The sequence below is a fragment of the Salvelinus fontinalis genome, chromosome 4 (assembly GCF_029448725.1).
Source record: "Salvelinus fontinalis isolate EN_2023a chromosome 4, ASM2944872v1, whole genome shotgun sequence".
Taxonomy (NCBI): domain Eukaryota; kingdom Metazoa; phylum Chordata; class Actinopteri; order Salmoniformes; family Salmonidae; genus Salvelinus; species Salvelinus fontinalis.
The window spans coordinates 42,211,313-42,355,491 of record NC_074668.1 but is presented as its reverse complement, the minus strand read 5'-3'; the positions used below and the strand labels follow the sequence as shown (position 1 = coordinate 42,355,491).

Below are 144,179 nucleotides of genomic sequence, written 5' to 3'. Positions count from 1 at the left end.
AGAGAGAGAACATGGATTTTGCACACTAAGCACAGGGTGTTAACTTCTCCTCTGGAAACTTTTGCCTCCTTTTAGTTTGACCTTTCAGTGCGTTGCAGATAGAATTGTCATGTTTGCAAAGGAATTGTCATGTTTGCAAAGGAAACAACTCTTCAATGTATATTTCATCACACTTATTATACAGGCATTCCCCAATGTAACAACTTCTTACTCTGTAACAAGCTTGTACTTACAATGATAGATGGAGTATCAGTATTGAAGTCACTTTTTTTGCAATGTTCCACTTTGCTGAACCCGGAGGACCCAGTGGGTGAATTCAGCGCAGTCTGGAAGTTGACAATTATGTAAAATATACAGGAGTTGTGGGCCTCGGTGCCAAGGTACTTGATGTTCGTGCCCTGGTATGTCTCCGCCCCTTCTCGTCATTTACTGTGGTCTGCGTTCAAGACATGGGCGACACAATGGTTTGCCAGCTGGGCGACGTTCATAGCACTGTCCTTATGAAAACCTCAAGTTTCAAGTTTATTAAAAAACATATTGCACAACTATGAAAATACTGTAGATATGTATACATGTTACATTTACATTACATTTAAGTCATTTAGCAGACGCTCTTATCCAGAGCGACTTACAAATTGGTGCATTCACCTTATGATATCCAGTGGAACAACCACTTTACAATAGTGCATCTAACTCTTTTAAGGGGGGGGGGGGGGGGGGTTAGAAGGATTACTTTATCCTATCCTAGGTATTCCTTAAAGAGGTGGGGTTTCAGGTGTCTCCGGAAGGTGGTGATTGACTCCGCTGACCTGGCGTCGTGAGGGAGTTTGTTCCACCATTGGGGTGCCAGAGCAGCGAACAGTTTTGACTGGGCTGAGCAGGAACTGTACTTCCTCAGAGGTAGGGAGGCGAGCAGGCCAGAGGTGGATGAACGCAGTGCCCTTGTTTGGGTGTAGGGCCTGATCAGAGCCTGAAGGTACGGAGGTGCCGTTCCCCTCACAGCTCCGTAGGCAAGCACCATGGTCTTGTAGCGGATGCGAGCTTCAACTGGAAGCCAGTGGAGAGAGCGGAGGAGCGGGGTGACGTGAGAGAACTTGGGAAAGTTGAACACCAGACGGGCTGCAGCGTTCTGGATGAGTTGTAGGGGTTTAATGGCACAGGCAGGGAGCCCAGCCAACAGCGAGTTGCAGTAATCCAGACGGGAGATGACAAGTGCCTGGATTAGGACCTGCGCCGCTTCCTGTGTGAGGCAGGGTCGTACTCTGCGAATGTTGTAGAGCATGAACCTACAGGAACGGGTCACCGCCTTGATGTTAGTTGAGAACGACAGGGTGTTGTCCAGGATCACGCCAAGGTTCTTAGCACTCTGGGAGGAGGACACAATGGAGTTGTCAACCGTGATGGCGAGATCATGGAACGGGCAGTCCTTCCCCGGGAGGAAGAGCAACTCCGTCTTGCCGAGGTTCAGCTTGAGGTGGTGATCCGTCATCCACACTGATATGTCTGCCAGACATGCAGAGATGCGATTCACCACCTGGTTATCAGAGGGGGGAAAGGAGAAGATTAATTGTGTGTCGTCTGCATAGCAATGATAGGAGAGACCATGTGAGGATATGACAGAGCCAAGTGACTTGGTGTATAGCGAGAATAGGAGAGGGCCTAGAACAGAGCCCTGGGGGACACCAGTGGTGAGAGCACGTGGTGCGGAGACAGATTCTCGCCACGCCACCTGGTAGGAGCGACCTGTCAGGTAGGACGCAATCCAAGCGTGGGCCGCGCCGGAGATGCCCAGCTCGGAGAGGGTGGAGAGGAGGATCTGATGGTTCACAGTATCAAAGGCAGCCGATAGGTCTAGAAGGATGAGAGCAGAGGAGAGAGAGTTAGCTTTAGCAGTGCGGAGCGCCTCCGTGACACAGAGAAGAGCAGTCTCAGTTGAATGACTAGTCTTGAAACCTGACTGATTTGGATCAAGAAGGTCATTCTGAGAGAGATAGCAGGAGAGCTGGCCAAGGACGGCACGTTCAAGAGTTTTGGAGAGAAAAGAAAGAAGGGATACTGGTCTGTAGTTGTTGACATCGGAGGGATCGAGTGTAGGTTTCTTCAGAAGGGGTGCAACTCTCGCTCTCTTGAAGACGGAAGGGACGTAGCCAGCGGTCAAGGATGAGTTGATGAGCGAGGTGAGGTAAGGGAGAAGGTCTCCGGAAATGGTCTGGAGAAGAGAGGAGGGGATAGGGTCAAGCGGGCAGGTTGTTGGGCGGCCGGCCGTCACAAGACGCGAGATTTCATCTGGAGAGAGAGGGGAGAAAGAGGTCAAAGCACAGGGTAGGGCAGTGTGAGCAGAACCAGCGGTGTCGTTTGACTTAGCAAACGAGGATCGGATGTCGTCGACCTTTTTTTCAAAATGGTTGACGAAGTCATCAGCAGAGAGGGAGGAGGGGGGAGGAGGGGGAGGAGGATTCAGGAGGGAGGAGAAGGTGGCAAAGAGCTTCCTAGGGTTAGAGGCAGATGCTTGGAATTTAGAGTGGTAGAAATTGGCTTTAGCAGCAGAGACAGAAGAGGAGAATGTAGAGAGGAGGGAGTGAAAGGATGCCAGGTCCGCAGGGAGGCGAGTTTTCCTCCATTTCCGCTCGGCTGCCCGGAGCCCTGTTCTGTGAGCTCGCAATGAGTCGTCGAGCCACGGAGCAGGAGGGGAGGACCGAGCCGGCCTGGAGGATAGGGGACATAGAGAGTCAAAGGATGCAGAAAGGGAGGAGAGAAGGGTTGAGGAGGCAGAATCAGGAGATAGGTTGGAGAAGGTTTGAGCAGAGGGAAGAGATGATAGGATGGAAGAGGAGAGAGTAGCGGGGGAGAGAGAGCGAAGGTTGGGACGGCGCGATACCATCCGAGTAGGGGCAGTGTGGGAAGTGTTGGATGAGAGAGAGAGGGAAAAGGATACAAGGTAGTGGTCGGAGACTTGGAGGGGAGTTGCAATGAGATTAGTGGAAGAACAGCATCTAGTAAAGATGAGGTCAAGCGTATTGCCTGCCTTGTGAGTAGGGGGGGAAGGTGAGAGGGTGAGGTCAAAAGAGGAGAGGAGTGGAAAGAAGGTGGCAGAGAGGAATGAGTCAAAGGTAGACGTGGGGAGGTTAAAGTCACCCAGAACTGTGAGAGGTGAGCCATCCTCAGGAAAGGAACTTATCAGGGCGTCAAGCTCATTGATGAACTCTCCAAGGGAACCTGGAGGGCGATAAATGATAAGGATGTTAAGCTTGAAAGGGCTGGTAACTGTGACAGCATGGAATTCAAAGGAGGCGATAGACAGATGGGTCAGGGGAGAAAGAGAGAATGTCCACTTGGGAGAGATGAGGATCCCAGTGCCACCACCCCGCTGACCAGAAGCTCTCGGGGTGTGCGAGAACACGTGGGCAGACGAGGAGAGAGCAGTAGGAGTAGCAGTGTTATCAGTGGTAATCCATGTTTCCGTCAGTGCCAAGAAGTCGAGGGACTGGAGGGAAGCATAGGCTGAGATGAACTCTGCCTTGTTGGCCGCAGATCGGCAGTTCCAGAGGCTGCCTGAGACCTGGAACTCCACGTGGGTCGTGCGCGCTGGGACCACCAGGTTAGAGTAGCAGCGGCCACGCGGTGTGAAGCGTTTGTATGGTCTGTGCAGAGAGGAGAGAACAGGGATAGACAGACACATAGTTGACAGGCTACAGAAGAGGCTACGCTAATGCAAAGGAGATTGAATGTTGAGGACAGGTCTAGAATAAACAAATAAATACAGTCTACAATGGACAAGTCATATCCAGGGCTGTGTAGAAACGTGAAGTTCTGGACATTGAAGCATGGAGTTGATGCTAGATCTACACTGCTCAAAAAAATAAAGGGAACACTTAAACAACACAATGTAACTCCAAGTCAATCACATATAGAGATTGCCAGTTATTTGTGTATAGAGATTGCCAGTTATTTGCTCTAACACAATCTGATATTAATACAGAATTCACATTGCTGACGTCCACTTTGGGAACAGTGACCAGATTAGCCTATGCGCTTTTCCGATACATAACTCTGCTTTAGGGTGCATGTTACTTTAGGGCCCAAGCGCTTAAAAAAAATATTTACAATCTGCTCTCCTCACACCTGAGCCTTGTCCAAAACATGCCTTGGATTAATCTCTGTGGATCTGTTGACATACACAATTCTTGTCCATTTTTCCTGACCATATTTTCCAGTCAACCGATATAAAAAGGACAGGTATTGTCACTGCACTTACTGGTCTCCAATGTAGTCTGCGCCACACTTTGCATGGGTGATGATGGCTTTCCCATTGAAGCGCAGTCGTTCCATGTATGTAGTTCTGTCCTTGAGCTGTTCTTGTCTATTGATGTTCTGTATTATGTTTCATGTTTTGTGTGGACCCCAGGAAGAGTAGCTGCTGCTTTTGCAACAGCTAATGGGGATCCTAATAAAATACCAAAACACTGCCAGCCCTGGTGAAAGGTCAATCTCCACCTAACGAGGAGGGTGTCTGTCGTTCCAGGACAGGTGAAGTTGAGGTAAAATCTTTCTGTTTTGCTTTTAAAGTAAATGACAAATCTCTGCTACAATACCTCCATAAGTTACGTAGAAACCCAGTTCTTCAAAGTGGTTTGAAGCCCGGTCCGACTGTTTTTGTTGTTGTTGCAGCTGCTGCCATCTTTCAGTGGAACTGGTTTTGGAAAGGGTAGTGTAAGGCTAAGCTAATTGTTAGAACCATAGGTTCCTATGGTTCTAAGATTAACTTAGCCTTAAAATGCTTTTGAGAAACTGGGCCCTTGTCTATCACCATGCAAGGGACGCAGACCGCCTACTGTACATCTCCATACTTTAGAGCAGCAAAACTATTGATTGTAGATTAGTGTCATAGGAATCCTGAAGAGGGATTGAATGAACAAGTGCAGGATTAATAAAGTCGGTTTGCTTCAGTGTTGCATGCTCCAGTGAGTCTTCAAAGCCTTCTGACACTGTCCCACAAATCAAATTCAATGAGTGTTCAAAAATTCTCGGCGAGAACATGTTATGCTTTCACATCAAAACCTATTTAAAAAGATCTGAATGCTAGCTGTCAGGCAATGATATGTGTGGGGACATACACAGCAGTCTCAATTTCACCAAAAGCCATGGCATTTTTCTCATGGCTGGCCATTCTGAAATTAAAAATCTTCAGGGAGGGAAACTATTCACAGAATTATCTAAATCCCTAGAGAAAAGAGAGCAAGTGGCATGTACTTTGTCTCACCATCAGCACCCCTTAATTCAAAAATGTCTGCCATTTTCTCTCTCCCACCTATAATATGACGAACTCTTGTTAATTGTGAGTGTTTACGGTATGTTTTCCAAAAAGACTACAATTGCATTAATACAACATATTTTAAAAAAAATATCCTGACATTTAATGCAAGTCCTCAGTTTGAGCTATAGTCATTTCTAAAATCAGTCAGGCAAATATTTCCATCTAAACGTTGGACCCATGCATTTAAACAGAAACCTCTGTAGACATGACCTTTTACAGGTATATGTTACACACACGTCAATTGTGAACTAATACACAATAATCTTAACACAAAAATATACCAGTACACGGAAAAAAATAAACTAATATGACAAACATAACATTTTGTTCCATGCAAAGCTTTAGAGATTGTTTATTTTTTTTTAAGATTTGAAAAAGCACCTGCCGATATTATGGCACTTGTGATTTATAAGAACCGATCACAGTCTAGGAAATAGTTGATCCAACCTCCTCTTCCAATACATCATTCGTTCCCTCCCTTCCTCAAATAGTCACTGGTCCGAGACTGGATTTGTCAAACTATGTGGCAGAATGGTCAGAGATTACTCCAAAGGAAGGAAGACCTGGGACAGGGTCAGTTTTCCATTTCAACCTTCTGAAATCTGATCCTAGATCTGCACTTACAGACTGTGTCTACCACCAGTCAATGGAAATAGCATTGTGAAGAAGTTGTAGACCAACTACTAAAAGTACATACCAGGGTTGGGATCAATTCCATCTATTCAGAATGTGAATTGAAACTTGCTCAATATTTTCATTGCGCAACTTCAATTAATTAAGTGGATTTCAATACATTTCTTTAAAAATCGACCGCATTGAAAAGCAATTGACCCTACCTTTGTATATCCCGAAGTGTCAAATAAACAGAATATATTACCAAGTACTGATTTGGAAGGCTGTGTGTGTGAATGCACCGTTTGCATTCTGCTTGCAATGACAAGTGGGTGACAATGTTGGGGTGAGTGATAAAGGGGAAATCTCATGGCAGTGCCATTGGTTCGCATCATCTAAGAAAACATTGTGAATGGAACACATGGCCTTTAACCACAGACCTAGGATCAGATCAGCCTACTCCAAATCCTAACCGAAAACTTATCTGATCCTGTACCAGTGATTAAGGGGCAATGTCTACCTACTTCAAAAGGAACATGGTGACACTACATTGCACGGGCATAAGTATGACATAAGACGCTGTAAGCAGTCATGGACACTAATGTCGGGTTATGAAAACTAACCCAACAACACCATAACTTGATATGTACAACCATTAAATTTTCCATCATGACTACTTTGAAATGGCATCTTATGTATGTTGTGATCACACCTGCATAAAGTATCCCAAGCTGGCCCGATTCCAAACCAAACCCTTGTTGACAATCAGCCCATCTAAACCTTTCCGATCCGGGAGGTGTAGACAACAAACAAGGACTTAGAGGACTCCAATGAATTTTAAGGGACCGGTTTAAATCTGAAATAAGGCCCAACCGGACTGTGGAAGATTCAAATGTCACAAGAAAAGAACAGTAAGACCCGTCCATATACGTAACTGGTTCAGTTCAGAAGGCCTTTTTCTCCAGTCGGTCCAGTATGGCCTGGATCCTCTGCACAGCCTCCTTCCGGGCCTGCCTTACCACTTCCTGTCCCTGAGTCTCCACTGAGTCCAACACCAGCAGCTCCTTAGTAAGCAGTTCCTCTAGGTACCTGTAACTCTTGTCCGATTTTTTACCCACAAACTCGTCCACATCCTCATGGAGCAAAAGCACCCGGGCCATGACCTGCTGGACTTTGGCCAGGCTAGGGTTGTCGATCAGTCCCTGGGGCTGGGCTGGAGCTGCGATTGGGGTTGGAGGCTCACCCTGGGAAGGCTTTGGCTCCTGCGCCCCTCCTCGCCCTGGTTTATTGTACATCTGGGGAGGTGAGCTGAAGTCGACAGGCTTTCCATTGGTGGGGTTAGGGGAGTGGGCCAGTCTGGGTTTGGGTCCCACCTGTGGGGCACGCTGGTGCTGGTGGGGTCCTGGGTAATGCTGGTCCTGAGGAAGTAAAAAAAGATTGTCTTAGACCAAGGGTGGGCAAACAAACTTGTTGGCTTGAGGGCCACATGATTTCGAAATTCAATTTGTTCCTCAAAATACATGTGCAGGCTAGAAAGAGGGCAGTTTTGAAAATACACTACTAAAAGTATGTGGACACCTGCTCGTCAAATATCTCATTCCAAAATGATGGGCATTGATATGGAGTTGGTCCTCCTTTTACTGCTATAACTTCTGGGAATGCTTTCCACTAGATGCTGGAACATTGCTGCAGGGACTTGCTTCCATTCAGCCACAAGAGCATTAGTGAGGTCGGGCACTGATTTTGGGCGATTAGGCCTAGTTTATTTAACTAGGCAAGTCAGTTAAGAACAATGTCTTATTTACAATGATGACCTACACCGTCCAAACCAGGACGACGCTGGGTCAATTGTGCACCTTCCTATGGGACTCCCAATCATGGCTGGTTGTGATACAGCCTGGATTCGAACCAGGGTGTCTGTAGTGATGCCTTTAGCACTGACATCCTTAAACTGCTGCGCCACTCGGGTGCCCAAAAGTGGTAGTTCCACTGGGGACAAGTCAAGTTCTTCCACAACGATCTCGACAAACCATTTCTGTATGGACCTCGCTTTGTGCACAGGGGCATTGTCATGCTTTAATTGGCACTATGCATTGGGGCAGGTAGCATTCGTCAAACCCAGATTCGCCCATCAGACTGACAGATGGTGACGCGTGATTCATCACTTCAGAGAACACGTTTCCACTGCTCCAGAAGTGCAATGGTGGCAAGCTTTACATCACTCCAGTCGACGCCTTGTATTGTGCATGGTGATCTTAGGCTTGTTTGTGGCTGCTCAGCTATGGAAACCCATTACATGAAGCTCCCGACAAACAGTTCTTGTGCTGACAGTAGTGAGTGTTGCAACCGAGGACAGAAAAGTTTGCATTTCAACACTCGGCGGTCCAGTTCTGTGAGCTTGTGTGGCCTACCACTTCGCGGCTGAGCCGTTGTCACTCCTAAACGTTTCCACTTCACAATAACAGCACTTGACCGGGGCAGCTCTAGCACGGCAGAAATCTGACGAACTGACTTGTTGGAAAGGTGGCATCGTATGACGGTGCCATGTTGAAAGTCACTGAGCTCTTCAGTAAGGCCATTCTACTGTTTGTCTATGGAGATTGCATGGCTGTGCGCTTGATTTTATACACCTGTCAGCAACAGAAGTGGCTGAAATAACAGAATCCACTCATTTGAAAGGGTGTCCACATACTTTTGTATATAGGACGATTATCATTTCTACCTACACTGAACTAAAATATAAAAACACATGTAAAGTATTGGCCCATGTTTCATGAGTGGAAATAAAAGATCCCCAAAATTTTCCATAGGCAAAACGATGTATTCTTCCAAATTGAGCACAAATTTGTTTATATCCCTGTTAGTGAGCATTTCTCCTTTTCCAAGATAATCCAGCCACCTGGCAGATGTGGCATATCAAGAAGCTGATTAAACAGCATGGCCATTACACAGGTGCACCTTGTGCTGTGGACAATAAAATGTGCAGTTGTCGCAACAATGCCATAGATGTCTCAAGTTGAGGGAGCGTGCAATTTGCATGCTGACTGCAGGAATGACCACCAGAGCTGTTGCCAGAGACTTAAATGTTCATTTCTCTACCATAAGCCGCTTCCAATGTCATTTTTGAGAATTTGGCAGTACATCCAACCGGCCTCAAAACCGCAGACCACGTGTATGGCGATGTGTGGGCAAGCGGTTTGCTGATGTCAACTTTGTGAACAGAGTGCCCCATGGTGGGGTAATGGTATTGGCAGGCCTAAGCTACAGACAAAGAACACAATTGCATTTTATCGACGGCAATTTCAACGGACAAAAATACTGTGACGAGATCCTAAGGCCCATTTTTCTTTAATGCATCTGTAACCAACAGATGAATATCTGTTTTCCCAGTTATGCGAAATCCGATGATTAGGGCCTTATGAATTTATTTCAAATTGGCCGATTTCCTCATATGAACCGTAATTCAGTAAAATCAATGAAGTTGTTGCATGTTGCGTTTATATTTTTGTTCAGTATATTTTTTAGACATTAAAATGTGTCCTGGGGTGTTTTTTTTAAACCCAAAATAATAATTGTAAAATCTACTAGCGGGTCTGATGCGGCCTACGGGCCGTAGTTTGCCCACCTGTCTTAGACGACTAGTGTATAATGAATATAAGTTATTAAAATTCAGACCCAAAACAGCTACGGTACCAGAGGAAGGATTGAGGTTTTATCTGACATTTCCCCTTTTCTTCCAAGAAGTAAATTAGGCCCACTTGGATTTTATTTTAGAAACAATATGTGCAAATAAAGGAGATGAGACAAAAAGTCACTTTAGGTCATTGAGATACATCCTTTGTGTTCCACATGTACCTTGGCTTCATAGGGGGGTGGGGCTCCAGTGCCTGTCCCTGGCCAGGCTGGGGGTTGCTGGGGTTGGACAGGGGTCCCATAGTGGCTGTCTGGCTGCCACTGCTGGTGTGAGGGCCCATACCCACCCGAGTGGGCCCAAGCCTCAGCCTGCGGCCTACGGTGAATGGCCTGTCCAGTGGGGTATGGGGGGTTTGAGGGCAACGCAGGACCACCTTCACCATAGTGCGAGTAAGACCCAGGAAGATAGCCAGAGGCCTAAAGAAGATCAAGGTATAAAATAGAAAACAAGGTCCATTATACCAAACTGCCTTTACATCAGACACCATTAAACACTACCCTGTACTGGTTGAATGAACTTACCCCTTGACAGTGTGGTCCAGGATAGTGGTGGTGCTGATGTTGGTGCTGGGCGTGTGGTTGTCCTGACCCCCCTGTGCTCTGCTCTGGTCCTGGGCAGCCCTGGCTAGTGTACTGGCCTGGGGCCTGCCCGGGAGGCATCTGGTCTGCACAGTAGAATGGGTTGGATGGGTGGAAAGAACTTGCCGGATACTGGCCTGGACCAGGGTTATAGACACTGTGACCATTTGGATATGCTTGCATTGCCTGGACAGGGAGCGAGGGAGAGAGAGAGAGAGTGTGTGCTTACATCCGTAAGTGTGTGAAAGTGCGTGCCAGACTACCGGTCTGTGAAATTATGTGTGCGTGACAAAGTGTCACAGAAGGCTGAGAGCACTTTAGTCTAGAGATAAGGAATTCATTCCCATATATAGCTTTGGATTTAGAGGGCCTTTGCTATGACATAACATGAGGCTGTACTGTACCTGTGGGTTGTAAGGTGGCTGCACGTCAGATCCTGAAGGATATGCATTTGCATAGTGCCCTGCTGTGGAATGTGACTGGGGGTACCAGTAGTTTGAGGAATAACCAGGGTATTGGGAAGCGTCCTGTAGGCATATGAGGAGAGATTTATTTACCTTGCCTCCAAATCGGCACGGTTTGAACTAGTCATATTGACCTGAGAAAACCGTAACCCTAGACTTGTTTGACCAAAGTGTCCAATAGTCAAATGCAGCAAAACTGACACTGATCGAATGTAAAAACATTTCCTACCGTATTAAATAATAGCTAGCTAGCAGCAACAGCCATCACACAACATTAGCTAGTTGTTAAGAGCACCGACACTCATTCTGAACCTTAACACATTGCTTGTCGTATGGTTTTGTAAACAAAGGAAAGTATATTTCATATCAGCCTAAATTACTACACAGCTTAATAGGATTAGGGTTCCCACGCAGACATATTTCCATGTTACAGTGCTTGTTAATGGAAAAACAGAACATGTAAGGTCCTTGGACTATAAGGAGTAATGCAGGAAATGACTGCCCCCTAGCATTGAGGATTTCAAGTTGAAGGCTGACCACCATACCGCAGGCACTGTTTCCTGAAAACATCTTTGTGGTCCATATTCATGGATATAATTAAGCCATTACTATTGCTCTCTATTCTCATCGGAAACAAATGTGGTGACGTTAAGTCACCAATGGTCTATTGCGGCGTTCAAAACAACTGGGAACTAGGGGGGAAAAGGAGCTTTGACTCGGAAAAATATTTTGAACTGTCATCCAACTTGGAATTCCAAACAGGAAACTCGGGCATCTTTTTTATTTCGAGGTTTAAAAAAAAAAATATAATTATAAACAATAAATCAATACAGGAAGTACATGTGGGAACACACGTATATATAAATAATATACAAAGGACAATTGGGCTAGGGGGTACAATATCACATTACACAAGGACCTTACTAAGGGACATACACTTATAATTCTAACAGCTTTTTGTTAGTATAGTATTTAATTCTCTTAAAATATAGTTCCATTTCTTTTTGTAAGGTAAGAAAATGTGGTGTTTTCTTTGTAAATTTACATTTGTGAATATGAAATTTGACCAAAAGAATAATGAAATGAATTACATAAAATAGTATCAGCTTATTTCTATTGTAGGTAAATAATCCAAGCAGTACATCTCTCCACAATAGTGTAAAATCTTCATAAAAGTGTTCAATTATAAATCTACTGATGTCTTGCCACAGTTTCCTTACATGAATACAATGCCAAAAAATATGCAACACCGTTTCTGGGTGGTCATTACAAAAAGGTACAATTTGAGTTGATGTTTTCCTTAAACATCTTCATATAGTGGTTGGCAGGATAATATTTAAGAACAATTTTAAAGGAAACTTCCTTAATTTTGTTAAGTAGGTATGTGTGCGGCAACATCACAAATTTTTACAACACATATCAATAAATCCGTTCCAATAAGGCATGACATAAGGTATAGAACATCCTGCTTTAACAAGGTTTGTATCGCTCTGTTGTTGAATGGACCAAAAGAGGCATCTCTCTACAACTCCTTTTGCGACCTGAATATGACTGACGTCATGATTTGACCTCGTTTTCCCCCTCAAATTCCTAGTTGTCTTGAAAGCCCCATAAAAAAGTAATATTAGGATCCTTTGGTATTGGGCTATTAGTTATAGATACCTAGTTAGCCATGTATTGTAGTCTCAACGGTTTGTCTAGCTAGGCTATTTATCATATACTACAAACGAGATAGCTAGCTAGAAAATCTGCATGTCAAATATAGCTAAGCAAGCTAGTTAGCAATATAGCAAATCTTACTAACCAGCTAGATTGGAATGACTGTCAGAAGACGACTAGCTAGATAACGTTAGCTGGCTAGAACGTAGGCTAGCTAACTAGCTTGAGTTAATGACGTTAAAATTACACAGTACAAGACAAAGCTTGTTTACTGACATTAAACCGTGTGTTCTAAAATGAGTAACAGAAGTACGTGTTGATATGAATTAGCTACACAATGTGACTTACCATAGCGTTACTCCAGTTCACGTTATTATTTTCTGAGTTGTAATTTGAAGGCCAGGCGGATTTGGGATTCGACGGCATTTGATGATGCCTAACCCAAGCAGCGTCCCCAGCACTCCTGTCGTTTTCCATACAAATAATCTTGATACAATTAACTGTCAAATAGGATAGAGCTGACTGATATTGGGGACAAAATTGTTTTATTGAAACGATCCAGTTAATGCATTGATGATGGACAGCAAAGTAGGGAAACGTTTGAATGACAAGAAATTTATGCTTTGCCCCTTTAAGTTTTCGCCCCTCCCATTTCCTTTTTCACCACGTGCGTCAGTAGAATAGGTCGTTATCAATAAAACGTCACAATAACGTGCAGAGCGTTCCATTTGCCTGCTAGGTGGCAAGTCGATCACAGCTCCGCTAAAACCAATGACAACTGCTTACCCTTTTCAAAGTATTGTTAAATAAATGTTAAATATTTGGTTGTAATATCATCACCCCTTGAAGAGCATAGTCAGAACTAAACATTTACGATTATTTCATGCAAAAAAAATGTTTATATTTAGCTCTATCATAGTTATACCACAGAGTTTCTAAACACAGACCACAACGTCGCAAGAATTTCGAGAACGCATGAGAAACAGATCAAACGACCAGGCAGGGGTTTAGAAGTCAATGAGAGAAGTGAAAAATTATTCCTTTAATTAATTTTCTCGAAATCTAAAGACACAACCTAGATTCGAGACAATTTCTTAAGTAGTTGAACGTGTTATTACTCCAACCTCGTGAAAGTGAGAACTGACAGGTTTTAATTTTCCTCAAAAACAACTTTATAATGAAGGAGTGCCTTCTAATTTTGACCGCCTGCACATGCGCAGTTTGGCGCGTGTTTTACGCATGGGTTTAGTTAGACAAGTCGCCATGATATCGTCAATCCTTAACATCCTAATGTTGTAAAGCAGAAGCAAATGGATTAATAAGAACAGTGGTTAAAAATAAGTGGCAAGAGTTGTGGAACAGGGAGAGTAAGGGAAGACACCTGTATAAGATCCAGGAAAAGGTGGGGGCGGGGAAGTCCTCAGGCCGAGAGAGAAGGCAGGAAGGAAAGCGTAGTCACAAGGCTGAGATTGGGACACACAAGGCTAAGTAGCACATTGAAAGTGGTGGGGAACATCCGATTTCATTGTCTCTGGTGCACACTCCAGTCCAGTTGCTGGCGATGATACACCTTAAAGTTGGTTGCCAACCGCCATATAAAATCCACAGAAGAAGAATAACATTACCTACAATTGTGATCTGGGATTTCTATTGGAGAAGCAGTTTTAGCGAAGTTTTACTGTACCGTCTTTGGTTAATACAGCAAGTAGCTTTTCATGATCAGTAAACATAAACACTACATAAAGAGGGACCCAATGCAGCAACACATGACAATACAGCATGGTAGCAACACAACATGACAACAACATTACATGGTAGCAGCACAAAACATGGTACAAACATTATTAGGCACAGACAACAGCACAAAGGGCAAGAAGGTAGAGACAACAATATATCATGCAAAGCAGCCACAACTGTCAGTAAGAGTGTCCATGGTTGAGTCTTTGAATGAAGAGATTGAGATAAAACTGACCAGTTTGAGTGGTTTTTGCAGCTCGTTCCAGTCGCAAGCTGCAGCGAACTGAAAAGATGAGTGACCCAGGGATATGTGTGCTTTGGGGACCTTTAACAGAATGTGACTGGCATTGGGTGGTGTATGTGGAGGATGAGGGTAACATTACACAACACGTTGGAAATCGTACATTCAACAATGAGTGGTTTGGAAGGAATCAGTGGCTAACTGCAAGCATTACAAAGCAATCATTAGCCTGCTATTCAGTGGAGCGGCTGTGTGGTCCCAAATCTAAGGTTAAGGGTATCTTTTCCTTGTTTAAAATTATAAACGTTCAACATTGGCCATGCTGTCAATGAAACATGATTTGTGTCGCTCTCAAAACAACTTAACTGCAAAATCTGACTTTAGTTTGTTCAAGACAACTTGGAAGTCTGGAAAAATGAGTTACAACTGGGAAAATACGTTTTGAACTTTCATCCAACTCGGAATTGTAAATCGGGAACTTATTGGTGTCCTTTAGTAGTGGTTTCTTTGCAGCAATTCGACCATGAAGGCCTGATTCACACAGTCTCATCTGAACAGTTGATGTTGAGATGTGTCTGTTACTTGAACTCCGTGAAGCATTTATTTGGGCTGAAATTTTTGAGGCTGGTAACTCTAATGAACTTATCCTCTGCAGCAGAGGTAACTCTGGGTCTTCCTTTCCTGTGGTGGTCCTCATGAGAGCCAGTTTCATCATAGCGCTTGATGGTTTTTGAGACTGCACTTGAAGAAACTTTAAACGTTTTTGAAACTTTCCGGATTGACTGACCTTCATGTCTTAAAGCAATAATGGACTGCCTATTCTCTTTGCTTACTTGAGCTGTTCTTTGCATTGGCTCAAACGCATTAAGGAAAGAAATTCCACAAATTAACTTTGAACAAGGCACACCTGTTAATTAAAATGCATTCCAGGTGACTACCTCATGAAGCTGGATGAGAGAATACCAAGAGTGTGCAAAGCTGTCATCAAGGCAAATGGTGGCTACTTTGAAGAATCTCAAATATAACAAAATATATTTTGATTTGTTTAACACTTTTTTGGTTTCTACATGATTCCATATGTGTTATTTCATAGTTTTGATGTCTTCACTATTATTCTACAATGCAGAAAATAGTAAAAATAAAGAAAACCCCTTGAATGAGTAGGTGTGTCCAAACTATTGACTGTACTGTATGTGTGTGATGGAATGTATAGACATTATGGATAGTATGTGGACAGAATATTTAGTACATCTGAAGAATACATGTGTAGAATAGTGCATGTACAGCAATAGTTGAATAGAATGTACTTGACTAGAATACAGTATATACATATTAAATGAGAAACACTGTATGTAAAAAGTATTAACGTGACCAGTGTTCCAGGTCTATGTACATAGGGCAGCAGCCTCTAAGGTTCAGGGATGAGTAACCGGGTGGTAGCCGGCTAGTGACAGTGACACAGTTTTTTCCCCCACCGACACCACACATTGCTTTGTCCCATGTCCTCCTGCACACTTCTCACATCTTGGAATCTCCCTCCTACACACTACTGCAACATGACCATGAGCTTAGCATCAGAAACACTGTAGTGGGTTTGGCACCAAAGCTCTCACTGGATAATTGACACATCCTATCATTACTTTATCAGGTAAAGACTCTGCTTCAAAAGGACAGACAATGTTTTTTCAGTTTCACCACGCTCGCCACCGGGTCTGCGTTTCACCCAGCGGCGGGCGTCATAGACACAGGGAATAGCAACCATTTTTTACATTATAAATCTATACAATTTGTGGTAGTTGTTTGCAGGGTCTAATCTTTTTTGTCTTAAAAATTAAAGGCCTGCTCATTTAAAGGTATTACATTATTAGAAACATGCAATGTCCTAAATCTAAATCCTTAGTTCCAAACTGCCTCTGGAAGCAACATCAGCACAAGAACTGTTTGTCGGGAGTGTCATGAAATTGGTTTCAATAGCCGTGCAGCCGCATATAAGCATAAGATCACCATGCACAATGCCAAGCGTCGGCTGGAGGGGTGTAAAGCTTGCCGTCATTGGACTCAGGAGCAGTGGAAACTCGTTCTCTGGAGTGAAGAATCACGCTTCACCATCTGGCAGACCGACGGATGAATCTGGGTTTGGCAGATGCAAGGAGAATGCTACCTGCCCCAATGCATAATGCCAACTGTAAAGTTTGGTGGATGAGGAATAATGGTCTGGGGCTGTTTTACATGGTTCGGGTTAGGCCACTTAGTTCCTGTGAAGGGAAGTCTTAATGCTACAGCATACAATGACATTCTAGATGATTCTGTGCTTCCAACTTTGTGGCAACAGTTTGGGGAAGACCCTTTCCTGTTTTAGCATGACAACGCCTCCGTGCACAAAGCAAGGTCCGTACAGAAATGGTTTATCGAGATTGGTTTGGATGAATTTGACTGGCCTGCATAGAGCCCTGACCTCAACCCCATCGAACTCCTTTGGGATGAATTGGAACGCTGACTGCGAGCCAGGCCTAATCGCCCAACATCAGTGTCCGACCTCACTAACGCTCTTGTGGCTGAATGGAAGCAAGTCCCCGCAGCAATGTTCCAACATCTAGTGGAAAGCCTTCCCAGAAGAGTGGAGACTATTATAGCAGTAAAGGGGGGACCAACTCCATATTAATGCCCATGATTTTGGAATTCATGTTCGACGAGCAGATGTCCACATACTTTTTGTCACATAGTGTATCTATATTAGATCATCAGAATAAATAGAAGAAAAAAATTCCAATGTTCCTTGCCATTGGTGCTTAAAGGGTTTAATATTTTACAGGAAGTCTTTCCCCGAACGTGCATTACTGCAAGTGTGCTTCCTGTAGAGAGAATACAGGTTGTTGGAACTTTTCTACTACCAAGTTGGGGACTTTTGTTTTGAAAATATCGGAAAATCCGTGACCCGGAAGTGCTTTTTTAGTGTTGCTGAAGCGATGCTTATTAAGACTCTGATCTTATTTTGAACAATTCATGGCTTAATACATTTCATACACAGCGATTAGCTATAATTTAACCGCAGAGATAGCTACACACGATCACAATGAACTACATGCCAGGGACCGCGAGTCTCATCGATGACATAGACAGTAAGTAGGGATAGCGAATGTTAGGCTGAGTGAAGGCAGCAGTGTGAGCAAGTCCGGACTGTTTCCAACCTTCGGAAAACAGTGATGATGATCATGATTATTAGATACAGTTATATTGTAAACCCCTTGTAACTATTTATTCTCCGAGCTCAGTGTTGGGGACAACGATTGGATACTTTGTATCCGCGTGCTGTGGCTCTACTATAAACAGTAATTTTTCTCTTGCAGAAAAGCATCTTGTACTTCTTCGCGATGGAAGAACCCTAATTGGGTTTCTTAGAAGCATCGACCAGTTTGGTATGGCAAATAAACCACCTAACAATCTTACAGTAGTTTAAACACACTAGCTCACTAAGTTAGCTCTAGTTTAGATCCCCTGTGGGTATCTTCCATACATTGAGATGGGATTGAGTTTACTAAAATACCTACTACGTAAACCTTGAAATAATGTGACGTATTCACAAGTAGCTACATTCAGGCAATCAAAAGGGAAATTATATCAACTGCACTATCACTTAACCTCTCTTTCAGCCAACCTAGTTTTCCATCAAACAGTCGAGCGCATCCATGTGGGCAAGAAGTTTGGGGACATCCCCAGAGGAATCTTCATTGTGAGAGGAGAGAATGTTGTTTTGCTTGGTGAAATAGTAAGTATTCATCCATGCCACCCTCTTGTTCTTTATCAGTGATTATTTAGCCTTCCTCGTACAGTATGCTTACACATAGAAATGTGTTTGTGTTAACGTAGCCTGTTGATTAGACCAGTTAATTGAGTCTATAGCAGTTTTCCAGTATGCGCACATGATTCATTTTGCTTGAAACTTTAGTTGTCACATCAGTTGCGTGGTTCACACACTGATCACACAGTTGATGATAATCAGTTGCTGGGGTTTACATGTGTGTGCCACTGCGATTGTTCTCCAGCAGGACATGTGTGACATGTAGGTTTACAGTATGTTTAATATGGTGTTTCCCTCTTTAGGACATGGATAAGCCGTGTGACACAGTCTTGCAGCAGGTTTCTATAGAGGAGATCCTAGAGGAGCAGCGATTGCAACAGCAAGCCAAGCAGGAGACAGAGAAAGCCAAGGTGACCGCACTGAAGGACAGAGGCCTATCCATCCCCAAGGCAGATAATCTTGATGAATACTGAAGGCACTTCTGTTCTATTTTCCTCCGTTATACTAGACTTCCCAGTTCTATGTTGAATAGGGGATTATTTTGGCGATGGGGAGAAGAATGTGTGGTTTATAGATGAAGCAGCGTACCGATTTCATTTTGATAGTGGCTCATTGGTTCGAAAGCAAGCAATGATTTAAGTGATGCATTTTTGTTATATTTGATGACTGGCGTAATGCAGGAATTGAGGGTAGACCACACAAACTAGATTGTCTGCAAGACTACATTTGATGCGATAAATCAATTAAATATGATTTTCAGACCACCAAACGTATAACTTGTCAATAGTACATAACGATGGATTCTTTATGTTTGTGTAAACAGACTTAAACTGTAATGGTAAGATTTGTTTTCCATTAAAGTGTTTATTTTAATACTGAGGCCCACTTTGTAGAAATTGTAACAGGACTGTTCTACTTCATCAAGCACTACAGTTTGGGTTCATTCCTCCAGGCAACCGTTTTAACACAGATTCTCTGGACGATGTTTACTGTGGCACAGGTTGCAACTGAGCTACGACACTTCCTCACCAGTTGCGTTTCAATTAGCTCAGGAAGTGTTATAGTTCAGGTGCAAGCTGTGCCACAGTAAACCTCTTCAGCTGAGTCTGTGGGAAAACAGTGTACATACAGTAAGGGTAGCTTTTGTACATGGAGTTGATATGAAAGTAGACTGTTTAAGGTTCCCACAATCAAGGTTCAATTGACATTGTGTGGGTCAAACAAAACGCCCTAATTGGTTGACAATGGAGCCACCCACAATGCAGGCCTTGTCTAAAGGGTATGGGAAAACTGAGACATGAACACGGATGCAATCATATGACATGCATCATTGTCCATTTTTGTCCGTTAAAAATACAACTCATCTCCACATTTTTCGGATGTGTTCAGTCTAGTTGCATACTTAAAAAGATGGACAATTTGTGAATATTTGGTCAGGAACTCTGTGTCATTTATCTGGTAACAGAAGACTCCTATTTGAAAAAGAATTGTGTCCATATGGAATTTTCATACACAACATTGTAATGTGGCCATGGCCTAATGCAACACACATTGAAAGTTGGTGATCAACGATGGCCACCGACTGCAGAGATCTGATCTGCTCGAACACGCCCAGTAGTTGAGTTCCTTTCAACTTTCAAGCATGTGGTACATTGACTGAATTTGGATCATATTTGGATCCCTTGTCATCTTTGTGTTATTAGGCCTGCTGATGTTTTAGTTTTTTTTTTATACCATACTGTTCAATAGTTTCTCCTGTTATGAATGGAAGGGGAAAAAGGAAGGGAGTGGAGGTCATACAAACACTCCCCCTAGTGTCCCAGGTGATGGTGCCAAATTCCCCAAATAACTAATAACTACACTGAACAAAAATATATACACATGTAGAGTATATTAAAGTGTATTTCTCTGAATTGTTCACAAATTTGTTTACATCCCTGTTTGTGAGCATTTCTCCTTTGCCAAGATAAAGTGTTGGTCCCATGTTTCATGAGCTGAAATAAAAGATCCAAGAAATGTTCCATATGCACAAAAAACGTATTTCTCTGAATTGTGCACAAATTTGTTTATATCACTGTTTGTGAGCATTTCTCCTTTGCCAAGATAATCCATCCACCTGACAGGTGTGTCATATTAAGAAGCTGATAAAACAGCATGCTCATTACACAGATGCACCTTGTTCTGTAAAAAATAAAAGGCCATTCTAAAATGTGCAGTTTTGTCACAACATAATGCCACAGATGTCTCAAGTTTTGAGGGAGCGTGCAACTGACATATTGACTACAGGAATTTACACCAGAGCTGTTGCCAAATAATTGAATGTCCATTTCACTACCATAAGCTACCAACAACGTTGTTTTTGAGAATTTGGCAGTATGTCCAACCGGCCTCACAACCGCAGACCACGTGTAACCACACCAGCCTAGGACCTCGACATCCGGCTTCTTCATCTGCAGGATCGTCTGAGACCAGCCACCGGCTCAGCTGATGAAACTGTAGGTTTGCACAACCCAAGAATGTATGCACAAACTGTCAGAAACCGTCTCAGGGAAGCTCTTCTGCGTGCTTGTCGTCGTCACAAGGGTCTTGACCTGACTGCAGTTCGGCTTCGTGGGAAAATGCTCACCTTGGATGGCCACTGGCACGCTGGAGAAGTGTGCTCTTCATGGATGAATCTGGTTTTCACTGTACTGGGCAGATGGCAGACATCATGTATGGTGTCGTGTGGGAGAGCAATTTGTGATGAGACGTTGTGAACAGACTGCCCGATGGTGGGGTTATGGTATGGGCTGGAACAAACTACGGACAACGAACACAATTGCATTTTATCGACGGCAATTTGATAGCACAGCGATACCGTGACGAGATCCTGAGGCCCATTGTAGTGCCTTTCATCCGCCGCCATCACCTCATGTTTCAGCATGATAATGCACGGACCTATGTCTCAAGGACCTTTACACAATTCCTGGAAGCTGAAAATGTTCCAGTTCTTTAGTCGACTGCATACTCACCAGAAATCAAATCAAATTTTATTTGTCACATGCGCCGTGAAATGCTTACTTTACAAGCCCTTAACCAACAATGCAGTTCAGGAAATGGAGTTAAGAAAATATTTACTAAATAAAATAAAGTAACACAAGAAATGTACTTAACAAAAACGAGGCTATACACAAGGGGTAGCGGTACCGAGTCAATGTGCATGGGTACAGGTTAATCGAGGTAATTTGTAAAGTGACCATGCATAGATAATAAACAGCGATAACAGCAGTGTAAAAACAAAGAAGGGGGGGGGTGTGTCAATGTAAATAGTCCGGGTGACCATTTTATTAATTTTTCAGCAGTCTTATGGCTTGGAGGTAGAAGCTGTTAAGGAGCCTTTTGTCCTATACTTGGCGCTCCGGTACCGCTTGTAGTGCGGTAGCAAAGAGAACAGTCTATGACTTGGGTGATTGGAGTCTTTGAGGATTTTTTAGGCCTTCCTCTAACACCGCCTAGTATATATGTTCTGGATGTCAGGAAGCTTGGCCCCAGTGATGTACTGGGGGTACTACCCTCTGTAGCGCCTTACATACCAGATGGTGATGCAACCGGTCAGGATGCTCTCGATGGTGCAGCTGTAGAACTTTGAGGATCCATGCCAAATATTTTCATTCTCTTGAGGGGGAAAAGATGTTGTCGTGCCCACTTCACTACTGTCTTGGTGTGTTTGGGCCATGTTAGTTTGTTGGTGATGTGGACACCAAGGAACTTGAAACTCTCGACCCGCTCCACTTCAGCCCCATCGATGTAAATGGGGGCCTGTTCGGCCCTCCTTTTCCTATAGTCCACGATTAGCTCCTTTGTCTTGCTCACTTTGAGGGAGAGGTTTTTGTCCTGGCACCACACTGCCAGGTCTTTGACCTCCTCCCTATAGGCTGTCTCATTGTTGTCGGCGATCAGACCTAACACCGTTGTGTTGTCAGCAAACTTAATGATGGTGCTGGAGTTGTGGTTGACCTTGCACTCGTGGGTGAACAGGGAGTACAGGAGGGGACTAAGCACGCACCTACCCTTACCAGCCTACCCTTACCACCTGGTGGCAGCCTGTCAGGGAGTCCAGGATCCAGTTGTAGAGGGAGGTGTTTAGTCCCAGGGTCCTTAGCTTAGTGATGAGCTTTGAGGGCACTATGGTTTTGAACGCTGAGCTGTAGTCAATGAACAACATTCTCACACAGGTGTTCCTTTTGTCCAGGTGGGAAAGGGCAGTGTGAAGTACGATTGAGATTGCATCATCCGTGGATCTGTTGGGGCGGTATGCGAATTGGAGTGGATCTAGGGTTTCCGGCATGATGGTGTTGATGTGAGCCATGACCAGCCTTTCAAAGAACTTCAATGTCACTCATTGAGCATGTTTGGGATGCTCTGGATTGACGTGTACAACAGCATGTTCCAGTTCCCGCCAATATCCAGCAACTTTGTACAACCATTGAAGAGGAGTGGGACTACATTCCACAGGCCACAATAAACAGCCCGATCAACTCTATGTTGCACTACATGAGGCAAATGGTGTTCACACCAGATACTGACTGGTCTTCTGATCTATGCATATCTGTATTCCCAGCAGTGGTGGTAAAAGTACTCAATCGTCATACTTGAGTAACAGTAAAGATACCTTAATAGAAAACGGCTCAAGTAAAAGTGAAAGTCACCAAATAAAATACTACTTGAGTAAAAGTCTAAAAGTATTTGGTTTTAAATATACTTAAGTATCAAAAGTAAATGGAATTGCTGAAATGTACTTAAGTATCAAAAGTAAAAGTAAAAGTATAAATCATTTCAAGTTCCTTATATTAAGCAAATCAGACGGCACAATTTTATTTGATTTTTATTGACGTATAGCCAGGGGCACACTCCAACACTCAGACATAATTTACAAACAAAGCATTTGTGTTTAGTGAGTCCATCAGAACAGAGGCAGTAGGGATGACCAGGGATGTTCTCTTGATAAGTATGTGAATTGGACCATTTTTCTGTCAAAATGTAATGAGTACTTTTGGGTGTCAGGGAAAATGTATGGAGTAAAACGTATATTATTTTCTTTAGGAATTTAGTGAAGTAAAAGTTGGCAAATATATAAATAGTAATGTACAGATACCCCCAAAAAACTACTTAAGTAGTACTTTAAAGTATTTTTACTTAAGTACTTTACATCACTGATTCCCAGTCATGTGAAATCCATAGATTAGGGCCTACTTAATGTATTTCAATTGACTGATTTCCTTATATTAACTGTAAAATCTTTGAAATTGTTGCATGTTGCATTTATATTTTTGTTCAGTGTATATAAACCTATTGTAGACAGGCAGAGCATCGCCAATGGTATAAATATAGTCTACTGGTAGGTCTATGAAATCTTGAGATCATACGATTTTGTGTTTTTCATAATTATGTCAATTAAATAGAACTAGGTTAGGTTATCCAAACCATGTCATATGAAAAACAGCATATGACAGCCAGACACGGATATGCTATGGTCGTCACTAGCGTCTATACCAGAGGAAGAGGCGAAGAGAGGGGAAACTGGACCCAAAATCTGTCTTCTCCAGCAGGTGACGTTTTTTCCCCTTCACTAATCAAGCGAGGAGTTTTTGTATGGAGGTCCATGAGAGAGTATTGAATTTGGTGAACAAAACATTGAATTGCTTATTTGCTACGTGTGGCTTATTTGGTCGAATATAAGTTTCGTTAAGCTCAGGTTGTTATGAGTGTTCTGATATACGTAGAACATGTGACTTCCGGGCAACTTTGAGAAGAAAAAACAACTTTTTTCGGAGTTGTGCCTGTTGTTCACCCGATATCTGCCCTTTCATTGGCTAGAATGGTCCCACCTGATCGTGACTCCTCCCGACTGACTTCCATTTTTGAAGAAAATTATTTCCAATGTTTGAGCGGCAACTTGAGTATCTGGTCAATATAAAGGAGAATACATGTCTATAACCACAAAGTAATAAACCCTGCGCATTTCTTCAATTTATCTTCTTAAAATTTGATTTTAAATCAACATTAACCACACTGCAAAACTTATGCCTAACCTTAAATGAAGACAAAAAAAAAAAAAAATGTTGCAAATTTGACATTGTGGCTGTGGAATCTGACTTTGTGGATATAGAAGTTAGTGGAAACCAATACTCTATTAACGTACATACGTCATGGGCCAAATCCGAATGGATGTGCGTGTGCAACGGGCGGTGGAATGGAATATTGGAACCAATTTGGTGGTTGAAGATTAGCGAACCCCTACTACAAATCACTCAATTTATATAGGCTGTGCAAGATATCCAAATGCAAGATATCCAAATGTAACCGAAATATTGACCAGACACACGCGGTAAACTGCTTGAAGCTTCGCCAAACGTGGGGGATATTGATGGCCAAATAGAAAGAAAAAAACAAGCCCATTTTTTTTATTAAGCCTTTGCACCGAGAGGGGGAGCACCTTGATGTTCTAGTACACTTCACCAACTCCCCCCAGTGCTACTGTGCTGTGCTTCAGCCGTTGTTAGGAATGCGTTACTAAATGATGTAGGTCTTGCCGTGGTCTCGGGCTGTATTGATGGCTCAACCGTGATCTATCCTTTGATGGGATTCCGCGCCAAATTACGCACGAAACACAACGGTCTTCGGAATTGGAATGGAAATGCCCTCCCAACGCTGCATTCGGAGCCGACGATATGAACCATGCCTAGTTAATTTTACAAGGATTTCTCCTTTAGCCAGTGTGTAGACCGTGAACGAGTTTGAAATGTATACATTTTATTCGGATTTGGAATAAAACGAAAAGCAATTCATCCGTGAAGAGCGAGGTGTTGCTGTCGATTTTTATTTTATTTTGATCTATTCAGCAAATATCAAAGGATTTTTAGATGGAACTGGAGAATATTGTGGCCAATACGGTACTGCTAAAAGCAAGAGAAGGTAGGTCTTCAAACAGCCTAATACAATTACTGGACAATTTTTACGCATAAAAGTGGTTTCGAATTCCATGTGGCGAATGCTACAGTGATGTAATCTACTTTGGCTGAGAACATGATATTTATACAGATCCTATGCTCTTCAATCGAGCCTATAACATACATCATCACCATCATCATCAATATCAAACAACATGTTTTATTGGTTAATTCTAGGCGTTTAAACCGTATATTATTTCTCCTTATCTCCATTGATTTCCATAGCCTATGTTCAGGCCTAATATCAGTTTGACAGCTCTTACGTTACGGTGTGGGCAAAGGTCTCCAAATGTAACAAAACATCCAAATCAAATTGTTTGACTGCGTGATTTATGATTAGACTATTGAGCAGCGATGAAACTGTAACAATTCAGCATTGCTCGAACTGGGGTCAAACTCTGATCTGATGATCATTTGCTTCAGTTGGCAATTTTATGATGAAGAAATGACGTGATCTGAAACTAAGTGTCCATGGTGGTCTCCGTGCAGCGAAATGCAGCCAGTTCCAATTCGCGACCCCAAACAACCCTGCGATTGGACACTTAGGTTCTGTCAATTTCATATTTACCGACTGTTTGCATCTGTGTTCAGCAGGTGGACAGTTTTAGAGTCGGGCTGCTTTGTTGTTGACATTCTTTGATCAAACACATAAGCGTATACCTTCACTTTAGACTCAATCACTGATTGAACTGCTGAAATTAATGACACTGCCTTAGGTTACTAATGAGAATGTTTTGGCTCGTATCTCGTGTTAATGCTGCAAGCTTTCGTCTATCTGAATAAATATTACAGAAACTGACAAGGCTGTGTTGCTCTTACTCAGAGAAACACACCCACACACTGTTGTGCACGGTGTAATGTGGCTATGGGTTCTTTGGGCTGCATTGGGTCACAGACAGAGACTGATGTTTGCAGTCAGTGTACCACTTCTGTACAAGGGTCCTTTGTTGTTTTGAAATGCTGTTTGAAACCATCTTATTACAGTGTAAAGAAACACCAGACCACAGATGATTCCAAAGAAAATCAGAGCATCAATCATAATCTCTATAGCACAGGTCAAGTATTTGGCAACCAGTCCTCAAATGATCCAAGAAGATTAAAACCCAGTGGGGAACGGCGAGGCCTAAGGATTAAAATGAAGAATATATATACATGACAGCTTTGCACACTCTTGGCAGTCTCTCAACCAGCTTCATAAGGTAGTCACCTGGAATGCATTTCAATTAACAGGTTTGCCTTGTTAATTTGTGGAAATTCTTTCCTTCTTAATGCGTTTGAGCCAATCAGTTGTGTTGTGACAAGGTAGGGGTGGTATAGATAAGATAGCCCTATTTGGTGAAAGACCAAGTCCATATTATGGCAAGAACAGCTCAAATACGCAAAGAGAAACGATAGTCCATCATTACTTTAAGACATGAAGGTCAGTCAATGCGGAACATTTCAAGAACTTTGAAAGTTTCTTCAAGTGCAGTCACAAAAACCATCAAGCGCTATGTTGAAACTGGCTCTCATGAGGACCGCCACAGGAAAGAAAGACCCAGAGATACCTCTGCCGCAGAGAATAAATTCAGTAGAGTTACCAGAGTATGTGAACGGATAATCTCCACATGTGTGGTTCCCACCGTGAAACATGGAGGAGGTGTGATGGTGTTGGGGTCGTTTGCTGGTGGCACTGTCAGTGATTCATTTAGAATTCAAGGGATACGTAACCAGCATGGCTACCACCGCATTCTGCAGCGATACGCCATACAATCTGGTTTGCGCTTAGTGGGTACTGTATATATATTTATATTTTTTAAATGTATATTTCATCTTTACAATAATTGTCATGATCTTCTGATTTAATCGCTTCAGTTTGTGTTGGAAAGAGAAGGGTTAATAATGAAGAGAAAAAAATACATAATCAGGATTCTCTTTGGTGGTCTCTAGGTAGAAAAATCTAGCTAGCTCAGCCAGCCATTGGCTAGGCTTTCAGAAGCTGGACAGAAGGCAACTGTATTGGAGCAGAATTTGGAGTGACTGTGGAATGACCCAATCACATTTTGACTTACAATGGGGGGTACAAAATAAAATGTAAAAAAAGGTGATGTGTCTAGACCAGAGCTCTCAACCCTGTTCCTGGAGAGCTACATTCAGTTTATCAACTAGCAAATTATTAGAATAAAATGCGTGAGATTAGAGTTGGAGTGAAAACCTACAGGACGGTAGCTCTCCAGGAACAGGGTTGGAGAGACACGTAACGACAGAGCACAAGAGAAAATAATCAGTGGCGTAAGCAGTAGTTTCCCCACGCTAATTCTAGTAACGTTAGCTAGCTTGTGTTGTAGTAGTGTGATAAGGAAAATGCTAGCTTGTGTTGTAGTAGTGTGATAATGAAAATGCTAGCTTGTGTTGTAGTAGTGTGATAATGAAAATGCTAGCTTGTGTTGTAATACTGTGACAATGGCGAAGGCTGCAGCAGCAGCTGTTATCAACTTCAAGGTGGATGTTGTTGCTAATTTGTTAGCTACACCCTTTTCAAGATTAACTTTCAACCTTTGTTTACAAATCATCATCTGGTGAGTGGAACTGTTTTTTTTTTTATGCAGCTCACTTGCTGTTAGGTACCCCTTTGAAAATAATCACTGTGAAACATTGTTGCATTTAAACTTTAGATCACTGGTTAGTGTGACGGAAATATATTTGCAATGGGAAGTAAAAGCTGGTTTGTTCATTTCATTTTTGAAATGAAATGGTTGTGCTTTTGTATTGTTATGATTTCATGGGGCCTACTGGAGTGAATGGGCTGCTTATTCTTTATAATTATTTCATGCTCTGTGTGACTGCTGTTACCTGTCTATCAGCCGTGTCTATGTGTTTTACCAAAACTGTCTCTCCTTCAGCGCCATGGAGTGCACAGGTATTACGTTCACTGTCCTTTCAGCAACATAAACCTGTCACCTTCGATGTGACACTGTTGTTGTCACCAGTAGCGATTTGAGCATGTAAATCTTGGTGGAGCAAAAAAACAAACAAGTGAAATGCATGCCAGCAAAGCCACAACACTAAACAGTACATTAATTGCACTATAATGGTGACAAACGGTGCCCACAAACTGTTAAGGCCTTCATAAAGCTGTACCAACAGCAGTCCCAACATCTTACCACTGCTACACCTGGTTATCAGTGGAGCCTTGTCTGGCACCGACACAGTTCATTCAGCCTCATTTACTGCTTAAAAAAAAAACATTCCTGATATGGCTGACTTGATTAAACAAATGTGGTTTCTAATGACAGTTGAGATGTACAAACTATGGCATAAGAGGACGACAAGCGGATAAGTGGCAATCAATAATTTTGATTAAGACATTTATGAGCGAGCTAGGATGGACGTTAGTCAGTATAACTATTTGTTTAGCATTTTTTAAATGTACAGTGACAGAATTCAGAACATGGGCTGTTCTTACAGTGTTCTTCCTTGTACACCAAGTCAGAACCGTAGGATACATAAAGGGGGCATATAAGCAGACAATGAAAGCTCTTACAATATTCAATGATTACAATTCTCTAAAACAGGTTATAGGCTACAGTAGAACAATATGTGAAATTAAGAGGGGTAAATATACTAAATTATTAGGGTGAGACACATGGGCTACTAACATCTTACTACACAACATACACCCAGTGTTACTTTCTTAGCTACAGTATACATATCTCCCTGGCATTATTACATAATTTATGCAGACATCATGTATGCAGCAGCATACAATAACGTAACATTTTTGGACTCCGCGCGGCGGTCCTTTTGTGGGCAAATTTTGTCATCAAAGTCTGGCATTCTCTGGATTTATGGTGCTTTCAAAACAACTGGATTTACAATTCTGAGTTGGATGACCGTTCAAAATGTATTTTCCCAGTCAGAGCTCATTAATTCCCAACTTCCCAGTTAACTTGACTTGACTTCAGTGAGTTCAAGACTTCACAGTTCTGAGTTAACAGTTGTTTTGAGCGTGGAACAAATCATGCTTCATTGACATCATGGCCAATGTTGAATGTTTATCATTTCAAATTTGGAAAAGAGCCTCTTAATCCCAGATTTGGGACCACACAGCCACTGTCACTGATTCCTTCCAAACCACTCGTTGAATTTGCGATTTCCAACTTGTGGTGTAATATTTGTCCAATGGCCGATGAGCACTGATACATTTTATCTATAATTTCTCTTCATTATTTATCTTAATTTGACCATGATTAAAAAGGATTTGCCAGTGGATTGTCAACTTGATTCATGATGATGACTGCTAACTAAGATTGTGAAAGTATGATTGACATGATCAGTCCAATCAAAGCTACTGTACATATAACGTGATTTGACGTCATTTTATCTGTGGCCAATGACCTTGAGTTTTCTTGGATGGGCACTTCTAATGTAACTTCCGAATGGCTAGAATTTTCAAGGTCTGCTCTTACACTTGGCAGTGACGTAAAGTCCCCATGAGTGACAAAACACTGAGCCAATCACGGTGCAACGCTCCGTATTTTCTGCCTGCTTGCCCCACCACCACAGAAAGCACTGAGCTAGGCTGAAACACATACATTTTGGAGCTGCCTTACTCAAGAAAACAAAAAAGAGACCATGTTTGTATGCTGCTCTATTAACTCAATGATATATATTATTTTTTACATCGTTTGCAAATTGATATGTGCCACAATAACATGCAAAACAGGCAAGCCCCCCCCATTTTTTAAATTAATTTTATTTTTGCTAAAAATGTGGGGCTCAAAGCAGGTGGGGCTCTGCCCTGAATGACGGGTTGTCACTATTGGTGGTGATGGTGTTAGGCTACCATAGGTTGTGTAAACAGTGTGTTTTTTGTTTTGCTGGTCGCATTATTTTATGCTGTGTGTCACGAGTTGTCTCCATGCCGGTTCTATCTCTGTGTGTGTGGCAGCCTGAAGCACGTCCAGGCCTGTTTGATTCATAATGTCATCAAAAAGCATTGCTCCTCCTTCACGAGAACTAAAATGGCCCGACTACAGAATATATAATATCGGACGCATCAAGTGATGCTAGGTTTTCTGTTCTTGATTTAAAAAAATTGGGATGCAAAGCATTGGAAGATTTTTGGTCCCTCTGAATGCCTAGGTCCTATAGTCACGGTTCGCCGCTGTTCAAACCCATGGCATTCTTGTCGTCCCAGCTGCTCTATACCCGAGCCAGCATAAGGGTTTGCAACTTGGCACAGTGTAAACCATGGTCTGATACATCGCCGGCAGACGTGATCAACATAGATTTGCCCTGTGAAGAGCTGTGGTATAAGATATTGGTGAAGATGGCGCCATAACAACTGATCAACTGTTGAGCTTTCTTTCACGATTCTTTGCTGATTTCAGTGTTTTGTATATTGGATCCATTGAGTGCTTAGTTGTTTAGATTTGGCCTGGTAATGTTAGAATTACTAGGGGCGTTATCTGACAGAGCACATAGTGTCAAGGGTTGTGTGAATGCCTGTTGGAGTTTGCGGTGTACAGGGACGCTCCTATCTGTGTGTCTACGCACGCTGGTTGAGAGGTCACAGACCAAGGACATGGCGAGAATGGGGAAGGGAGAACCATGTTTATTCCTGTTTGTTTATGCAAGTATGTCTCAGCCAGAGCTGAGCGGAGAGACACGCATTCCCTGTCCAAATTCTCCCAGAGTAACAGAGACAACAGGAAGGCCCAGTTTACACTGCGCTTCCAGTGTTTACGCCAGTGTCCTCACACTTCCGAAATCACTGAAATAAAGTGAACCCTAGCCAAGCAGAGAAATAAAAAGCCATCAATATCCCCTTCCTTCTGCAAAGCTGACCAGAGAGAAGGAGAGGCCCTCTTCCAGTACTTGGTAAATGCATCTCTCTGTTCTGCCTTCTTCCTTTTGAAGTAAGTAATCATCACTAATCTGACATGACTGGTTTGGTCTAAGCGTAAACTTGAGCCAATTCAGTTATGTTAGGTAAGTGATCACTCCAAAGAAGGATTTGTAAAAGGGGCCAGAGGATGGATTTGAACATATTCGGGCCTGCTGAAGAGGACAATTGATGATGTCACAGTTGAGATTCCAGTAAGTCTATCACACCTCCTCTCTCTCAAACACTAAGCAATAACGGAGTAGCGAGTAAGACCTGAGTATTATTCAGAATCTGGAAAAGGCTAAACACACACACACACACACAACAGTTACATTATTACACAGAGTATACCAAACATTAGAAACACCTTCCTAATATTGAGTTGCCCCTTTTGCCCTCAGAACAGACACAAATTGTCTTGGCATGGACTCTACAAGGTGTCAAAAGCATTCCACAGGGAAGCTGGCCCATGTTGACTTCAATTCTTCCCATAGTTGTGTCATGTTGGCTGGATGTCCTTTGGGTGGTGGACCATTCTTGATACACATGGGGAAACTGTTGAGAGTGGAAAACAGCAGCGTTGCTGTTCTTGACTTAAACCGGTGCACCTGGCACTTACTACCATACCTCGTTCAAAGGCACTTAAATATTTTGTCTTGCCCAGTCACCCTCTGAATGGTACACACGCACAATCCATGTCTTAATTGTCTCAAGGCTTAAAAATCCTTCTTTAAATTGACTCCTCCCCTTCATCTAAATAAAGGTTAAATTAAAAAAAAAATCTAATCTACACTGATGTGTTTTGAGTATTCAGTGTATATCATGAATGTAGCCTACAGTGTTAGCTGAAGTGAAAGGTTGCATGCAGTTTTGATGACAGATTGACTACGTTGTGGTCATCCAATCTCCATCCTTTTCTCCCTGGTGTCCAGTAATTGTGTCTTTGTGGAGGATGTTGAGGGGATGATGCAGTGAAATCCAAATGTCCATTCAGCCATTTCACCTCTGCTGAGGATCACGTAACAGCTCCTATTACCAGTTACAGACCACAGCATTTCAGAGATGCTGACATGTTGAACATAGAAATGTTAAAGGTACAATCCATAAGAAATATTAAAGGTACAATCCATAAGAAATATTAAAGGTACAATCCATAAGAAATATTAAAGGTACAATTCATAAGTTCTCTCTCTTGTTCATAAGTTCTCTCTCTTCAAATGAAAACACAATGACTGCACTTGTACTGTTCTGCTGCGTTTTTGCTTTTGCGCTCAAAGACCTTTTCCCTCAGTCCTCCAAAAAGTGTTGAGACGACAAAATGTTTTTACGTTGATCTTACGGATTGTACCTTTCTTAATAGTAGTTTGAACATTAGGAAAGCAGAAGTGTGTGAACCAAGTAGGTGTTTTACCTATCAGACTATCCTGAAAGGGTTATACACGGAGTGTACTAAACACCTTACTGATATTGAGTTGCACCCCCTTTTTGGCCTCCGAACAGCCTCAATTTATCAGGGCATGGACTCGACTAGGTGCCGAAAGCGTTCCGTAAGGATGCTTGCCCATATTTGACCTCAATGTTTCCCACAGTTGTGTCAAGTTGGCTGGATGTCCTTTGGGTGGTGATACACACAGGAAACTGTTGAGCTTGGAAAACCCATCACCGTTGCAGTTCTTGACACAAACCGATGCGCCTGGCACCTACTCTGTACTGTAAACATACACAATCCATGTTTTAACTGTCTCAGGTTAAAGAAGGATTATTAAGCCTTGTCTCCTCCCGTTCATCTACACAGATTAAAGTGGATTTAACAAGTGACATCAGTAAGGGATCATAGTTTTCACCTGGATTCACGTGGTCAGTCTATGTCATGGAAAGAGCAGGTGTCCTTAATGTTTTATACACTCAATATATAACAGCGAGAACAGCAGTGTTTCTATTAAAATACTAGGCGTCACGTTTACTTGATTTTTAGAATGCATTTCCTCAGAAATCCACTTCCTCTGTGCTGAGCTGTGGAAGGGAGGCATCTCCATTACAGAGGTGTGTGTGTGTGTGTCTCTCTCTCTCTCTCTAATGGGTATATGAATTCCTGTGTGTATGTAATTTGAGATAACAGATTAACATCCTTCAGTAGACCCTGAGTTTATTATGTGTGTGTGTGTGTGTATACGCGCTTCCCCATTCATAACTCTCACATTGGCAGCAGCCGTGGAACCGAAGCTTAAATGAACGCCAACAGCCGTTTTAAATGAAGGAGGGTAACGGGAAAAGTTTGTTGTTGATTCCAGATGCTTTGTTGGTATTGCAGACTTGTAGCAACAGAACTGAAGCCCAGGTGCCAGCCTGAGATTTTAGGTTCATGCCTAAACAACAAAACAGTCTAAGGACAGCATTGCCAATCCACGTCTCCTCTGTTTTCAGATAGATACTCCTGCCCTTGTAAGTGAGGAAGGTTAAACCAAGCTATGTTGAATGGATGACCTTTAACCTGAGGCAATTATGTCATGTTAAGCAGCTGCTCTAAATATAAAGGGTGTTCTATAAACTAGAGCGTAGGGACAAAGTGTTCTAGAATAAAGGAACAAGTGTTCTATCTAGAATGAACGGCTAAACATGTTCTTGATCATAGAGAAGTGTTCTCGAATGAAGGAAAAGGAATGTTGATTGTCTGATCAAAACAAACAAGCAGATTTTAGGGCCAAACAGACCCTAAACCAAAAGCAAACATTGTAGAACAAACAACAGTGTAGTTACACCGATTAAAAGGTAAGAATTCCACTCATTTCTACTGAGGAGAAACATGGCAAGAAAATGGTAGCCGTCTTTCTCTAAAGCCAGCAGTTACCTCTGACCTGTACTTGACCCCACACACGCCTCTATGCACAGCAATGTTATTGGAAAGGTCACCATATATTTCCAGGCACAAGATAATATAGCAGTTGGCTGGATCGGTGTGTGTTATTTTAGCGGTCTGTAGTGTAGTAATGAGACAAAGAACATATGACATTCTTCAAGATGATTTTGAAAGAAAGAACGAGACAGATGGATAAAATGAGACTACATATATTTCCAGGGAGGCTATACAGTGGGAAGGGTGAAATGGTGTGAGCCACCAAGTCTGTCCCTAAATCCAGTGTAGTCTTTCATGTCATAGCTGACTACTGTGTAACCATGTCCATACTCTCTTGTAGACTGACTTGTGGTGGGTGAGTGGTTGGGTATACTAGCAGTGACCTCGAAGGAAAGGGAATATTATGAAAGCATTACTAAAATGTTTTAACAATTTTGGAAAGGGGAAATTACAATTACAGTTTTACAGTTGGGTTTTTACTGATAACCCAAATTTCTATGATTTATTAAGTGATTAAAACCTGTCATTCTGTTACCAAATCGGTAGCACAATGACTGCAACTGAATTGGCTACAATGGGAATTCATAGTATTCACAGACCACAGTTGGGTTACCTGCTATTGTCCTCCCTTGTCCTCCAATGTCCTGCACTGGCATACTGTTATGTTCAGCTCATAACTGTTTTCTTTCTCTTTCTGTCTTGTAGTGGTCAAAGCGAGAGTGTGAAAACAGTGTGAAAACTCTCTCTCCAGCTATTGTCACTTCTCCCGGCTCTTACTGACACCTACACATGAGCCCCCCGCTCTTGCCATTTACTGTAACCAGCCCTCTCACCCATTGAGCACCTACCATCACCAGACGTCTATGGAAGTTGAAAAGTAGTTGAAATTTGGTCAGTCTGAATCTGAGCCAGTCAGTAGAGTAAAGAAAGTAGAGTTTAGTATTGGGCAGTACAATACAGTGCTGTAGAGTTTTTAGTATAATAGAGCACACTAGAGTAGAGTACAGTAATTTACTGTATTGTTCTTTACTGTACTGAACTACAGTGCCTTCGGAAAGTATTCAGACCCCTTGACTTTTTCCACATTTTGTTACGTTATAGCCTTATTCTAACATTGATTAAATAAATAGAAAAGCTTCAGCAATCTACACACAATACCCCATAATGACAGTGAAAACAGGTTTTTAGAAATTTTTGCAAATTTATACAAAATTAAAAACATACCTTATTTACATAAGTATTGAGCTCAGATACATCCTGTTTCCATTGATCATCCTTGCTGTTTCTACCACTTGTTTTGGTGTCCACCTGTGGTAAATTCAAATGATTGGACATGATTTGGAAAGGCGCACACACACCTGTCTATATAAGGTCCCACAGTTGACAGTGCATGTCAGGAAAAAAAACAAGCCATGAGGCCGAAGGAATTGTCCGTAAAGCTTCGAGATAGGCTTGTGTCAAGGTACAGATCTGGGGAAGGGTACCAAAACGTTTCTGCAGCATTGAAGGTCCCCAAGAACACAGTGGCCTCCATCATTCTTAAATGGAAGAAGTTTGGAACCACCAAGACCCTTCCTAGGGCTGGCCGCCCAGCCAAACTGAGCAATCGGGGGAGAAGGGCCTTGGTCAGGGAGGTGACCAAGAACCCGATGGTCACTCTGACAGACCTTTAGTGGTCCTCTGTGGAAATGGGAGAATCTTCCAGAAGGACAACCATCTCTGCAGCACTCCAGCAATCAGGCCTTTATGGTAGAGTTGCTAGACGGAAGCCACTCCTCAGTAAAAGGCACATGGCAGTCCGCTTGGAGTTTGTGGAAAGGCACCTAAAGGACTCAGACCATGAGAAACAAGAATCTCTGGTTTGATGAAACCAAGATTGAACTCTTTGGCCTGAATGCCAAGCATCACATCTGGAGGAAACCTGGCACAATCCCTACGGTGAAGCATGGTGGTGGCAGAATCATGCTGTGGGGATGTTTTTCAGCGGCAGGGACTGGGAGACTAGTCAGGATCGAGGGAAAGGTGAACGGAGCAAAGTGCAGAGAGATCCTTGATGATAACCTGCTCCAGAGCGCTTAGGACCTCAGACTGGGGAAAAGGTTCACCTTCCAACAGGACAATGACCCTAAGCACACAGCCAAGACAACGCAGGAGTGGCTGAACCCGATCCAACATCTCTGGAGAGACCTGAAAATAGCTGTACAGCAACGCTCCCCATCCCCAGTATGTCATGGAAAGAGCATGTTTTTAATGTTTTGTATACTCCATGTATGTGGATGAGTGTACACTACCTTTCAAAAGTTTGGGTTCACTTAGACATTTCCTTGTTTTTGAAAGAAAATCATAATGTTTTTGTCTATTTAAAATCACATCAAATTGATCAGAAATACAGTGTGGATATTGTTAATGTTGTAAATGACTATTGTAGCTGGAAACGGTAGATTTGTTTTTTATGGAATATCTACAGTGCCTTGCAAAGTATTCATCCCCTTGGCGTTTTTCCTATTTTGTTGCATTACAACCTGTAATTTAAATGGGGCTTTATTTGGATTTCATGTAATGGATATACACAAAATAGTCCTAATTGGTGAAATGAAATAAAAAATAACTTGTTTCAAAGAATTTCAAAAAATTTCAAATGGAAAAGTGGTGCGTGCACATGTATTTACCCCATTTGCTATGAAGTCCCTAAATAAGAGCTGGTGCAACCAATTACCTTCAGAAGTCACATAATTAGTTAAAAATAAAGTCCTTCTGTGTGCAATCTAAGTGTCACATGATCTGTCACATGATCTCAGTATATATGCACCTGTTCTGAAAGGTTCCAGAGTCTGCAACACCATTAAGCAAAGGGTACCACCAAGCAAGCGGCACCATGAAGACCAAGAAGCTCTCCAAACAGGTCAGGGACAAAGTTGTGGAAAAGTACAGATCAGGGTTGGGTGTTCTAAAAAAATATCTGAAACTTTGAACATCCCACGGAGAACCGTTAAATCTGTTATTAAAACATGGAAAGAATATGGCACCACAACAAACCTGCCAAGAGAGGGCCGCCCACCAAAACTCACAGACCAGGCAAGGAGGGCATTAATCAGAGAGGCAACAAAGAGACCAAAGATAACCCTGAAGGAGCTGCAAAGCTCCACAGTGGAGAATGGAGTATCTGTCCATAGGACCACTTTAAGATATACACTTCACAGAGATGGGCTTTATGGAAGAGTGGCCAGAAAAAATCCATTGCTTAAAGAAATAAATAAGCAAACACATTTGGTGTTTGCCAAAAGGCATGTGGGAGACTCCCCAAAAATATGGAAGAAGGTACTCTGGTCAGATGAGACTAAAATTGAGCTTTTTGGCCATCAAGGAAAGCGCTATGTCTGGCGCAAACCCAACACCTCTCATCACCCCGAGAACACCATCCCCGTAATGAAGCATGGTGGTGGTAGCATCAAACTGGTCAGAATTGAATGAATGATGGATGGCGCAAAATACTGGGAAATTCTTGAAGGAAACCTGTTTCAGTCTTCCAGAGATTTGAGACTGGGATGGAGGTTCAACTTCTAGCAGGACAATGACCCTAAGCATACTGCTAAAGCATCACTCGAGTGGTTTAAAGGGAAACATTTAAATGTCTTTGAATGGCCTAGTCAAATCCCAGACCTAAATCCAATTGAGAATCTGTGGTATGACTTAAAGATTGCTGTACACCAGTGGAATCCATCCAACTTGAAGGAGCTGGAGCAGTTTTGCCTTGAAGAATGGCCAAAAATCCCAGTGGCTGGATGTGCCAAGCTTATAGAGACATACCTCAAGAGACTTGCAGCTGTAATTCCTGCAAAAGGTGGCTTTAACAAAGTATTGACTTTGAGAGGGTGAATAGTTATGCATGCTCAAGTTTTCATTTTTTTTTGGTCTTATTTCTTGTTTGTTTCCCAATAAATATTTAGCATCTTCAAAGTGGTAGGCATGTTGTGTAAATCAAATGACACAATCCTCCAAATAATCTATTTTAATTCCAGGTTGTAAGGCAACAAAATAGGAAAAATTCCAAGGGGGGTGAATACTTTCGCAAGGTGTACAGAGGCCCATTATCAGCAACCATCACTCCTGTGTTCCAATGGCACGTTGTGTTAGCTAATCCAAGTTTGTCATTTTAAAAGACTAATTGATCATAAGAAAACCATTTTGCAATTATGTTAGCACAACTGAAAACTGGCTGCCTTTTAGACTAGTTGAGTATTTGGAGCATCAGCATTTGTGGGTTCGATTACAGGCTCAAAATGGCCAGAAACAAATAACTTTCTGAGGAAACTCATCAGTCTATTCTTGTTCTGAGAAATGAAGGCTATTCCATGTGAGAAATTGCCAAGAAACTGAAGATCTGGTACAACGCTGTGTACTACTCCCTTCACAGAACAGAGCAAACTGGCTCTAACCCGAATAGAAAGAGAAGTGGGAGGCCCCAGTGCACAACTGAGCAAGAGGACAAGTACATTAGATTGTCTAGTTTGGGCTTTTGGCTGGTGTGTGTGGGGTCCTTGATGATGCTGTGTGACTTCCTCAGGCACCATTTCAAGTAGATGTACTGGATGGGTGGCAGCACGGTCCCAGTCATGTACTGGGCCATCTTCACCATCCGCTGTGGTTGTGGACAGAGCAATCAGGATGCTCGGTCAGGATGCTCTTGATGGTGCAGCGGTAGTATTTGGAGAGGACCCGTGGTGGCATGCTGATTTTCTTCAGCTGCCTTAGGAAGTAGGGTCACTGTTGCACCCTCTTGACAAGCGTGTTGGTCCATGTCAAGTCCTCAGTGATGTGGACGCCAAAGAACTTAACTGCTGATTCGCTCTACTACTTGATGTGGATCGGGACATGATCTTTCCTCTGCTTCCTGAAGTCAACAATCAACTCCTTTGTTCAGCTGACGTTGAGGGAGAGGTTGTTGACCTGGCACCACAATGCCAGTTCACTTACCTCCTCCCTATAGGCTGACTTGTTGTTGGTTATCAGGCATACAACCGTGGTGTTGTCAGCAAACTTGATGGAGTTGGTGTCGTGCAAAGCCATGCAGTCATGGGTGAACAGGGAGTATAGCAGAGTGCTGAGGACACACCCCAGGGGGGCCTCTGTGTTAAGAGTCAGTGTGGAGGAGGTGTTGTTGCCAATCCTCACAGCCAGTGGTCTGCCTGTCAGGATGTCCGGGATCCAGTTGCAGAGGGTGGTGTCTAGACCCATGGCTCTGAGCTTGGTGGCGAGCTTGAAGGGAACAATAGTGTTGAATGTGGAATTGTAGTCAATGAACAGCGTTCTCACATCGGTGTTCCTCTTGTCCAGATGTGTTAGGGCTGTGTGAATAGCAATGGAAATGGCAACTTCTGTGGATCTGTTGGAGCGGTAGGCAAATTGGAGTGGGTCCAGTGTGCCTGTGATATACAGCTCATATCGAGACTCAAACTCAGGAACACCAAACCACCTCTGTTGCAATCTCATTAAATGGAGTGGAAAGATCATTCTGCTTCTGTTTGTCACAGAAAGTGTTGTTGTGGTACAGTAGGCCTGATTTCGAACCCAGTCAGTGATATTGGTTCTGTGATCTCTGAGTATGAGGTCAAAGGGGGGTGAAATGTAACTGAGGTGGTTCGATGAACCATGCTCTTTTGATGAGTAACCTTGCTGGAGACAAAGATCTGTGTTAGTTTCCTAAACTAATCCCTATGGGCTTTACATAAGTGGGCTAACACAGTCTTGTCACATGCAGGAGACCTGGTTTGAACCCAGTCAGTCACAAGAGCAAGATTTAAATAGGGAGTGGAAAGGTTTTCCTTAGAAGGGCAATGAAAGGGCTATTCAAATGTATTCTTTTTTGTGACACTCTCTTCTAACGTGGCATGTGATCGTCACAGAGGGGAACAGAAGGCAAATCCATGTTCCAGAGAGTCTTGGCTTTCAGGAAAGGGGTCATAATAGCTTATAGCCAAAATGGTTCAAATGCTGCTAGAGCCAAATTAATTGGAAGACAAATTCACATGCCACATTGGCTTCAGAAACCGCCAGAAGTTTCTGTTTACCAGAGTGATCGTTTCATTCTATCTGTTTATCTCTAACTTTACTGGCTGGCAAAGTACCAGGATGTTGTCTCTGGTTTTGAATCTGAATTTAGAGAACTGAATCTAAATGCACCTGAGACGTTGACTATATGAAACTTTGGTACACAAACTATAATTTCAAGTTTATCAAGTTTACAGACTATGAATGCAATATCTACCATATTGAAGCTGAATAAATACATATTGCATTTGAATATTCAATTACATTTTAAAACAATGCAATATTCACTCAATTCAATTTCAAATCATGAAATGAGTTGTATTTTTTAATTCAATTATTACATTTGTGCATTACAAGTTCAAAAATATTAAATTCAAATTCAGTATCCTAATTCAAATGTAAAATTTTGAAATTCAAATGCAATTTCTGTAAAGCACGGAAATCGCCCCATACGAGCTAGCTGTAAAATCGCCTAAACAAACTGCACTATCTAACAAATTTAACTTGCAGTTCTCTGCTCAGAGCGAGTGCAGAGTATGTTGCTATGGCCCTTTCCCACAGAAACACAGGACGCATTGCAAGAAGATAGGCCTACTTGAAGGAGAAACTGAATTGAATAATTTGGTACACTGTTTAGATTGAGCACATCTAAGCGAAATATATACATTCATCATGACGATATAAACGGATGGATGTGTTCTAGACACAAATATGCCCATACTTTCTATTGGCTGATTTGGAGATCTGGAGTGCAGGTATATGTTAGAAAAGTGTTAGGGGATAACACACTCACATTTAAATCTCCAGTGACGAGAACCATGTAGCTATGACGCGTTCCTACACAATTTCCTGATTTCACAGACGGACCACTTAGAAGTGAAATCATGGACATTTTAGATTTTACCCACTGATAAGCTTTCAGTAAATGTTTCTGGGGGTGGATTATCACTCTAAGTACCTTACTGGGATTGTTTTCAATTATAATGGTATCCTTTTTTAATTTATTTTTTTAGCAAAGAGCAATTTCTCAAGCAAGAGGGGGAAATGGAGAACTAGCTTTTATTGGCACAGAGGTTTGGAATTCTCTTTTTTATTGGTCTATTAACTAATGTACCGCCTGGTGAAAATCGAAATATATTTTAGATTCTTCAAAGTAGCCACCCTTTGCCGTGATGACAGCTTTGCACACTCTTGGCATTCTCTCGACTAGCTTCACCTGGAATGGTTTTCCAACAGTCTTGAAGGAGTTCCCACATATGCTGAGCACTTGTTGGCTGCTTTTCCTTCCCTCTGCGGTCCAACTCATCCCAATACCATCTCAATTGGGTTGAGGTCGGGTGATTGTGGAGGTCAGGTCATCTGATGCAGCACTCCATCACTCTCCTTCTTGGTCAAATAGCCCTTACAAAGCCTGGTGCTGTGTTGGGTCATTGTCCTGTTGAAAAACAAATGATAGTCCCACTAAGCGCAAACCACATGGGATGGCGTATCGCTGCAGAATGCTGTGGTAGTCATGCTGGTTAAGTGTGCCTTGAATTCTAAATAAATCACTGACAGTGTCACCAGCAAAGCGCCATCACACCACCACCTCCTCCATGCTTCGCGGTGGGAACCACATATGTGGAGATCATCCGTTCACCTACTCTGCATCTCACAAAAACACGGCGGTTGGAACTAAAAATCTAATTCGGACTCATCAGACAAAGAGACAGATTCCCACCGGTCTAATGTCCATTGTTCGTGTTTCTTGACCAAAGCAAGTATCTTCTTTTTATTGGTGTCCTTTAGTAGTGGTTTCTTTGCAGCAATTTGACAATGAAGGCCTGATTCACGCAGTCTGAGGCTGGTACTGAAATGAACGTATCCTCTGCAGCAGAGGTAACGCTAGGTCTTTTTTTCCTGTGACAGTCCTCATGAGAGCCAATTTCATCATAGCGCTTGATGGTTTTTGCGACTGCACTTGAAGAAACTTTCAAAGTTCTTGAAATTAAAGTAATGATGGACAGTCGTTTCTCTTTGTTTATTTGCTTACAGACCAACTGGCTGCTGTGTTTAGGGACATATTCAATCAATCCCTATCCCAGTCTGCTGTTCCCACATGCTTCAATAGGGACACCATTGTTCCTGTTCTCAAGAAAGCCACGGTAACTGAGCTAAACGACTATCGCCCCGTGGCACTCATTTCCGTCATCATGAAGTGCTTTGAGAGACTAGTCAAGGATCATATCACCTCCACCCTACCTGACACCCTAGACTCACTCCAATTTGCTTACCGTGCCAATAGGTCCACAGACGATGCAATCGCAATCACACTGCACCCTGCCCTAACCCATCTGGACAAGAGGAATACCTATGTAAGAATGCTGTTCATCGACTACAGCTCAGCATTTAACACAATAGTACCCTCCAAACTCGTCATTAAGCTCGAGACCCTGGGTCTCGACCCCGCCCTGTGCAACTGGGTCCTGGACTTTCTGATGGGACACCGCCAGGTGGTGAGGGTAGGAAACAACATCTCCACCCCGCTGATCCTCAACACTGGGGCCCCACAAGGGTGCGTTCTCAGCCCTCTTCTGTACTCCCTGTTCACCCATGACTGCGTGGCCATCCACGCCTCCAACTCAATCATCAAGTTTGCAGACGACACTACAGTGGTAGGCTTGATTACCAACAATGACGAGACGGCCTACAGGGAGGAGGTGAGGGCCAGAAGAGTGTGGTGTCAGGAAAATAACCTCACACTCAACGTCAAAAAACAAAGGAGAGGGCCTCCCGGGCGGCGCAGTGGTCTAAGGCTGTGCCACCAGAGATTCTGGGTTCGAGTCCAGGCTCTGTCGCAGCCGGCCGTGACCGGGAGGCTCATGGGGCGGCGCACAATTGGCCCAGCATCGTCCGAGTTTGGGAGGGTTTGGCCGGCAGGGATATACTTGTCTCATCGCGCACTAGCGACTCCTGTGGCGGGCCGGGCGCAGTGCACGCTGACCAGGTCGCCAGGTGTACGGTGTTTCCTCCGACACATTGGTGCGGCTGGCTTATGGGTTGGATGGGCATTGTGTCAAAAAGCAGTGCGGCTTGGTTGGGTTGTGTTTTGGAGGACGCATGGCTCTCGACCTTCGCCTCTCCCGAGTCCGTACGGGAGTTGCAGTGACGAGACAAGACTGTAACTACTACCAATTAGATACCACGAAATTGGGGGTAAAAAACACAAAAAAACTAAGGAGATGATCGTGGACTTCAGGAAACAGCAGAGGGATCACCCCCCTATCCACATCGACGGGACATTAGGGGAGAAACTGGAAAGTTTTAAGGTCCTCGGCATACACATCACAGACAAACTGAAATGGTCCACCCACACAGACAGCGTGGTGAAGAAGGCGCAACCTCAGGAGGCTGAAGAAATTTGTCTTGTCACCAAAAACACTCACAAACTTTTAGAGATGCACAATCGAGAGTATCCTGTCGGGCTGTATCACCGCCTGATACGGCAACTGCTCCGCCCACAACCGTATGGCTCTCCAGAGGGTAGTGAGGTCTGCACAACGCATCACCGGGGGCAAACTACCTGCCCTCCAGTACACCTACACCACCCGATGTCACAGGAAGGCCAAAAAGATCATCAATGACAACAACCACCCGAGCCACTGCCTGTTCTCCCCGCTATCATCCAGAAGGCGAGGTCAGTACAGGTGCATCAAAGCTGGGACCGAGAGACTGAAAAACAGCTTCTATCTCAAGGCCATCAGACTGTTAAACAGCCATCACTAACATTGAGTGGCTGCTGCCAACATACTGATTCAAATCTCTAGCCACTTTAATAATAAAAAATTGGATGTAATAAATGTATCACTAGTCACTTGAAACATTGCCACTTTATATAATGTTTACATACCCTACATTACTCATCTCATATGTATATACTGTACTCTACACCATCTACTGCATCTTGCCTATGCCATTTGGCCATCGCTCATCCATATATTTATATGTACATATTCTTATTCATTCCTTTACACTTGTGTGTAAAAGGTAGTTGTTGTGAAATTGTTAGATTACTTGTTAGATATTATGACAAATAACATTTTATTTGATTTCTTGCCATAAAACGGACTTGGTCTTTTACCAAATAGGGCTATCTTCTGTACACCACCCCGACCTTGTCACAACACAACTGATTGGTTCAAACGGATTAAGAAGGAAAGCAATTCCACAAATTAACTTTTAAAAAGGCACACCTGTTAATTGAAATACATTCCAGATGACTACCTCATGAAGCTGGTTGAGAGAATGCCATGAGTGTGCAAAGCTGTCATGTAGGCAAAGGGTGGCTACTTTGAAGAATCTCAAATATAAAATAGATTTTTATTTGTTTAACACTTTTTTTGGTTACTACATGATTCTATATATGTTATTTCATAGTTTTGATGTCTTTGCTATTATTCTACAATGTAGAAAATAGTAATTATATATTTTTTTAACTTGAATGAGTAGGTGTGTTTAAACTTTTGACTTGTAATGTATATAATATACAGTAACACAGTTTTTGACTGCACTGGGCCTTGCTGTGAATCCTTTACCAAACACTAATCAATTGTTTTAATGAAAGATACATTTAAACAATTACTTGTTAGTATTGAGTTAAAGCACTAACAAATACCTACAAAAACATACATAGCATTAAGACTTGGCCCTGACTGTAAAAAAAGATTGTGACTCCTACCACGTGAACTTGACCAAATGTAAATAGAGTGTCTGTCTCACGCAGGAAACACAACTGTAGGGCTGCAAGCACCAACCGTGCTCCAGCTAACTGCGGTTAGGTTGTGAACCTTGCACTATCAAGCTGCAGATTTTTTCTCACCTCAGGCCTAGTTTATGAGAAGCCTTTGTTGTAAGGTGAGAAAAAATGATGCTTGATCGTATTATAGCACAAGTCTCAGCAAACCAGAATTGCAAAAAAAACGCTTCATGCTCTTTAAAGATTGAGTCGGTGGTCGGCCATAGGCTTGTGTGTGCTTATATCGAAGTACTGTTGAAGCTTGGCAACTTTCTCGGTTTTCCTTTTTGTTACACTGGATTTGGCAGCCCTCTCATGTCTTTAGAGGGTGAGTCAACGAGGGCAAATTGAAGTGAAGTGAGCAGGTTATTGAATTGAAATCCACCTGTGTCAGACATCATTGGCCACTTTTTCAGTAGTTTTTACTAACAAGCTTAGTCTCGTCTAGTGTCCTGTCTTCCATGATCACTGATCTGGCAGGACAGTGACAGTCAGGGAAAAGCGCGATGAACGCGTATTCGCTATCCAGTGCATTTGTGAGGGAAAAGAGATGAGAGGATGCTTTTAGATGGAATTTTGACACCGCCATCAAGTAGTGTGTCAAAGGTGCTGTACACACACACACACACACACACACACACACACACACACACACACAAAGCCTGGAGTGTGTTCCCTCGGGGCTTCTCTCAGAGGGCTGAGCCATGACATATTGCTGAGGAGTTTTTTATTGAGGAGACAACTGAACAACGTTAATGGGAGGAGAATCCAATCCATAAGAGGAGAGTTGAGGCCCATGCAGGCTAGCCAGTTTCCTCTCTAGGTAGTTATGTATGTTTGCATGGCGATAAAAAGAAGACAAAGGGGAAAGTGTTTCACATACTAGCTGTCTCTCACGCACAGCTACAGAGCAATGACTATCCGACTCTTACTGGACAGCCCCCACCCTCCTAAAGTTGAAAGGTAGCTCGAGTTTTCGACTTTGCTTGTAGAATTGTCTCTTATGTGAGTGCCTGTCCATGCATCTCTGTTTAATCTCTTTTAGACCTAATGAATATTTGATGTTTTGTAAATTGGAAACTGCTCGACTCTGACGAGTTTCGCTTGTGTACTTTCGCTGCACACACACACACACACACACACACACACACACACACACACCAGATAAGGGAATGAACATGTATCAGTTATGGGGTAGATGTTGACCAACGCTGGCCTTTTGGTGTTGTGAAATTTGGGCTATTTTCCCAGTTCACAGACCTTATCAGAGTTCTCTATTTAAAGGCTGATTTTGGTATTTCTGAGTCCCTTGGTATGCCCCAGATCCATTGCTCATTTTAGAGCTCCCAGCACAACACGAGACATGGTAGAATAAGGGAGAAGAGGAGGGTTACAGGTCGGATGCTTATGAGGGGAGGGTAGGAGAGTGAGTGAACAAACGAGGAGAAGAGATGAGAGGATGAGCTGGTAGAAGAAAGAGGATGGATGAGATGAGCATTCAGAGGGAGGAAAGGTGTGTGTGTGTGTGTGTGTGTTTACAGAGGAAAGGAAATGGGGAACAGCTGGAAAGGAAGCAGAGAGCCTAGAGAGGGCCATCGTAATCACTTTAACCCTGTTTCCGGGATTGCTTTGATTTTGTCTTGTTGGTCTGTATTTTTGTGTGTGTGTGTCTGTGCTGTGCATTTGTTTGTGTGTTGTGCTTGTGTGGTTGTGTCTGTCTGTGTGTGTTGGAGACAGAGAAATAGAGTAGGCCTATCTGCTTGACAAAAACCTGTTGGACAGAATCAGTGCTAGCCTAAGATTGGATCAGTTTAGTCTGTACCATTGTTCCCATTGGAGGGTCCATAGCAGTAGGCCTAGTGCTGGCTGCCCCTTTGGACTGTTCTGTTCTGTTCCTCTCCTGTAGCTGTATAGCATGTGTCACCCAGTGTGCCCTCAGCTGTGTGCTGTCACACAGTTGCTTAATATGTAACTTCAGCCCAGAGAGTGAAGCTTGGGTGATGAGCATGTTTTCTCACATTCCGTGTGTGGTATATTTATAGAACAGGAAGCTTGTAGCACATGACTCTTCCCATATTGGAAGTGTAATCCCCCCCCCTTGTTCTCGCTCCCTCGATCTCAATCGATCTCACTCTCTCAAACACACCCACACGTGTGCGCACACACACACACACACACACACACACACACACACACACACACACACACACACACACACACACACACACACACACACACACACAGAGTGTCTAAGATAGACCAGCATCAGAGCACGGTGTTTGTGAGATCAGGGACCGGTCTAACCACCTCTGTCAGGGATCTCTCTAGGAAGGCCTATTCATGACATCACCCTTGGTTTAAAAGACTAATATCTTTTTTTACTCAGTGTACATTGTACTTATAGTGATCATGATTTGTATTCAGTATATTCTCACTACATATCATGCTACAGAGTGTAAAACCTGTTTTGTCGTTATTATTCCCCAGTATGTTTATGTATTATTCCACTGTATGACATCAATTTGAAAAATGTTCTCACAAAACTCAAAACATAGGTCATTGTCAGTGTACCAAGCTCTGCTTCAAGTTTTAGCAGCGTATACAGTGCATTAGGAAAGTATTCAGACAAATTGACTTTTTCCATATTTTGTTACGTTACAGCCGAATTCTAAAATGAATGATTTTTCCCTCCCTCCTCAATCTACACACAATACCCCAATAATAACAAAGAAAAAACTATCACATTTACATAAGTATTCAGACCCTTTACTTTGAAGCACCTTTGGCAGCGATTACAGCCTTGAGTCTTCTTGGGTATGACACTACAAGTTTGGCACACCTGTATTTGGGGAGTTTCTCCCATTTCTTCTCTGTAGATCCTTTCAAGCTCTGTCAGGTTGGATCGGGACCGTCACTGCACAGCTATTTTCAGGTCTCTCCAGAGATGTTCAATCAGGTTCAAGTCCGGGCTCTGGCTGGACCACTCGAAGACATTCAGATTCTTGGCCCGAAGCTACTCCTGCGTAGTCTTGGCTGTGTGCTTAGGGTCATTGTCCTGTTGGAAGGTGAATGCTCATCCAGACGTAATGCTTGGCAGTCAGGCCAAAGAGTTCAATCTTGGTTTCATCAGACCAGAGAATCTTGTTTCTCATGGTTTCAGTCCATAAGGTGCCTTTTGGCAAACTCCAAGCGGGTTGTCATGTGCCTTTTACTGAGGAGTGGCTTCCGTCTGGCCACTCTACCATAAAGGCCTGATTGGTGTAGTGCTGCAGAGATGGTTGTCCTTCTAGAAGGTTCTCCCATCTTCAGAGGAATTCCTGAGCTCTGTCAAAGTGACAATCGGGTTCTTGGTCACCTCTCCGACCAAGGCCCTTCTCCCCCAATTTCTTAGTTTGGCCGGTCAGCCAGCTCCAAACTTCTTCCATTTAAGAATGATGAAGGGAACTGTGTTCTTGGGGACCTTCAATGCTGCAGAAATGTTTAGGTACCCTTCCCCAGATCTGTGCCTCGACACAATCCTGTCTCGAAGCTCTACGGACAATTCCTTCAACCTCATGGCTTGGTTTTTGCTCTGACATGCACTGTCAACTGTTGGACTTTATATAGACAGGTGTGTGCTCAAATTGAGCTCATAGCAAAGGGTCTGGATAAGATATTTCTGTTTTTTATTTTTAATACATTTGCTGAAATTTCTAAAAACCTGTTTTTGCTTTGGCATTATGGGGTATTGTGTGTAGATTGATGAGAATTTCAAATATGTAATCCATTTGAGAAATAAGGCTGTAACGTTACAAAATGTGGGAAAAGGGAAGGGATCCGAACACTTTCCTAATGCACTGTATGTATTGCATTGAACATAAGGATTTCCTTTGTGGTCTTTATTCATCAATGAGCAGAGCCAGGAGTTTGACTTAGTCAGGTGAGGTCACATTATCAGGCTATTACTTGATGGGACTGGCCCGATCTGTGAAAGATATTTAGTCTATGACCCCCCCCCCCACTAAGTAGTTTAGCATGTGCCACTGAGAAGAATAGTCCTGTGTGAATGCTACAGCCATACGTACGTCATTGATGTTTGCCATAAGCACACTAATAGATGTTACAGCTGCTTGGAACATCCCATTATTATTGTGACGATATAAGACATTTAAACACCAGGTCCGTTTATTCGCCATAAAAGTGCAAACAATGACATCACCGCGGTGGAACTGGGTAGCAATGAGCTCTTCCTCCCGTAGTCCCCATTCACTCTGATGGTTAGGCAGAGCATTTCTCAGAATCCAACATACACACACACACACACACACACACACCTGGTGAACACGCAGCCTAAAAAGTATATGTGCTGAAAACGGTCTGACATATTTCCATGAGCGCCTGAGTTAGCCTGAGGCACACTCAGTGTTCTCTTTGTTTGACTGGAAGGATAGAGATCTCTTATCACTACTTAATGTCCTTCTGTGGATAAATATTTGTTTTGGCTAACCACTGGATCCCTCAGAGTCAACAACACTCTCTTGATATCACGTTAATCCAATTTACTAACCTGGTAATTCACCCTGTTGGTTTTCCATTAGCGGTGTGTGTAGATGAGACCTGAAAGAACTCTGTCTATATGCTTTGACCTCAATGCAAAATATTTTTCAGGATCAGACAGGATGACCCTGTTGAGAGCACTGAACCTTGTATTACAACAGTATTGACATCCTGGTTGTAAGAAAGACTCGGATCACATGACTTCCTCACAGTGCTGAGGAAGGTGGTGGCTTCACCTAGCTCTGCTTATGGCCTTGCTCCTGGGTCTTAGGTTCAAATCAAAATCAAATCAGATTTTATTTGTCACCTGCGCTGAATACAACAGGTGTAGACTTTCCAGTGAAATGCTTGCTTACAGTACGTGCCCTTCCCAACGATAATGATAACGATAAATAATGAAATCATTTCTCTAATCTGGCTCCGGTGGCATGCATTGAAATGCGTGGCTTTCTTTTTGGCAAAATTACTATGAATTAACGGACTTCTAAAATGAAGGTGTGGGATGTTCATTGTATGACAAGAAAAAACTAGCAGGTCTGTTTCACTCCTGCAGATAGCATAATCTGTCCACTCACAATTCACCTGTGGTAACATGGCGGCTCAACACCAGACAACAGAAAGAGCTGGCCGCTACCAACCGAGAGATTGTTTGTTAGGACATTACCTCTGCTCTCGACTTGTAAATTAGTCACTCGAATTGCTCACTTCAAAGTGGATGCCTATTCAAATGAAATCAAATTTTATTTGTCACATACACATGGTTAGTAGATGTTAATGCGAGTGTAGCGAAATGCGAGTGTAGCGAAATGCTTGCGCTTCTAGTTCCGACAATGCAGTAATATTCAACAAGTAATCTAACCTAACAATTTCACAACAACTACCTTATACACACAAGTGTAAAGGAATGAATAAGAATATGTACAAGATGTAGTAGATGGTATAGAGTACAGTATATACATATGAGATGAGTAATGTAGGGTATGTAAACATTATATGAAGTGGCAATGTTTAAAGTGGCTAGTGATACATTTATTACTTCAATTTTTCCATTATTAAAGTGGCTGGAGTTGAGTCAGTATGTTGGCAGCAGCCACTCAATGTTAGTGATGGCTGTTTAACAGTCTGATGGCCTTGAGATAGAAGCTGTTTTTCAGTCTCTCGGTCCCTGCTTTGATGCACCTGTACTGACCTCGCCTTCTGGATGGTAGTGAGGTGAACAGGCAGTGGCTCGGGTGGTTGTTGTACTTGATGATCTTTTTGACCTTCCTGTGACATCGGGTGGTGTAGGTGTCCTGGAGGGCAGGTAGTTTGCCCCCGGTGATGCGTTGTGCAGACCTCACTACCCTCTGGAGAGCCTTTCGGTTATGGGCGGAGCAGTTGCCGTACCAGGCGGTGATACAGCCCGACAGGATGCTCTCGATTGTGATTTTTTTTGGTGACAAGCCAAATTTCTTCAGCCTCCCAAGGTTGAAGAGGCGCTGCTGCGCCTTCTTCAACACGCTGTCTGTGTGGGTGGACCATTTCAGTTTGTCCGTAATGTGTATGCCAAGGAACTTAAAACTTTCTACCCTCTCCACTACTGTCCCGTCGATGTGGATAGGGGGGTGCTCCCTCTGCTTTTTCCTGAAGTCCACAATCATCTCCTTTGTTTTTTGACGTTGAGTGTGAGGTTATTTTCCTGACACCACACTCTGAGGGCCCTCACCTCCTCCCTGTAGGCCGTCTCGTCGTCGTTGGTAATCAAGCCTACCACTGTAGTGTCGTCTGCAAACTTGATGATTGAGTTTGAGGAATGCATGGCCACGCAGTCATGGGTGAAAAGGGAGTACAGGAGAGGGCTGAGAACGCACCCTTGTGGGGCCCCAGTGTTGAGGATCAGTGGGGTGGAGATGTTGTTACCTACCCTCACCACCTGGGGGCGGCCCAATAGGATGTCCAGGACCCAGTTGCAAAGGGCGGGGTCGAGACCCAGGGTCTCGAGCTTGATGACGAGTTTGGAAGGTACTATGGTGTTGAATGCTGAGCTGTAGTCGATGAACAGCATTCTCACATAGGTATTCCTCTTGTCCAGATGGGTTAGGGAAGTGTGCAGTGTGATTGCGATTGTGTCGTCTGTGGACCTATTGGGGCGGTAAGCAAATTGGAGTGGGTCTAGGGTGTCAGGTAGGGTGGAGGTGATATGATCCTTGACTAGTCTCTCAAAGCACTTCATGATGACGGAAGTGAGTGCTACGGGGCGGTAGTCATTTAGCTCAGTTACTTTAGCTTTCTTGGGAACAGTAACAATGGAGGCCCTCTTGAAGCATGTGGGAACAGCAGACTGGCATAAGAATTGATTGAATATGTCCGTAAACACACCAGCCAGCTTGTCTGCGCATGCTCTGAGGATGCGGCTGGGATGCCGTCTGGGCCTGCAGCCTTGCGAGGGTTGACATGTTTAAATGTTTTAATCACGTCGGCTGCAGTGGAGGAGAGCCCGCAGATTTTGGTAGCGTGGCACTGTATTGTCCTCAAAGCGAGCAAAGAAGTTGTTTAGACTGTCTGGGAGCAAGACATCCTGGTCCGCGACGGGGTTGGTTTTCCTTTTATAGTCCGTGATTGACTGTAGACCCTGCCACATACCTCTCGTGTCTGAGCCGTTGAATTGCGACTCTACTTTGTCTCTAAACTGACACTTAGCTCGTTTGATTGCCTTGCGGAGGGAATAGCTACACTGTTTGTATTCGGTCATGTTTCCGGTAACCTTGCCCTGATTAAAAGCAGTGGTTTGCGCTTTCAGTTTTGCGCGAATGCTGCCATCAATCCACGGTTTCTGGGTTGGGAATGTTTTAATAGACGCTGTGGGTATGACATCGCCGATGCACTTGCTAATAAACCCGCTCACCGAATCAGCATATTCATCAATGTTGTTGTTCGACGCAGTGCGAAACTAAAGTGGAAAGTCTGGAGAAGGTAGCCAATGCGACAGAGGTGTGACATAGGAACAGCGCAAACTAAGGGCAAATAAATCTCATAAAAGACTAAATGGAATCACTTAAATCAGTCTCCGATAATTCAATGTGGGGGTCGTAGGACTTGAAACTGGCATGGGAGCGGGCTACCAAACTTCTTTCATGAGCAATGTTTTCTATGAACTGTTCGGGCAGGAGAAGCTGGGTCTCATGCCACTAATTAACATTGCACCCGGTCCTCACCGAAGTCACTGTATGATTGTACAAATCCACAGATTTTTAAGTCAAATAGCAAATTGCTTGCCTTGCAGCGGAATCGGGGGTTCTGACCTATGCAGGGGAGAGTATCCGCATCTACCCAGACCCGAGTGCCGAACTGCTAAAAAAAAAGAGGGTGATTTACAATGAGGTGAAATCCCAGCTACTCAAGCTAAATTTCAGATGCTGCTTTATCCACCCGGGAAAATTAATCTCAAAATTCCAGAGCACAACACACACGTTCTCCAATGCCAAGGAAGCTCAAGACTTCTTCAGGAATCACATCAAACCCAACATACAAAGAGACGAGTTGAAAGATGGAACCCCATTATGACTGGCTCGATATTCAGGTATGTTATTCATGGACAATCACGCAGCCTAGCCGATGGCTATGATACTGCCCTCAGCATAAGACAATGGTGTACTCCCCCTCAAGTGAGTACAAGGAACAGTATTACTAATATTAGTGAGTATTGGACTTTGTTATTAGACTGAACAAAAATATAAATGCAACATGCAACAATTTCATATTTTACTGAGTTAGTTCACATAAGGAAATCAGTCAATTGAAATAAATTCATTAGGCCCTAATCTATAGATTTCACATGACTGGGAATACAGATATGCACTTGTTGGTCACAGATACCTAAAAAAAAGTAGGGGTGTGGATCAGAAAACCAGTTAGTATCTGGTGTGACCACCATTTGCCTCATGCAGCGGGAAATGTTGTCCCACTCCTCTTCAGTGGCTGTGCGAAGTTGCTGGATATTGGCGGGAACTGGAACATGCTGTCGTACACGCCGATCCAGAGCATCCCAAACATGCTCAATGGGTGACATGTCTGGTGAGTATGCAAGCCATGGACGAACTGGGACATTTTCCGCTTCCAGGAATTGTGTACAGATCTTTGCGACATGAGGCTGTGCATTATACAAGTGGTCTGCGGTTGTGAGGCCAGTTGGACATACTGCCAAATTCTCTAAAACAACGTTGGAGAAATGAACATTTAATTATCTGGCAACAGCTCTGGTGGACATTCCTGCAGTCAGCATGCCAATTGCACACTCCCTCAACTTGAGACATCAGTGGCATTATGTTGTGACAAAATGGCACATTATAGAGTGACCTTTCATTATCCCCAGCACAAGGTGCAACTGTGTAATGATCATGCTGTTTAATCAGCTTCTTGATATGCCCCACCTGTCAGGTGGATGGATTATCTTGGTAAAGGAGAAATGCTCACTGACAGGGATGTAAACAAATTTCTGCACAAAATTGTAGAGAAATAAGCTTTTTGTGCATATTAAACATTCCTGGGATCTTTTATTTTATCTCATAAAACATGGGACCAACACACTTTACATGTTGCATTTATATTTTGGTCCAGGATATTACCACAGTGATGACATCATGCCAATTTAATGAACAATGGTCAATATATTAAGTTGTCACAAGGACTGGGGCTGCTTCCTTGTGGGGCTACAGTGCATTGAATTCATACATTTGCAAAATATGGCTATATCAGTTGGAAGCTATTCCCCTACATTATATGTTTTGCTACTGCTAAGGAGAGATGGCCAGTCCCATATGGGCTAATTGCTTCTGTTATTTTTTTCCGTCTTGTTGATTACTGTCCCCTTTCGTTTAGGGCAGGCTATTTAATTTATCTCCCTGGAAGGACTTGGCCTATAGGCCACGATGAACAATTGTGAAGATCTACTGTACAGTACCAGTCAAATGTTTGGACACCTACAGTACTCATTAAAGGGTTTTTCTTTATTTTTACTATTTTCTACTTTGTAGAATAATAGTGAAGACGTCAAAACTATGAGAACACATATGGAATCATATAGTAACCAAAAAAGTGTTAAACAAATCCAAATATATTTCATATTTGAGATTCTTCAAAGTAGCCACCCTTTGCCTTGATGACAGCTTTGCAAACTCTTGGCATTTTTTGTTACACATCCATGAGCTCATCAATACTAAAGATAACAATTCTATAATTAATATAACATTCCTTTCTGAAAAACAATGGAAACACTAGCTATTCTCTCTTGGTATTTAAAAGGCCTAAATTGTCTTATCAAATGTTCCAGCTGTCTTGAAATCCTAGCAAGAAACCATACTGATATAGCAATACTCCAAGAAACACATCTGCTCCATAACGACGACATAAAATGCAGAACCATTTGTACAAACTGTCTGCTTTTTCATCAGCCCCAAACAAAGCTAAAGGTATAATCATAATGATGCATAATAAACTCAAAATCACCGTCTTGGGTAAAGGCAAAGACCACGAATTCAGAATCACTTTCCTTAAATGTATCCATAATGAAAATAAAATTGCCTTTATTAATGTGTATGATCCTACGTTTTTTTGATTCTCTGAACAGCATATTGTTAAATTTACTGAGTTCCATTGTGTTATTGGGACAGACGAAAATTAAATTTTGGACATGCGGGACAAATCTAATAAGACCAACTGCAATCCACACGCAGCCAAGGCTCTCCAACATATACTCTCTAATTACAACCTCAGTGATGCCTGGCGAGCACATAATCCAAAAGCAAACGAATACACTTTCTACTCAAAAAAGCATAAAACGTTATCCCGAATCGATTTAATATTTTTATCTACACCTCTATTTTCTCAAATTAAGAAAATAGAAATTTGACCTATGAGCTTGATCACCGATCACCACGCCTAGTACTGCCAATTAGACATTTCAGAATCTTTTCAAAGAGCCACAAGATGGCGTTTCAACGTTTCATTACTACAAAATCCTGCATTCTGTGATTCATTTGAAACGGCACTAAATTAATTCATAATGATCAATAAAATTTGTCGATGACCCCCGAATTCTATGGAATGCCACAAAAGGTTTTATGAAAAATAATGCAACTGCATTTGCGTCTGGGTTGAATAAATCACATTTAAAGAAATGTTGTTAACTGCGTTAGAGCGTTCTCAACAAACACTTTTTCACACCAGTTAGCTACTACTCTTTCCAAAGTCAAGACAGAACTTAATTTATTGATAAGACAGAGAGCAGAATTTGCCATCCATCGAGTTGTTAGACTCAATCATCACTTCCATGGTAATCGTCCCAGTAATTTACTAGCCGACAAGCTATGTAGTAATGGGGTGGCAGGTAGCCTAGTGGTTAGAGCATTGGACTTGTAACCGAAAGGTTGCACGATCAAATCCCGTAGCTGAGAAGGTAAAAATCTGCCGTTCTTCCCCTTTACCCACTGTTCCTAGACCGTCATTGTAAATAAGAATTTGTTCTTAACTGACTTGTTTAGTTAAATAAAGGTGAAAAGATCAATTAGCTGATATAGCAACTATTGTATCTGAAACAGTACAATCAAAACCCAAATTAATCAAAGATTCTCCTGCCTTTTATAAAGAACTGTACACATCTGACTGCAAATCCAGACTAAGTCCTTTCTAAAAGAATTAACAACTCCTCTTCTCTCAACAGAAGAAGCCGCCTCACTGGGAGCCCAAATCTCTCTTAATGAACTCGAGCATTGCAGTGGTGTAAAGTACTCAAGTAAACATACTTTAATTACTACTTAAGTAGTTTTTTGGGGTATCTGTACTTTACTATTTATAATTTAGCCAACTTTTACTTCACTACACTCCTAAAGAAAATAATGTACTTTTTACTCCATACATTTTCCCTGACACCCAAAAGAATTCGTTACATTTTGAATGGAAAATGGTCCAATTCACTCACTTATCAAGATAACATCCCTGGTCAGCACCTACTGCCAGTTTTCTAAATATAAGTCTGAGTGTTGGAGTGTGCCCCTGGCTATCCGTAAATAAATAAAAAACAAGAAAATTGTGCTGTCCGGTTTGCTTAATATAAGGAATTTGAAATTATTTATACTTTTACTTCTGATACTTAAGTATATTTGAGCAATTCCATTTACTTTTGATACTTAAGTATATTTAAAACCAAATACTTTTAGACTTTTACTTAAATAGTATTTTATTGGGTGACTTTCACTTTTACTTAAGTCATTTTCTATTAAGGTATCTTTACTTGTACTCAAGTATGACAATTGAGTGCATTTTTCACCACTGAGCATTGGATAGCATGAATAAAGGCAAATCACCTGGATTGAATGTTATTCCCCCTGAGGTATATTTAAAATGAGGGAATCAATTAGGTCCACTATTGCTCAAAATTATTAACACAGCCATTCACAAAGTTTCATTTGGAAGAGATGTGAAAACAGCTCTAAGTTTGCTTTTATTTTTTTTAAAGATAGTGAGAACACTGGGTGTCATACTTTTCACCCCTTATCATGTTTAATTTACCACTGTTTCTCCCCAATTTCGTGATATACAATTGGTAGTTAGTCTTGGTAGTTAGTCTCGGTAGTTAGTCTCGTACAACTGGCGACTGTGTCAGCGTGCATGCGCCCACAGGAGTCGCTAGAGCGCGATGTGACAAGGACATCCCGGCCGACCAAACTCTCCCCTAACCTGGACAACTCTGTGCCAATTGTGTGTTGCCTCATGGGTCTCCAGGTCGTGGCTGGATGTGACACAGCCCGGGATCGAATCCAGATCTATAGTGACTCTTCAAGCACCGCAGTGTCTTAGACCGCTGCGCCACTCGGGACTTTCGCCCCCTATCTTTGATTAACACAGATATTTAACTGTTTTCCAAAATGTTGTCGTTTCGAGACTTACTTACCCAAATTGGTCCACACGGACCAAAGCAGGTTTATTAAAAAACATTTATCCTAGGATAACCTCAGACTATTACATATCTTAAATGTTTAATCAGAAACAACAGCTCCTCTGGCTGTTTCATCTGTCAATGCAGAACAAGTTTGTGATATAATAGAATGGTCATATCTCTGGTCTTTTTTGAAACAAATGGGAATTGGCTCCAATTTCATTAATATGATTAAAATACTATATGCCAATCCCTCAGCCATAGTTATAAGAGGCAATATCTGCGCCGTTCAGAATCACTAGAAGCAGCATGCAAGGCGATCCAATTTCTCCTTTGGTGTTTTTATTATCTATGGAACACCTAGCCCAGGCCATTCGTCAATCGAATGAAATAACACCAATTTCCCTCAAATCTACTGATCATTTCAATATACGCATATTATATTTTACTATATCTAGACAATGTATCTCAATCGTTCCCAAACGTGGTCCCGTGTGGCTCAGTTGGTAGAGCATGGCGCTTGCAACGCCAGGGTTGTGGGTTCATTCCCCACGGGGGGACCAGGATGAATATGTATGAACTTTCCAATTTGTAAGTCGCTCTGGATAAGAGCGTCTGCTAAATGACTTAAATGTAAATGTAAATGTAAGATCATAGGTAAATTCAGCTTAATCTCAAATTGTAAAATTAATCTAACCAAATCTGCCCCACCCCGATGGAGGACTCAATCTCTACTTATGGAATCCCAATTGTTTCCCATTTAAAATATTTGGTAGTAGATCTATTCCCTTCCTCAGATAAAACCATTGCCAGAAACTTTAGCAGAACGCTTAAATCAATTAAATCCTACCTCACTCAATCAATCAATCAAGTTTATTTTATATAGCCCTTCGTACATCAGCTAATATCTCGAAGTGCTGTACAGAGACCCAGCCTAAAACCCCAAACAGCTAGAATGCAGGTGTAGAAGCACGGTGGCTAGGAAAAACTCCCTAGAAAGGCCAAAACCTAGGAAGAAACCTAGAGAGGAACCAGGCTATGAGGGGTGGCCAGTCCTCTTCTGGCTGTGCCGGGTGGAGATTATAACAGAACTATGCCAAGATGTTCAAAAATGTTCATAAGTGACAAGCATGGTCAAATAATAATCATGAATAATATTCAGTTGGCTTTTCATAGCCGATCATTAAGAGTTGAAAAACAACAGGTCTGGGACAGGTGGCGGTTCCATAACCGCAGGCAGAACAGCTGAAACCGGAACAGCAGCAAGGCCAGGCGGACTGGGGACAGCAAGGAGCCACCACGCCCGGCAGTCCCGACGTATGGTCCCAGGGCTCAGGTCCTCCGAGAGAAAGAAAGAGAGAAGGAGAAAATTAGAGAAAGCATACTTAAATTCACACAGGACACTGGATAAGACAGGAGAAGTACTCCAGGTATAACCAACTGACCCTAGCCCCCCGACACAAACTACTGCAGCATAAATACTGGAGGCTGAGACAGGAGCGGTCAGGAGACACTGTGGCCCCATCCGAAGATACCCCCGGACAGGGCCAAATAGGAAGGATATAACCCCACCCACTTTGCCAAAGCACAGCCCCACTGGAGGGATATCTTCAACCACCAACTTATAATCCTGAGACAAGGCCGAGTATAGCCAACAAAGATCTCCACCACAGCACAAACCAAGGGGGGGCGCCAACCCAGACAGGAAGATCACGTCAGTAACTCAACCCACTCAAGTGACGCACCCCTCCCAGGGACGGCATGAAAGAGCACCAGTAAGCCAGTGACTCAGCCCCTGTAACAGGGTTAGAGGCAGAGAATCCCAGTGGAGAGAGGGGAACCGGCCAGGCAGAGACAGCAAGGGCGGTTCGTTCCTCCAGAGCCTTTCCGTTCACCTTCACACTCCTGGGCCAGGCTACACTCAATCATATGACCTACTGAAGAGATAAGTCTTCAGTAAAGACTTAAAGGTTGAGACCGAGTCTGCGTCTCTCACATGGGTAGGCAGACTGTTCCATAAAAATGTAGATCTATAGGAGAAAGCCCTGCCTCCCGCTGTTTGCTTAGAAATTCTAGGGACAATTAGGAGGCCTGCGTCTTGTGACCGTAGCGTACGTATTGGGATGTACGGCAGGACCAACTCGGAAAGATAGGTAGGAGCAAGCCCATGTAACGCTTTATAGGTTAACAGTAAAACCTTGAAATCAGCCCTTGCCTTAACAGGAAGCCAGTGTAGGGAAGCTAGCACTAGAGTAATATGATCAAATTTCTTGGTTCTAGTCAGGATTCTAGCAGCCGTATTTAGCACTAACTGAAGTTTATTTAGTGCTTTATCCGGGTAGCCGGAAAGTAGAGCATTGCAGTAGTCTAACCTAGAAGTAACAAATGCATGGATTAATTTTTCTGTATCATTTTTGGACAGAAAATTTCTGATTTTTGCAATGTTACGTAGATGGAAAAAAGCTGTCCTTGAAACAGTCTTGATATGTTCGTCAAAAGAGAGATCAGGGTCAAGAGTAACGCCGAGGTCCTTCACAGTTTTATTTGAGACGACTTTACAACCATCAAGATGAATTGTCAGATTTAACAGAAGATCTCTTTGTTTCTTGGGACCTAGAACAAGCATCTCTGTTTTGTCCGAGTTTAAAAGTAGAAAGTTTTCAGCCATCCACTTCCTTATGTCTGAAACACAGGCTTCTAGCGAGGGCAATTTTGGGGCTTCACCATGTTTCATTGAAATGTACAGCTGTGTGTCATCCGCATAGCAGTGAAAGTTAACATTATGTTTTCGAATAACATCCCCAAGAGGTAAAATATGTAGTGAAAACAATAGTGGTCTTAAAACTGAACCTTGAGGAACACCGAAATGCACAGTTGATTTGTCAGAGTACAAACCATTCACAGAGACAAACTGATATCTTTCCGACAGGTAAGATCTAAACCAGGCCAGAACTGGTCCGTGTAGACCAATTTGGGTTTCCAGTCTCTCCAAAAGAATGTGGTGATCGATGGTGTCAAAGGCAGCACTAAGGTCTAGTAGCACGAGGACAGATGCAGAGCCTCGGTCTGATGCCATTAAAAGGTCATTTACCACCTTCACAAGTGCAGTCTCAGTGCTATGATGGGGTCTAAAACCAGACTGAAGCATTTCGTATACATTGTTTATCTTCAGAAAGGCAGTGAATTTTTTTTGAGAGGAATGGAAGATTCGATATAGGCCGATAGTTTTTTATATTTTCCGGGTCAAGGTTTGGCTTTTTCAAGAGAGGCTTTATCACTGCCACTTTTAGTGAGTTTGGTACACATCCGGTGGATAGAGAGCTGTTTATTATGTTCAACATAGGAGGGCCAAGCACAGGAAGCAGCTTTTTCAGCAGTTTAGTAGGAATAGGATCCAGTATGCAGCTTGAAGGTTTAGAGGCCATGATTATTTTCATCATTGTGTCAAGAGATATAGTACTAAAACACTTAAGTGTCTCTCCCGATCCCAGGCCTTGGCAGAGCTGTGCAGATCCAGGACAGCTAAGCCCTGGAGGAATACGCAGATTCAAAGAGGAGTCCGTAATTTGCTTTCTAATGGTCATGATCTTTTCCTCAAAGAAGTTCATGAATTTATTACTGCTGAAGTGAAAGCCATTCTCTCTGGGGGAATGCTGCTTTTTAGTTAGCTTTGCAACAGTATCAAAAATAAATTTTGGATTGTTCTTATTTTCCTCGATTAAGTTGGAAAAGTAGGATGATCGAGCAGCAGTGAGGGCTCTTCGGTACTGCACGATACTGTCTTTCCAAGCTAGTCGGAAGACTTCCAGTTTGGTGTGGCGCCATTTCCGTTCCAATTTCCTGTAAGCTTGCTTCAAAGCTCGGGTATTTTCTGTATACCAGGGAGCTAGTTTCTTATGACAAATGTTTTTCGTTTTTAGGGGTGCAACTGCATCTAGGGTATTGCGCAAGGTTAAATTGAGTTCCTCAGTTAAGTGGTTAACTGATTTTTGTCCTCCGATGCCCTTGGGTAGGCAGAAGGAGTCTGGAAGGGCATCAAGGAATTTTTGTGTTGTCTGAGAATTTATAGCACGACTTTTGATGCTCCTTGGTTGGGGTCTGAGCAGATTATTTGTTGCGATTTCAAACGTAATAAAATGGTGGTCCGATAGTCCAGGATTATGTGGGAAAACATTAAGATCTACAACATTTATTCCATGGGACAAAAATAGGTCCAGAGTATGACTGTGGCAGTGAGTAGGTCCAGAGACATGTTGGACAAAACCCACTGAGTCGATGATGGCTCCGAAAGACTTTTGGAGTGGGTCTGTGGACTTCTCCATATGAATATTAAAATCACCAAAAATTAGAATATGATCTGCTATGACTACAAGGTCTGATAGGAATTCAGGGAACTCAGAGAGGAACGCTGTATATGGCCCAGGAGGCCTGTAAACAGTAGCTATAAAAAGTGATTGAGTAGGCTGCATAGATTTCATGACTAGAAGCTCAAAAGATGAAAACGTCATTTTTTTTTTTGTAAATTGAAATTTGCTATCATAAATGTTAGCAACACCTCCGCCTTTGCGGGATGCACTAAATGGACTAACATCCCAGTTGCTTTCTTTTTTATTTATTTTTTAATCAGCTGTGTAGTGTTAGTGCATAAACCAGAACTTACAACCCTTGGTGTCCCGAGGACCGAGTTTGGGAAACGCTGGCTTAGCAGAACAGAAAAATTGTAAAAATCACGCACTTATCAAGAGAACGTCCCTTGTGGTTGCACTAAGTACTAAATGAGGAGTGCCAATAATTATGAAACCTTGATTTTGGTTAAATTTATTTTGTATTAAATAATTGAATGATTTTAGTTGGATCCATTGAAACATTAATAAAGTACAGTATTTCTCACATGTTGGTATTTTGAGTTTATCTCTATAATTGTTTATATTTGTTTAAGCATTGTTTGTGCATTGCCAGTCAGGGTGCCAGTAATTTTGGAGCCCACTGTATATATATACAGTATATATAGTGTGATCAGTGGTGTAGTGCGATTTTATTTGTAGGTGAGGGAGCAGATTTAAAATTGTATTACACCACTGTTCACACTACAGTGGGGGGGGAAAGTATTTAGTCAGCCACCAATTGTGCAAGTTCTCCCACTTAAAAAGAAGAGAGAGGCCTGTAATTTTCATCATAGGTACACTTCAACTATGACAGACAAAATGAGGAAAAAAATTCCTGAAAATCACATTGTAGGATTTTTAATGAATTTATTTGCAAATTATGGTGGAAAATAAGTATTTGGTCAATAACAAAAGTTTATCTCAATACTTTGTTATATACCCTTTGTTGGCAATGACAGAGGTCAAACGTTTTCTGTAAGTCTTCACAAGGTTTTCACACACTGTTGCTGGTATTTTGGCCCATTCCTCCATGCAGATCTCCTCTAGAGCAGTGATGTTTTGGGGCTGTTGCTGGGCAACACGGACTTTCAACTCCCTCCAAAGATTTTCTATGGGGTTGAGATCTAGAGACTGGCTAGGCCACTCCAGGACCTTGAAATGCTTCTTACGAAGCCACTCCTTCGTTGCCCGGGCGGTGTGTTTGGGATCATTGTCATGCTGAAAGACCCAGCCACGTTTCATCTTCAATGCCCTTGCTGATGGAAGGAGGTTTTCACTCAAAATCTCACGATACATGGCCCCATTCATTCTTTCCTTTACACGGATCAGTCGTCCTGGTCCCTTTGCAGAAAAACAGCCCCAAAGCATGATGTTTCCACCCCCATGCTTCACAGTAGGTATGGTGTTCTTTGGATGCAACTCAGCATTCTTTGTCCTCCAAACACAACGAGTTGAATTTTTACCAAAAAGTTATATTTTGGTTTCATCTGACCATATGACATTCTCCCAATCTTCTTCTGGATCATCCAAATGCTCTCTAGCAAAATTCAGACGGGCCTGGACATGTACTGGCTTAAACAGGGGGACACGTCTGGCACTGCAGAATTTGAGTCCCTGGCGGCGTAGTGTGTTACTGATGGTAGGCTTTGTTACTTTGGTCCCAGCTCTCTGCAGGTCATTCACTAGGTCCCCCCGTGTGGTTCTGGGATTTTTGCTCACCGTTCTTGTGATCATTTTGACCCCACGGGGTGAGATCTTGCGTGGAGCCCCAGATCGAGGGAGATTATCAGTGGTCTTGTATGTCTTCCATTTCCTAATAATTGCTCCCACAGTTGATTTCTTCAAACCAAGCTGCTTACCTATTGCAGATTCAGTCTTCCCAGCCTGGTGCACGTCTACAATTTTGTTTCTGGTGTCCTTTGACAGCTCTTTGGTCCTGGCCATAGTGGAGTTTGTAGTGTGACTGTTTGAGGTTGTGGACAGGTGTCTTTTATACTGATAACAAGTTCAAACAGGTGCCATTAATACAGGTAACGAGTGGAGGACAGAGGAGCCTCTTAAAGAAGAAGTTACAGGTCTGTGAGAGCCAGAAATCTTGCTTGTTTGTAGGTGACCAAATACTTATTTTCCACCATAATTTGCAAATAAATTCATTAAAAATCCTACAATGTGATTTTCTGGATTGTTTTTCTTCTCATTTTGTCTGTCATAGTTGAAGTGTACCTATGATGAGAATTACAGGCCTCTTTCATCTGGTGAAAGAGAAGTGGGAGAACTTGCACAATTGGTGGCTGACTAAATACTTTTTTGCCACACTGTATATATACTGTATATATATATACAGTGGGCTCCAAAATTGTATTACTTGATAACTTCCTCATTTGTAGTGTTAGATGTAGCCAATTGAATAGCCTGTCATTATAGAATATGCATAAAATGCATCCTCCAATTGCAACTACTGCTTATGCCCCCACACATTGTCTACAGAACATTTTTACATTTTAATACCCTCAATCAAAAAGTTAGGCATAGGTTACCTAATTTAAAAACAGGCCTTCATAACTGTCAATTGTGAATGATTGATCTCAATCAGTGTCATCGAAATATGCATTTAGATCTTCTTGAATTACTGTTTTGTGAGCGAATTAGAGCAGATGGTGTTAGATATACTTGAGGATTTTGGCAACTTTATCTACTTCCCCAGAATCAAATCAAATGTTATTTGTCACATGCACCGAATACAACAGGTGTAGTAGACCTTACAGTGAAACGCTTACTTACAAGCCCTTAACCAACAATGCAGTTTTAAGAAATAAGTGTTAAGTAAAAAATAGATAAGTAAAAAATAAGAAATAAAAGTAACAAATAATTAAAGAGCAGCAGTAAAACAACAGTAGCGAGGCTATATAAAGGGGGTACCGGTATAGAGTCAATGTGCGGGGGCACTGGTTAGTCGAGGTGATTGAGGTAATATGTACATGTAGAGTAGAGTAGAGTTATTAAAGTGACTAGATAATAAACACAGAATAGCAGCAGTGTAAAATGCAAATAGTCAATGCAAATAGTCTTGGTAGCCATTTGATTAGCTGTTCAGGAGTCTTATGGCTTGGGGGTAGAAACTGTTTAGTAGCCTCTTGAACCTAGATTTGTGATAAGGAAATGTCCAGTACCGCCTGCCGTGCGGTAGCAGAGAGAACAGTCTATGATTAGGGTGGCTGGAGTCTTTGACAATTTTAGGGCCTTCCTCTGCTTGTATAGAGGTCCTGGATGGCAGGAAGCTTGGCCCCAGTGATGTACTGGGCCATAAGCACTACCCTCTGTAGTGCCTTGCGGTCGGAGGCCGAGCAGTTGCCATACCCAGGCAGTGATGCAACCAGTCAGGATGCTCTCGATGGTGCAGCTGTAAAACTTTTTGAGGATCTGAGGACCCATGCCAAATCTTTTCAGTCTCCTGAGGAGGAATAGGTTTTGTTGTGCCCTCTTTATGACTGTCTTGGTGTGCTTGGACCATGATAGTCTGTTGGTGATGCGGACACCAAGGAACGTGAAGCTCTCAACCTGCTCCACTACAGCCCCATCGATGAGAATGGAGGCATGCTTGGTCCTCCTTTTTCTGTAGTCCACAATCATCTCCTTTGTCTTGATCACGTTGAGGGAGAGGTTGTTGTCCAGGCACCACACAGCCAGGTCTCTGACCTCCTCACTATAGGCTGTATCATCGTTGTCGGTGATCAGTCCTACCACTGTTGTGTCATCAGCAAACTTAATGATGGTGTTGGAGTCGTGCCTAGCCATGCAGTCATGAATGAACAGGGAGTACAGGAGGGGACTGAGCACGCACCCCCCGTGTTGAGGATCAGCATGGCGGATGAGTTGTTACCTACCCTTACTGACCTCGTCAGATTAACTTTTTATGTCTCTGTGTCCAGTATGAAGGAAGTAAGAGGTAGTTTTGCTAGTCAATGCTCACTAGCGTTTGCACAGTGACTGGAAGTCTATGGGTATCTGCAGCTAGCAGATACCCACAGATTTCCAGTCTTTGCGCTAACACTAGTTAGCAATTGTGCTAGTTAGCAACTTTCTTCAAACTGCACGCATAGACATAAAAAATTATATCCATGAGTTCACATGACTCTGGGGAAGTAGATAAAGGGCCCCATTGACAAAACCCGAAGTATCCCTTTAACAAACGATTAGCCTTTTTTGTTTCAATCAAAGCATGTACCTGCCTAGTGAGTTTTGGCGCATGAGCTCTGTTGAGTTTTGGCGCATGAGAATTTGACATCAGCTAACCTAATGAGTATGACTATTAGGCATAGGTGCTGAAAGGACAGTGCCAGGATAGCGCAATGATCTTTAAGAAGTTGATCCAACTTGTGGTGCTGAAGGATAGCTCGGCCATTCGGCCAATTCTGGAATACAGAACAATAATTTGCAGTAGAACTACTGTGCGGTATAGCTATTTGTAGGCTATAGCCTAACGTAAATACAAATACATATAGCTTAAAATCATTACACTGTTTGCGAGGAGCGTTATTGTGAGTTACTGTTTGCGTTGTATTGTGTAGCTGACATGCTGTATCATAAATACACTTTGATTTGATTAGCTTGAACACATGGTTACAATATACTTTGTTACAGAATAAAAGAACATAAATTCATTTAATTTATTTGCATAGATTAAACATGATATCAAATCAATTGACCAAGTAATAAAGATAAATCATTACTATGTAGAATTTCAGGAAATTCGTTTTAAAACACCCATAAAATCAATCTGTTGGTGTGGTGTATTCACGCATCTCAATAAATTATAACCTAAATGCATTATTACCTCCAACCGGGCCCAATTCACATTTACAATTGCCCACTCTGACATACCAAGCTAGAATATCTCAACCAATAGCCAATGTAGGCTAAATATCCCAAGCAGGGCTACAGCAACTTCCAGAGAGGATCAGGCTCCTTGGGCTTTGCAGTGGCCACTCTGGTTTGGGTGTCCTCGGTAGAACGGTGTCACCGTAGTGGTTACATATCGTTCTGGGTTCCACTGCGCGAGAGGGGGCTCGTGGAGTTTTATGAACATTAAGACAGACACACAGTGAATTTAGATTTTTTTTTTTATTCAACGCTATTTGGCCCAAGTGGTCAGACCTCCAAAGTGAACACACGTAGCCTGTAGTTCTTCATCATTCTTGCCACCGCCAGCGGGAAGATGGCGAAGAAACCACCATTTACGATATCTACCTCTAGGCTGCTACACATTATTATTTGGTTTGTCATTCAATCATTTTTATGGAATTTTAGTGGTAATGAAATATTATTTATTTTGAATTCATCAGAATACATTTTACAATGTTCGTTCTCACATTTTTAAAAGTGAGGGAGCTCTGCTCTTCCGTGCTCCGGCATCACTACACCCCTGGGAAGGACCAAGGTAAGTGGAACAGAAATGGAACTGGACAACAATGTGCCTTTTTTCAATGAACATTGGAGGAAGGCATTATTAGCCCACTTTCAATCAACTCTCGTTTTGTGTTAGACCACTGTCAACACACTGAGGGAAATAGGTGGGCATTGGGTTCTGTCAGTCAGGACATTACACATGGTTAAACGAGGATCCTCACACTATGTGCTAACAAGTTTAAATGTCACATGCACAAGTACAGTGAAATGCCTTTCTTCCAAACGAAAGTCTGACTTTCACGTTCACCTGCAGTTTGCCGATGTGGGTTTTTTATTTTATTTTGTGTGTCATACAGTCTAGAATTCAGGATGTGGTTTTTTTAGTTGTCACATCCGCAGTGTAAGATTGTGTAGTGTGTTGACTGTGTGTGATTTCACACACACAGGACAGAACTCTGAATCTACAGTGTCTTCAGAATGTATTCACACCCCTCGACTTTGTCCACATTTTGTTGTTACAGCCTGACTTTAAAATTGATTCATTTGAGATTTTGTGTCCCTGGCCTATACACAATACCCCATAATGTCAACGTGGAATTATGTTACAATTTAAATGAAATGAAATGTTTTGATTCAGTAAGTATTCAACCGCTTTATTACGGCAAGACTAAATAAGTTAAGGAGTAAAAACAGGCTTAACAAGTTACATGATAAGTTGCATAGAGTCTCTGTATGCAATAATAGTGTTTAAAGATTCAACCATAAAGACCAGGGAGGTTTTCCAGTGCCTCGCAAAGAAGTGCACCTATGGTAATTTGGGTCAAAATGAAAAAACAACGACATTTATTATCCCTTTTGAGCATGATGAAGTTATTACTTAATTACACTTTGGATGGTGTATCAATACACCCATTCACTACAAAGACACTGGCATCCTTCCTAACTTAGTTGCCGGAGAGGAATGAAACCGCTCAGGGATTTCACCATGAGGCCAGTAGTGACTTTAAAACAGTTAGAGTTTAATGGCTGTGATAGTATAAAACTGTGGATGGCACAACAAGTTTGTAGTTACTCCACAATACTAACCTAAATGACAGATTGACGAGAAGGAAGCCTGTACAGAATGCATACAGTATATTTTGAAAAATGCATCATGTTTGCAATAAAGCACTAAAGTAAAATTGAAAAAAATGTGGCAAAGAAATGAACTCTATGTCCTGAATACAAAGCGTTTTGTTTGGGGCAAATCCAACACAACACTGAGTACCACTCTTCATATTTTCAAGCGCCAGGCTACATATTTTCTTAAAACTACATTGTTGGATAAGGGCTTATAAGTAATCATTTTACGGTAAGGTTGTATTCGGCGCATGTGACAAATATAATTTGATTTGATCATGTTATGGGTATGCTTGTTATCGTTAAGGACTAGGGAGTTTTTTTTATAAAAAGAAATGGAATAGAGCTAAGAACAGGCAAAATCCTAGAGGGAAACCTGGTTCAGTCTGCTTTCCACCAGACACTGGGAGACAAATTCCCCTTTCAGCAGGACAATAACCTAAAACACAAGGCCAAATATACACTGCAGTTGTATACCAAGACGACATTGAATGTTCCTGAGTGCCTCGTTACTGTTCTGACTTAAATCTATGGCAAGACTTAAATGGCTGTCTAGCAATGAACAACCAACTTGACATAGCTTGAATAATTTTTTTAAGAATCATGCGCAAATATTGTACAATCCAGGTGTGCAAAGCTCTTAAGAGATTTATCCAGAAAGACTCACAGCTGTAATCGCTGCCAAAAGGGATTTTAACATGTATATACTTAGGGATGTGCATACTTATGTAAATGAGATATTTCTGTATTTCATTTTCAATACATTTGCAAAAATGTCTAAAACAATGTTTTCACTTTGTCATTTTGGGGTATTGTGTGTAGATGGATGAGAAAAATAATTTAATCCGTTTTGAATGTTCCTTTGTTTAATGCTATTGCCAGGGAGTTCACACATTATTTAACCCAATGAAGTCTTTTTGCATAAGTATGTTGAGTAATAGACTTTCTTGGCAAGATCTCTGGATGTTTTGCGCTGTTGAAGTGGTTCCCACATAGTCCCAAAGAAGGACTATCTGGTTGCATTGTGTGTGTGTGTGACTGTGTCCTTTCCTGGCCTCTGTCCTAGCCTCAACGGAAGTTGTTGTCAGGATGAGCTCATCGTCAGAGAAAGGCCACAGTGGAGCGCTCCGCACTCGCAATACTCCTCAAACTTTACTTTCTCTCTTACACACACACACATGCACGCGCACACACTCTACAAAGTTACTTTTCACTCAGGAGCAGTAAGATGATGGTACACACACCTTGAATACTGTACACACAGAATACTGTACACACTCACTTACGTAACCCTGGTTATCTGATAATATAAGTGATATTTCTCACTATGAGATTCAGTCGACTCACTAAGACGCTCGGAAGAAAACCAATGACGAGCGTCTCTCGGAGACCGCCATGTCGAGTGGAGAATGAGGTGAGTCCCTCACCTAAAGAGCCACTCCTCCGCCCTCTGGTCATTCTCAAGCATGCTTCTCTTGCAAGCATGGAAATACGGTGAGATATCTCACTCATATTATCAGAGAAACGGGGTTATGAAGGTAACTGAGTTCTCTTTCAGATATTCACTCTCTCGCACTATGGGATATGGTCAATTCCTGTATTGCAGACCTGCTCTCCGAAGCCAGGGTAGTCCCAACATCAGCAACCCTCAGAGGCTCTGAAACTGAGGAAGTACGCACCACGTAGGTGCAGAGACAACCCATCTGGAAAAACCTCATAACCTAGTGAAGGGAGGCCCAACATTGTACATGGTGTCTCAAATCTCTAAGCAGAGATTCCCCAAAACAGTGCCCAAGAGGAAGCCACCCTTCTGTAGGAAGGGGCCCTCAGGCCCCTCCGAAGGCTGCCACCCTTGCTATTATAGATGTATAATAGCCTCCATTTTCCAACAGGATAGCCGTAGAAGAGAGGAGGTCCCATCCTCGCAGATGGGTGATCAGGGAGCAAAGAGCATTGTGCTCTTGCCAAAAGCTCTCTTTCTATCCAAATAGATGTGCAATGCGCGTACTGGATCTAAACGGTGTAGACACTCTTTCTGTAGAAGTGAAGGCGATAGGGGGAAAGCCATAATCTCTTGTGCGCATTGTGCGCATGTTGATTTTGTTCTTCCACATCAGATGCAATAAGAACAAGCAAGTTGAAATATCAAAACAAACTCTGAACGAACTAATATTAATTTGGGGACAGGTCGAAACACGTGCATCTTTGTAGAATTTTGACCCATTCTGAATCACACAAAATCATGTGTTATCTACTTCGACATTTAATCCACAGATAGAAGGGTAAACCCAGTTAGTTTCTAGTAATCTTCTTATTCGGACTGTACATGGCAGTTGGCAACCGACTTTAAGGTACATTACCACCACCAACTGGCCTGGAGTGTGGACCTCAGTTCAGCTTCAATCACCCACGTGGGTATATGACCCTAAAAATCTATGAGGAAATGGGAGAGGCAGGACTTGCAGAGCGTCAAGCGTCAAAAATAGAACCAAGTTCTATTTTAGTGCCTGGCTACGCAGACGCTAGCAAGCAGTTTGGGTGAAATTATTGAATAACATGTACATTACCAGACAAAAGTTTGGACACACCTGCTCATTCCAGGGTTTTTCTATATTTTTACTATTTTCTACATTGTAGAATAATAGTGAAGACATCAAAACTATGAAATAACACATATGGAATCATGTAGGAACCAAAAAAGTGTTTAAAAAAGTGTTAATATATTTTACATTTGAGATTCCTCAAAGTAGCCACCCTTTGCCTTGATTCTCTCAACCAGCTTCATGAGGTAGTCACCTGGAATGTATTTAAATTAACAGGTGTGCCTTGTTAAATTAATTTTTGGAATTTCTTTCCTTCATTTGAGCCAATCAGTTTTGTTGTGAAAATGTAGGGGTGGTATACAGAAGATGACCCTATTTGGTAATAGACCGTCCATATTATGGCAAGAACAGCTCAAATAAGCAAAGAGAAATGACAATCCATCATTATTTTAAGACTTGAAGACCAGTCAATCCGGAAAATGTCAAGAACTTTGAAAGTTTCTTCAAGTGCAGTCGCAAAAACCATCAAACGCTACGATGAAACTGACTCTCATGAGGACCGCCACAAGAAAGGAAGACCTCTGCTGCAGAGGATAAGTTCATTAGAGATACCAATCTCAGAAATTGCAGTCCCAATAAATGTTTCACAGAGTTCAAGTAAGACACATCTCAACATCAACTGTTCAGAGGAGACTGCGTGAATCAGGCCTTCATGGTTGAATTGCTGCAAAGAAACCACAACTAAAGGACACAAATGAGAAGAAGAGACTTGATTGGACCCAGAAACACGAGAAATGGACATTAGACCGGTGGAAATCTGTCCTTTGGTCTGATGAGTCCAAATTTGCGATTTTTGGTTCCAACCACTGTGTCTCTGTGAGTAAGTGAACGGATGATCTCTGCATGTGTGGTTCCCGCCGTGAAGCATGGAGGAGGTGTGATGGTGTGGGGTTGCTTTGCTGGTGACACTGTCAGCGATTTATTTCAAATTCAAGGCACACTTAACCAGCATGGCTACCACAGCATTCTGCAGCGATGCGCCATCCCATCTGGTTTGCACTTAGTCCCACTATCATTTGTTTTTCAACAGGACAATTACCCAACACACCTCCAGGATGTGTAAGGGCTATTTGACCAAGAAGGAGAGTGATGGAGTGCTGCATCAGATGACCTGTTCTCACAATCACCCGACCTCAACACCAATTGACATGTTTTGGGAAGAATTGGCCCTTAATGTGAAGGAAAACCAGCCAACAAGTGCTCAGCATATGTGGAAACTCCAAGATTGTTGAAAAAGCATTCCAGGTGAAGCTGGTTAGAGAATGCCAAGAGTGTGCAAAGCTGTCATCAAGGCAAAGGCTGGCTACTTTGAAGAATCTAAAATATATTTTGATTTGTTTAATACTTTTTTGGTTACTACATGATTCCATATCTGTTATTTTTTGGGGGGGGATATCTTTTATTTTTTTTATTTTTTTCCCATTTTTCTCACCAATTTCATCATATCCAATGGGTAGTTACAGTGTTGTCCCATCGCTGCAACTCCCGTACGGACTCGGGAGAGGCAAAGGTCGAGAGCCGTGCGTCCTCTGAAACACAACCCTGCCAAGCCGCGCTGCTTCTTGACACAATGCACGCTTAATTCGGAAGCCAGCCGCACCAAACACCGTACACCTGGCGACCGTGTCAGCGTGCCCATGGCAAGGTAGCCAACTTTCTTCTTTGAAAACTTGTAACCCCACTTTTGAGAAAATGGCCCGTGAATAGTTTTGGTACACCTACTGGAGAGGTCTTCTTTGTCAACACCCATTCATCATCGTTCACACCCTCTTAAGCCCCACCCGTCTCTTCAAGGATTCACATGTGAGGCCATGTGCCAAATACAGTGAGTAGGGTAGTGTACTAAACAACCAAAGATTTCAAGACTACAGGCTGGTTTATAGTATGTCTATCGACATGTCTGTAGACAGTTGTTGCAGTGACATCATGAACATTATTTTGTCGTCCTGTCACGACCTGACCGTAGAGGGCCTTTTATGTCTCTATTTTGGTTTGGTCAGGGTGTGATTTGGGTGGGCATTCTATGTTCTTTTTTCTATGTGTTTGGCCGGGTGTGGTTCTCAATCAGAGGCAGCTGTCTATCGTTGTCTCTGATTGAGAACCATACTTAGGTTGCCTTTTCCCACCTGTCTGTGTGGGTAGTTGTCTATGTGTTGTTGCCTGTCAGCACTCATTTTTGTATAGCTTCACAGTTCGTTTGTTATTTTTGTTAGTTTGTTTAGTGTTCGTTCTTTAAATAAATGAGTATGTACGCATCCAACGCTGCGCCTTGGTCTCCTCTCTTTGACGGCCGTGACACGTCCGACATCAGACTTCCATAACGTTGTCGTTATCGAAAAGTATCAACACAAATATTTCCATAAATGGTGTATTTTAACACCAACAAACCCATCCGTTTAAAAATGAATTTAGTATATGTCACTCTAGCAAACCAGGCAACCAAAAGCAACTTTCTAAACAATGTTTTAGTTAGTTTCTAGCTTGTTAGCTAGCTAGCTAACCATAAGTTACCTGGCTAGCCAGTTCAACTAATAACCATATCATATAGCTGACAAGGTATTAACTTTAGCTCATTTGTATTAAGATGATTATTTACAAGTTAATGGCGAGCTAATTACAGAAAATAGGTTACAGTTGTGAGTGTCACGAAATAAAAGCAGGGCATTCTACCATCACTGATGGTGGCAGATGAATGGCACGACAATGGGCCTCAGGATCTCGTCACGGTATATCCCTGCATTCAAATTGCCATCGATAAAGTGCAACCACCACCATGAGACACTCTGTTCACAACGTTGACATCGGCAAACCACTCATGTGAGCATTTGCCCACTGAAGTCGGTTACGACGCCAAACTGCAGTCAGGTCAAGACCATGGTGAGGATGACGAGGACGCAGATGAGCTCCCTGAGTTGGTTTCTAACAGTTTGTGCAGAAATCCTTCGGTTGTGCAAACCCACAGTTTCATCAGCTGTCAGAGTAGCTGGTCTCCAGAGTAGCTGGTCTCAGACAATCCCAATCCCGCAGGTGAAGAAGCTCGATGTTGAGGCCCTGGGCTGGAGTAGTTACAATTGAGGCCGGTTGGACGTACTGCCCAAAATAAAATAAACAATGTTGGAGGCGGCTTATGGTAGAGAAATCAACCTTACGTTCGCTGGGAACAGCTCTGGTGGACATTACTGCAGTCAGCATGCCAATTGCACACTCCCTAAACTTGAGACATCTGTGGCATTGTGTTGTGTGACAAAACTGCACATTTTAGAGTGGCCTTTTATTTTCCCCAGCACAAGGCGCACCTGTGTAATGATCATGTTGTTTAACCATCAGCTTCTTGATCTGCCAGACCTGTTATGTGGATGGACTATCTTGGCAAAGGAGAAATGCTCACTTCCAGATATGTCAACAAATTTGTGCATGACTTTTGAGATAAATAAGCTTTTTGTGAGTAGGGAATATTTCTGGGATCTTTTATTTCAGCGGTTGAAACATGAGACCAACAGTTTACATGTTGCGTTTTTATATTTTTGTTTGCTAGTTAACATTAGGCTATAACTAGCAATGCAAATGGCTCTGAGAATAATATTACTGCACAGATCATACACGTAACGTTAGCTAGCGAGCCAGCCAGCTAACATTAGCTAGGTAGCTAACAGTACGCTTTAACTTGCAATGAAAACGACTTTATGCTTCGGTCTCTGTCACGGATGCCATGGTTGCCCTTAGTTTGAAGATGTAATCCAGAGAGAAGTGTGTTATGTCTCTTCGACTCCCTCATATTTGCAATCAAACGGCAGAATTTTCTCCATCTCCTTAGCTGTCACACTCTGCTTCTAACAGGTATTCCACTGACTTCAAAACCTGGTGCTCTAGAAAGTTATTAGCAACACTTTTGCAGTTCTTTGTGATATCTTTCAAAAAAGCTGCATTAGAAAGTATTACCTACACATACTGAGCAGATCATGTTATAGACAGAAGTGTGCTACATGGCAGACCAATCGAGCTCATCTCTTGGCATGTCCAGCCCATCCATTATCTCAGCCAATCATGGCTAGCGGGATGGTTCCTGTCTTTTCCCATGGCTCATAATTTAGCAATTTTATTCATATTTTCAGATGGCATACACGTTTGTTATTAAGGCACATGAAAAGTCACATGTTCCAGAATGCATTTCTGCCAAAAAAACACATTTTGATAAAAAATGTATGTTTACGTTCAAATGCCTCCTCTGAAGTAGTGACATACGACTAGTTTCCAGAAACGAGTCACAAATAAGATCATTTTGGTCATGAATTCAGTCTCGTCTAAATTGGAGTTTGAAACATGCATCACAACAGGTAAATGAAGGTTGGGTTTTTATTTGACAATGTCCACCAACATGGGTGAACAGCTGCGGTGATTGCTCTCCAATAGCCCAGGAGCTCCAACTTTGTTTACATAAGACAAGACGTCGCAAATTTTTTTACTTGCGAAATACTGCACCGAACACCTCATGGGAGACAATCATCTTTAACCAAATGCAAAATCGGTCAGGGAACACACCTCCAAGACTGAATTCTTGTTTTTCTAATGATCAGCAAAATAAATAAAAAAGACATCCCAATCGATGTGTTCAGTAGCTCTTTAAGGCCAGATCATTCTTCAAGATGATGAAACGTTCATAGATGACCAGCAAGGACAAATAATAATCACATTGGTTATAGAGGGGTACAACAGGTCAGCACCCAGGAGTAAATATCAGTTGCCTTTTAATAGCCGAGCATTCAAAGGTTGAGGCAGCAGGTGTGCTATAGAGAAAGGGAGAGAGAGGGTCGAAAAAGAAGGTCTGGGACAAGGTAGCACGTCCAGTGAACAGGTCAGGGTTCCGTAGCCGCAGGCAGAACAGTAGAAACTGGATCCTGACTGGTACAGCCAGGAGTCATCAGGCAGTTAGTCCTGAGGCATGGTTCTAGGGCTCAGGTCCTCTGGGAGGGGAGAGAGAGATGGGGCAAATAGCAGGAGCATACCTAAGATCACACCGGACACCAGATAAGACAGGAGAATTACACCAGATAGGACAGTATGACCCTAGCCCCCCGGCACATAGACTATTGCAGCATAGATACTGGGATAATGCAGAATAGATACTGGGATGACTCATGTATTGGAGGCAACTCTGCAGAGTGATCACTAGCTGGCACAGCCACAAAGTCATGATTTAAACCTTAGCCTTGAGCTTAACCACACTGCTAACCCTAATGCCTAACCCTAACCGTACATTTTTGTTTACATACATTTTTATGATTTGGCCAATTTTGACTTTGCAGCTGGCCCATCAAGTTTCATGACAATAAACGTCAACCTGCTTGTCTAAACTTAATCAGGTGGAGATTACTGCCAAGGAGGACCTTAACAGTGAGAACCTTCCCTCTGTCCAAAAGGTCCTGCAAGAAGCATAAAATCTTGGATAATGAGCTGTTTTCAGTCAAACCATAAAAATAAAAATAAATCCATACAGTGGGTGCGTAGAATGGGCCCTGGCACTGGATAGTCTAAAGGACCTTGAGTGGCAGATTCAACCTCTCACGGGCCAGGCTCAGAGGACCATAGTGTCTGGGTGAGGGTGGAAAATCTCTGTTGGCTTGGGCCAGAAGAACCCTGCATAAAGGCAATTGCCAGGGCTCATCATAAAGCAGGACAACGATCTCCGCTAACCCAATCTGAGGGATGAGCCAAGACGGGGATTCCAGCTGGACAACCAGTTCCTTCCTACATTCAGTATGTCTGGCACATGAGTCACGCCTCTTCCCCCTCAGCAGGCTGAAAAGATTTGGCATGGGCCCTCAGATCCTCAAAGTTCTACAGCTGCACCATTGAGAGCATCTTGACTGGCTGCATCACCGCTTGGTATGGCAACTGCTTAGCATCTGACAGCAAGGCGCTAGAGAGTGTAGCTCCCTGCCATCCAGAATCTCTATACAAGGCGGTGTCAGTGGAAGGCTCTAAAAATGTTCAAAGACTACAGCCACCCAAGTCATAGACTGTTTTCTCTGCTGGGACCAAAGGCTCCTGCCATAAGACTTAAAAATAAAAATAAAAATTTCACCTTTATTTAACCAGGTAGGCTGGTTGAGAACAAGTTCTCATTTACAACTGCGACCTGGCCAAGATAAAGCATAGCAGTGTGAACAGACAACAACACAGAGTTACACATGGAGTAAACAATAAACAAGTCAATAACACAGTAGGGCAAAAAATGAGTCTATATATATTGTGTGCAAAAGGCATGAGGAGGTAGGCAATAAATAGGCCATAGGAGCGAATAATTACAATTTAGCAGATTAACACTGGAGTGATAAATCATCAGATGATCATGTGCAAGTAGAGATACTGGTGTGCAAAAGAGCAGAAAAGTAAATAAATAAAAACAGTATGGGGATGAGGTAGGTAAATTGGGTGAGCTGTTTACAGATGGACTATGTACAGCTGCAGCGATCCGTTAGCTGCTCAGATAGCAGATGTTTAAAGTTGGTGAGGGAAATAAAAAGTCTCCAACTTCAGCGATTTTTGCAATTCGTTCCAGTCACAGGCAGCAGAGAACTGGAAGGAAAGGTGGCCAAATGAGGTGTTGGCTTTTGGGATGATCAGTGAGATATACCTGCTGGAGCACGTGCTACGGGTGGGTGTTGTTATCGTGACCAGTGAACTGAGATAAGGCGGAGCTTTAGCTAGCATGGACTTATAGATGACCTCGAGCCAGTGGGTCTGGCGATGAATATGTAGCGAGGGCCAGCCGACTAGAGCATACAGGTCGCAGTGGTGGGTGGTATAAGGTGTTTTAGTAACAAAACAGATGGCACTATGATAAACTGCATCTAGTTTGCTGAGTAGAGTATTGGAAGCTATTCTGTAGATGACATCGCCGAAGTCGAGGATCGGTAGGATAGTCAGTTTTACTAGGGTAAGTTTGGCGGCGTGAGTGAAGGAGGATTTGTTGTGAAATAGAAAGCCGATTCTTGATTTGATTTTGGATTGGAGATGTTTGATATGAGTCTGGAAGGAGAATTTACAGTCTAGCCAGACACCTAGGTATTTATAGATGTCCACATATTCTAGGTCGGAACCATCCAGGGTGGTGATGCTAGTCGGGCGGGCGGGTGGGTGCAGGCAGTGAACGGTTGAAAAGCATGCATTTGGTTTTGCTAGCGTTTTAAGGGCAGTTGGAGGCCACGGAAGGAGTGTTGTATGGGATTGAAGCTTGTTTGGAGGTTAGATAGCACAGTGTCCAAGGAAGGGCCAGAAGTACACAGAATGGTGTCGTCTGCGTAGAGGTGGATCAGGGAATCGCCCGCAGCAAGAGCAACATCATTGATATATACAGAGAAAAGAGTCGGCCCGAAAATTGAACCCTGTGGTACCTCCATAGAGACTGCCAGAGGACCGGACAACATGCCCTCCGATTTGACACACTGAACTCTATCTGCAAAGTAGTTGGTGAACTAGGCAAGACAGTCATCAGAAAAACCGAGGCTACTGAGTCTGCCGATAAGAATATGGTGATTGACAGAGTCGAAAGCCTTGGCCAGGTCGATGAAGGCGGCTGCACAGTACTGTCTTTTATCGATGGTGGTTATGATATCGTTTAGTACCTTGAGTGTGGCTGAGGTGCACCCGTGACCGGCTCGGAAACCGGATTGCATAGCGGAGAAGGTACGGTGGAATTCGAGATGGTCAGTGATCTGTTTATTAACTTGGCTTTCGAAGACCTTAGATAGGCAGGGCAGGATGGATATAGGTCTGTAACAGTTTGGGTCCAGGGTGTCTCCCCCTTTGAAGAGGGGGATGACCGCGGCAGCTTTCCAATCCTTGGGGATCTCAGACGATATGAAAGAGAGGTTGAACAGGCTGGTAATAGGGGTTGCGACAATGGCAGCGGATAGTTTCAGAAATAGAGGGTCTAGGGGGGGGGGGGGGGGGGGGGGGAGCTGTTGGCCGAGGTTGGAGTAGCCAGGTGGAAGGCATGGCCAGCCATTGAGAAATGCTTGTTGAAGTTTTCGATTATCATGGATTTATTGGTGGTGACCGTGTTACCTAGCCTCAGTGCAGTGGGCAGCTGGGAGGAGGTGCTCTTGTTCTCCATGGACTTTACAGTGTCCCAGAACTTTTTGGAGTTAGAGCTACAGGATGCAAATTTCTGCTTGAAAAAGCTAGCCTTTGCTTTCCTGACTGACTGCGTGTAGACTGCTGAAAAGTTAATCAAATAGCTATCCGGACTATTTGCATTGACCCCTTTTTTTTGCACTGATATTCTTACACTGGCTCTGCACACTCACAGGTCTCTACCCAACCCACACACTCACACATACACAACTTTCACACTCTTCACATACAGTGGCTTGTGAAAGTATTCACCCCCTTGGCATTTTTCCTATTTTGTTGTCTTACAACCTGGAATTAAAAGTGATTTTTTTAGAGGTTTGTATCATTTGATTTACACAACATGCCTACCATTTTGAAGATGCAAAATATTTTTTTAAATAAGACAAAGAACAAACTTGAGCGTGCATAACTATTCACCCCCCCCCCCCCCCCCCCCCCAAAGTCAATACTTTTAGAGCCACCTTGTTTAACAATAACAGCTGCAATTCTCTTGGGGTATGTCTCTATAAGCTTGGCACATCTAGCCACTGGGATTTTTGCCCATTCTTCAAGGAAAAACTGCTCCAGCTCCTTCAAGTTGGATGGATTCCGCTGGTGTACAGAAATCTTTAAGTCATACCGCAGATTCTCATTTGGATTGAGGTCTGGGCTTTGACTAGGCCTTTCCAAGACATTTAAATGTTTCCCCTTAAACCACTCGAGTGTTGCTTTAGCAGTATGCTTAGGGTCATTGTCCTGGTGGAAGGTGAATCCCCACCCCAGTCTCAAATCTCTGGAAGACTGAAACAGGTTTCCCTCAAGAATTTCCCTGTATTTAGCGCCATCCATCATTCCTTCAATTCTGACCAGTTTCCCAGTCCCTGCCGATGAAAAGCATCCCCACAGCATGATGCTGCCACCACCATGGTGTTCTCGGGGTGATGAGAGGTGTTGGGTTTGTGCCAGACATAGCGTTTTCCTTGATGGCCAAAAAGCTCAATTTTAGTCTCATCTGACCTGAGTACCTTCTTCCATATGTTTGGGGAGTCTCCCACATGCCTTTTGGCGAACACCAAATGTGTTTGCTTATTTATTTCTTTAGGCAATGGCTTTTTCTCTGGCCATACTTCCATAAAGCCCAGCTCTGTGGAGTGTACATCTTAAAGTGGTCCTATGGACAGATACTCCAATCTGCGCTGTGGAGCTTTGCAGCTCCTTCAGGGTTCTCTTTGGTCTCTTTGTTGCCTCTCTGATTAATGCCCTCCTTGCCTGGTCTGTGAGTTTTGGTGGGTGGCCCTCTCTTGGCAGGTTTGTTGTGGTGCCATATTCTTAAAATTTTTTAATAATGGATTTAACGGTTCTCCGTGGGATGTTCAAAGTTTCTGATATTTTTTTATAACCCAACCCTGATCTGTATTTTTCCACAACTTTGTCCCTGACCTGTTTGGAGAACTCCTTGGTCTTCATGGTGCCGCTTGCTTGGTGGTGCCCCTTGCTTAGTGGTGTTACAGACTCTGCGGCCTTTCAGAACAGGTGTATATATACTGAGATCATGTGACAGATCATGTGACATTTAGATTGCACACAGGTGGACTTTATTTAACTAATTGTGCGACTTCTGAAGGTAATTGGTTGCACCAGATCTTATTTAGAGGCTTCATTGCAAAGGGAGTGAATACCTATGAACGCACCACTTTTCTTTTCTTTTTGTTCTTTTTTATATTTTTATGGTTATGGTTATGGTAAGAACAGTCTTGCCGCATTAGCTAGCCTGTTTCAGGCAGTCTCATGGACCGGCTTACCGCGTGGTGGGACCGGTTCAGTTAGTAGGCACAAACAACTTAATGCTAGACAAACTAGACGGCTAGTGGCATAGCTTAAGCTAGCATGGGCCGGTACAAAACTTGCAGGCCTCGTTAGAGAGCTGCCTGAGCATGTGTCTTTCTCATGGGGTACGGCTGTCCTTTATAACTCCAGGAGAAAGGCATTGCTAACCACTCATGACTCAACGCTTTACCATGAGGTGTTTGTGTGTTTGTGTTAGCTAGCTAGTGTTCACCCAGTGGGCTAACAGCCTAGCTAATGCTAGCTATCACACGGGACGAAGCATGCTAGTGTGGTTAGCTCGCTTTCCAGAAAGCTAGCCAAGTTACCTTGTGCCTTGCAGCGTGGGCTAACCAAGTCTCAGTAGCTAGCTGTGTGACGCTAGATACCACAGGAGACTAAGCTAAAATGTTCCTTTCGGTGAGAGCCGAAATACTGTACTTGCTCTTGGCGGCATAACCTCGCGGCACACCTGTAAACAGTTAAGCTAGAAAACAGGGATCATGTTGTATTGAGGAGAGCTTCCAGAGAGAGTGCTCTTCGCAAGGAAGAGAAGCGAGAATTTCCAGAGGGTGGTCAAGTGGCACCTTATAATGTGAGAGGCTCCCCTCTTTTGCCATTCGACCTGTCTGTCTCTACCTGAATTTACCCTTTTTTTGCGTTAACTCTATGCACACACACTGGACTCTACCCACACACTCACACATTTACACTGACACCGCAAAGCACACACACACACACACACACACACACACACACACACACACACACACACACACACACACACGCTTCATACAACCCACACACATAACATGCACACACGCTTCATACAACCCACACACATAACATGCACACACATGCATACTGACGCCACACACACACTTTCACACTCACTATATACACTGCTGCTGTTGTCTTATCTATCCTGTTGCCTAGTCACTTTAGCCCTACCCATATGTACAGTACATATCTACCTCAATTACCTCATACCCCTGAACATCAAGTCAGTACTGGTACTCCCTGCATATAGCCATGTTATTTTCTATGCCCTATATATAGCTATGTTATTTAAACTTTTTATTTATATTTGTTATTCACTTTGTATTTATTCCTTGTGTCACTATTTATATTTTTTATTATATTTCTTATCTTTAACTCTGCATTGTTGGAAATGGACCTGTAAGTAGGCCTTTCAGTGTTAGTCTACACCTGTGGTCTTCGAATCATAACATTTGATTTGATGATGGTGGTGGAAAACACTGTCTCAGGCACCGCTCCAGAATCTCCCATAAGTGTTCAGTTGGGTTTAGATCTGGTGACCGAGATGGTCGTGGCATATGATTTCATTGTTTTCATGCTCATAAAACCATTCAGTCACCACTCGTACACTGTGGATGGGGGCATTGTCATCCTATGGGGCATAGCCAGGGTAGCCAAAATAATGGCCTGCCCAGCATTTTTATACATGAACACCAAGCATGATGGAGATATTAATTCCTTAATTAACTCAAGAACCACACCTGTGTGGAAGCACCTACTTTAAATGTACTTTATATCCCTCATATACTCAAGTGTTTTCATGATTTTGTCAGTTACCTGTAGTTCTCTCTGACATAATTTTTACTTTGCTTGGCTCACGTTGATGATGTCAGAGCTGTAAACCAGAAATATGAAACAAAGGGAGTAGTCCGCATGGAACAAATTAAACTGACGGGTTCCTGTACGCAATGAACTCTGACCGGTGTGTGTGTGTGTGTGTGTGTGTGCGTGTGCGTGTGCGTGTGCGTGTGCGTGTGCGTGTGTGTGTTACACTGTGACAGAATGTGTTGACAGAGGAGGAGAGAGAAAGGGGAGAGGATAAAGAAAGTTTATACAAGACTTTTATGACTTTATTCATACTTTTACAAGCCAACTTTGTCAAACAGAAAGCAGTAACAAACCCAGACACTGTGCTCGGCAAGGGTTTCTACTTCACTTACTGGCACACCAGTCTCCTTTTCACCTCATTTAACACCTGATTTACTTAACAAAAGGTAGTAGGTGGTCCAGGTATGTCATGACATAGTATAATTGGGGGGGTGGGCCTTTCCTCTTTTGTTCTCTATTGCTTGTCTATTGTACCTCAAGCGCGAGGGGAGGCCGATGACATCACGGATTCCCATCAGACTAACTCCTTGAATGCCCTACTCCTAGAAGTTTGCCGTTGTCTAAAAAAAACACTATTTTGCTCAACTTATTTTTTTTACCGTTCAGTGTGTGTACTTTTACTGTATTTATACTTGGGATATCGCTTTTCAACTGTGAAAGTTTCAACAACAATTGCTGGAGGACATCTTTAAACATTATACTATGATTATAAATCTGAGCCTATTCGTTTATTGTAGTGTCACATATTTCCACAAAGGCTGAGCACTATTACAAAGTGCCAGATGCATTCCATTCCAGGCAGTCTTGGACTGTTCATGTCAATGTTTCTCCTTCATTAAGCAGCAATGGTCGCCCGCCCTGGAAGTAACAGAATTATAAATCATGTGGAAGTAATGGGGTCATCTTTTATGCTCCCACTATGGCCCAGACAGCAGGAGAGGTTCAACGGCACTCACAGACAGACAGGAAGTGACTTATCAGCAGGCTTACGAATCCACTGCAGAGTTGATGGAATATTTAATCATGGGTAAGGGTAAGCAATCTTCCCGTCTACAGTAGTTAGCATTGACTGCTACAGACTCCTAGCTAGGTTGTTATTGTAAAAGAGAACTGAATGTGCTCCCAGAAAGAGACCATTCTTTGGTTACACAGCTACCATGTAGTTACATGTAGTTTAATTTCATGCTGTAATTGTATATACAGTGCCTTCAGAAAGTATCAATACCCCTTGACTTATTCCACATTTTGTTACAGCCTGAATTCAAAATGGATGAAATAGATTTTTTTCTTCTTCACCCATCTACACACAATACCCCATAATGACGAAGTGAAAACGTGTATTTACACATTTAAGCAAATTTATTGAAAATAAAATACAGAATTATCTAATTTACATAAATATTCACCACCCTTTTGCTATGACACTCCAAATTGAGCTCAGTTGCATCCAATTTCCTTTGATCATCCTTGAGATGTTTCAACAGCTTGATTTGAGTCCATCCTGTGGCCAATTCAATTGTTTGGACACGATTTAGAAAGAAATGTGTCCAAATAAGGTCCCACAGTTGACAGTGCATGTCAGAGCAGAAACTATACCATGAAGTCCAAGGAACTGTCCGTAGACCCCCAAGATGAGGCATATATCTGGGGAAGGTTATAAAACAGTTTCTAGAATGTTGAACGTTTCCAAGAGCACAGTGGTCTCCATCATTGGGAAATTAAAAACAAAGTATGACTACATATGTAAAGGAGGTATTTCCATATTTAATTTCATATACATTTACAAACATTTCTAAAAACATGTTTTTACCTTTTCATTATGGGTATTGTGTGTAGATGGGAGAGAAAAATATGTGTAATCCATTTTGAATTCAGGCTGTAACTCAATGTGGAATAAGTCAACGGGTGGGAATACTTTCTGAAGACACTGTAACTACACTGTAATTATACTTGTAATGTCTTTAATGTGTCTTTGTCAACACTTTAGTGTGTAATGTCTTCCGGTCTGTGATAGTGCTGAGAGATTAACAAAAATGCTGGTTATTTTAGTTTTTTCATCAACTAATTGACCAACATCAGATCAGTTATTTGAATTCTATTTGTTTCGTTTTTTTCCTGTGAGCTCAACGCGCAGTTTCTCTAGAGAAAAATAAGATAAAGTCCGAACTGTGTGATGTAGTAGGGAGTTGTAGGCTCCAACAGGCCAATATTAGCAGAAAACCTGATAATTAACTACAATGACCATAATCCATACCTTCTACTTGTCCGGTCTGTGTGGGGGCAGACACAGAGAGGAAGAGAAGAAACAGAAAAACACACAATATCGCTACCTGAAAATGTATGATCTAAGTGATTTGATAGTTGGTATTCTGCAGTCAGCAGTTACTTTGAAGAACAACAAAATAGTAATTTTATCAGACAGCATAGGCAGCAGCTCTATAGAGATGAGATTACGATTTGCAATGAAGTAATGGCCATCAAATAAAACAAATGTAATATACACAACTGAAATATTTTATTAAAGTAATGTGAGTAAATGATGGTTAATAAGTGATAAGCAGTAATGGGCAGTCACTACCATACAATATTCAAACCACGTAATGCATAGTGCATCTAATGTTTTTTTAAAAAATAGTCAAACTGAAACCGAACCGACCTCAAAAAAGCACTTATCGCTCAGCACTAGTCTGCGAGGCTCTTTGTCTGACTTGGTTATTATTTTTAATGTTGCTTTGAATCTGTGAAGTGAATTCATGGCTGCCCCTCAACCCAATATTTAGTTTGGGCTCTTTTCGCTGGAAGTACTTGCACGCTTGTAATGTTCTAATATCTTCATCCCTGGTTCTGCTGTTAAGTCCTGTCAAGTCTTATAGCACCGCCTGTATTCTTGGACGAGATTCTAAGACTGTCCATTACTGCTAACAATTAACTGCACTGACATAGGTACTACTCGAGTTTGCCAAGCAGTTAAAATGCAGTTAAAAACACACACACACACACACACACACACACACACACACACACACACACACACACACACACACACACACACACACACACACACACACACACACACACACACACACACACACACACACACCTGTGGGAGCAGTCCTGAGCCTGTTTCTTCCTGTAGACTTTGTCCCTGTTTGTTTCAGTGGTGTGCACTGAAACAAACAGGGTCACTCTTGTTCATTGTGCTTTGATCAGTGTAGTCGTTTTCTCAATTACTTTTAAACGGTGCGTTTCTGGTTCTTTTGTATTGTCCTAACCATAGAATTCGACATCTATTTATATGGTCCCTAGACATGTTTTGCTAAAACAATGTGGCAGATATGGTGCTCCAATTCTCTACAGGGGGAAAAACTGATATGCTAAATAAAAACACAATGCTTTTGACTCCTGACAAGTGTGCATCGAATGAGTACAAACTCTGTTTAAATGCAGTACAGTTCAACAGCCCCAATTCAAATGCACCATCCTTTACTTCGTCCCAGATATGTGAATGCTGACCCAGAATGTATTTTCTCTACGAGGAAACTACAGGAAGGCTTGTTAGTCTTGTTAACAAAACGTTTTAAACCCGTGACCTTAAATTATCCTAGGAGGAGGTAATTGATTGGTCAGTAGCAGGGAAAGAGGTCACTGACTGGCCATGAAAGCAGAAGTGCAGTTCACTGACCAGAAGTCAGCATGTAATAGTGATGATTCCGCAGGGTCGAATCAGACGAGAGCGAGACTTAGAAAGAGGGAGAGATTAAGACAGAGAGGGCAAGAGCGAAAGGTAGGCGATTGAAGGAAAGAGACAGACTGAGAGCTAGAAAGAGTTGGAGGAAGGGAGCGACAGAGGAAGAGAGACAGAGTAGGTTAGATTCAGAGGGAGGAAGAAGGAGTATTGTTGTCAAGTATATATTGTGTTGAATTGAAAGACAGGGTGGAGGGCCACTATTTAGACATAACATCGACCTGAGATTGGCCCTTCACAAGAAATAACCTCTTCTCTCCTCGCAATGTCTACATGTCTACTTGTTCATTGTTTTACCCATTGAATCATAAAGGGGTGTATTTTTGTTCTCTGAGATGTTGTCTGAAAGTAACTAGGGAAGTGCTCTGGGTAGAAATGTCACAGTTGGTCTCCCGAGTGGTGCCGTGGTCTAAGGCACTAAGGCACGCTAGCTGTGCCACTAGAGATCCTGGTTTGAGTCCAGGCTCTGTCTAGCCGGCTGCGACCGGGAGACCCATGGGGCGGCGCACAATTGGCCCAGCGTCGTCCGGGTTAGGGGAGGGTTTGGCCGGCAGGGATGTTCTTGTCCCATCGTACACTAGCGACTCCTGTGGTGGGCCGGGCGCAATGCACACTGACACGGTCGCCAGGTGTACGGTGTTTCCTCCGACACAGTGGTGCGGCGGTCTTCCGGGTTAAGCAGGCGTTGCGTCAAGTGGTGCGTCAAGCGGTGCGGCGTTGCTGGGTTGTGTTTCGGAGGACGCACGGCTCTCGACCTTCGCCTCTCCCCAGTTGTTCGTACGGGAGTTGCAGCGATGGGACAAGACTAACTACCAATTGGATATGAAATTGGTGAGAAAAAAAGAATAACCCCCCCAATTAAAAAATAAATAAATAAAAAATGTCACAGTTACTGTTGCTAATACCCAATAGGCATTTTAGAATATTTAAGGTCAGGGTTAATAATTCATTAATAGATTTGACTTGTTGGAGTTATATCTCCATTATATCCAATGGTTGGGGACCATGTGACCCAACCAGGAAAATCTCTGGGCCCTAGTTATGCCTCGGAGTTGTCCCTGAAAGGCTTCCCTCTGCAAGGGTTCCACTACATAGCTTTCACCTATCCAGTCAATGTCAGATCAGTGAGGTGGGAGGGGAGGGGGCATGGCCATTATGTAACCCAGGCCAGACAGAGGCCTGAGGAGAAGGTCTGTGGCAGCAGTCGGTGTGTGAGAAAGAGTTGGGGTTTAGTAAAGGGAAAGGGATGTGAAAGCTGCTAAAGCATTCACACACACAGTGAGAGGCAAACACATGACGTCCTTGTTGGAGCATTCCTCGATTATTGCTTAAAGATGTAGCTTTCTCTCTCCCGCTCTCTCTCTCTCTCTCTCTCCCTCACTCTCTCCATCTCGTTCTCTCCATCTCTCTCATGTTAAGACATCCTGAGTGTGAGAAAGGGAAGGGGAAACCTATTGATCATTATCAACATTTCAGTATCAAACATGGCTAATCTTCTGATATTGATGAGTGTGTGTGCTGGGAATATATGCATGGTTATTCAGTATTATAGAATCTGCTTTGGCCAAGCTCTGTGTTCCGATGGGAATCTGACTGTCCGGGATGTGTTCTCTGTTACACACACACACACACTGTTCTGCTTCGGGATGGCCACATTCCCCGGAGCATTACACAGAGGAAGAAAATGAAACGGAGGAATAACAAGAGAGAAGGGATTTGAAGAGAAGCTGAGACGTTGTGTAAAAATGATACATATACACATATGAGCGGAACTAATTTGTCAGTTGCAGAGCTCTCTCTCGCTCTCCTTTCTCACATACTGTTTCAGTATGTGTTTGTGCCTCTCTGCGATGGCTTGTTCCTCTCATATCCACTCATCCCTTCTTTTCTCTCTCTCTCTGTAGGTGGAGGAGGGAAGCGGAAAGGGAGGAGTAAGAAATGGAAGGAGATCCTTCGCTTCCCCCACATCAGGCAGTGCACTGAGCTGGGCAACAGCATCGGTACATTACTGTTGGTGTGTGTTTTTAGTTTTACTATCCTAGTCGGGACCAGAAGTCCTCACAAGAATGGTAAAACAAGGGAATTCTGACAATTGGGGACATTTTGCCGGTCCCCACAAGGAAAAAAGCTATTTTAGAGTTAAAATTAGGTGATTCAAATCTTTGGTCCCCACAAGGATAGTAAAACAAACGGCTGTGTGTGGGTGCAAGTATTACATGTGTGTCACGCTGCTGCTGTGCTGTTAATGTATTGTACGTGTTTGTAAATGTACCTAGGTCTTTCCAAATGTGTGTTATTTCTACAGATAGGCCCAGATACTAGTTTGTGTGTGTGTGTTTCTGGCAGATCGGGACTACATGAGTCTGTGTGAGAAGCAGCCCATCGGCAGACTGCTGTTCCGCCTGTACTGTGAGACCAGACCTGAATTGCTGCGATGCATCCACCTACTGGACGCCATGGTAACACACACACACACACACACTTCTAAATGCATTCACTTGGATTAAACAGTCATCCAAACAGCACTAATCATGTTCAGTTGACTGAGAGATTACAATCATATTGAGTAGTGATTATAATAGCAGCCTCCTCCCTTTACTCTGTCTAGACACAGTGTCCCAGATGACAGGTTTTAGATGTGAAAATGCCTCTAATCGTCAGAGAAGAAACAATCAGAATCAAATGCCAATAGTATTCAGAGGCCAATAGTATCCAGAAGCCAATAGTATCCAGAAGCCAATAGTATCCAGAAGCCAATAGTAACCAGAAGCCAATAGTAACCAGAAGCCAATAGTAACCAGAAGCCAATAGTAACCAGAAGCCAATAGTAACCCCCGAACCGTCTCCCCCGTTGTCTTGTGTCTAGACGGAATGCCTCGCACATGACACATTTAAGTATTTTGAGTAAAGCCCAAAATATCACCGTAGGCATGTGACTGGACAGAATGAGAGTATTGTTTCTGGTCAGACCCCCTCCCGTTCTGACCCCTTCCCAGCAACCTAAAAATGACCATCACACTCTGAGGGAAACTACCCTCGCCACACACGCGCACAAACAAGAATGGGTCAGCTGCAGATGCATTTTTGGAGAAAGATCTGAGGGTAATGCAAGATGTTATGAGAGCGAACCTGTGAAAATAATGAAATGAGATATCTAGGTTCCATCACCCAAATACTCTTGTTGGGTCATTTGGAAAGTTGCTAAATTGATTTGTCGGGTAGGATCAATGTCCAAAGGAACGTTTGTGTGTTGTATTTTTTGGTGAGTGCGTCCATGTGCTTCTAATGTATAAACGAGGGTGTTAGTGAGGGGAAAAGAGCACAGTAGCTAGCGATAGCGAGAGAGGGAGAGATGTAACAGCAGAAGGAATGCGCCCGGGGGTCCCTGTGTTTCCTCTGACGTCAGTGCAGGAGGGAGGGGTGTATGTGTGATTGCTGCCGAATTATGATTGGCTATTGTTGGCACGATACTGCATTGTAAGACACACACACACACAGAATGAGCCACCCAATTGTTAGCCGAAGGGGTTAGCCGAAGGGAAATGGAGACGCCCCGTTGGCCTTTTGGCAGACTTTTTATTTATTTATCTATTTTTATTTAACCTTTATTTAACTAGGCAAGTCACACACACACACACACACACACACACACACACACACACACACACACACACACACACACACACACACACACACACACACACACACACACACACACACACACACACACACACAGGCCAGGGAAGCAGATCTAATGGCAGAAGTCTGGCCTTTTCACCCAACGTCTTTCTTTCTTTCTCTGTCTGTCTGTGTCTCAGAGCAGAGTAGACCACTATAGTGGGCCAGGGTCAGGAGAGAAACTCTAGGTGTGCGTTGGTGGGGATCTGGTGACGCTGGTCTGACACACTGTGACACTAAAGGACCTCATGGAATCCTGCCGTGTTGACTGTGGTTGCCAGGCAACACAGGGTCACATATGGGGTCCCAGGCAGCGTGTGTGTCAGAGAGAGAGTGTCTGTTAATAACAGATTGTGGGTTAAAGAGGTGTTTGTGTGTTTCAGGTCAGGTGGGCTAGTGGAGAGTCTTGTGTAAAGGCGCCCACATACTAGGTTCGGTTTGATCCTAGCAGAACTCAGTTAGGCGTCACACGTCTGTACGCAAGGCATGCGAGGGACAGACGTTCGCGCCACCTTCCTCAAAATAGTAAAGAACAATCTAAGAGAAATCAAGAAATCTGTAATCAAATTCGCCGTTTTTTAGTCGCGCAATTTTACATCTAACTAAAATGTTTTGGAGCAGTGTTTCTCAAGTGAAAGAAATTGCAGAAAAACTGGTAGTCTCTCATTGAATGACAACAAACACTACATCCACTTGTCACCCCGGCCACAAAGTCAAAATTGGCTGTATCGTAAAAGACTTTGTTGTGTGCACGAACCCCAGTCAAACACCAAAACGAACAAAAACGTCACAAGCTTTCATCATAATATATGCGCAAACTGTTTTGACTGGGAAGCATGCGACCGGCTAAATCAAATCAAATCAAATTCTATTGGTCACATACACATATTTAGCAGATGTTATTGCTGGTGTAGTGAAATGCTAATGGGGATAGAGAGGTGAGAGAATGATCAGGGAGTGAAGGTTTAACAGACTATGCCACGACCCTTAGCGATGCTGTACCGCTCCGTGCTCTCTCACTCCTGGCTGATATATACTGGAGCTGCTAAGGATATAGATAAAGAGTGATCATTTCAACTCAAGGCAGTCCACACTATGCTGGTCTAGTCGCACGCTGCATGTTTCCGCAACACTGGTAGCCACACAATAATGTCATTCGAAACACGATCTCGTCCATACATTGCCCCTGATAATGGAATAGTATTGTATGTCCAGTCACACCTGGGTCGAAATATTATGTGTTTTCTTTCAAATACTATATTTGCATACCCAGTTGGATGCGGTTTGCACTTTTGGGACGATTCCATTGGTTGCATTATGCTGGGCAATATATTACGAGGGTGCATTAAGCAAATATTATTTGGCGCTATTGTTATATTAGTATGTACTGTAAGTGTATAATGATGCTGTGTTCTTTAGGATGACTATGAGCTGGCGCCTGATGAGAAACGGAAAAGCAGAGGAGGTGAAATTATTGGGAAGTTCCTCACTAAACAGGTGAGTGAAGTCTTTGTAGGAGGGTTTGATGGATGTAGATAGGTGAACAACTGCTAGAGCAATATATGTTTGTTTGTTTGCCTGTCAAATCCAAATCAAATTGCATTTGTCACATGCTTCGTAAGCGAACAGGTGTACACTAACAGTGAAATGATTACTTGCATGCCTTTCCCATCAATACAGAGAGAAATTTTGAAAAGTAATAGAACAATAATCATGCAAGGAATTAAACCACAGTGAGTAACGATAACTTGGCTATATACACGGGGTACCAGTACTGAGTCGATGTGCAGGGGTCCGAGGTAATTGAGGTAGACATGTGTCAGAGGAAGGCCCTAAATATTGTCAAAGACTCCAGCCACCCTAGTCATAGACTGTTTTTTCTGCTACCGCACCTCAAGCGGTACAGGAGCGCCAAGTCTAGGTCCAAGAGGCTTCTAAACAGCTTCTACCCCCAAGCCATAACACTCCTGAACATCTTATCAAATGGCTACCCAGACTATTTGCAATGCACCCCCCCCCCCTCTGGATTTAAAAGGGGGGGGGTTCAATGCAGATAGTTCGGGTACTAATTAGCAGTCTTATGGCTTGGGGGTAGAAGATGTTCAGGTTCCTGTTGGTTCCACACTTGGTGCATCGGCACCGCTTGCCGTGCGGGAGCAGAGAGAACAATGTATGACTTGGGTGGCTGGAGTCTTTGACAATTTTTACGTCCTTCCTCTGACACCGCCTGGTATAGAGGTCCTGGATGGCAGAGAGCTTAACCCCCAGTAATGTATTGGACCGTACTCACTACCCTCTGTAGCGCCTTGCGGTCAGATGCCAAGCAGTTACCATACCAGGCGGTGATACAGCCAGTCAAGATGCTTTCAGTGGGACAACTGTAGAACTTTTTGAGGAGCTGAGGGCCCGTGGCAAATCTTTTCAGCTTCTTGAGGGGGAAGAGGCGTTGTCGTGCCTTCTTCACGACTGTGTTGGTGTGTGTGTGTACCATGTTAATTCCTTAGTGATGTGGATACGGAGGAACTTGACGCTTTCGACCCGCTCCACCACAGCCCCGTCGATATAGATCGGGGTGTGCTCGGGCCCTCCGTTTCTTGTACTCCACGATCAGCCCCTTTGTCTTGCTGACATTGAGGGAGATGTTGTGGTCCTGGCAACACACTGCCAGGTCTCTGACCTCTTTGACCTCATCGTCGTCAGTGATCAGGCCTACCACACTAATTCCCGTGTGTGTGTGTGTGTGTGTGTGTGTGTGTGTGTGTGTGTGTGTGTGTGTGTGTGTGTGTGTGTGTGTGTGTGTGTGTGACTGTGTAGTCGTCAGAGTGTGTGGAGGCAGCAGAGAGCCTTGCTGAGCAGTGTAGAGAGAACCTGGAGCTTCACCCCTGCAAGGAGATCTTCAGTGACTGTCGCAAGTAAGGGAATCTTTCTTTGGTCTCACTTCTTTTTGTCAACTATGATATTCCTATTAAGAAACAGCTTGACCTTAGCTTATCCCTAGCCTCGTTCCACACTCGATATGCTGAAGCCAACTCTTCTATCATTTGTATCAAGTTGCTGGCATTTCAAAGTGTCAAAAGTGACTTCGATTAGCACACTCACTGGTAACAGTGGGAGAAATGAAGTGGTTGGTGTACCAGGTGTATATGCAATGTGTGCAAGAGACTGGGGATGAGGTTGCATAAGACAATGAAGGAACACAGAGAGGAGTTGGCTAAAGCACAAACCCACTGGACCACCAGCTGGCTTACCTCTTACTGTAACTGAAGCTGTTGTCTGTTGTCTCAGGGCTTTAACCTTTTTGTTTGTTGTCTGTTCTTTAGGGCTCTCCATGACTACCTGAGACGAGCTCCCTTCTCTGACTACCAAAACAGCATGTACTTTGACCGTTTCCTACAGTGGAAGATGCTGGAGAGGTGAGTGCTGCTTTAAACAAAATCTAACAGAAACGATTGTCTTTAGTGGTTCTTGAATGGCACGGTGCTAGCTTGGAGGCCATGGGTGCTACCGCCATAGGGACCACGCACGTCATTTTTCAACGAGGATGTAGCTTACCAAAAAGCTAAGTAAAAGCATTCTTTAAAGCCGAGATCCGCGATAGACACAACAGCGTCACTGGCCGCCCCAGGCGCTCTTGTTATTTTTACGAGGAAATGAGCATCCAGCATGGTGGTAAACAAAATCCCAGTACATACTATGTTGTTCTATCGCGTGTGCAAGGATTTCTGAGAAGAAGAAAACTGTGAATGTTTTTTGAACAATCTTTGTTGTTGTAATACTGCAACGGGTTCCAGCTGTAACGCCATGAAACATGGAAAACTGCATATATGATATATGATTTCATTAAACCCAGCAATTAGTCTGAGCTGGTGCTGCTGATCTTAAAAAGCAATGTCCAGCTGTCTGTCGCTATACCCCTTTGAGGGGCCCGCTGGCCTGGGACTGGAAGCAATTCTTGGGAAAGACACATTCTAAAGTGCATTCCGCTGCGAGCGGTTGCATGTGACAGAGGGGGAAAATCTAAAGATGCCTTACTAGGATGGGTTGCTAATATGACTAGGACTGTGCCTTTGGTTTCTGGACCACGAAAGAAATTTGATGTGGAAACAAAATGGAACAGGAGAGAAATGCTGGTTTCAATGGCGTATTGACGAAGTCGTGATGAAACAATTCCCATTTCTAAGTTTGGATTTTGGCTCGGCCACTTTTTGAATCAATAGGCTATGAAGTAAAACATCCATATTGCAAACAATGAAGTACCTGTTTCCAACATGCAGACTGCCTACCGCTCAGATTGTAGGCCTAATAAGTCCCAATCTGCTTAATATTAAGACGACTTGAGAAATAAATATAGTAGCTGGGATCTTCTTTCAGTGGACATCAACACTCTGTGATCGCCTGCGACTCCATGTAGAAATGCTGTGCATTTGACTGGGCTTAAGAAGAACATGTTTGAGGAGCTGTGAGTGTGAGCTGTCGCTGCATGCTCAAACTAGGCTCTATATGCGGTAGAGAGCTCTGTTACCCGACCCGAGCCCGACGGGCCCGACATTAATCATCGGGTTAGGGTAGGGTATCACTAAATTGATCGCTAACATTTTTTATAGCTGACCTATTTGCTGGTGCTCTGCTACGCAATACAGTCATATCTGACTAAGATCATAACATGGTGTCAGAAGCGCCTCAACCTCGTCAAATATAAGACGGGAGAGATGATTTCACAGAAAATGAAAAAAATATCCGTTGACGGCTAACTGCGGTCTCAGTCTCAGTAGCCCAAGTGGAGCCGTTGCTATGGATACTCACAGACTCGGAGCCACCATGAGCAGAACACATGCAGAGTGAGCAGGGAGCGAGTGATGGACAGAGAGAAGCAGCTAATGGATTTACTACTGGAGGAAGTTAATTCTGATTCCGGGCCGGGCCTAGTATGCGGTGCGCGTCTGATAAAATAAGATGCATGACAAACGAATGAAAATACACACACTCCAATTTAGTTCCACTCAGCTATGCTAATTAACCTATAGCTAGATCGGTAACCATGACATGTAAAACATTTTTTTTGCAGACTAACTGTTAACATCCCTAGTGATGATGCCTAATTTGCATTTATCATAGGCCATATCAGCTATGAATTGAATTGATTTGGTCAGAAGGGCCCCTCGAGAGCACCCCACCCCCTATGTGCTGAGACTCTCTAGCTCTGTGCCTGGTACTATGTTATTTACTATGTGATGTGTTTTCAGACAGCCAATAACTAAAGACACGTTTCGACAGTACCGAGTACTGGGGAAGGGAGGATTCGGAGAGGTGAGGCACAGTTTTCAATTTAGAGAATTATTAGAGAATTGTGTCTGTGGGATGGCCTATGATATAGTACTGTGTGATATTGTGTTCTCTCAGGTGTGTGCGTGCCAGGTGCGAGCCACAGGGAAGATGTATGCCTGCAAGAAGCTGGAGAAGAAGAGAATTAAGAAGAGGAAAGGAGAGTCCATGGCCCTTAACGAGAAACAAATACTAGAGAAGGTCAACAGCAGATTTGTTGTGAGTCTCTTCCTATCATTTGGATACATGACCACGCAATACATGTACACACGCTTTCACTTTATTCTCTCTCTCTCGTCTCTCTCTCTCTCTCTCGTCAACCTCTCTCTCTCTCGTCAACCTCTCTCTCTCTTGTCAACCTCTCTCTCTCTCGTCAACCTCTCTCTCTCTTGTCAACCTCTCTCTCTCTTGTCAACCTCTCTCTCTCTTGTCAACCTCTCTCTCTCTCGTCAACCTCTCTCTCTCTTGTCAACCTCTCTCTCTCTTGTCAACCTCTCTCTCTCTCGTCAATCGCTCTCTTGCTCTCTCTTTCGTCAGTCGCTCTCTCTCTCTTTTGTCAATCGCTCTCTCTCTCGTCAATCTCTCTCTCGTCAATCTCTCTCTCGTCAATCTCTCTCTCTCTGTCTCTCTCATATCAATCTCTCCCTCATATCAATCTATCTAGGTGAGTTTAGCATATGCCTATGAGACCAAAGATGCTCTGTGTCTGGTGCTGACCTTAATGAATGGAGGGGATCTGAAGTTCCACATCTACAGCATGGGCACTCCAGGCTTTGAGAAGGACAGGGTCCAGTTCTATGCTGCCCAGATCTGCTGCGGCCTGGACCACCTACACCAGGAATCCATTGTCTACAGGTGGCAGCTTTTTATCATAGCACCTCAGTTTCCCTCAACACAGATCTAGATTCACATTGCAACAGATCTAGGATCAGATGGGGGCAACTACCTACCCCTACCTTTAGCAAAATTAGCAGTGGATTCTTATGATTGTCATTCACTATACCAATGTCTCCCGAGATCACATGTCAACACACGATGTATTGGTTTTAGTCCCAATGTCAAATGCCCCAAATTAACTTTTGTTTTTCTTCAGGGATTTAAAACCAGAGAATATTCTATTAGATGATAATGGTGAGTTGCCCTTACTACTGTACAGTAGCCTAACTACTGGGATTATGTATTTGAACTCAGAGAGGCTCTCTGTTAAATAGGACTGATCTTTGACCCCTGACCTCTCTGCCCCTGTGTCGTAGGACACATTCGGATCTCAGATCTGGGCCTGGCCATCAAAGTGCCTGAAGGGGACCCCATACGAGGCAGAGTGGGAACAGTGGGTTACATGGGTAAGCCACCTTACCTTCATATGTTATTACCACACATTAAAATTCATGTATTCCAATGCATCGGAATACAATAATCATCAAACAAAAACCTGACACATTTTTTACCATACAAAGAAGATATTATCGTTAAACCTGTTGTACTGTGCTGTGTGTGTAGCTCCGGAGGTGATCAACAACGAGCGCTATGGGATGAGTCCAGACTGGTGGGGGCTGGGATGTCTCATCTACGAGATGACCGCCGGACGCTCACCCTTCCGCGCACGCAAAGAACGAGTGAAGAGGGAAGAAGTGGAGAAGAGGGTGCAGGAGGGAGAGGAGGAGTACAGCGACAAGTTTACAGAGGACACCCAGGCCATCTGTAGAGTGGTGAGAGCCCATTGATTGATTGACAAGACTTAGGCCTAGTTAGTGTCATCAGGAACTGCACACTCTATTTGGTAGTCACCCTGAGTAGCTGATCTCATGATATTTGAAAATGACTGACTGTACATTCTATCTCTCTCTCTCTCTCTCTGTCTCTCCCCCGTCTTTCTTTCTCTCTCCCCCGTCTTTCTCTCCCGCCTCCGTCTCGCTCGCTCGCCGGTCTCGTTCTCTCCTGTCTCGCTCTCTCTCTCCCGCCCCGTCTCGCGCTCTCGCCTGTCTCGCGCTCTCTCGCCTGTCTCGCTCGCTCTCTCGCCTGTCTCGCTCGCTCTCTCGCCTGTCTCGCTCGCTCTCTCGCCTGTCTCGCTCGCTCTCGCCTGTCTCGCTCGCTCTCGCCTGTCTCGCTCGTTCTCTCCTGTCTCGCTCGCTCTCTCCTGTCTCGCTCGCTCTCTCCTGTCTCGCTCTCGCTCTCTCCTGTCTCACTCTCCTGTCTCACTCTCTCTCTCCTGTCTCGCTCTCTCTCTCTCCTGTCTCGCTCTCTCTCTCTCCTGTCTCGCTCTCTCTCTCTCCTGTCTCGCTCTCTCTCTCCCCGGTCTCGCTCTCTCTCTCGCACCCCGTCTCGCTCTCTCCTGTCTCGCATTCTCCCGCCTCGTCTCGCTCTCTCCCGCCCCCGTCTCGCTCTCTCCCCGGTCTCGCTCTCTCCCGCCCCCTCTCGTCTCGTCTCGCTCTCTCCCGCCCCGTCTCGTCTCGCTCTCTCCCGCCCCCGTCTCGCTCTCTCCCCGGTCTCGCTCTCTCCCGCCCCCTCTCGTCTCGCTCTCTCCCGCCCCCATCTCGTCTCGCTCTCTCCCGCCCCCTCTCGTCTCGCTCTCTCCCGCCCCCTCTCGTCTCGCTCTCTCCCGCCCCCTCTTGTCTCGCTCTCTCCCGCCCCGTCTCTCGTCTCGCTCTCTCGCGCCCCCATCTTGTCTCGCTCTCTCCCGCCCCCATCTCGCTCCCTCTCTCCCCGGTCTCGCTCTCTCTCTCCCGCCCCGTCTCTCGCTCTCTCTCTCTCCCCCTCTCTCTCCAGCTGTTGACCAAAGATCCTAATCAGAGGCTGGGCTGTACAGCGGGGGGGTCAACAGGGGTGAAGGCTCACTGCTTCTTCAGGAACATCAACTTTAAGAGACTAGAGGCAGGCATCCAGGAGCCCTCCTTTGTACCTGATGTAAGTAGAGGAGGAGGAGGATGGCAACTCTTGTCCTGCTTCAGTTCTAGAAACAACACCAGGAAGTGTTTTAATATGGGAACCAACCAACTGTTCCAATTGATTCAATCCGTTACATTCATAAATGGGTGAATATGTTATTTAGACCAGGGATCATGACCTCTACTCCAAATGAAGACTCTCATACTTCTTCCTCCGCCCTCCATCTGGATCTTCTCCCTCTTTTCCTCTGTGCTTTTCTTCTCCCTCTCAGCCCCGGGCGGTGTACTGTAAGGATGTGCTGGACATTGAGCAGTTCTCCACAGTCAAGGGAGTAAATCTGGACCAAACCGACAACGACTTCTACTTCAAATTCTCTACAGGCTGCGTGTCCATCCCATGGCAGCACGAGGTGGGTGAACTAACTGGGACGTCTTTCCCTCTCCTCTGGCCTCTTCTGAGAGGTAGTCTGCAAGGTAACCTGAAAGACTGAATAATTGGTGGACTTGTCAGTCAGTAGCAGTCAAATACTGTCCTTACACCAGCTCTGTCTCTCTCTGTCTCTGTCTCTCTGTCTCTGTGTGTGTATAGATGATAGACACAGAGTGTTTCAGTGATCTGAATGTGTTCGGGCCCCAGGGGACCAGACCCCCAGATCTGGACTGGAATACGCCCCCCGAGCCTCCCCGACGCAGCCTGCTAGACAGGATCTTCAGGAGACACGTGAGGACACACACACACACACACCAACATTCTCAGTCTCACACAGAGTTTACACTACACAGTTACATCCACACACTGATACTGAGATGACACAAACTCCCTTTCTCTCTCTTTCCACCCTCCAGCATCCCGAGGTGTCTATTGCCAACAGTCGCGTGTCTTCCTGCAGTGTGAACTCAGTGGACTCCATGTCAAACTCTGCCCCCTAGTGGCCATGGCTCTGTGTGGCGCCACACACAGACAGAGGAGGAGACGGAAGGATCTTCTCACTGCTGATTGGTTTACACCTGGCCCGACCAGCTGTCAGTCTTCCGGAGGCACCCAACCCAAGCCCATGGTCAGTCTAGGGGAAATACTGACCATGACCCGGGCCTGAGACCCATGGGGAATTATTGGAGGGACGTACAATAACGCAAAGACGTTTGAAAACAATGCTCAGACACTTCACTTACCTTCAGGATCGCTGGAGTAGAGAAGAGCCACTGACTGTGTTGATGAATAAGAAAAAACGAGTTAATTCAGGGGATCCACTGTCTGAGAAAGACCACAGGAAATACAAGATGGGGGCTTTGTTGTTGCTGTTTTTTTTTGTTTTTTTAAGAAATTGAATTCTTTGCATAAATTCACGTTCACACTCAAATGCACTCTCTGTTCATGTATTCCTCTCTTCCCCCCTCCCCCTCTCTCTTTTTGTCTCTCTCCTTTTCCCCTCCCTCTCCTCTAATCACTTATAAACATACATGCAACCAACAACATCACCAACCTCAAGACACAATGTGCATATTGCCTTGTATACCCTCAGGCCAAAGATATAGTTCAGTTATGTATTTGTGTTATTGTTGCCATATTAGTTTTGAAGGAGGAAGGGGGATTTGCCTGGTCTTTATTCAATCACATATTAAACTTGAGTCAGCAGCTATGCTACACCTAAGTCACAATCAAACATGTGTTTGCATACAACAGGCTCCCCCCCACACGCACGCACACAACTGTGGCATTAGAATTGTAACTACAATACTTGTCTTGTTTTCTGCACTTTTCCCAAAGAGTGCCCCACCGCACCCCGTTGACCTTGAGCAAAAGGAGATTTGTCAAACCAATAAGCCACCATTTATACACCAATTAAGATGTTTTACAGTAAAGATGTTATTGCTTTACCTCAGACATTAAAGTAATATTACTGCGATGTAAACTTTGTAATATCCATTGAGCCAGTGCTGTTTTGTGTTTGTGTTGCCATCACGACCATGGGTGCATCTCGATAGTCTCATTGGGGGGGTTTTCTCTCCTCCTTTTCTTCATCTGCACTGATCCTAAAGGAAAGGTGAGGAATCCGGGAAGATATATGACCTTTTTCTACAGGAAATGAGCTTCAACCAATCCAGTGCAGAGAAAGGAGAGGAAGCCGTGTTAGACTATTGAGGTTCCTGAGCTCTGGTAGAGTAATTGGTAAAGGGACCACCTCACAATGGGAAGCCTTCCAACACACTCGAACAAAAGGGAAGAACAGCTTTGGTTTTGGAATTTGATGTCTTATTTTAAGGAAGAATAAATATTTACAGTAAACAATTGTACTTACACGTTTAGTCTTGGCCAGTTATTATTATATTCGTAAATCATTTCACAAATTGAAACTCAGAAGTGCCTCCTCTTTAGCCTGATCTCCTAGACGACTCGCACACAAATGTTTGCACTTTGTTTCTCTCATGATCGATTTGTTTCTTTATGACCCACACACACACACACACACACTGTATTTGGCTGGTGGTGGAGGCTGGGAAGTGAGGAGAGAGAGAGAGGATAAGGAGATGAAAGGAGAGAACGAGGGAGGATCACTTCCTGCTATTGTTGTACATTACAGTGCTGAGTGTACAGAATGTAAAGCCAAACCCACTGTGCTCTGCAGCTCCGAATAAACAAACCCTGTGCTGCCTTAGCACCTCTGTACCATCCGTGTCTCATGTCTGTCTGTGTAGCAAATGCAAGAGTCAGGGCATTTTCATACGGATGAATCGATACAAGAGTAATTTGTTTCATAATAACATTTCCACACGATTATTGATACCATTTTCACTTTATGGGCCGGTTTCATAGTCCCAGATAATAGTAATCCAAAAGCAGGCCAAATTCAGTATAAATACATTTGAACGATTGATTGAAAGGAAAGTTTTTGCTATGAGTTGAATTTGTCTAAAATTATACCAGTCTCCAGTGGTAGCTAGCGTCACAAGGCTAGCTATCGAGACCTAGTTAGCCCACGCTGCAAGACTTAAGATAACTTGGTTAGCTTGTTGGAAAGCAAGCTAACCATGCTAGTTAGCAGTTCTACCTGCACATATGGTAGCATTGCTAGCTCTCTCCTCTTGTTCAGTTGAACCTACATTCACTAATTTCCATTAAATAAACCGGCAAAGTTTAGGCTGACGGCTTTAAGGTTGTGGGAGGATAACAGCCCGAAGTCTAACTAACCCAGATAGACCACAGCCTGTTGTTTCCAATGGGAGCAAATTAATCATAGTGGGCAGAACAAGCAAGATGGTAGGCAGAGCCAAGCACGAGCTAGCGAGAGCCTATTGGTGTGTCCTAGCATGTATTTGCATATTTTCTGTTAGGGAACGCCTACTGAAGTGTGTGTGTGAGACATAACTCAATTCACCCTTGCGCTCCTAAACAATGCAATTTTTGAAAACTTTGGCAAAGCCTAAAGTTTACAAAACTTAGTCCACTCTGTTCGTAACAGATGTTAGATTTGGAAACAGAAAACTGTATTGAGATCAAGTGTTTCATCGATGAGAAAATTTGCAGAATGTAGGCCAAAATCTTCTCCCACTGCCGTCCACTGGGCTTCCTCTCACCGCCATATTTGGTAGTGGGTGGAAACGCCAACCGGATGCTTCACATTTATACATCCGGTGTAATATCTGTCTCATTGATCTGTGCCGTGCTCTCTCTTGGTAGCTATTAGCTGCAAGGCTTCTAGTAAACTAGCCTCGTCCCATTGTAAGCCTCCGGGCGCACATGTCGTTTTTTTATGACAGGCGCTACTACACTAGCAGGCCCTGTTTTTTTTTTACAATGGCCACTGCTGCCCCATCGCAGGACGAGCCAGGCCATGCACTCGAAACCCCACGTTCTTGCACTTGCAGCTCCAAGATTGCGGGGAAGGATTCGGGCCGTGCTTAAGGAGGCTCAAACGTACCTTCATCTCTGACCCCCCCCCTCCCTCTCACCTCTGAGCCACCAGCAAAGGCTGAGGTCCAGTTCCCCACAACCGAGCCCAACTGGGGAAAGATTATGGATAGTCTCGATTCCTTTCCCTCACTGTCTCTTTAATTGACGACGGGATTAATCCCTCGACTTCACGGATGCGATCGAAGGTGGGGACAACAGTCTCCCTCCCCCTCAAGCCCTGAGAGGGGAAGGGAGGGGGGGGGGGGTTTCCCCAAATAAAATACAATTTTACAGGTCATATACACATGGTTAGCAGATGTTAATGCGAGTGTAGCGAAATGCTTGTGCTTCTAGTTCCGACCATGCAGTAATATCTAACAAGCAATCGAACAATTTCACAACAACTACCTTTTACACACAAGTGTAAAGGAATGAATAAGAATATGTACATATAAATATATGGATGAGCGATGGCCGAACGGCAAAGGCAAGATTCAGTAGATGGTACAGAGTACAGTATATACATATGAGATGAGTAAAGTCAGTATGTTGGCAGCAGCCACTCAATGTTAGTGATGGCTGTTTAACAGTCTGATGGCCTTGAGATAGTAGTAGTTTTTCAGTCTCTCGGTCCCAGCTTTGATGCACCTGTACTGACCTCGCCTTCTGGATGATAGCGGGGTGAACAGGCAGTGGCTCGGGTGGTTGTTGTCCTTGATGATCTTTTGGCCTTCCTGTGACATCGGGTGGTGTAGGTGTCCTGGAGGGCAGATAGTTTGCACCCGGTGATGCGTTGTGCAGACCTCACTGCCCTCTGGAGAGCCTTACAGTTGTGGGCGGAGCAGTTGCCATACCAGGCGGTGATACAGCCCGACAGGACGCTCTCAATTGTGCATCTGTAGAAGTTTGTGAGTGTTTTAGGTGACAAGCCAAATTTCTTCAGCCTCCTGAGGTTGAAGAGGTGCTGTTGCGCCTTCTTCACCACGCTGTCTGTGTGGGTGGACCATTTCAATTTGTCCGTGATGTGTACGCCGAGGAACTTAAAACTTTCCACCTTCACCACTGCTGTCCCGTCGATGTGGATAGGGGGGTGATCCCTCTGCTGTTTCCTGAAGTCCACGATCATCTCCTTTGTTTTGTTGACGTTGAGTGTGAGGTTATTTTCCTGACACCACACTCTGAGGGCCCTCACCTCCTCCCTGTAGGCTGTCTCGTCGTTTTTGGTAATCAAGCCTACCACTGTAGTGTCGTCTGCAAACTTGATGATTGAGTTGGAGGTGTGCATGGCCACGCAGTCATGGGTGAACAGGGAGTACAGGAGGGGGCTGAGAACGCACAAGGAGTGTCACACAAGGAGTTGTTCGGGCCCACTTTCGCCACCACGAAGTGTGACATTCACAAGAAGAACTTCTGTCTGCTACACAGACCTAGATCCTATTGCAGCCTGTTGGTTCATGCAGCCTCACAGCTGGAAGGGGGAAACAAGCTGGCTTTGGGGGTATTTTTGGGGGGGTATTTTTATTTTGATCCCAATTAGCTGTTGCAAAAGCAAAAAAAAAAAGTTTTTTAAATTAATATATTTAAAAAAGGCACACGTAGCCTACCTACGGTATCAATACTAATACATACACACAAACTATCTAGGTCAAATAGGGGAGAGGCGTTGCATCGTGAGGCGTTGCAAAATAATCATGGCCTCTAAACCTTCCAGCTGCGTACTGGATCCTATTCCTACTAAACTACTGAAAGAGCTGCTTCCTGTGCTTGGCCCTCCTATGTTGAACATAATAAACGGCTCTCTATCCACCGGATGTGTACCAAACTCACTAAAAGTGGCAGTAATAAAGCCTCTCTTGAAAAAGCCAAACCTTGACCCGGAAAATATAAAAAACTATCGGCCTATATCGAATCTTCCATTTCTCTCAAAAAAAATTGAAAAAGCTATTGCGCAGCAACTCACTGCCTTCCTGAAGACAAACAATGTATACGAAATGCTTCAGTCTGGTTTTAGACCCCATCATAGCACTGAGACTGCACTTGTGAAGGTGGTAAATTACCTTTTAATGGCGTCAGACCGAGGCTCTGCATCTGTCCTCGTGCTACTAGACCTTAGTGCTGCCTTTGACACCATCGATCACCACATTCTTTTGGAGAGACTGGAAACCCAAATTGGTCTACACGGACAAGTTCTGGCCTGGTTTAGATCTTATCTGTCGGAAAGATATCAGTTTGTCTCTGTGAATGGTTTGTCCTCTGACAAATAAACTGTACATTTCGGTGTTCCTCAAGGTTCCGTTTTCCGGACCACTATTGTTTTCACTATATATTTTACCTCTTGGGGATGTTATTCGAAAACATAATGTTAACTTTCACTGCTATGCGGATGACACACAGCTGTACATTTCAATGAAACATGGTGAAGCCCCAAAATTGCCCTCGCTAGAAGCCTGTGTTTCAGACATAAAGAAGTGGATGGCTGAAAATGTTCTACTTTTAAACTCGGACAAAACAGAGATGCTTGTTCTAGGTCCCAAGAAACAAAGAGATCTTCTGTTAAATCTGACAATTCATCTTGATGGTTGCAAAGTCGTCTCAAATAAAATTGTGAAGGACCTCGGCGTTACTCTTGACCCTGATCTCTCTTTTGACGAACATATTAAGACTGTTTCAAGGACAGCTTTTTTCCATCTACGTAACATTGCAAAAATCAGAAATTTTCTGTCCAAAAATGATGCAGAAAAATTAATCATTTGTTACTTCTAGGCTAGACTACTGCAATGCTCTACTTTCCGGCTACCCGGATAAAGCACTAAATAAACTTCAGTTAGTGCTAAATACGGCTGCTAGAATCCTGACTAGAACCAAGAAATTTGATCATATTACTCCAGTGCTAGCTTCCCTACACTGGCTTCCTGTTAAGGCAAGGGCTGATTTCAAGGTTTTACTGTTAACCTATAAAGCGTTACATGGGCTTGCTCCTACCTATCTTTCCGAGTTGGTCCTGCCGTACATACCTACACGTACGCTACGGTCACAAGACGCAGGCCTCCTAATTGTCCCTAGAATTTTTAAGCAAACAGCTGGAGGCAGGGCTTTCTCCTATAGATCTCCATTTTTATGGAATGGTCTGCCTACCTATGTGAGAGACGCAGACTCGGTCTCAACCTTTAAGTCTTTACTGAAGACTTATCTCTTCAGTAGGTCATATGATTGAGTGTAGTCTGGCCCAGGAGTGTGAAGGTGAACGGAAAGGCTCTGGAGCAACGAACCGCCCTTGCTGTCTCTGCCTGGCCGGATCCCCTCCACTGGGATTCTCTACCTCTAACCCTATTACAGGGGCTGAGTCACTGGCTTACTGGTGTTCTTTCATGCCGTCCCTAGGAGGGGTGCGTCACTTGAGTGGGTTGAGATTCTGACGTGATCTTCCTGTCTGGGTTGGCGCCCCCCCTTGGTTTGTGCTGTGGTGGAGATCTTTGTGGGCTATACTCGGCCTTGTCTCAGGATTGTAAGTTGGTGGCTGAAGATATCTCTCTAGTGGTGCGGGGGCTGTGCTTTGGCAAAGTGGGTGGGGTTATATCCTTCCTGTTTGACCCTGTCCGGGGGTATCATCGGATGGGGCCACAGTGTCTCCTGACCCCTCCTGTCTTAGCCTCCAGTATTTATGCTGCAGTAGTTTGTGTCGGGGGGCTAGGGCCAGTTGGTTATATCTGGAGAACTTCTCCTGTCTTATCCAGTGTCCTGTGGAAATTTAAGTATGCTCTCTCTAATTCTCTCCTTCTCTCTTTCTTTCTCTCTCTCGGAGGACCTGAGCCCTAGGACCATGCCTCAGGACTACATGGCATGATGACTCCTTGCTGTCCCCAGTCCACCTGGCCGTGCTGCTGCTCCAGTTTCAACTGTTCTGCCTGCGGCTATGGAACCCTGACCTGTTCACTGGATGTGCTACCTGTCCCAGACCTGCTGTTTTAAACTCTCTAGAGACAGCAGGAGCGGTAGAGATACTCTTAATGATCTGCTATGAAAAGCCAACTGACATTTACTCCTGAGGTGCTGACTTGTTGCACCCTCGACAACTACTGTGATTATTATTATTATTATTTGACCATGCTGGTCATTTATGAACATTTGAACATCTTGGCCATGTTCTGTTATAATCTCCACCCGGTACAGCCAGAAGAAGACTGGTCACCCATCATCATAGCCTGGTTCCTCTCTAGGTTTCTTCCTAGGTTTTGGCCTTTCTAGGGAGTTTTTCCTACACCTGCATTGCTTGCTGTTTGGGGTTTTAGGCTCGGTTTCTGTACAGCACTTTGAGATATCAGCTGATGTAAGAAGGGCTATATAAATACATTTGATTTGATTTGATTTCAGAGATCCCTCTCTGGCTTTACAACGAGTCCTACACAGGGATCTGTATGACCCAAGCGAGCTAAGATACTTCCCACTCTCACCCAGTAACCACGGCCCTCTAGGTCTGACCAGTGAGCGGACGACTCTGAACGCAACAGACTTATGACTCAATGTCATTGAGACTATCCAGAGTGCCTAGAGCCCCTTCTACACGCTCAATGTGCAAGTGACATGTTTGAGGCTCCATCCAGGACCTTTTGACACAGGGGAGTTTTTTTCTCCACTGCAAAGGTTTATTTAGCCATTATTTTGGTCTATAATTATAGGCCTTGACATCTACACAGTAGGGTAGCACCCTTTGTCATATCACATTACGAAGGGTGCGCTTCGCTTACGTCCAGTCTCGAAACCTTTGGTTCACCTTGGCACCTGTCTATTATGCTTAAGGCTTTTTCACAGCAGCCTTTTTTGAGACACTGAAAAGTGTGGAGATGAAATATCTCTCCATTTTTCAAACCACTTTACTAATTGCCCTCACGCTGCAAAGCGAGTGAGTGAGCTGCACGCACTGTCAGTTCACCATTCGTGCCTACAGTTAGCCCCGGGGTTATCAAGATATGTTATTATCTAACCCTGCCTTCATGCCTAAGGTCAGTGACAATTTTCTAATTGTAGAAGTGCATCTCCACTGTTTGTGTCCAGTACGCTTGTTGAGCTTTGCATTGGATTATATTGACCTATAATAGCAATGGTTGAAGCCCTCGAGGGCCTGAGGGCTCGTTCCACCATAGGTTTGGCGACCTCTTGGGCACTGTTCAAAGGCATCTCTTCATAGGAGATTTGTGATGTGGCATGTTGACCTCATACATTTTATGAGGTTTTTACACAATGATGTCACTACACCTTTGTTGGTGCATACTGTCCTCAGTGTCAGAGCCTCCGAGGGATGGTACGGTTGGAAGACTACCTTGACTTTGGAGAGCGTGTCTGCGATACGGTAGTTGGCCATATCCCATATGTGATACATCAAAACAAGTATTTGCCAGACAACTCAAGGTTACTTTCGTAACTCCGGTTCCCTGATAATATGAGTGAGATATCTCACCACTTGTCCCTCCATGAAGCAGAGCGCAAGGAAGAGAGACATGCCTGAGAATGACCGGTGGGCGGGTGAGTGGCACCTTATAGGGAGGGGCCCACCTTTTTCGCCACTTGACCTGTCTGTCTCTGACAGATGCTGTGTGATTGGTTACTTCCTGTAGTGAAAGGCACTAAGACGATTTCCCATATGTGATACATCTCACTCATGTTATCACAGAACCGGCATTACAAAAGTAACCTTGAGTTCTGTGTTCCATTTTTTATTTCAGAACTCAGCCATGATAAGGCCCTAAGGCCCAAGATATAAATCAATGCAGCCAGAGGGACAAGGGGTTTCAGGTTAAGGCCATTCATTATTTATGACCTGTTCTCTTTTTTCCATGGCACTTTTTATTGACTTTTCAGTTCAGAATGCTTGTTCTATTATACTCTAGTGATATGAATGCTGTTGCAATGGTCTTGAACAATGTTGACTTTCTCTGCCTAGTTTGACACGCAAGTCATTGGAGCAATATTTTCGTAAGATAATTTGGGTTTTGGTTGAACTCAGAAAGCAAGGCTAAATAAGCATGTAAGACTCCTTGAGTAATAGTTTGTTACCACAGCGACAGTCAGTGGTTTAGCAACCCACAGTCACAGCTACAGTAAAAGGATGGACACCTTCCAGAGGGTTACACAACCCCACAGACATGGACATTTGGCTGGTCCGTTTTGTACCATGATACTGGAATTATTTGTACATTTGCATTGTGAGATACGCTACACACACTGCAGCATATCTGGTAGGCTATAGGGCACATTTTCAGGATTAGGTCAGTTTTACACTTTACATGAGTTTGCCTGTGAGACATGTGCTTTGGTGCCATAATTCCGAATTTTGACACGTCCCTCTGTGCATTCTCTGTGACTTTTAGGAAGATTTTAACCCACTCAACCCCAACATTCATCATTGTAAAGTCTTAGTTATTTTGTTGCTTTGACCAAGTCATTTCTGTAGATTATTATTTATTTAATGTAATTAGTGATTCATTTTGAGGCGGGAAAAAACCCTGTCCCTCATTTTAATTAGGTCAACCCTGTTACGTGAACTGAAGTCTCGCTGTTAAAACTATTCCTTTTTTTAAATTCAAAATAAATATTGAACATCTAATAGTCAAATCAAATTGTAAATGCAGGTGAACTGGTTCTACTCTTTTTGGCAATATTTGGGTGTTTTGTGGTGGAAAACTGAGCAGGTCAAGTAAGTCAACTCTGCTACCCATAGCTAGACAGGCTAGAAATTATTTAACATTCAATTGCCCCTCCCTGTTGCACACAACAAGCTTCCATTCCAAGATGTATGGATGATTAAAGATGAAGTAGTCAACCCTGTTACGGTCAACCCTGTTACTTTATTTGGTAGTTAATAGGCACTTACAATAGTATTTCTATTTATTTAACCTCTTGAGATGGGAAAACATGTATTTTATTACAGTTTCTCTCAAATGTGTATTTTTTTGGAACTGTGGTTAAATGTTCCTAACAACAATGATCAAATACTTAAATACAATCTGCAGAATTCACTTGCTTTTGTACCTGGATTGCATATCTTAGACCCACTTTTGCAAAACTTGAAATACAATTGTCATCAATAAATACAACATTTATTGTAAAGTGTTTCGTTCACAGAATATCAACACGTGAAGAGAAAAGGTTGCAAATGTGTTCACTGTTTCTGGCAATCAGTAAATTCTACTGCACATTGTAAATGTTTTTATCAGTAGTAAGGTACAATATAGGTACAGATCTAAGTTAACGAGACCGTGAAATTTTGATGATTTCTTACAACATTGCAGAGATGCAGAGAATGAAATGAATTTACTTCTACGTAACTTCAGTTACTTTTAAGTCATCATCTCCAACATTTTCACCTTCAATTACAGAGCTTTGCTTTGGTGTGGATTGAGACCTATAAATTCATCTTTGCTTATTTCTATAGGGGATTGTGTTTCTACTTGCAGATGGAAAACTACAAACCTATGAGCAGACCAGCCTGTGTATTGAATACACGGAATTGGATTGTGATGATACCAGTGAATTCATTCTGCACACAATGTGCTTTTTTCCATTTTCTTTCAAAAAAGGAACAATATTGGATTTGATGTGTATGACATTTTTTAAAGGAAAATATGCATAAAAGGAGAGTAATAGCAAAAATTCTGCACAATTTGATCGTGATTTGGTGACTGCAAATAAAATATATTGATCTACTGGGATTTTTTAAAAGACAGACAGTCTTTTTGTCAGCTTAGACTCAATAGATAAGTATGTTTGTGTTAATATTTTTGCAGACAGTTGTGTTCTTTTGATTAATGTATTTGCAATTTTGACAGTATCATTTAGTTTTGATGAATGTACAGTACCAGTCAAAAGTTTGGACACACCTACTCATTCAAGGGTTTTTCTTTATTTTTACTATTTTCTGCATTGTAGAATAATAGTGATGACATCAAACCTATGAAATAACATGTATATGGAATCATGTAGTAAACAAAAAAAGGTGTTAAAAATATCAAAATCTATTTTAGATTCTTCAAAGTGGCCACCCTTTGACAGCTTTGCACACTCTTGGCATTCTCTCAACCAGCTTCACCTGGAATGCTTTTCCACTAGTCTTGAAGGAGTTCCCACATATGCTCAGCACTTGTTGGCACGTGTTTCCTTCCCGCTGCAGTCCAACTCATCCCAAATCATCTCAATTGGGTTGAGGTCGGGTGATTGTGGAGGTCAGGTCATCTGATGCAGCACTCCAGCACTCTCCTTCTTGGTCAAATAGCCCTTACAAAGCCTGGTGTGTTGGGTCATTGTCCTGTTGAAAAACAAATGATAGTCCCACTAAGCCCAAACCAGATGGGATGGCGTATCGCTGCAGAATGCTGTGGTAGCCATGCTGGTTAAGTGTGCCTTGAATTCTAAATAAATCACTGACAGTGTCAACAGCAAAGCACCCCCACATCCTCACACCTCCTCCTCCATGCTTCCTGGTGGGAACCACACATGCAGAGATCATCCGTTCACCTACCCTACGTCTCACAAAGACACGGCGGTTGGAACCAAAAATCTCAAATTTGGACTCATCAGACCAAAGGACAGATTTCCTCCGGTCTAATGTACATTTCTCATGTTTCTTGGCCCAAGCAAGTCTCTTCTTATTATTGATGTCCTTTAGTAATGGTTTCTTTGCAGCAATTCGACCATGAAGGCCTGATTCACACAGTCTCCTCTGAATAGTTGATGTTGAGATGTTTGTGTTACTTGAACTCAGTGAAGCATTTTTTTGGGCTGCAATTTCTGAGGCTGGTAACTCTAATGAACTTATCCTCTGCAGCAGATGTAACTCTGGGTCTTCCTTTCCTGTGGCGGTCCTCATGAGAGCCAGTTTCATCATAGCGCTTGATGGTTTTTGCGACTGCACTTGAAGAAATTTTCAAAGTTCTTGAAGTTTTCTGGATTGACTGATTGACTGACATGTCTTTTAGTAATGATGGACTGTCATTTCTCTTTGCTTATTTTAACTGTTCTTGCCATTATATGGACTTGGTATTTTACCAAATAGGGGTATCTTCTGTATACCCCCTACCTTGTCACAACACAACTGATTGGCTCAAACGCATTAAGAGGGAAAGAAATTCCACAAATTAACTTTTAACAATGCACACCTGTTAATTGAAATGCATTCCAGGTGACTACCTCATGAATCTGGTTGAGAGAATGCCAAGAGTGTGCAAAGCTGTCATCAAGGGAAAGGGTTACTTTTTGGTTAATACATGATTCCATATGTGTACTTCATAGGTTTGATGTCTTCACTATTATTCTACAATGTGGAAAATAGTAAAAATAAAGAAAACCCCTTGAATGAGTAGGTGTGTCCAAACTTGACTGGTACTGTATATATACAAAGTTTGTTTTACAACAAAGTTACACTTCTCAAAAGGCCCATAATTGGTGGAATTACCCATGCACTGTATGAGGACAGAGTCAACTTCTACCAAGCTAAAGATGTCCAATATCTCTTAGTGTCAGAGCACCATGCTCTGCTTAGATCATATCATATTGTTAAAGATGGGATCATACTTACCATAAAGGTGGTTTCAACACATACTGTTGCCAGAATATTCTGTCCAGCAAACATCCAGTAAAAACTGTTTATTTCATACATTCCGGTGATTGGGACCTTGGGAGTGTGAGCGGATGTGACAGTTACTGGTCCTTCTCCTCTGACTGGCGTCTGTCTGTCAGTCTGTCTGTGTGAGGGAATGTGTGTGTGTGTGTGTGTGTGCGTGTGCATGTGCGTGTGTGTGGTGCAGTGTGCCTGAGCACTGGATGTTATCTGACACAATGTTTATTAGAGCTTGGAGACATTCTCAGCTTGTCCAAGAGGTATCCTTGGCCACAGGGTCATTAGAACGGCGGGATGATGTGTGTGTTTATCTCCGAGGTGACAGCATCACGGCCTTGCTCCATGCTTATATAGACACACATACTGCAACTCCCACAGACAGAATCTAAAATCCTCTCGACAACACAACCATACTGGTCCTCTCTGTTTTACAGTTCTAGGATTCTCTATTTCTCTCTTTGAGACACCAAGAACAAAATCGACAATCTAAACGGGTCCTCTCGTTTATATCTTTTATATTTTAGAAATATCTATTTCACTCAGAAACTAAACACTAAATTGATACAAAATGTTGCCTGCAACTTTCAAACTGTGCGCTGGCATCTCCTACAGACATACGAGGAACATGACAGGTTAGTGAGAGACAGTTTGTGAATGATTCTCTAGGGTTTCATAGCCCTGTAGCCCTGTGGCCATGGTATGGTCTGAAACTGTAATTTTCAGTTGTGGATCGTTAGCTAATAAAAAATGGTATTTAATAATTTGGTTTAGCAATAATATTTAAAAAAAAAAATATGGTACTAAAAATGTTCTAATTGTACTGACTTTTGTACTAACAATTTTATGTATTGTAGATTCCTCTACTGCTTTTTATAACACTGTTCTTATCTACTTTTTCTCCCATTCTCCTTGTCCCAGGTTTGAGGAAGAATGCGATGGTGGCCATTCACCATGAGTTGAACATGCTAGCAGGCCCCAACCCTAGCAGCTGGATCAGCCATGTCCGCCGCAGGAGCTCACTGCTCAGTAAGTCCACACCCTCCACTCAGAACACACTTTTTACTTGTTTTTCTTTCTTTCATTCACAAATACCCAAAATGGAAGTCTATTCTAACTCTACTTATAATGTCTGTCTGTGCTGTGCTCCAGGCTCGCGGATCGAGGAGGAGCAGGGCTACAATGAGGCGGAGGTGTCATATGTGAAGCAGGGAGAGGAGGCGCTGCAGAAGTCTATCAGCATCCTCGGCGATCAGGATGGATGGACCACTGAGATCATTGCTGTGAGTATAGAGATATAGTGCCAAAGACAGGAGGGCGGGCACACTGAAATTCCCTTCTTCACCTATTCAATGTAGTAATTACAGACGTTTATCTTTTTGGAATTGCAATATAAAAGGTTGTTGTTTAAGGTTGTTGTTTATTCTTGCAGTTCTATGAGTTTTAATTATCTGGTCCCATGATCCCAGGCGAATGGAGACAAGGTGCTGAGTAAGGTGTTACCTGACGTGGGGAAGGTGTTTAAGCTGGAGGTGCTGTTGGACCAGCGCTCTGATAACCTCTATGGGGAGCTGGTGGGCAACATGGAGCAGATGGGAGACTGGAACCCTAACGTCAAAGAGGTCAAGGTGGGACAATCAACTTTATAAACATGGCATTGTAAGTCGCTTGGATAAAAGGTTCTGCTAAATCGCATATATAATGCAACAACAATACAAAACATTAAGAGGAATTGGCTCATGTGTATACAGATTGCATGGATTGACTAGAAGTCTTATACTCTGGGTTGTTTTGTTCAATGTAAGAGCCCCAATGTGCATTTTCACATTGAAGAATATACAGAGGTTTTTGACTCTCTCCTCTCCTTTTCTCTCTCTCTTCCTCCATTTTTCTTCCTGTCCTCCCCCCTTTAGATCCTCCAGAAGATAGGTCAGGAGACCATGGTGACCCACGAGGTGTCGGGACCCACGCCTGGTAACGTGGTGGGGCCGCGGGACTTCGTTAGTGTTCGCTGTGCCAAGCGCCGGGGGTCCACGTGCTTCCTTGCCGGCATGTCCACTCAGCACCCCACCATGCCTGAACAGAGGGGAGTTGTTAGGTAGGCTAATTTAGACTCAAGGGATGGATGGAAAGGTGGATGGATGGAGGCTATAACTCACTAACAATACACCATATAAAACAATTATTTTAATATTGTGTTGGACTCCAACATATGCTAACATGAATGTTCTACACTATTGTTGACTTTTTCAGGGCAGAGAACGGACCAACATGTATAGTGATGCGGCCCAGTGCCGATGACCCCAACAAGACCAAGTTCACCTGGTTGTTAAGCATAGATTTAAAGGTATGGAGGCCATTAACCTGCATCTTATCACTAGGGTCAGACAGATACAACTGTAGCTATCTGGTTTGACACCCTCTGCAAAAAGCATTTTCATAATTTTACATTTGACATTTTAGTAATTTAGCAGATGCTCTTATCCAGAGTGACTTACAGTTAGTGCATTCATCTTAGCTAGGTGGGACAACCACATATCCCAGGCATAGAAAGTCAATTTTCATCAATAATGTAGAGTAGAGTGCGAGTGCTGGCGGGGAGCAGCCCTCCCGTAGGGGTGGGAGGGCCAAGAGACCTGAGGTAGCAGAACGGAGTCCTCAGGTTGGGGTGTAGGGTTTAAGCATATCCTGAAGGTAGGGAGGGGCAGTTCCTCTTGCAGTTCTGTAGGTAAGCACCATGGTCTTGTAGTGGATGCAAGCTTCGACTGGAAGCTAGTGGAGTGTGAGGAGAGGCGTGGTGACATGAGAGAACTTGGGATGGTTGAAAACCAGGCGGGCTGCAGTGTTCTGGATAAGTTGCAGGGGTTTGATGGCACAAGCGGGGAGCCCGGGCAACAGCGAGTTGCAGTAGTCCAGAGGGGAGAGGACACGTGCCTGGATTATGACCTCCGCCACTTTCTGTGTGAGGTAGGGTTGTACTCTACGGATGTTGTAGAGCATGCACCTACAGGAGCGGGTCACTGCTTTGATATTTGCAGAGAATGACAGGCTATTGTCCAGGGTCACACTAAGGTTCTTTACACTCTGGGAGGGCAACACTGTGGAGTGGTCAACTGTGATAGAGAGGTCTTTGAGCGGGCAGGCCTTCCCTGGGAGGAAGAGCAGTTCCGTCTTGTCGAGGTTGAGCTTGAGGTGGTGGGCCGACATCCAAGTTGAGATATCTGCCAGGCATGCAGTGATGTGTGTCGCCACCTGGGTGTCAGAAGGGGGGAAGGAGAAAAGTAGTTAAGTGTCATCCACATAGCAATGACAGTAGAGTCCATGTGAGGATATGACGTAGCCTAGTGACTTGGTGTATAGAGAGAAGAGGGCCTAGAACCGAGCCCTTGGGGACACCAGTAGTGACACAGACACAGATCCTCTCCACGTCACCTGGTAGGAGAGACCTGTCAGGTAGGATGCAATATTAGAATGTGCAGAGACGACCAGCCCTGAGAGGGTGGAGAGGAGGATCTGATGGTTCACGGTGTTGAAGGCAACTGATAATCTAGGCGGGTGAGAACAGAGGATAGAGAGAAAGCTTTGTCAGTGTGGAGAGCCTCCGTGACACAGAGAAGAGCAGTCTCGGTTTAGCGACTCGTCTTGAAGCCTAACTGGTTAGGGTCAAGAAGATCAGAAGATCCTTTCTGGAACTAATGGACCCATATATATTGTTTGGCCTTTAATCATAATGAGTGATTTCTGTTAAATGTGATACACCTGTGTTGTTATAATCAGATGCTACTGATTACTGCCTAAGGTTGTGGTTGATGATGGTTGCATTGAGGACACTTAATTGTTGTTTCTTATCATGTTCTCTCTTCCTGTTTCACCCTGTCTCGCTCTCTCACAGGGTTGGATCCCAAAGACCATCATAAACAAAGTACTCTCTCAGACGCAGGTGGACTTTGCCAACCACCTAAGGCAAAGGATGGCCGATAACAGTGTTTCCAAGGAGATGGCACCAGCATGCTGACACACCATGCCCTTTGACCTTTCGATTAGTGTGTACACCAATGGCAGGCCACCAAATGGACAGCTCCGTCCAATCATCTTTGCCACTTTCTCCATCAAAGGCACTCCAAGAGAATCAAATTCTAACTACTCTCTTGAGTTCTTAGGACAGAATTTCAGTACAATTGAGTGAAACCTTCTTCTTTTGAACTCTGGATGTATTAGCAGTCTAAAGTGGCTTACTCTCCTCATGTCCTTTCCTTCTCTCCTATACACCTAACCTGTTCACACACCAGTCCAGATGAAGGGGAGAGACTAGGGCTGCATTTACACAGGCAGCCCAATTCGGATATTTTCCCTTCTAATTGGTCTTTTGACCAATCACATCAGATCTTTTCATATCAGCTATTTTTCAGAGCTGATCTGATTGGTCAAAAGACCAGTTTGTGAAAAGAAAGATCAGAATGTGTCTGCCTGTGTAATCATAGCCCTAGGAGAGGATACTTAAGACTAGATGCAACCTGTGAGCCCGCTTCACACACCTTCTTCTCAAAACATACACACATTCCCACAAGTCTGTATAGTGTCTCTACGGCACAATAACCACCCAAGTCACTTTTTATCCAGCCATGGCACTGGTAATTACATTGTCATTGCACTCTCAATGTGAAATGTGCACTTTTATTTTAATATTATATTTATTGTAGAACAATGTCATTGCATTACACTGTGTTAGGATGACTGCCAAGTGAATAAATGATTTCATCATCATTCAAATTTACAAGGATTATTCTTCTATTACTATCTCGCTTGACAAAATGTGGAAAAGCACTTACAAATAAAACATTTTAGGCATACCACTCAAACATGATCAATACTTATATATCGTCAGTCATTAAAATCATTTAATATGCCGCAACTGAAAAATACCAAATTATTACACATCTGAACACAAAACTAATACAACCAAATATGACAAGAACATCACAGAAAAACTCAAACAAGCGAACCGTCTCAAGTCCTCACAATCATTACGTAAATATTCCATTTCAACTGAGGAGAGGAATTCAAAAGGTATTTTTTAACCACAAAGTTTAGTTCATAAAATATTTTCCTGTCTTCGATGGATTTGGCTGTTGTGTTTGCCAGGGCAAGCAGGTGTTTGACCATTCACATGTGTGTGAAGGACTCTACAGCACTGTGAGCCTTGGCCTGGGCCTGCAGTACATTCCCCGGGATGAAGTCAACAGCACAACTCACGCCAAAGGGGAAGTCTGCCCTCTGTTATTGTCCTTGTAACATTTTCCTATGATTTATAGTTGTAATTGTTCCAGAAAGTTCTGTACTTTTCTAGGATATGGTGTGCGCTCTGAGGGAAAATGGGTTTCAGGGGTGAAAAAGGGGGGGGGTCATATTTGTCAGAGAGACAGGCTTTTTTTTTTATAGAAGTCAGCGTCTTCTAGGATTACAGATGCACACGTCACAGCACAGCATGCCGCACTTGCCTAAATCAAAATCTTTGAGAGTAAGGCCGACAAAATAATTTCATTTGGATGAAGACATACATTTTATTGGTAAAGGAAATGTTCCGAATTTGAGTAACAGCTAACATTGAGGTAATGAGCTAAATCGGACATGAGCATTACAGAGCAGTGACTGTCAGTGGAGGCTGCTGAAGAGAGGGCGGCTCATAATAATGGCTGGAACTGAGCAAATGGAATGGCATTAAACACATGAAAACCATGTGTTTGATGGACAGTATTTCATACCATTCCACTAATTCCACTCCAGCCATTACCACTTGCCCGTACTCCCCAATAAAGGTGCCAACAACCTCCTGTGGTGACTGTCATAACTAACATTGGTATATTCTTGGCAGCTGTTTAAAGTATAAATTGTAAACATTTTAACCTACACTTCTTAGGCAATTAAACTCATAGCAACAACGTTGGCTGTTGCATACAGATTATTTGAGGATTGTAAATAGTTAAGAGGGTGGGTTTCTGTTATGGACAAAATAAATGTATTGGAACTGTGTTCTGAGGCATAATAATTGAAGTTTGCATGAAATCCTTTACAGTAGAATACATGTTTAAGGCACTCCAAGGCCTTGGTCTATACCTAATACATGGGAAGAGAATAAGAGACACTATCACAAACATATGTTAAGGGTAAAGGGGGAAGGGAATATACAACCTCAAAATACAGCCATAAAGTGAAGATAAGTGAAGTAACCAAACAAAATAGACAAAACAAACAATCGAAATATCAAATACAATACTTGACCAAGATGACAACCATGGTTCAATTCCCTCTTTTGAAAATACATAAACTATGTCCTCGACTGCAATATAGTCCTCATGCCCCAGATCCGCTCTGTGGCCGCCAGGCCGGCTAACCCTGATGCTGGATGGGATGGAGAGCACCAGTCTAACTACCTACTGTACGTCACCCCAGCCCACACATGTTCTACCACAATGATGTCAAAGGTTTACATAGGTGGTGTGCCCAGGGGGATCTGGTCAGAGAGCTGTTATTTCTCAGAGTACATGTCCATGCCGAGCCCTGCGAGCTGACCACAGCCAGGGACAGCCAGTCACCAGGAATAACTGCTTTCCTACCAATAACTGCTTTCCTACCCCTACACCATTGGATAACTGTAAACACACTGGTGAACTAACCGCATGTAGCGCAAATCGTAATGTTTTGGCGCAATGTTAAACTTCTCATTTTACGTATTTTTTCCCCCTTCAAATTTAAAAGCGGAAGAGCATGTGAATGTGCAGTCAACCAATGAATAAAATGTGCCCTGGTCCAGGTGCTGGACAGTTTTGTGATTGGGTGTGGTTAACCTGACTCTAGATCTGTGCCAATGGGAAACCAATGCAGAGCGGTCAAATATGTCAGTTTGTGTTAAATGCCAGATGTCTCTATGGGGGTTTGAGGGATGGACCGTGAAGACATGAAATTAGAGTCATAAACGTGTTATTTTTCTACTTTGCGTCAACAAAGGTATAGAGTACAGTGAGTAAGTTCACATCATTCTGACCTCCTCTGACCTGTACAGCATCCGATCACAACCATGGCCTCAGCGCACACCTACACATACCATTTTTCAGGCCACTTTACAGGACAGGTGCATTGTGGTTATATACACGTGTTTATATTACCATAAACAGTTTACTATACCATCGATTTGCATTGTCCAGTACAATTAAGGTCCATTCTGGGAAATGTATCACTGGCTTTGCTTTAGCCATGACGTAATCGAAAAGGAACCGTCCAGCATAGGCAGTTTAGGCAGGGCAGGAAACCACAATTCCCAGAATCCACTTGAAGTTAACTGTAGAAAGGGGGAAGGGAAACTGAGATTGGAGGGAGTGAAACTGAGGTAAAAATAAACTGTATTAAACCATATTTAACTATTATATAGATAATCGCTGCTGTGAGATGAATGTTTAAGAAATAGAGAGAAATAAAACAAATCCGAAAATGTTTTGACAGTTTCCAGAAGGCGAGTAGTTAAACTAGTGGTTGGCTTGTGAAAAAATATGTAGCTTGCTAACTAGGCTAACTTAGCTTAGATTTAGAGTTCGCTAGCTAATGTTAGCTTGCTGGATGACAGTTCTTCAGAGCCACTGATGTTGACTGTCTTCTGAGCACAAATGTTATGCAACAAAAAAACGCATTCATGATGTAGATAGCTAGCCAGTGCTAACTGAATGTACAGTAAGTTAGACTAGCTAGCAGTAGCCTGTCAGCTCACGTAGCTAGCTTGCTAACGTACCGGTAGTTAGCTAATGTTCTCAGTTAAGTTACCGGTAACGTTAATCACGTTTCAGATTGTACATTGAAGTTTTTAGATTTTTTTTGTAGGCTGTGAGTGGGTCTTCGGTATCACGTTACCATTTGGTGAGCCTAGTTTGACAGCTTAATAACGGTTCTAGCTATGTACTGTAGCTAGCTAACGTTAGCTAATCATTCAATGAGTTTGGTTTGGATACTTTTTCCAAAGAATTTGAAATAGACAATTGATCAGTTTGTGTTCATTAATAATTATTATGCTTTTGACATTTTATTTGTGAGCAAGCTAGCTAGTTACCCACCTTATTTTTCTGCCCCAAATTGCAGATATCCATGACAACCAGTTTGACATAGCATGGCATGAGTGCCCCCTATTGGTTAGATCCTGTCAAGGAGAAGGCCCACTCCAACTCTGCAAGGCTTCAAGACTCGCCCCACCTGGGTTTGAACATTGTTACATCGTGGATGTGAGGTGCCAACATTGAGTGTCAAAGCAATGAAGCGGCTGGGAAAGAAAGAGGCCATACCAGACCAGCAGTGTCCATACCCAGCCCTGTAGCCCCTCTAATGGGGCAGGATGCACAACAATTGAATTCAATGAGATCAACCTGTTGACTCTAGTCTGGACCAAGAGAGAGGAAGGAAGGAGAAGTTTGAAAAGCAGTAGTTGTGGAAAGGGACACAACAGACAACATGAGGGTCTTCCCAATAGCACTTTTGGCCACCTTAGTCTGAGAAATTAGGCTTTAAAGAACAGGGATTACCCACTCACACATACATAGACTCACACACTCATGCCATGGAAGAGGACAGCGGTGTCACATCACACACGGAGGTAGGTATTTTAACCTTGAATAGTCTAACCTTTTGAAGTAGTTTAAACTGTGTGTAAACTATGTGATTAACAGTCGCATCAGCTGTATACAATGAAATGGAACAGTATCAGTCAACAGACATCAGTCAAGTTCCAAATCAACATTTTGACCTTATGGCCTGTTCTGTACACATGTTAACTGTATACTGTCTGCGTGATACCATCACAGGGTTAGACAATGTGGGTGTGGTGGTATTCAATCAGATTGCACCATGAGACTTGCTGCACTAACAGATCTATTTGCCTGAAGGTACAACCTTATAGTACTGTAGACACATCCATTAGACAGTTTTTCTGACTATTGACCGTGAAATGTGTGGTGCTTAGCTGAATTTCCATCTCTCCCTCCTGTTTTTAATCCCCATTGTGTTAGTGAGTGGAGGAGGAAGTAATGAAGCAGCTTCCCCTCCAAAGTGTTCACATGGGGAAATAAAAGGTTTCCACCACAAAGTAGCCTAACAGTTCTCTTTCTCTGCTGTGTCTGCACTGGCACTGTACCATCCTGCCAGGGGTGGATTCATTATTTGGATTCTGTTGCAAAACGTTTGGTCTCTGTTTTGCAACGGAATCCATTTACTATAGGAACCAAATGGACACAAACGGAACGAAATGGGGAGGGACCTACCAGAATCTGTCCAATAGAGAAACTCGTTTTCGTAGCAAAACGTTTTCGGTTTGGAGTAAACGTTTTAAGTCGCAAAACATTTAGCAACCGACCAAACGTTTTGCAACGGAATCAGACTAATAAATACACCCCAGGTCAGGTGAGGGGGCAACCACCTGATCCTTAGCTGCATCTCATTCCACAGAGATGTTCCTGCCCCCTTTCTTCCTGTTCTTACATGCTACCCTGGCTGTGTCTGATGATGCCTCTCGGTCTGTCCCCCTCCTCTCAGGGTCTGAATGGTGTGTCCCATGAATGTAAAGAGACAGAGGAGCTAACCAATGGCCACTCTAACCACAAACCTGTGAGTACAACAACCAACCATAGGTTCCCTTTCAGAGATGTTTGTTTAAACATTTTTATTAAGCAGGAATTTCTGTATACCTCTTCTGTTATCATTAGTATAGACTGGTAGCTTGTTGGTCCTGCTGTTCTATGTTGCATTGTGCAGTGGTGGAAAAAGTACCCAATTGTCATACTTGAGTAAAAGTAAAGATACCTTAATAGAAAATGACTCAAGTGAAAGTCACCCAGTAAAATACTACTTGAGTAAAAGTCTAAAAGTACTTGGCTTTAAATATACTTAAGTATCAAAAGTAAATGTAATTTCTAAAATATACTGAAGAATCAGAAGTGAAAGTAAGCATTAAATCATTTCAAATTTCTTATATTAAGCAAACCAGACAGCACCATTTTCTTGTTTTTTATTTATTTACGGATAGCCAGGGGCACACTCCACCACTCAGATATAATTTACAAACAACGCATTTGTGTTTAGTGAGTCCGCCAGATAGGAGGCAATAGGTATGACCAGGGATGTTTTCTTGAGAAGTGCGTGAATTGGACCTTTTTCCTGTCCTGCCAAGCACTCAAAATGTAACGAGTATTTTTGATGTCAGGGAAAATGAATAGAGTAAAAAGTATATTGTTTTCTTTAGGAATGTAGTGAAGTGAAAGTAAAAGTTGTAAAAAAATAATAATAGCAAAGTAAAGTATAGATACCCCAAAAGAATGACTTTAGTACTTTTAAGTATTTTTACCTAAGTACTTTCCACCACTGGCATTGTGTAACCTGTTGTGTTTCTGTATTCCCAGGTGATTAATGGACTGACTCCAGGTCATAGTGTCAAAGAGCACGCCAATGGCAGTTCACTGCTCAAGTCTCTGCCAGTGAGTTGCTCTATACTGGACCTCATGTCAAAGACATTACAGGAAAGGGAACTGACCCCACTGTTCTTTTCTTTTTTAAATGGTGTGTTTACAGATACACTGAGTATACCAAACATTAGGAAAACCTTCCTAATATTTAGTTGCACCCCCTGCTTTTGCCTTCAGAACAGACTAATTTCGTCGGGGCTTAGACTATAAGGTGTCTAAAGCGTTCCATAGACATGCTGGCCCATGTTGACTCCAATGCTTTCCACAGTTGTCAAGTTCGCTGGATGTCCTTTGGCTGTTGGACCATTCTTGATACACACGGGGAAACAGTTCAGCGTGAAAAACCCAGCAGCGTTGCAGTTCTTGACACAAACTGGTGCACCTGGCACCTACTACCATACCCTGTTCAAAGGCACTTAAATCTTTTGTCTTGCCCATTCACCCTCTGAATGGCACACATACACATTCCATGTTTCAATTGTCTCAAGGCTTAAAAAAATCCTTCTTTATCCTGTCCCCCCCCTTCATGATTTGAAGTGGATTTAACAAGTCGGTAATGGATCATAGCTTTCATCTGCATTCACCTAGTCAGTCTATGTCATGGAAGGAGTGGGTGTCCTTAATGTTTTTGTGATTTGTCTAGATTTCAGCTCTGAAGCAGAATGGCCTTCTGCAGTCCCTGGCTACAGGGGGAGATCAACCCAAGACTGAAGGTAAGACACAATACACTCACAGTGGCCCCTCTTCCCAAAGGAACAACCATGTATCCTAGCTACCAGGCAACCCTAGCAGCCCCCCCCCCCCCCCCAGTCGGCTATGGGAGGGTGAAGGGATGAAGAAGAGGAGGAGGGGCAGGGTATGAAATGAGGGTGTCATGGCGTAGAGGGGGAGAAGGTGTCGTTCAGATTGAAAATTAACTGGAGAGGTGGTGGGACCAAAGCACCATGACTGAACGATTATTCCTCACGTGTGTGCGTGTGTGTGTGTGTGTGTGTGTGTGTGTGTGTGTGTGTGTGATGGATTTGTTTCTCAACAGTGTGTATGTGTGTGTTTGCAGAGGAGAGTGCGGAGGTGGAGCAGGCTCGAGAGGAGTGGGAGGCTCTAGAGAGTATCCAACCAGGTGAGTTGTTGTTAGGAGCAACATCTACCTATTCCCTGGCTGCCTGAAAGCTGTGATGTATTACTCCTCCATTCTGAGTTGTATACGAATCTGTTGAAGTGTGTTATTGTCCTGTGTGTCTCCAGTGGTCAGTGAGGAGTCCAGTCCTACTCCTCTCATCTCCTTTAATGAGGCGTTGCAGCACTTCCAGACCACAGACCTTGGCGAGGTGCTGGTAAGAATGTGGGTCTTTCTGTGTCTGGGGGTTTTAGGACTGCATTGTAGAGTCTCACTCTCATCATTACGAAAAAAAATGTCAGTTTGCTTTTTGTCCCTTATCTCTCTGTAGAAGAACATCCAGCCCACCATCCGTAGAACGGGTGTGGCCGCTATCACACACTTCCTGTTCGGCCCGCCGCGAATTCACCGAGAACTACTGGAGGAGAGGGACCTGGTCTTCGCCATCGCACAGTGTAAGTGTGTGTGTTTGAATGAGAGAGCGGGAGAGACGTTTTGCAGACGATAAGAGGCTGATTGTGTGTGTGTGTTCCTCTCTGTAGGTTCTTTGGATAACAGTCAGGCTGTACACATGCGTGTTCTACAGACCATCTATAAGAGGCTGACAGGCAGCAAGCAGGACTGTCCTCGGTTCGGCACCCACTGGGAGAATGTGGGCTTTCAAGGTGAGAGACGTCTTCTGCATCTATACTTCATTAGATGCCGCTCTCACACTGAGATGAAAAGTGTGATAAGATTATATTGCTATGAAGAAATGAACAAAACACTGAAATGATGAGTGTCTGTGTGTAGGTACGGACCCAGCCACAGACCTGCGTGGTACAGGTTTCCTGGGGCTGATGCACACCCTGTACCTGGTGATGGACCCTGAGACTCTGCCTCTAGCCAGAGACATCTACAAGCTGTCCCAACACCCTACACAGGTACATACACACACACACACACACACACACACACACACACACACACACACACACACACACTGGCCACAAACTATTCAGATTAAGGCAAGTAGGGACATCTGTGTAATGTGTGCCTGGCTACTTGAATAGTCTTTCTATTTACATATCCCATTTGGTTTCTACTCTTTCTGCCTAATCTTTCTCCAGAACTTTCCGTTCTGTGTGATGTCCATCAACATGACCCGTATCGCCCTGCATGCACTCAGAGAAGAGGCCCTCTCCAAGTAAGTGTCCTGCATTGCTGCTCTACGACAGACAGACACATTGGCTTGACAGAAACTCACAAGAGCCTAGTCACTTGCTTACAAGATGTCCTCACTTTTGTGTGTGTGGTCTTCCAGGGAGTGTAACCGTCGACAGCAGGTAGTGGGTGTGTTGAATGAGTTCTATGTTGCCACGTTCCTGCACCTCTACCAGCTTTGGAAGAGCCAGCAGAAGACTATCTCTGACTCTGGCTTTGTCCTCAAAGGTAACTCTCTGTGTTTTTACCCAAGGCTTAACAAAGCCCAGTTGTTTCAGTATCATGTCATTATTAACAACATCCCTTTGTAACACAATCACATCCTTGACATCCACTGTGTCTCTGCTCCCCTCCAGAAGTGGAGCTGTTTGCCAAAAAGAACCCCAAGCAGATGCTGCGTCGGCTTGACGTCTTCCTGAGGGAGAGAAAGTCGGGCGGCGCCCCCCGGGCCTCCCCAGACCCCACGGCCCAGCAACCCTCACCCTGCCTGGGGGAGAGAGGGGCCAGGTCTGAGGGAACCAGGGGCAAGGAGATGCACTTCACTGGAGTGTGTGAGCTGACCCCAGACATGGAGGGAGAGGCCAGGCTCATCTGAGACATAGGGAGAGATAGACTGAGAGTGAAAAGGACTATGTGAGTACAGCTAGACTAGTCTGAGCTGGAAAGAGAGAGTGTGTGTCTGTTTGTGTGTGTGTGTGTGAGACAGAAAGAGAATGAGGACCCCACCAAACCCTGACCCCACTACTTTGTGGTACATACCCATTGATGCTTTAAAGCTGCTCTCAGATCATTTTGAATGGGATCCCTTTTCTCCCAACAGAAGTACATGGCGTGGCGGTTAGATAACACTAAATCACAGACATGGGACTGATGGATGAATAGAAGATGTCATTAAAGAGGACGAGAGAGTGAATGAAATATTAGCGTTTTCTCTGGGTCTAGTGCAGGGACAGGCAATTTTACCATACAAGGACGCACCTGATTCTTCTACTAATCATCCAATCATAGTCTTTAATCAAGGCGTTGATAAGTCGAATCAGGTGTGTTTCAGCTTGGCTGGAGCCAAAGCCTGCAGAGTAAGAATGCCCACCCTTGGTTTATTGAATAGCTGCCAAGCCCCAGGGCACCGATCTGTCTATACGGCCCTAGTAGAGATCTGGAAAGCCATAGTGTGTATGTCTGTTTTCTACTGTCAGCAGAACCAAGCCTGGGTGTGTTTGTGTGTGCGTGCTGGGTATGGAGGTAAAGGTCTGTGTTGGCTATAGGGAGTTGGAACAGTGAGTAATGTGTTTGTGTGTGTAGTCAGGCTTATGTGTGTGGTGGGTCTGTGGGCTCCGATGGTTATTGTCTCCATCTCCCAGTGCAGGTTGAATAGGCCCAGAGCCCCCCTATTGTATGGGGGATATATTTTTTAATAATTTAAAAACTATTTTAGTCCTTTCCAAAGGGATAGCTGTCATGACAATAGATGAGATTATACTGTATATGAAATGATATTATATGGATATAGTACTTGATGGTATTTATAAAAGTGAGAGGAACTTAATATGCTAAGAAACTCAGGATGAGGGTTAGAATTGTTAAGCCCAGTTCAAATACATAATGAGACGCGAAGCAACTGTCTTTAAGGTGAACTCAGCGAAATTACATTGCCACGTGCAGCAACGACTTCAAGACTTCAAGACTTCGCTCTCACCACCGCCACGATCTGCGCATGCGCACAGGTTCGCTTCAGGTGTGTGGCTGCCACAGGACCAAAACAACGGAGAAATTGAGCCTCATTGCGTCAAGTTGTTGCGGAAATTTACCCACTATGCTGTTTACTTTCTGCATCTACGTCATACCGCTGAGTACCTTTTAAGGAGTTTTAGAACTAAGTTTGTTTGATATGAACGGTGTCGTTTTAGAACGTCTCAGGTCGTCGGCTGCAGTTTCCAAGATTCTATGTTACATGTCAAAGCTTTAGACAAAAATCAGAGAAAAGTGCGCTAACGTTCTGTGTTCAGACAATTAGCTAGTTTTGTTGCTGCACGTAGCTAGCCTTGCTTGCTTATACAGTATTTATCTGACAAGTCATAAAGTGTACCCTGTATTTGGTGCATGTATTTTAGGACACTCGTTTGCTACAAGTGGCAACTTCGTTTCAAAGTTTCATCACGTCATTATAAAGAGGCACTGTTACTGTGGAAAAGGTGTCGACTGCGCTTCTCGTCTTGATCTGATTGTCCCTTTCGTCAGCTGTTGTACAACGTTCTAAAATTAGCTACTTGTTATCTCGTCTCATGTCGGCTGTTGTATCTGAACTGGGATTTAGCCTTCGTCTCAAATATAATGTTTTAGTAGTCCCTATATAATGTTCTACTTTCGATCATATGCCCTGTGTTTCTCTGGTCAAAAGTAGTGTATTGCATAATAAAAAATGGTTTCATTTGAGATGAGCATTTAGACAGGTCAGTCAAGCCAACAGTTGACTAGCCATGGAGTAGCAGAGTGTGTTTGGTGGGCTGGTTTAGTCAGACTAGTGATTGAAGTCTGCTGGAAGCTTTCTACATACATTCCGTTATAGAGCATCCAACTGGAGTTGTTTGACCAGTGCAATCGTCTGTGGGTTATCTGGCTAAATGGATAGTGCACACAAATTACACATTTAGCTAATCTCATGGATATCTAGAATGAGCTAAAGGTTAGGGTGTCCGTAGACAACGTGGTATTGTTATGATGAGAAACATTTGGGAGGATTTACTCCTTTTAAATGATATGCTGATAGTGATGATAACAGTGAAGGGTGTCTCTAAGAAGGTGTACCGTATGCAATCCCAATTCTGTCATGGATAATCAGTAATAATAGTGTTGTATGATGAGGGGAATCCTTCCTTATTTCAGGGTGTGTGTGCTTGTGTTTGTGGGGAATGGTACAGTATGGCAGGGGAGCATAGCTCTGCAGTCTCAATCAGTAGCATGTTCAGGTAGCACTAGTACTGTAGCATCCGATAGCATCCTTGTTGTTTTACCTTCCTTATAGAATTTGTTGCTCTTGGTCATGTCTCATTTACAGTCTTTGGTGTCAGTGAGTGTTCAAGCTGTTACTATAGGACATTCACCCCCCCCCCCCCCCTTCTACAAGAGACACACACATCTCATTAGTGGAGCTACTCAGTGGATGAATGTTTTTGAGGTACTTGTAGATCTTCGGTAGCTTGTTCTTAAATATGATATTTGTCTTCTGCTCTGAAAGCAGAACAAGTAGGAGGGGGTCAATTGAACCATACTGTAGAATTACAGTGATGTCATTCTGTGAGTAGGATGCTGCTTGTGTTCCAGATGGTTCTATTGTGTCTGCTCGCCCAGAGGATGTCATGTTACCCTCTAAGGGAAGCCTATAAAATTGGATGTATCACTGTGTCAGGGGTTATCTCCTTTGAGGTAACACAAAACCATTCAACTCATTCTAAAGTATACACATTATATAAACATCTATAAACGTGGACATTATCAGCTCCTATACATAGCCTACCTTGTTTTATTGGGTTATTTCCAAGCACATTACCCCTTATTTTAAAAAAAAAAAAGAAGAAAAAAAAGGAATTTGTGCTCATTATTTTGCCAAGCGTATGTGTTTTTTTTTTTTCAGCAAAATTTGCACTCTTCTAGAATGTTGGAGGTGTGTACAGTGTGAGTGTTGCTAGGTGGCTGAATATTATGCCTTGTCTGTGTTGTGTTTTCAAACCTGCTTAAAGGAACAGGGCTCTACTCAATATCTCTTTGTAGCCATAATCTCATCATAGCCCTCTTTAATCTGAAATAATGGACTAAAGTCAATTTTATATATTTTTTATTTATTTAAAAAGGCAAGTCAGTTAAGAACAAATTCTTATTTACAATGGCAGCCTACCGGGGAACAGTGGGTTAACTGCCTTGTTCAGGGGCAGAACAACAGATTTTTACCTTGTCGGCTCGGGGATTCGATCCAGAAACCTTTCGGTTACTGGCCCAGCGCTCTAACCACTAGGCTACCTGCCACCCCGTCAATAATTTAACTGAACCTGCATTTCAGATCGTGAAGATACACATAAAGTTGTTATTTTTTGTTTTATTTTAGCAGAGGGACTTGTTTCAGTTCAGTGTGTGAATCAGGAAGTTTGTACAGAAGGTGATTGTAACTATATGATTGTCAGTAGGGCGTTCTATTGAAACACATTGCTTACCTCAAGACTTCAGACAGATCTTCTCTTTCTCTTCTTTGAATGTCTGTTAAGGACAATGGCTTCTCACTTCATATAATGGCAGATTGTATCTTTTCTCTTTCCTTAGTTATACACACTCCCTCATACACAGCTTGGATGTCAAATGGCATGTATATTCCACACCTGAAACACTAGTGAACTAACACTGAAGCTGGTAGGTCTATGTACTTTATTTCAAATGACACAGGCTTACTATAGGCCCAACCACATGCTTAGATCCACATAGAGTGGATCTGCAGTCAAGCTGAAAAAAAGCTAATGGATTTTTGAACAATCATTACTGATGTTGACAATGTTAATGATAAGCTAATTTACTTGTCGCTTCGACTGTATCCACTTTCTTGTGTGTATTAGTGATTGTTCCCACCTTTGACCATGTCAGGAAAAAACCTGAGAAATAACAATGATATTAGTTTCTGATCGTACGGAAGAATTGTGCTTCTCCAAATTTGATTTGCAGTCCTAAATCAAGGTTTGGCTTGAAATTTGCACCAGTTATGTCATATTTTGTTTTCAACAGTTAGATCTCAGTTCAAAACCAAGAGAAAATGGGTCTTAAGCAGGATGCAAAGTACTCTGAAATGAGTGGTCTGAATCTCTGCTTTGTCGACAACAAATCATTTCCTGAATCCCCTGCGCTTTAAATGAAGATGTTCTACTGTTGCTTTTGTCGTCTTTTTTCCCTGAAAGCATTTTATGACTGTACCTTAATTGTAGATGCCCTATTTTATAATGAGAGTTATTTCAGAAATATGTGCTGTTGTACAGTAAAATGTATGGAGAAACCTAAATAAATGCAATTGAAAACAGTTATTTGCTTTCTTTCTTTGTGCTGCGGTGATTATTCTTGTATTTGTATTTATTAAGGATCCCCATTTAGGGTTGCACATTTTGGGGAATATTCAGAGGTGGAAACTTTCTGTTTCTTAACGGGAATATATGGGAATTAATATTAATACCATTTATATGTAGATGTTTTTTTGCATCGGATATATTTACCATATCATATGGAGACAGAAACATAAACCTTTTACCTTTATAAGTTTACATAATTGCAAATGATTAAATCCTTCCAAAATAAATAAAATTATTTAAAAAATGGTTACGAATTTAACTTTAATTAAATGAGTTGACTCAACTAAAGCTTTGGTTGTCTTCCTCTCAGGCTTCCATGTCTTCTCCCTGGACCTCCTCAATATCCACCTCTTGAACATCAGACTTTGAGGCCTCATCTTCACTGTTACTTTCCAACCTTGTTGAGGATGGCTCGTCAGGCACAAAAGCCTAAAATTTGCCCGGATGGCCACCAATTTTTCAACCCTTGTATTGGTCAGCCTGTTGCGTGCTTTGGTGTGTGTGTTCCCAAACAAGGACCAGTTGCGCTCTGAGGCGGCTGATGTTGGTAGGATTTGGAGGATTATGGAGGCAACAGGAGAAGAGCCTCAGATCCACTGTCCCTTCCACCAAGTGGCTGATGAGATATGTTGGCACTACTGCCATATTGCATCTCCATCCCAAAGCCCTTGCTTGGAAGTGTACTTTGCCAGACTGGCAAGAACCTTGCCCTCATCCAGGCCAAGGATGCGAGACACGGTAGTGATGACACCATTGGCCTTGTTGATATCTGCACCAGACAGGATGCTCTTGCCAGCATACTTGGGGTCCAACATGTACACTGCGGCGTGTATGGGCTTCAGGCATAAGTCTTCACGCTTTTTTATGTATTTCAGAACTGCAGTTTCCTCTGCTTGGAGCAACAGTGAAGTGGGCAGGGCAGTGTGGATTTCTTCTCTTACATCTGCAAGCAGAGTCTGAACATCAGATAGGATGGCATTGTCTCCCTCAATCCGTGCAATTGCTACTGCTATAGGTTTCAGGTTGCTTACCACTCTCCCAAAATACATCATCTTGATGGGGCTGTCCATATCGACAGACTGTGATATGGCCATTTCTTGGAGAGACTCTTTCCCCTCCAGGAGACTCAAACATGATGACAACACCATCCCAACTGGTGTTGCTGGGCCGCTTCAATGTGGTGCTCTTATTCTTCTCACTTTACTTTGTGAGGTAGATTGCTGCTATAACTTGATGACCCTTCACATACCTAACCATTTCCTTGGCTCTCTTGTAGTGTATCCATTATTTTCAGCACAATGACGTCCTTGAGGAGCAGATTTAATGCATGAGCAGCACAGCCAATGGGTGTGATATGAGGGTAGGACTCTACTTTCGACCAAGCAGCCTTCATGTTCGTAGCATTGTTTGTCACCAGTGCAAATACCTTCTGTGGTCCAAGGTCATTGATGACTGCCTTCAGCTCATCTGCAATGTAGAGACCGGTGTGTCTGTTGTCCCTTGTGTCTGCACTCTTGTAGAATACTGGTAGAGTGGTGGAGATCATGTAGTTAATTATTCCTTGTCAACGAACATTCAACCACCCATCAGAGATGATTGCAATACAGTCTGCTTTCTCTATGATTTGCTTGACCTTCACTTGAACTCTGTTGAGCTCTGCATCCAGCAAATGAGTAGATAAAGCATGTCTGGTTGGAGGGGTGTATTGCTGGGCGAAGAACATTCAGAAATCTCTTCCAATACACATTGCCTGTGAGCAACTTTATGCACTTGGCCAGATGATTTTGCATCTTTGTTGCATTCTTCACATATGATTTGGCACAGTATTTGCAAATATACACAGCTTTTCCTTCTACATTAGCTGCAGTGAAATGTCTCCACACATCAAATAGTGCCAGTGGCATTTTCCTATAAAGATTAGAAAGAAATTAGTAAAAAAAAACAAATACAATTCCATGTACTGATAAATAGTTAAGCAGTTAGATTAAACATCTTTGTAAGATAAATGTTTTAAAATGACACATGTATGGAAACAGGTGAATTAACCTCTCTGGCGCAGGCGTTCCACTAGCGACCCACCTCGACAACATCTGGTGAAATTGCAGAGCGCCAAATTCAAAATTACAGAAATACTCATAATAAACATTCATAAAAGATACAAGTGTTATACATCGGTTTAAAGATTAATTTCTTGTTAATCCAGCCGCTGTGTCAGATTTTAAAAAAGCTTTACGGCGAAAGCATACCATGCAATTATCTGAGGACTGCGCCCCGCTTACAAAAGCATACAAACATTTTCAAGCCAAGTAGAGGAGTCACGAAAGTCAGAAATAGCGATAAAATGAATCACTTACCTTTGATGATCCTCATCTGGTTGCAGTCACAAGAGTCCCTGTTACACAATAAATGTTTGTTTTGTTCGATAAAGTCCCTCTTTATTTCCCAATAACTCCGTTTTGTTGGCGCGTTTTGTTCAGTAATCCACTGGCTCAATGGCGGTCACAACATGCAGACAAATTCATCCTAATAGTACCGTTAAAGTTCGTCAAAACATGTCAAACGATGTTTATAATTAATCCTCAGGTTGTCTATTGTCTAAATAAATGATAATATTTCAATCGGACAATAGCGTATTCAATAGAAAGGAAAAACAATGAAGGCCGCGCAATCGGTCACGCGCGCAAAATAGCTCTGCTTTATTCTACAGTCCACTTACAAAATGGTCTCATTCTTCCTAATTTTTCAGAAAACAAGCCTGAAACAATGTCTAAGGACTGTTGACATCTAGTGGAAGCCATAGGAACTGCAATCTGGGTCCTAACACATTACATACTGTATAGACATTCAATTGAAAACTACACACATCAAAAATATCCCACTTCCTGGATGGATTTTCCTCAGGTTTCTGCCTGCCATATCAGTTCTGTTATACTCACAGACATTATTTTAATAGTTTTGGAAACTTTAGAGTGTTTTCTATCCAAATCTACCAATAATATGCATATCCTAGCTTCTGGGCCTGAGTAACAGGCAGTTTACTTTGTGCACACTTCTCATTCAGATGTCAAAATACTGCCCCCAACCCATAACAAATTTTAAGTTAGAAATTATTTAAACACACTTTATATGTGGGCAACTGCAAATACCTAGGTGTCTGGTTAGACTGTAAACTTTCCTTCCAGACTCATATTAAGCATATCCAATCCAAAATTAAATCTAGAATCGGCTTCCTATTTCGCAACTAAGCATCCTTCACTTATGCTGCCAAACATACCCTCGTAAAACTGACTACTCTACCGATCCTTGACTTCGGCGATGTCATCTACAAAATAGCCTCCAACACTCTACTCAGCTCTCTACTCACTGGTCACCATAGCAGCACACGCTCCAGCAGGTATATTTCACTGGTAACCCCCAAAGCCTCCTCATTTGGCTGCCTTTCCTTCCAGCTCTCTGCTGCCAATGACTGGAACGAATTGCAAAAATCACTGAAGCTGGAGACTCATATCTCCCTCACTAACTTTAAGCATCAGCTGTCAGAGCAGTTTACAGATCATTTCACCTGTACATAGCCCATCTGTAAATAGCCCACCCAACTACCTCATCCCCATATTGTTGTTTTTGCTCCTTTGCACCCCAGTATCTCTACTTGCACATTCATCTTCTGCTCATCTATCACTCCCGTGTTTAATTGCTCAATTGTAATTATTTCGCCACTATGGCCTATTTATTGCCTTACCTCCATAATCTTACTTCATTTGTACACACTGTATATAGACTTTTCTATTGTGTTATTGACTGTACATTTGTTTATTCCATGTGTATCTCCGTGTTGTTTGTGTCACACTGCTTAGCTTTATCTTGGCCAGGACGCAGTTGTCAATGAGAACTTGTTCTCAACTGGCCTACCTGGTAAAATAAAGGTGAAATAAAAAAACTTTGCTGTCGGCTGCTATTTACTAGTTATGTCATATAAAATATATTCACCCCACCCAGTATTGTAATCAAAACTGGCCAGAAAGCATGTAGTCCTTGGCTCAGACAGTGTACTAGTGTGGGCTCAATAGCATCTCATTAGTGTGCAAGATCTTGGGAATCAGCTGTACATGTGTTGGAAGAATGCACTGTGCATGCAAAGGGTTGCAATTCCATTGAATTGGGGATAGTTTAACCAAAATATGCCACAAGACCTAGAATTGCCTTATGTGTATCCCACAAAAAAGGTTTACTGTTATAAGCTAACTTTTTTGATGAATTTAAGGAAAATTCCCCAAATTCCCGGGCTTAACTTAATTTCCAGAAATTTCCCAGAAAGTTTCCGACCCTTTGCAACCCTATCTACAATACAAAATCCATGTGTACGTGTGTGGAGTGTGTGTTATATGTGTATGTGTGCCTGTGTGTGTCTCTTCACAGTCCCAGCTATTCCATAAGGTGTATTTTCTATGTTTTTTAAATGTGATTCTACTGCTTGCATCAGTTACCTGACGTGGAATAGAATTTCATGTAGCCATGGCTCTATGTAGTACTGTGTGCCTCCCATAGTTTGTTCTTCCCTCTTTGTGTCACCTGACCACACTACTGAACAGTGGTCCAAGTGGGGACAAAAATAGAGCATGTAGGACCTGTCCAGATGGGATAGGGCAGTATGCAGTGTGATGCCGATTGCATCGTCTGTGGACCTATTGGGGCGGTAAGCAAATTGAAGTGGGTCTAGGGTGACAGGTAAGGTGGAGGTGATATGATCATTGACTAGTTCTCAAAGCACTTCATGATGTTTATTACTGTCGGTGCGACGCACTGAGAATCCAGGTGGCTGTACCGACTCTGATAGCATATCCCGAGATAACCATGTTTCTGTGAAACAGAATGTTACAATCCCTGATGTCTCTATGGAATGCAACCCGTGCCCTGATTTCGTCGACCTTGTTATCTAGGGACGTTAGGGAGTAATATACTCGGAAGCGGTGGGTGGTGTGCGCGCCTCCGAAGTCTGACCAGAAGAACGCTAACGCTCCGTGAACTTCTTCTCCGGCTGCGTTGTTTTGGGTCGGCCTCTGGATGGTGCGGACAAAGGATCCGCTTCGGGAAAGTTGTATTCCTGGTCGTAGTGCTGGTAAGTTGACGTCGCTCTGATATCCAATAGTTCTTCCCGGCTGTATGTAATAACACTGGGCTAACAATGTAAGAAATAATAATGCAAAGTTTCCTAAGGACTAGAAGCGAGGCACTATCCTATAACAAGAGACAATAATTAAAACCGTAAAACACTGGATAGCATGACTAATTATGTCATTTTCCACAATACTAGTTGGTAGCAGGTTTTGACGCAAAATAAATACAACTAAAAAAACTTTAGAAACAACAGGCCGAAACAACAGGTCGAGGCGCAGGAGGTATCCGAGTTCGTGACAGGAGTTTGTGACAGGAAATTACGTATAGTAGATGACAGGCATCTCAGTCCTTGGGGAGAAGCTAACTGTCATTGACTGTGCACAGTATGACCTTTTCCGGGGATAGTTTTAGAAACACTCTCAACTGTCCCCCAGTTTTGTCAAGATTCTGCCTATTCACGCAAAAAAAGTGATTGTTGGAGGTGATGGGGTTTCTTTCTTGTAATTTTGTAGCTTCACCACTTAAGGGCGCCCTTTGACAGGGAAGTGTAGGCTTGTATCAGGCTCAACTCCACTCTATTAAATTGAAACATCTTCTCCACACTGGAATGGTGTAGTTCCTAAATTGACCCCAACCCTGCACTTTTTGTACAGACATTTAGTCATGCCCGATGGCGTGTATATCTCCACCCCACATCCGTAACTCATGCATAGCTGATCTGTCCTGTCTCTCACACTTACTGTATATACTCAATTTATCTCCTAAACTGACTGCATTTAAATGGATTTCACCCTGACCCTGATTACTACACATAGTATTGTTGTCATTTATTTTTTTACCTTTATTTAACTAGGCAAGTCAGTTAAAGAACAAATTCTTATTTTCAATGACGGCCTAGGAACAGTGGGTTAACTGCCTTGTTCAGGGGCAGAACGACAGATTTTTACCTTGTCAGCTCGGGGATTTGATCTTGCAACCTTTCGGTTACTAGTCCAATGCTCTAACCACTATGCTACCTGCCACGGTCAGTCATATGTGACTGACCTCCTTGATTCGGCCTTATGTAGAAAAATTTGAAATTGTGTTTCTTACATTAGATAAAAGTAGATACTCAGAGCTACAAAATGGTATATCACACACTGCAGTTTAGGAACAATGGGAAAGATATTCTGCTTTGAAAGTTGATAAACTTGTAACCATACTTTTGAGAAAATGGCCCTTGAATGTTTTGGTACACCTACTAAAGAGCTCTTCTTTGTCTACATCAGCATCGTTCACACCCTCTTAAGGCTTAGCTCCACCTGTCTCTTTAAGGATTCACATGAGGCCATGTGTTAAACATGCTATATCAAAAAAATCTACGTTTATTTGTCACATGCACAGGAGACAGAAGGTGTAAACGTTACAGTGAAGTGGTTACTTGCAAAAACAGAAAGTGTCCAGATAAAAATATTTTATGAATATTTTATCATTATTAGATTACGCTTACGCGACCCACTTGTCTAAATGGATGGGTCATGTGAAGGAAATGCTTTAACCACCCCCCGGCCACATCTAGCTAAGTGGATGGGTCACTATTGTCTAGACATGTACACATATTCATGAAAGACAGTAGATAGCCGTAAACACCGCCAGAGAGACCGGGCTAATTTTAGGACAATTAGGACATCTACTTTGTGCATGACACAAGTCATTTGTCCAACAATTGTTTACAGACAGATTATTTAACTTATAATTCACTGTATCACAATTCCAGTGAGTCAGAAGTTTACATACACTAAGTTGACTGTGCTTTTAAACAGCTTGGAAATTCCAGAAAATTATGTCATGGCTTTAGAAGCTTCTGATAGGCTAATTGACATAATTTGAGTCAATTGGAGGTGTACCTGTGGATGTACTTCAAGGCCTACCTTCAAACTCAGGGCCTCTTTGCTTGACATCATGGGAAAATCAAAAGAAATCAGCCAAGACCTCCACAAGTCTGGTTCATCCTTGGGAGAAATTTCCAAATGCCTAAAGGTACCACGTTCATCTGTACAAACAATAGTATGCAAGTTTAAACACCATGGGACCATGCAGCCGTCATTCCGCTCAGGAAGGAGACGCGTTCTGTCTCCTAGAGATGAACATACTTTGGTGCGAAAAGTGCAAATCAATCCCAGAACAACAGCAAATGACCTTGTGAAGATGCTGGAGGAAACAGGTACAAAAGTATCTATATCCACAGTAAAATAAGTCCTATATTGACATAACCTGAAAGGCTGCTCAGTAAGGAAGAAGCCACTGCTCCAAAACTGCCATAAAAAAGCCAGACTACGGTTTGCAACTGCACATGGGGACAAAGATTATACTTTTTGGAGAAATGTCCTCTGGTCTGATGAAACAAAAATAGAACTGTTTGGCCATAATGACCATCGTTATGTTTGGAGGAAAAAGGGGGATGTATGGCTCCCTGGGCGAACCCCCACTTCAGCGCCCCCCCCAACAACAACAAAATAGCACCATTGTGCACTAACTTTTTATTCAGACATTTGGAACACCACAAATAAATAATCACGACATTTAAAAGAGTATAAATATAAAAATAAATACAAAAATTAGACTAATAAATCAAATCAAATGTATTTGTCACATACACATGGTTAGCAGATGTTAATGCGAATGTAGCGAAATGCTTGTGCTTCTAGTTCCGACAATGCAGTAATAACCAACAAGTAATCTAACCTAACAATTCCACAACTACTACCTTATACACACAAGTGTAAAGGGATAAAGAATATGTACATAAAGATATATGAATGAGTGATGGTACAGAACGGCACAGGCAAGATGCAGTAGATGGTATAGAGTACAGTCTATACATATGACATGAGTAATGTAGGGTATATAAACATAAAGTGGCATAGTTTTAAGTGGCTAGTGATAGATGTATTACATAAAGATGGCAAGATGCAGTAGATGATGTAGAGTACAGTATATACATATACATATGAGATGAGTAATGTAGGGTATGTAAACATTAAGTGGCATTGTTTAAAGTGGCTAGTGATACATTTTTACATAATTTCCATCAATTCCCATTATTAAAGTGGCTGGAGTTGAGTCATTATGTTGGCAGCGGCCACTAAATGTTAGTGGTGGCTGTTAAACAGTCTGATGGCCTTGAGATAGAAGCTGTTTTTCAGTCTCTCGGTCCCTGCTTTGATGCACCTGTACTGACCTCGCCTTCTGGATGATAGCGGGGTGAACAGGCAGTGGCTCGGGTGGTTGTTGTCCTTGATGATCTTTATGGCCTTCCTGTGACATCGGGTGGTGTAGGTGTCCTGGAGGGCAGGTAGTTTGCCCCCGGTGATGCGTTGTGCAGACCTCACTACCCTCTGGAGAGCCTTACGGTTGTGGGCGGAGCAGTTGCCGTACCAGGCGGTGATACAGCCCGACAGGATGCTCTCGATTGTGCATCTGTAGAAGTTTGTGAGTGCCTTTGGCGATAAGCCAAATTTCTTCAGCCTCCTGAGGTTGAAGAGGCGCTGCTGCACCTTCTTCACAACGCTGTCTGTGTGGGTGGACCAATTCAGTTTGTCCGTGATGTGTACACCGAGGAACTTAAAACTTTCCACCTTCTCCACTACTGTCCCGTCGATGTGGATAGGGGGTGCTCCCTCTGCTGTTTCCTGAAGTCCACAATCATCTCCTTTGTTTTGTTGACGTTGAGTGTGAGGTTATTTTCCTGACACCACACTCCGAGGGCCCTCACCTCCTCCCTGTAGGCCATCTCGTCGTTGTTGGTAATCAAGCCTACCACTGTAGTGTCGTCCGCAAACTTGATGATTGAGTTGGAGGCGTGCATGGCCACGCAGTCGTGGGTGAACAGGGAGTACAGGAGAGGGCTCAGTACGCACAAGGAGTGTCACACAAGGTAGGGTGGAGGTGATATGGTCCTTGACTAGTCTCTCAAAGCACTTCATGATGACAGAAGTGAGTGCTACGGGGCGGTAGTCGTTTAGCTCAGTTACCTTAGCTTTCTTGGGAACAGGAACAATGGTGGCCCTCTTGAAGCATGTGGGAACAGCAGACTGGGATAAGGATTGATTGAATATGTCCTTAAACACACCAGCCAGCTGGTCTGCGCATGCTCTGAGGACGCGGCTGGGAATGCCGTCTGGGCCTGCAGCCTTGCGAGGGTTAACACGTTTAAATGTTTTACTCACCTCGGCTGCAGTGAAGGAGAGCCCGCGGGTTTTGGTAGCTGGCCGTGTCAGTGGCACTGTATTGTCCTCAAAGCGAGCAAAAAAGTAATTTAGTCTGTCTGGGAGCAAGACATCCTGGTCCGCGACGGGGCTGGTTTTCTTTTTGTAATCCGTGATTGACTGTAGACCCTGCCACATACCTCTTGTGTCTGTGCTGTTGAATTGTGACTCTACTTTGTCTCTATACTGGCACTTAGCTTGTTTGATTGCCTTGCGGAGGGAATAGCTACACTGTTTGTATTCGGTCATGTTTCCGGTCACCTTGCCCTGGTTAAAAGCAGTGGTTCGCGCTTTCAGTTTCACGCGAATGCTGCCATCAATCCACGGTTTCTGGTTTGGGAATGTTTTAATCGTTGCTGTGGGTACGACATCGTCAATGCACTTTCTAATGAACTCGCTCACCGAATCAGCGTATTCGTCAATGTTGTTGTTGGACGCAATGCGGAACATATCCCAATCCACGTGATCGAAGCAGTCTTGAAGCGTGGAATCAGATTGGTCGGACCAGCGTTGAACAGACCTGAGCGCGGGAGCTTGCTGTTTTAGTTTCTGTTTGTAGGCTGGAAGCAACAAAATTGAGTCGTGGTCAGCTTTTCCGAAAGGAGGGCGGGGGAAGGCCTTATATGAGTCGCGGAAGTTAGTATAACAATGATCCAAGGTTTTACCAGCCCTGGTAGCACAATCGATATGCTGATAGAATTTAGGGAGTTTTGTTTTCAGATTAGCCTTGTTAAGATCCCCAGCTACGATGAATGCAGCCTCAGGGTGTGTGGTTTCCAGTTTACATAAAGTCAGATAAAGTTCGTTCAGGGCCATCGATGTGTCTGCTTGGGGGGGAATATAATCGAAGAGAATTCCCTTGGTAGATAATGCGGTCGACATTTGATTGTGAGGAATTCTAAATCAGGTGAACAGAATGACTTGAGTTCCTGTATGTTGTTATGATCACACCACGTCTTGTTAATCATAAGGCATACACCCCCGCCCCTCTTCTTACCAGAAAGATGTTTGTTTCTGTCGGCGCGATGCGTGAAGAAACTAGCTGGCTGCACCGACTCCGTTAGCGTCTCTCGAGTGAGCCATGTTTCCGTGAAGCAAAGAACGTTACAGACTCTGATGTCTCTCTGGAATGTTACCCTTGCTCGGATTTCTTCAACCTTGTTGTCAAGAGACTGGACATTGGCAACTAGTAATCTAGGGAGTGGAGCGCGATGTGCCCGTCTCCGAAGCCTGACCAGAAGACCGCTTCGTTTTCCCCTTTTACTGCGTCGTTGTTCGCCTGGCTGGGATCAGATCCATTGTACTGGATGGAAGGCAAAACACAGGATCCGCTTCGGGAAAGTCATATTCCTGGTTGTAACGATGGTGAGTTGACGATGCTCTTATATTCAGTAGTTCCTCCTGACTGTATGTAATGAAACCTAAGATTACCTGTGGTACCAATGTAAGAAATAACACATAAAAAAACTAAATACTGCATAGTTTCCTAGGAACACGAAGCGAGGTGGCCATCTCTGTCTGCGCCGGAAGTAGTACCAAAAATATGTAACAAAGACAAATAGAAACAAATTAGTGTTGATGTGGCACTCGAGCATCAATACATTACCCATCCCCCAACACTGTCAACCAAGACAAAATCAATTCACCTTGGTGGTGTGCAGACTGGTTTTATATTATTCTTAACGATTTCACACAAACCAGAAAAAATCGAGTCACTGGTGCTTCCTGCCTTAATTTTTGCTTGTAAGCAGGAATCAGGAATTTGCCAAATGGAGGGCGAGGGAGAGCTTTGTATGCGTCTCTGTGTGTGGAGTAAAGGTGGTCCAGAGTTTTTTTTCCCTCTGGTTGCACTTTTAACTTTAACAAGTCCCCGGCCACTAGGAGTGCCGCCTCTGGGTGAGTGTTTTCCCATTTGCTTATGGTGGAATACAGCTCATTGAGTGCGGTCTTAGTCTGTGGTGGTATGTAGACAGCTACGAAAAATACAGATGAAAACTCTCTAGGTAGATAGTGTGGTCTAGTCTACAGGTTATCATGAGATACTCTACCTTAGGCGAGTAAAACCTCAAAACTTCCTTAGATATCGTGCACCAGCTGTTATTTACAAAAATACATAGTCCGCCGCCCCTTGTCTTACCAGACGCCGCTGTTCTATCCAGCGTATAACTAGCCAACTGTGTTGATAATGTCGTCGTTCAGCCACGACTCCATGAAGCATAAGATATTACAGTTTTGAATGTCATGTTGGTAGTTTAGTCTTCCGCGTAGGTCATCGATTTTATTTTCCAAAGATTGCACGCTTGCTAGCAGAATGGAAGGCAGCCTTACGAATTCTCAGAAGGCCCTCCAGCCCCTTTTTCTCCGCTTTCTCTTCACGCAAATGACGGGGATCTGGGCCTGTTCCCGGGAAAGCAGTATGTCATTCACTTTGGGCTTGTTAGACTCGTTAATGGGAAAAAAAATAATTCTGCCAGTTCGTGGTGAGGAATCGCAGTTCTGATGTCCAGAAGTTATTTTCGGTCATAAGAGACGGTAGCAGCAACATTATGTACAAATTAAGTTTAAAAAATAAGTTACAAACAACGCAAAGAAATGAACAAAAAACACAATTGGTTAGGAACACGTAAAACGTTAGCTTTCTTCTCTGGCGCCATCTTTAAATGCTGCATGGCTAATACAGACGTCGGATTGACCATGCACCCAGATGCACAATGCATTTCTCTCTCCAGAATTCTCTCTCCTGTCAATTTGTGCACATTCATTGTTTCATAACTTAATTGTGTGAATTGTTTGCATTTGATTGTTAGTGTATATCAATTCCCCATTGCATGCATTCAATATTATTATTCCAGTCTTCCCCTTCTCATTGTTAGAGTGGACACATTGTTTGCGGAGTGCACAACCTATGCTACACTTGTGAGAAACAAGTTTTGGTTTATTTCATTCCATTTGCGAGTTTTGTCAATTTAGTCATTGTCTTATGTTTGGAGCGCTCCTGTCAATGTTGAGTACGGACGCGTAGGCATAGAAGTAGGCCTATAGGCTACTTGAAAATCCCTTTTGATAACCACTTTAATGTAATGCTCTTATCCAGTGGAAACATAAAATAGGCCTACCTGATTACTTATCAGTGCTTGACTTGGACTGAAATAGGTTCCGGTACTCATTTTGGGTGCTGGTACTGTTTAAATTTAGGTGCAGGATCTCTATAATACCTTTGAGCTAATATTCTATAAGAGGAACAGGAGATCAAATTTTGCGGTGCCGGTAGTCAGCTCCGGTGAGCTCCTGTCCAAGTCAGGCACTGCTTCTTATCCCTTGCGCAAATAGCCTACAGCTGTGTCTGTCCTGAGCTCATTGGCAGGGAAACTCTGAGGCACCAAAATATTTTATATAATGTTGCAAGTTCGCTAGTGCAAGCTTCAAGGCCTTGTAGACCCAACTTAACGAACATGAAACATTGTATCAACTATTAAGTTGGGTCTAGCAGGAGCGGGTGTAGAATAGTTGGCTCAGGTTAAGTTTTTTTTCTTCTGGTTCTCTAGATCTCTGGCGCCCTCATGAGGCATTTGTCTTATTTCATCAAACCGTAAGCTTTAAGCATCAGACAAGCTCAGTGCATATAGTCGATTTTATTAAAACACATAGTGTGTTTCAATATATGGAAAAATACACGTTTAAAATTTCCGACCAATCAATTGGTTGAAAGAACAGACGACTTTCGTTCAACCAAGATTTGGTATCTGGGGACAGCCTAGCACATGCGTCACGTCTATTTCAATGGGCACAAGCACGGTTCATGACACAAACTGTTCACAACCCTCTTGTTGGTTGAGAGAACATTTTTCAGTTTTAAAGCGCATTTTCTTGTAATTCTATACATTTGGCCATGTGTATTCATGTGATACTTGAGTGTCTCGAACATTACTACAAAATCTATGGGCTCAAAAACCTAGCTAAAAATCGTTAGCTGACATGGGCTAGTTGATCTGGACATTTCTGACAAGTTATAAATAGTTCTCTAAGGTATGTAATGACTGACATGACAAGAGGAACTGATGATGCACCACCCAATTTCAAATTGCACCTTGTGTATTCTGCAAGAGTAAGTTGAAAGCTGGACTGAGTTCCAAACTGAGTTCCAAATTACCGCTCTAGTTTATTGGCCTGTGTGAGGGTGGCTATCCCTCTGTCTAGGAATATGTGAATCAGTGATACACATGGGTAGGCCAGACGTGGGGAACTGTAACATGTAGCTCAAACCTCTCCTCTGCTAGAGAAGGAGAGCAAGAGAAAAATTAGGAATTGAGAGGAGAGCAGAGTCAGGTTAGAGACACTGTAAAGTAGTTTAACAGACTGCTTAGGAGCGCCTTTACAACCATGACATCAGACCCCTTCACCTCCATTTAACTGAAGATGATCTGTGACACTGGTGCTGAATCCAATATAATAAACTACTTACTCCTCCAGGAGGAAATATGCTTTGTGTTAGGCTACATAGACTGCTGTTTTCCTCATATTCTCCAGGTGTACAATGTCTCTCTAGGTACAATCAGATCTGGAGGGAGTGTTTTGAAGGAAAGTAAAGGTGGCATGCTGAAATACAGCCAACCCAAGCTCAGTCCCATTCGTCATGGTCACTTGTGTTTTTCTAATAAAGAGGCTTTGGCGTCCTCTAGCTAAGCCAGAGTGGAGGACAGGACAGCCAGATCTGAGACCCATTCATCCAGCACCTGTTGCTCTTATCTACAGTAGAACCAGGCAAAATGGTTTCTCATCTATATATTTTTTAAGAACTCAATAGTTGCCAAATTCTATAATAGTACAGTAATTCTTCTATATTTCACAGGTTTGCTACCTTTAGATCGAACACTATTTCTTTAAAGCCCGAAGTCTATCACAGCCTATTGGCAGTCAGTGATAGTGATATAATTCCCCAACCACGCACCACAGAGAGGCCAGCCTGCCCTGACAGAGTAAAGGTAGGAACCTGCCAAAGGAGCTTTAGCTCTGCTCAGTTCTACATCTGTGTGTAATCAGGCTGGGAGTCATGGCTTGGGGTGACCAGCAGCAGATGACTGAGCTTTGGAGTCGCTGCATCAGGGCATGGTGTGGAATGAAGCGCTGCTATATTCTCAGTTGATCTTAAGACATGAATGATACAGGTCGCATCTCACAGGTAAACATCACAGAAGGATCACTGTTAGATCATCCAACAGGAAGATCTCCATGACTGTTCTGTCGTAAGATGCACACAGCGCTGTTGCAAGTCTAGATGTGAACAGTACCATTGTGGCCTCCCTCCTGTCTGCAGTACCTCAGCCTCTGCTTAACGGTCTGCTGGACTTTTATGGCACAGATGATTTCATTTGCTGTTCTATTACAACAGGGTCACTGGTTCAATGAGACATGTTCCCCCTAAGTCGTTACACTATGCACAGTCGCCATGCCAGCTAGGTCAGCTTATGGAAATTGATTTCACACAGTTGGCATCCACCGTTATTACAATAAAATAAAAATGTATTTGTCACATGCTTTGTAGACCACCGAGGAAGTGCTTACTTTACCCATTACCAACAATGCAGAGTTAAGTATAA

The 144,179-nt window shown here is 43.1% G+C and overlaps 5 protein-coding genes across 6 annotated transcripts; 4 read left to right on the top strand and 1 right to left on the bottom strand.

Moving 5' to 3' along the window:
• Positions 1-5,390: 5,390 nt before the first annotated feature.
• LOC129853814 (BAG family molecular chaperone regulator 4-like) lies at positions 5,391-12,957 on the bottom strand. Its single transcript, XM_055920228.1, has 5 exons — positions 12,670-12,957; positions 10,603-10,725; positions 10,142-10,384; positions 9,782-10,036; positions 5,391-7,344 (listed from the first exon to the last, which is right to left on the bottom strand). The coding sequence occupies exons 1-5, from the start codon at positions 12,796-12,798 to the stop codon at positions 6,871-6,873; spliced, it is 1,224 nt and encodes a 407-aa protein (XP_055776203.1). The 5' UTR covers positions 12,799-12,957; the 3' UTR covers positions 5,391-6,870.
• Positions 12,958-17,222: 4,265 nt separating this feature from the next.
• Positions 17,223-20,138, top strand: LOC129853813 (U6 snRNA-associated Sm-like protein LSm1). Its single transcript, XM_055920227.1, has 4 exons — positions 17,223-17,418; positions 17,647-17,715; positions 17,950-18,065; positions 18,401-20,138. The coding sequence occupies exons 1-4, from the start codon at positions 17,373-17,375 to the stop codon at positions 18,569-18,571; spliced, it is 402 nt and encodes a 133-aa protein (XP_055776202.1). The 5' UTR covers positions 17,223-17,372; the 3' UTR covers positions 18,572-20,138.
• Positions 20,139-24,317: 4,179 nt separating this feature from the next.
• LOC129853812 (G protein-coupled receptor kinase 5-like) lies at positions 24,318-100,480 on the top strand. Of its 2 annotated transcripts, XM_055920225.1 has the most exons (16): positions 24,324-25,052; positions 87,829-87,924; positions 88,271-88,383; positions 91,022-91,099; positions 92,417-92,514; positions 92,923-93,015; positions 94,846-94,909; positions 95,003-95,143; positions 95,589-95,779; positions 96,018-96,055; positions 96,178-96,267; positions 96,425-96,633; positions 97,691-97,828; positions 98,082-98,219; positions 98,399-98,530; positions 98,656-100,480. In XM_055920225.1, the coding sequence occupies exons 1-16, from the start codon at positions 25,001-25,003 to the stop codon at positions 98,737-98,739; spliced, it is 1,755 nt and encodes a 584-aa protein (XP_055776200.1). In that variant the 5' UTR covers positions 24,324-25,000; the 3' UTR covers positions 98,740-100,480. The 2 variants fall into 2 exon arrangements, with proteins under 2 accessions (XP_055776201.1, XP_055776200.1); XM_055920226.1 differs by lacking the exon at positions 98,656-100,480 and having other exon boundaries at positions 24,318-25,052; positions 98,082-98,283; positions 98,399-98,514.
• Positions 100,481-111,700: 11,220 nt separating this feature from the next.
• On the top strand, positions 111,701-116,072 carry star (steroidogenic acute regulatory protein). Its single transcript, XM_055920224.1, has 7 exons — positions 111,701-111,943; positions 112,230-112,337; positions 112,461-112,591; positions 112,778-112,936; positions 113,222-113,406; positions 113,562-113,655; positions 115,201-116,072. The coding sequence occupies exons 1-7, from the start codon at positions 111,880-111,882 to the stop codon at positions 115,321-115,323; spliced, it is 864 nt and encodes a 287-aa protein (XP_055776199.1). The 5' UTR covers positions 111,701-111,879; the 3' UTR covers positions 115,324-116,072.
• Positions 116,073-118,628: 2,556 nt separating this feature from the next.
• On the top strand, positions 118,629-129,174 carry LOC129853809 (ELMO domain-containing protein 3-like). Its single transcript, XM_055920223.1, has 13 exons — positions 118,629-118,692; positions 119,433-119,940; positions 120,876-120,947; positions 121,739-121,813; positions 122,445-122,514; positions 122,859-122,921; positions 123,047-123,135; positions 123,250-123,373; positions 123,461-123,583; positions 123,711-123,841; positions 124,028-124,104; positions 124,222-124,349; positions 124,478-129,174. The coding sequence occupies exons 2-13, from the start codon at positions 119,905-119,907 to the stop codon at positions 124,714-124,716; spliced, it is 1,227 nt and encodes a 408-aa protein (XP_055776198.1). The 5' UTR covers positions 118,629-118,692; positions 119,433-119,904; the 3' UTR covers positions 124,717-129,174.
• Positions 129,175-144,179: the final 15,005 nt, after the last annotated feature.

What these genes read in the sequence shown, in the direction of transcription:
- star (XM_055920224.1), top strand. Translation starts at nt 111,880, where the DNA reads ATGTTGCCTGCAACTTTCAAACTGTGCGCTGGCATCTCCTACAGACAT. An exon ending in ACATACGAGGAACATGACAG is followed by an intron (nt 111,944 to 112,229) that starts GTTAGTGAGAGA and finishes TCCTTGTCCCAG; the next exon opens with GTTTGAGGAAGAATGCGATG. An exon ending in TGTTAAGCATAGATTTAAAG is followed by an intron (nt 113,656 to 115,200) that starts GTATGGAGGCCA and finishes GCTCTCTCACAG; the next exon opens with GGTTGGATCCCAAAGACCAT.
- LOC129853809 (XM_055920223.1), top strand. Translation starts at nt 119,905, where the DNA reads ATGGAAGAGGACAGCGGTGTCACATCACACACGGAG. An exon ending in CACTGCTCAAGTCTCTGCCA is followed by an intron (nt 121,814 to 122,444) that starts GTGAGTTGCTCT and finishes TGATTTGTCTAG; the next exon opens with ATTTCAGCTCTGAAGCAGAA. An exon ending in GGTCTTCGCCATCGCACAGT is followed by an intron (nt 123,374 to 123,460) that starts GTAAGTGTGTGT and finishes TCCTCTCTGTAG; the next exon opens with GTTCTTTGGATAACAGTCAG.
- LOC129853813 (XM_055920227.1), top strand. Translation starts at nt 17,373, where the DNA reads ATGAACTACATGCCAGGGACCGCGAGTCTCATCGATGACATAGACA. An exon ending in TAGAAGCATCGACCAGTTTG is followed by an intron (nt 17,716 to 17,949) that starts GTATGGCAAATA and finishes CCTCTCTTTCAG; the next exon opens with CCAACCTAGTTTTCCATCAA. An exon ending in TTGTTTTGCTTGGTGAAATA is followed by an intron (nt 18,066 to 18,400) that starts GTAAGTATTCAT and finishes TTCCCTCTTTAG; the next exon opens with GACATGGATAAGCCGTGTGA.
- LOC129853814 (XM_055920228.1), bottom strand. Translation starts at nt 12,798, where the DNA reads ATGGAAAACGACAGGAGTGCTGGGGACGCTGCTTGGGTTAGGCATCAT. An exon ending in TGAACTGGAGTAACGCTATG is followed by an intron (nt 10,726 to 12,669) that starts GTAAGTCACATT and finishes ATATGCCTACAG; the next exon opens with GACGCTTCCCAATACCCTGG. An exon ending in CTGGACCACACTGTCAAGGG is followed by an intron (nt 10,037 to 10,141) that starts GTAAGTTCATTC and finishes GATCTTCTTTAG; the next exon opens with GCCTCTGGCTATCTTCCTGG.
- LOC129853812 (XM_055920225.1), top strand. Translation starts at nt 25,001, where the DNA reads ATGGAACTGGAGAATATTGTGGCCAATACGGTACTGCTAAAAGCAAGA. An exon ending in GGAAGTTCCTCACTAAACAG is followed by an intron (nt 91,100 to 92,416) that starts GTGAGTGAAGTC and finishes GTGACTGTGTAG; the next exon opens with TCGTCAGAGTGTGTGGAGGC. An exon ending in CCATCCCATGGCAGCACGAG is followed by an intron (nt 98,220 to 98,398) that starts GTGGGTGAACTA and finishes GTGTGTGTATAG; the next exon opens with ATGATAGACACAGAGTGTTT.